Source organism: Tenrec ecaudatus, chromosome 9, assembly GCF_050624435.1.
Source record: "Tenrec ecaudatus isolate mTenEca1 chromosome 9, mTenEca1.hap1, whole genome shotgun sequence".
Taxonomy (NCBI): Eukaryota; Metazoa; Chordata; class Mammalia; order Afrosoricida; family Tenrecidae; genus Tenrec; species Tenrec ecaudatus.
The window spans coordinates 95,942,799-96,086,977 of NC_134538.1; the positions used below are offsets into that span (position 1 = coordinate 95,942,799).

The following is a 144,179-nucleotide window of genomic DNA, read 5'->3' on the forward strand; positions in this document are numbered from 1 at the left end:
ATTTTCAGTTCCAATCTTTATAACCAATTTCAGTGAAATGATTGATTATATTTGGGAGTCGCCAGAATCTTGGGAAGGAAAGCAGTTAACATTGTTCTGGTCCTTGAACCGATCCATTGATTTTCTTACTCTGAAAATAGTCAAACCAAACAATCTTGATTGGGTCTACTTGACCAAATGGCCAGTTCATTATCCCACTAAAGCGCCACATATGGGTGTACTTTCTTGACTGCATAAACGGTCCCTTCGATAGCGCCACCAGGTCCAGGCTCATCGTGACTCTAGATGGCAGGGTAAAATCACCCGTCTGTTTCTGAGACTGTAATGTTTTACAGGAATAGAAAGCCTAGTCTTTATCCCACTGAGCTGCTTGCTGGTAGCTTTGAACTGCTGACATTGGGGTTACGCAGCCCAACAATGCCACCAGGCCTTCCAGGATTAGTAAGGATTGGCGAGTGCTCCCAAATACTTGTGAAGACAGCACTGCCACTCGAGGAGGTGGCAAGTTTTACCTCCAGCGCTTGCTCCCCACCCCCCCACCCCGTTCTGCAACTGCAGAAGTGACATGCAAAGTCCTGGGACCAGGGCTGGCCTCTTACCGACGGGCGCAGGAGTTCCTGGAGGTGGGCGGTGGCAGCTGGCGTTTGGGTGACAGGAGCTGGAAGGAGGAGGAGTCGCGGAGCTGCCGCGGGATGGGTTCCTCACCTCGCCGACAAAAGCCTGCCTGTCGCCAAGACTAAAGACCGAGCGGCACTGGGAGAAAGAGGAGGGCAGCGGAGGCGCCGCGGTGACAGCCCCACCCAGGAGCCCAGCCATGATTGGCGTCGCCTGGCCGTTGGCGCTGGTGGCCCTGGCCCTGGGGGAAGGCCGGCAAGGTGAGCCGGGGCGACCGGGGCTGGGCGGAGGTGAGGGGCGTGAGCGCTCTGCGGGACCACAGACCTCGCGTCCCCTCTTCTCCATCAGACACTTGCTGCTCACCGAACCGCCGCCCGCCCCCGCTCGTGCGTGTGCAGTGGTCACTTGGTCCCTGGGTGTGTGGACGGTCCAGTGTGGCCAAAGGATTGCTGCCCCCTTTCTCCGGCTCTGATGCCTTCCGCCTACTTGTTCGGGTGGGCTGGTTATTTCCCCTCGAGGTGAACTTGGTGGCGGGACCCTGACGCCTTGGTGACTGAGCCAGCGAGCCGCTGGACAGCACTGGCCGCTCCGGGGAGAGGAGGCTCCCGCTCCGGTCCAGCGGCCGCCCTGGGAAGGGGGCTCCGGGTCCAGCGGCCGCCCTGGGAAGGGGGCTCCGGGTCCAGCGGCCGCCCTGGGAAGGGGGCTCTGGGTCCAGCGGCCGGCCTGGGAAGGGGGCTCCGTGTCCAGCGGCTGCCCTGGGATGGGGCTCCAGGTTCAGCGGCCACCCTGGGAAGGGGGCTCTGGGTCCAGCGACCGCCCTGGGAAGGGGGCTCTGGGTCCAGCGGCCGCCCTGGGAAGGGGGCTCCGGTCCAGTGGCCGCCCTGGGAAGGGGGCTCCGTGTCCAGCGGCCGCCCTGGGAAGGGGGCTCCGTGTCCAGCGGCCGGCCTGCGAAGGGGGCTCCGGGTCCAGCGGCCGCCCTGGGAAGGGGGCTCCGGGTCCAGCGGCCGCCCTGGGAAGGGGCTCCGTGTCCAGCGGCCGGCCTGCGAAGGGGCTCCGGGTCCAGCGGCCGGCCTGGGAAGGAGCTCCGGGTCCAGCGGCCGGCCTGGGAAGGGGGCTCCGGGTCCAGCGGCCGCCCTGGGAAGGGGCTCCGGGTCCAGCGGCCGCCCTGGGAAGGGGGCTCCGGGTCCAGCGGCCGCCCTGGGAAGGGGCTCCGGTCCAGCGGCCACTCTGGGAAGGGGCTCCGGTCCAGCGGCCGCCCTGGGAAGGGAGCTCTGGGGCTCAGGCTGCGGGCTCGGAAAAGAGGAAACTGGCGGAATTGTAAGGCATCCGGCGGCAGGCGGTTTCGTACTTTCATTGAAAAGTTTAGTGTGCACCCTCCCCGCGGCACCATTTCCATTCTCTGCCGCGTACACAAGATCCGCCAGCCAATGTTTTCTCTCTGCAACACACGAGTGACATCCATGGTGCTTGTGAGATAGTTCGTCCGTTAGAATCAGTTTTTCTACCGATAGATACAAAGGGATGCTTGTTGCGAGAACAGCTCACTGTGAATTATGAGAATGACGAGTGCAACGAATGTATACGGGTGCTTTGCTCAATTGATGTATGTACAGAGTGTGATAAGAGCCTTATGAGCCCCAATAAAAAGATTTTTAAAAAAAGAGACTTGACAAAGAAAGTAGTTTTAAATATAGAGAAAGTTAAAAGTATATATGAAAGCATTTCCATGACTGTCCGACTGGTGTTCCAGGTCGTTGCTGCGGGTAGGTGTCCTCAGGGGGACACTCCGCACGCAGCAGAGGGTAACGCTGGCCGTCCTCACACTTGTTATGTTAGTTTGTGTTCAAGTAGGAATGTTCATTGAAAGGCAACTTACTCTTCAAGTTTCCTGCCGTGTGCTCAGCTGTCTGCATCGTGGGGTGGGGGCACCCAGGTGCAACACATTGGTAACTGTTTAGGATAGGATTTTTTTCTATTATTATCTTGTTGACCATAATCTGCTGTACTGAGGAAATTTGTTTTCCAAAAAGGGGAAGCAAGCATCCCCTGCCTTGAAATTGTCTAAATTTTAATAACCAATGAAATAATTCCTGGAGCAATACACCTTAACGTGGTATCATTGATCTCTGTGTTCTTTGTTTTGCGTACATATTTAACAAGTCTTCAGAAAAACTCTTGCAAATAATGTATATAGCATAGCAAATATGTGTTTATTACAGTTATACACACGATTTTCTCAGAAAAAAAAAGGACCAATGTTGGTAAAGGGAAAATCTTTAAGACAAAATTGTTGTGAGGCAATCAGTGTTCTATACCAGATTGTCACATCTGATCTTGGTTAAGTTGGTATTTTCTTAATGGTTTATAAAAAAAAAATACAAGGGGGAGGTGAATGGAAAATACATTTTAAAAGCAGTTTTACTGAGCTAGTTCATACCTCATACACTTCTTCCATTCAATCTGTACAGTTCATTTAATATGTACAACGACTATCTGTGCTACATTGGTCAATTTTAGAACATTTTTGTTAGTTAGAAAATAAACCTGTGAATAAAACTAAGCTCACCACTTCCTCTCTCTCCTCACTGTACTCCTAAACAATTATTAATCTATTTTCTCTCCATGTATTTGCCTGTTTGGGATATTTATTTATTATTAAAAACCCAACCCACTGTCCTTGAGTCAATTCTGACTCACAGTAACTCAATGCAGGGTTTCTGAAACTGTACATATTTACGGGAGAGCAGAAAGCTCCACCTTTCTCCCTAGGAGCGGATGGTGAGTTTGAACCTCCAAGCTTGTGGTTAGCAGCCTACTTCCTAAGGCACAGTGCCCTGAAGGATCATCAACCCAGTGGTCTTTTGTGAATAGATTATTTCCCTTACCATCATGGCGTCAAGACTCACTCACATAAGAGTGCCATATAGCTCCTCCCTGCTACACACTATTTCTTGTGTTATTAACATTTGAATTCCTGTGGTATATTTGATACAATTGAGAAACCACTATTAACACATCATTATCAACTAAAGTTTATGGTCTTATTCATTCAGAATTTATGGTATACATACATATCTATAGGGTTGACAAAAGCACAATGTCCTATATTCACTATTAGCAAACAAAGACAAAGCCCACTTGCATAGAGTCAATTCTGACTCACAGCAGCCTATATAGACTTTCCAAGCCCATAAATCTATATGGGAGCAGAGGATTTCATCTTTCTCCCATAGGATGACTGATGAGTTTGAACTACCGACCTATGGCTAGCAGTCTACCACTGAAGAATATTTCTGTTTTCCTAAAAAGTTTCTGTGCTCCATTTCATCAGTCTTCTACCTCCTCAATTCCTGGGAACCACTGTTTTTGTGTGTGTGCTGTTTTTGTATAGCTTTCTGTCGAATCTTTAAAAACCTATTATTACTGGAATCTTTTCCTACTTCTCTATAATTTTGTCATTTCGACATATCGTATGATTGGAATCGTGCAGTATGGAGTTTTACTAGGCTGGCTGTTTTCACTAATAGTATGGTGTTAAGATTCTTTCACGTCTTTTAGTGGCTTGATAGCTCATTTCTTTTTTATCACTGAATAATAAGTTTTTGTAAGGCTGTATCACAGTTTGTTTATCCACTCACCTGTTGAAGGACAGTTTGGTTATTTTCAATTTTGGGAAACTAAGAATAAAAGTATGAACATTTGAATGAATGTCACTGTGTGCCGTGTAATTTCATCTCCTTTGGATAAATTCGTAGAAGCATAATTATTTGCTTTAATGCTAAATCTACATTAATTTTGTGAAAAACTGTCAGATCATCTCTCAAAGGTAGTGTGTTAGTCTGGGCAGATTAGAGAAACAAATCCATGGATACACATATGTATATAAGGAAGAGGTTTATATATAAGAGTAATTGTACAGTAAGAAAACATCCTAGCCCAGTCCAGATCAAGTCCATATGTCTGATAGTAGCTCATATGTCTGATACTAATCTATAAAGTCCTCTTCAGACTCATGAAACACATGCAATGACACCGAATGCAGGAAGATCACAGGCCAGTGGGTGGAAAGTCTTGTGGATCCAGTGGCGTTGTAAGCATCTCAGTTCTGGTGTAGGTCTCCATGTGGCTCCTCCAGCTCAGGGCACTAGTGTAGTTCCATATGTCTTATCAGCTGCAATGTCTCCCATGGAGTCAGCATGTGTCCCATCTGAAGTGAGATTTTTATCTCCTTACCACTTCCAAATGAGGTCATCAAGCTGCCACTTGATTGACAGTCTAAACTCCACCCCTTCACACTTAGTCCTCTCAAATTGACATCTGATTATGTAACTACCACTGTAGCTATGAGTCAGAATTGACTGTAGGAAAACTGGTTGTACATATTTTCCCCTTTGCCTTCAGAGTCCTGTGTTAGAATTCTCACCTTCGATGTGGGTGACTTGGCTTTGATTCACAGCCAGTCCACCTCCTGCACAACCACTACCTGCCAGTGATGCTTACGCGATGTTATGATGCTGAAAATGTTTCTCTGGGGTGGACAGACCATAAGAAGGGTTTGGTGATTTATTTATGAAAATTAGACAATGCAAACCTTATGGCTCACAATGGTCTTTTCTGCCAGTGATCATGGGGATGGTACAGGACTAGAAAGTGGTTGGTTTTGTTGTACGTGGGGCTTCCATGAGCTCAGGGCACTCAGCACTAGCAACAACAAAAGCAAACACTGTTAGAGGGCTCTTGAGCGTCCAGAACTGACAACGGAGCTACTGAAACTTGAGTACCTCAGAAGTATGTCACCGACAGTCCTTTTGCAAAGTGCAAGTGAAGTCACCTTTGAAGCCCAGACTTTTCGGCTGATCTTTCTGCTCGATTGTTTGCTTATCTGCCTTACTTTTGCTCTGGATTCACTGTTAGATGAGAACTGAAATGTGTTGATTATGGAAACACATGTGTACACATGTCTCTCTGTTTATCCCAGCTCTGGAATGTACTCCAGGGGGACACCAGATTCTTCAGAGCCCTTATAGAAGTGTCCACTTTGACGCCAAGCACCTCCAGCAGTCAGCTGTTCAAAAGCTGATATGCGACCTTTCCCTCTCTCCTGGATGGTACCGTTTTCTCCTCTTTGACAAACCTGCCGAGATGCCAACCAAATGTGTTGAGGTATTTGAACTCACCAAAAACTTCATGCGTTATTTCTTAAATTATTTACAAAATATAAGGTTGAATCTTCTTACAGGTCATTTATTTTTACAACCAAATATTTTCATTTTGTATAAAGAAAAAATTAATGTAAAGAACTATCACTTTGCCATTTAAACACTAATAGTAAGATTTAATGTTCATGTGGTGTAGTCCTTCAAGGTATTTTTTTTCAGCTAGAGTATTTTATATAAGAGGTATCATTCTTATGTTCATGTCCTCATGTTGAAAGCATGCTTTATCAGAGGTAATTGCCCTAAGGTCATCCATCTAGAAATTATTTGGTAATTGGTGTCTAGTGAAGTTTTTTTAAATTATTAATACTTTTATTGGGGACTCTTACATCTCTTATCACAATCCATACAATCATCCAGTGTGTCAAGCCATTTGTACATATGCTGCCATCATTATTTGCAAAGCATTTTTTTTCTACTTGAGCCCTTGATATCAGCTCCTCATTTTCCCCCTCCCTTCCCCACCCGCCCTCCCTCATGAACCCTTGATAAGTTACAGATTATTATTTTCATATCTTATATTGTCCTCTGCTGCCCTTCACCCATTTTTTCGTTGTTCATCTGTGTGATCCATTCCTCCCCTGCCCCCTCCCCCCCCACACACACCTTCTCCTAATCCTGGTATCTCTATTCTCATGATTGGCCCTGGGGGGGGGCGGTATCTATTCTGGACTTTCTGTGTTGTAGACTCTTATCTGTAGCAGTGTGCATGTTTTGGTTTAATCTGATTTGTAAGGTAGAATTGAGGTCATGATAGTGGGGGGCAGGAAATGCCAAAGAACTAGAGGAAAGTTGTGTGTTTCATTGGTGCTATACTGCACCCTGACTGGCTCATCTCTTCCTTGTGATCCTTCTGTGAAGGGATGTCCAATTGTCTACAGATGGGCTTTGGGTCTCCACTCCATGCCCCTTCCCCCCTCCCCCCACCCCATCATTCACATTGGGTATGATTTTCTTCTGGGTCTTAGATGCTTGATAAAGTATCCCATCCACACCTCATGATCACACAGGCTGGTGTGCTATTTCCATGTGGATTTTGTTGCTTCTCAGCCAAATGGCTGCTTGTTTATCTTCAAGCCTTTGAGACCCAGATGCTATATATATAGCTATATCTTATGATAGCCAGGCACCATCAGCTTTCTTCACCACATTTGCTTATGCACCCATCAAGTGAAGTTTTAACTTGATTATTTTCCAAGATCTGCAATCAATTGCTCCATTGTTGGATTTTAAATGGCCTTTCTCTCTCATGGTTTTGTTATGCCTCCTGAGCTATATATTAACTTCTTGCATATACCAGTTTCCTCAAATTTTCGAGGTTTCCAAGATCAATATGTCTGTACAGACAACTTCAGATTGACCTATGGGACCCCTAAATGAGCCAGAAATTTTAGTAAATTATCAGATAATTTCCTTGTTAATTATTATGCACCATATGCATTTATAATGCAGTCAAATTGATTACCAAGAATCCACCTTTAAATTTAAAATCCCTTGAAGTTATTATTTTATTTACATAGTGCAAGTCCCATTGGCTGCTAACCGTAAAGTCATCAGTTCAAACCCCCCAGAAGCTCCATGGGTGAAAGATGAGGCTATAAAGATTTGCAGCCTCAGAAACCCTATATAGAGTTGTTGTGCATTGGAATCTACTGTGTGGCAGAGGTTTTGGTTTAGTACAAGTCCAAATTAATAGCTTGACAACTTAATATTTTTAAAAGTTGCTTAGAAGAAAATGCAAAGGCGATAATATATTGGCCATGTGTGAAGTTAAATTGGCGTTTCAATTTTCCCCCCTCTGATGCAAAAGATGAACCACTGTGGAACACAGGCACCCATCTGGTTGTCTCTGAAAGATTCCGAAACCTTGCCGCAGCCCGGGGAGATGAAGCAACTGAGAGCTTGTGCCACATGGCAGTTTTTGTTTAGCACTATGAAAGATTGCTGTCTTTTTCAAATCCCCGTGTCTGTGCAGAACTGTGGACGTTTTTTGGTATATTTTCTGCAGCCCACTCCGGCTGTATGGGATATTGTGCAGAAGGTAAGAGATCATTTATAGTGCACTTACAGTGCTGATCCCGGAATGATGTGTCCTGCTGTGTGCCACTTTGTGACTAAGAGGTAGTGTGTTAATGCGAATCTCCTCCAGAGACACATGAGTCTTCTCGCAGTCTTCTCCAATTACAGATCTTAGCAAACTTAGAAATAATACAATATAATATCCGGAAACGGATCCTGGAGCAGGAAAAGACAGTTGTGGAATTTGAATTTGGTTTGCAATTTATCTAATAGTATAGTTCCACTATTTTTTCCTCTTGATAAATATATTAGGATTTTATGATATGTTTATAAAATATTTTGGGAAATCAGACTAAAGGGTCAATGGGAATATTCTTTTTACAGCTTCTTCATGAATCGAAAATTATTTCAACATATAATGTTTATTACAAAACATAAAAAACAAAATGTAATTTGGAAAGGAGTAAGTGTTATAAATGAAATATGATCCTTCAGTCCAAAAGGGATTGATGTAGGATGGGATGCTACCTTAAGTAGGGTCACTGGGAAAGGCCTAAATTTGAGCTGTGATATGAAAGATTTGAAGCAAGCAGCCATGTAAAGATGTGGGGAAAGAGGCTTTTTAACATTTTGAATTCTAGGGAAGACTAAATAAGAATTCTTCAGAAACCATGAGTAGCTCCAGAGAACTTGAAGACAGGAGACTGAAGACCCTCCTCCAGAACCACATCGTTAACTCAAGTTTCAACTCTGTGTCTCAGAATTCTATCAGGGAGAAATCTGATGCATCTATGCTGGGTCATATAAACATTCTTGTGACAATTGATTGTGACCAGGGGTTTAGGATATAAGAGTAACCAAGGGGCCGTGGATTCATTTCTGGACTCCTGTGCATGGGGATGCAGGAGGCCATTCCCAGCTGGTGGCTTCCAATTGGCAGTTGTTTAAACTACTGAACAATGAATACTCAAAGTTTAGAAATGAAACAAATTATGTACACTATAATTGTTTCACAATATGATCCAATCTCATCTCCCTTTTCTCATTTTGGAAAGGGAAAATGATTTATGATGAAAAATAAAATGGAAAACATATAAGCACCTCTCAGTCTGGTTTAAAGCATACTTCCCCGCCCCTCCAAATTGTTCTCTGACATAGTTATAGAATTATGTGTATATGTTTTATGCCCACTTGAATATTTATACAAATCTTAACCTTTTGAAGCTATTCATGATGCAAAATTACAACAATGTGGTCCTGATGAAATCGAAATGGGAGGTGACTGTGTTCGTAAGTATTACATTTTTTGTTTATAAGCAACGTTTTAATTTCTACAGCTTCATATCTGGAAGATAGGTAGTAGCGTCTGGTGGTTTATTTCAACTTCCTTAGAAATTTATGTATCTTTTAATGTATCCATTCTGTTTTCAAAAAAGCTAGTTTAGAGAAAATTTTAGGGAATATATAAGCACAATATTTAAAGTGCCATTTCTACATAATAAGAAACACCAGTTCTATACAATAAATGACTATTGGTTTGTTATTTCAGTTGTATCCATAATAGTACTCTGTAAATACTATTAAATACATGAATACATTCTTTTTATCAAACAGTATTCATGGTATATTTAGTTTAGAAATTAGATTATATGGTATAATCTAATTCTTGGTTGCTAGAAATGTTTTTATTTGTACCAAATAAGCCTTGAAGGACAAACATTTAAAATGTTCAAATTGGTCATAATTTTTCTACTCTTTTTAATCTGTATTCTTACTTTTCTACTGTTAGTTTGTGAATGCTGTTTCAAATGCTAAGAAACTCTTAATATCATGATTCTTCAACTAAACCACTCCAAGATTCCTTTCCCTCCCCTTTTTCAGTTAGAAATGAATTTCCCAATTTCCTTTTCCAGAAGCGTCTTGTCTGATGGCTTAGGGAGAAAGTCCGTGACGCTGCAGGTTCTGTTCCAGACTCCTTGGTGATCTCTTGTGGTGTGGCATCTTTCCTCCACATCTCTGCCTCTAGATCCCTAATCTACTCTTTTTATCTCAAAAGTATTTGAATTTAGGCACATCATACATTAATACTTCCTCATTGACATAACAACACCCATCCCCAAATGAGATTATACCTACAGGTGTAGGAGTTAGGATTTACAACACATGATTTGGGGGTACATTTAATCACCAAGAGAAGTTGTCGATTTTCTCTGTGCTATTTATGTTTACTATTTCTTCCTTTACTAGATCATAAACCTCAGCTATGTGTTTTGCAATTAGGTATTTTTATGTTACAAATTGAAGGGAAAAAAACAAAAAATTGCTTTACAAATCTTACACATTTGAGGTTATAACACTTGAATGAAAATTTTGAGTCAAATATCAGGGAAGTTTCTTGAGAATATAGAAAATATGTTACTATTAGAGGAGATAAAGTGGTAACAAGTGTGATTTTTAAGCAGAGTTAATTTATTTGACATTGTTCTTAAAATGTCCTGTGCATATTAAAGCAATTTTTAAAAATGCATATTGCTACAAGCAATGGTAAATCCCAACAGTTATACTATTGCTTTAAACCAGACTGAGAGGTGCTTATCTGTTTTCCATTTTATTTTTCATCATAAATCATTTTCCCTTTCCAAAATGAGAAAAGGGAGATGCGATTGGATCATATTGTGAAAATATTTAATAGTTGTGAATGATTTTCCTTTCATTCAGCTATTATGGTCCTCACATTTTCTTTCCTACATAGATATTTCATATTTGGAAGTAAATTTATTTTACTAAGCTTGAATATAAGGCTTTTATTCAGATATATGAGTTTTTAAAAAAGTGTATGTATATTCAAAGGTGGTTTATTATAACCCTGAACATTATGATTTAGCTTAAAATTTAAAATTTGAAGCAAATGATTTAATAATCTAGTTCACTTAAAAGCAATTCATTTATTATTTGGACCTGAAACTAGTCTAATAAAATAGCACTTAAAAATATTGAAAGTATATAAGACTTTTCCACCTTTCAGTTAAAGTCCCACAGACTTTCCCATTATCCACATAATAAGGCTGAAAACCTAATTTTATTATTATGTGATTACTCCATACATAATAAAAATTACATGTACATTTAAAATAGTTTAAAATTTTATTTAAAAACTTTATCTCTTGTTTTTTTGTCTGAAGCAGAACAAAAACTCATTTAGAAATATTTCAGTTTCCCAGATTTAATCTTGAAAGTTTCTAGAAATTAAAAACAATGAAATTTATGAGTTTCTAAAGGAAATGTCTAGCATTTTTTTAAATTCAGAAAAATAAAAATAAATTTAGTGTTCAGCCTTTACTATAGTTTACCAAGACAGTATAATCATCCCTGCAACAGGCCCCTTTTCCAGTCCATAATAGTAATGACAATTATTAATAAAATAAGCCATTTGGTTTTATTTTCCAATGATTATTTCTCTTTACAACATGAAATTATAATGCACAAAACTTTAGTTTTATTTTTATTCCATCCTTTAGAGAAGATAGTTATTTAAAGGACTATGAATGACTTTCCTGTTCAAGAGCCCGATCTTTCAAGGGTTCACCTGTTCAAAATGTACTTACATACACTGGACAAAATGATAAGTTACTATACTATCAATATTTGAGTGCCTGCGGGTCAAAATAAGAGAATGTTTTATTTAGTTGCTGGCTAGAGAATAGTCATCTCCAATTTTCTCAACATAAATTTATTACATTATTCTTAGAAGTCTCCGAATTAGTTTCCTATAAGCTTTTTTCAGTAAGTTAGGCTCCACTTTTGTTTAAGATGCTCAGCTAACAGATTCCTCTTCGCCCACTAGGTCAGCCCTCCGCTGCATTGCCAAGACCGCCGCCTCCAGGGAGGCCCAGGGTTGTGGTGGAGCTGATGGAGTCCAGGCCTTTCTGCAGGTGCTCCTTTGATGTGTCCCCCACCGACAGCGCGATGGGCTTTCTCATAGCCTGGGCCAGGCGTTCTCCTCAGGCAGTCAAAGAGCAGCTCAAACAAGAGACCACAGCTCAGGCGTTCTCCCTTTTAGAGCTTGATGGCATAAATCTCCGGCTCGGCGACACGGTATGTTGAAAAAATATTTGATTGTCTTTTCATCTAACAAAAGGATTTTTCATAGCCTAGGTTTTGTCTGCAGAATGTAAATCAGTAACATTTTCCACTTTTTCTTTTTCCTTGGCTCTTGTGCTAATTCCAGTGAGTCAGAGATCTCAGCAACTTTGAGAGCCTCATTTTGGGAGTCCATTGATTATTATTGATGGATTCTTACAACTCTTGTCTCTAAAATGATAATGTGGTTTTTCAAACAGCTGTTAAAATCGCTTATTTTTTTTTTGAGATAGAGATTTTTTTGAAGCATTGAATAATCATTCCATCCTGAATGATGCTGACAAGTTAGAAAGCGTTTTCATGGATTATTTGGTTTGCCTTGTTAGCTAAGCGCACAATTTAACCATAAAAAAGCACCTGGCTTCGAGGGGATCCGAGTCTTCTTTGAGCTCGTCTTTCATCAGCAGGACTCCGAGGGGCATCCTGATTGGCTTGTGCAGTGAGGCCTCCCCACCCCGCACTCGGCAGACTTTCACAGAGGCTTTTTGTTTTTAATCATTTTATTGAGGGCACTTAATTCTTATTACAATCCATGCGTCAGTTGTATCAGGCATATTTGTACATATGCTGCCCTCATTCTTTTCCAGACAATTACTTTCTATTGAGCCTTGGTATCAGTTCTTCTTCCCACCCACCACCCATCCTCATGACCCCTTGATAGATTATAAATTATTATTATTTTCATATCTCACATCAGCCACTGTCTCCCTTCCTTCATGGTCTCCATTGTTCTTCCTCCTGGAGGGCTGTGTGTGGTTGTGTGTCAATCATTATGATCAGATAATGTGGTTTTAAAATAACTTTGTTCTAGAAAATGTTTAATTTTTTCGATGATTGTTACTTTTGATCTCTTTTTAGATATGTTTTAAATACAAAAGCTACTTGTTTTAAATACAAAAACTACTTTTAATTTGAGGTTTGAATAAGTAATCCCACTTCAGCATGGTAGAACTTTTCTCTATTTTCAGGCAAGGTGGAGGAGTTGTTATGTGTTGAGCTGCTAACTGCAAGGTCGGCAGTTCAGAAGCACCAGCCACTGTGCTGGAGAAAAGCGAGACTTTGTACTCTCCCAGAGTTACAGCTTTGGGAGCCCTGAGAGGCAGTTGTCCCCCATTTTATAGGGTCATTTTGAGTCAGACTGACTCACTGCAGTGAGTTTGAATTATGAGTTACATTATGCACCAAGCATTGAAAGTCGTTACTTGTAGATCATTTACACACATTTTCCCCATTAATTTCTACGTGACTGTTGACTGTGTTCATAGATCTTCTGTAGTGCTTCTGTCTTCTTCTTGGAGAAACCACATGTACGGAGTTTAGCCATCGAAAGCCAGGAATTTTTTGCAGGCATTAAGGTATGTAGCAATGGGCATGGATTTTTTTCTCTGTGACTTTGTTTTCTGAACTGTGACCTATGATGCTGTTGCTGTACCTTATTATAGACTGAATCAAAATGCTGAGATCCAGGAGTCTCTTTTTGAAGAATAGCCCAGATACCCTCATACACACAAAGCCTGACTGCTTGTTTTAAAATTGATGTTGAAATACACATAGATTATTTCAGAAATATCTTACATTATGGCTATACAAAAGCTCTATTCTTTTAATTCTATCATGTAACTAAAAATTAGAGTATTAATAATTAGTGACTGCACACTTGGTATTGCAAGCACCGACCGATATTCTAGGGTAGAATTGACAGAGTGGTGGGCTGTAAGCAAGGCCAAGATTAAACTAACAGAACCAGCTCCAGGGTGGGAACTGATGATCTGTCCAGCAGTGGAGCCTATCCTAGAATCTCGGTGTAGTGGAAGGAACAGGGCACCATCAAGTGGGCCCTGGGAATTCTCAGCCATGTGGCCAGATGTTTTTTATTTCTGAAGTATCCTTAGTCCAAGGACAAAATGGGATTTTTGATAGATTGCAAGACTATGACACCAAAGTAAAGTAAAGCCAAGTTCATGTTTAGACAGTAGAGACCAGGGAAAGGAACCAGAAAGTGGACTAAGTAACATAGTGAAATGTCCAAGAAGTGGGAACTACATTGGCATAGTAGGGTCGTTATATTGGGAGTGTAGAGGAGCAAAACTCTGACCTTGGCCCAGAACCCTTGGATCTCCTTTGGTAAGCATTTGATAAACAAACAATGCCAGGGCCAGGTACTTATTTCTGTGAGACTGAGAGAGACTTCCGTTCTAGAACACAGCTCTCGCGAGGGCTGGCCAAGGACCAGACTGCCTAGAAATGTCCTGCCTCAAATTAAGATTGGCCTATGAACTGGGTGGGATCTTTCCTAAAGCCTGGTTCTAGGTAAACCCAACAGAGACCAAGAAATAGACTTAAGGTTAATATATTTCAGGGAACAACAAAAAAATGGATTTAATTTTTTTAAATCTCACATTTCTAATTCAGTTGATGAGTACTAGTCCGCATGAATACGCACTCTTGTGATGCGAGTCCGTGCTTTACTGTCCGTGTCACTGTCAATCTTGTGATGCGAGTCCGTGCTTTACTGTCTGTGTCACTGTCAATCTTGTGATGCGACTCCGTGTTTACTGTCCGTGTCACTGCCATTTGCAAAACAAACGGAAGAAGAAACATATCTTTCTCCCCCTTTTCCACTCCCACCACGAAACCAGCCTCAGATTAACATCCACAACATGAGCGGGGAACCAAGTGGGTTTAAACTCAGAGCAGTGTGGCAGCTCCCTACGCCATCTTCTTTATCTGCCGTGCAACTGTTTCTATGGGGTTAACTTTAATTTGTTTCGTTTAATGTAAAACCCCAGTCTTTATGTTGTCTCTGCCAATCTGTTTACAAAAAAATGAATTGTTTTCAAAATTCTCTCTCAAAATTATTCTGTAAAATGTGAGTTTTATTTGAACATAACTGCTTTCTGTGTTTTCTTGCCCCAGTTACAGCCTGAACTGAGCACCATCTCCGAAGACGGGAAAGAATACCAACTGAAAATAGAGAGTACAATTCCCATCATTTGCTCCGGGTTACACGAGCTTGATCATGAATGCAAAATTTCATTAAAACTGAAAACTCTTGACCAAGGTAATACACAGTGCATTTAATTGTATTATTAGATCTAAAATAACAATTGGAGCTTATTTTTCTTTCTAAGAAAATATTACTGAAATATATGCATATCATTAATTTTACTGCATGTTTTGTTTTTTCCTCGTCCCATGTCAGGGTTGAGAGAGAGAATGTATTTTCCAGTGGGTATATATAATAGGGCTCACACATCTCTCAACAGGTCATGCAGCCAACATCTAACATCATCGACAGGTAATGTCATAATTTGGTAGCATAATATACCAGCAATGAGGTGAGTCAGCATCTTGGCCTAGTGCTAGTTGACCTCAACACCCCTGAGCCCTCCACAGGGGGAGCAGTCTCAGATCAGTATCAGCAAGAGATGTCAAAACTGAATTTGCTACAGTTTACAGTTTGCGGTGGGTTGGCTGTAGAATCTGATTGCTTTAAAAAAATCATTTTATTGGGGGCCTTTGCAACTCTTATTACAATCCATACATCCATCCATTTTGTGAAGCACATTTGTACATATGTTGTCATTTTAAAAACATTTTCTTTCTACTTGAGCCCTTGGTATCTCTCACCCTTCCTCCCTCATGAACCCTTGATAATTTATAAATTATTATTAATTTTTCATGTCTTACATTGACTGATGTCTCCCTTCACCCAATTTTTTTGTTGTCCATCCCCCAGGCAGGGGGTTATATGTAGATCATTGTGATCAGTTCCTCCTTCTTCCCCCCACCTTCTCCTTCCCCTCCTAGTATGGCTACTCTCATTATTGATCCTGAGGGGTTTATCTGTCCTGGATTCCCTGTGTTGTGAGCATCTGTAGCAGTGTACATCCTCTGGTCTAGCCGGATTTGTAAGGTAGAATTGGGGTCATGATAGTGGGAGGAAGGAAGCATTAAAGACTAGAGGAAAGTTGTGTGTTTCGTCAGTGCTATACTGCACCTTGACTGGCTTGTCTCTTCCTATGACCCTTATGTAAGGAGATGTCCAATTGTCTACAGATGGGCTTTGGGTCTCCACTCCACCCTACCCCTCATTCACGTCAATATGATTTTTTTGTTCTGGGTCTTTGATGCCTGAAATCTGATCCCATGGACACCTCATGATTACACAGGCTGGTGTGCTTCTTCCATATGAGCTTTGTTGCTTCTCAGCTAGATGTTCACGTGTCTATCTTCAAGCCTTTAAGACCCAGCTGCTATATCTTTTGATAGCCAGCACCATCAGCTTTCTTTACCACATTTGCTTATGCACCCATTTGATCTTCAGCAATTGTCTTGGGGAAAATGAGCATCACAGAATGCCGGATAGTTACAACAAAGTGTTCTTGTGTTGAGGGAGTACTTGAGTAGAGGTCCAATGTCTGTCTGCTACCGTAATATTAACATATAAATATATGTACATAGATCTATTTCACTATCATTACATATAAAACTATTTACATAGGTACATGCCTATGTTTAGACCTCTATAAACGTCCTTTGCCTCCTAGTTCTTTCCTCTATTTTCTTTTACTTTCCTCTTATCCCACTATCATGTATGGCCTTCATTTGGGTTTCAGTAATTCCTCTTAGATGCATTGCCCTTGATCATGCCCGACCAGGCTTCTTATACCTTCCTATCCTTCAATTTTAGATTACTTGTTGTTCCCTTGTCCCTGGGTTTGTTGACACCCTCCTTCCTTTCCCCTGCCCCCACCTCCTGTGTCCCCAGGAACATTCGCTATCTTATCTAGATCGACAAACAGATTAAGAACAATTTATAGGCTTTTATTTTTTGTTTTTGATTTGTCGTTGTTATTTTGTTTTCTTTTGTTCTGCTTTGTCTTATTTTGTGTGTGCTTATTTTGCATATTTAATAAAATTATAGCCAAAACATATTAATAATACAATGCTAAACTTATGATTGCCAACACAATTCACATTTATCTCTCCTGAGTTCAATGTATAAAGGAAAGATCGCTGTAATCCAAAGGAGCCCTGGTAGCATGATGGCGAAGCACTTGGCTGCTACCCCAAAGGTCAGTGATCCAACTCTTTGAGTTGTTCTTCGAGAGCAAAGACCCGATGATTGGCACCCATCACATTGAGAGCCTCGGGAGCCCCACTGCGCAGTTCTGCCCTGTCTCTAGGGTCTGTGAGTCTGAAGGCATTCGGTCACACACCGCCGCAGCAATCATTCTCCAGTGAACAGCCTTTTCCCCCCTCTTCTGCTTCTCCCCCGTAGATCCGCTTTGCTTTGTCTTCATGGATTGAAAAACAAACTGCTTTTCCAGACTTTCCAAGTTATTACCACTAAGGTGGTAAAATCACTCAAATCCATTCCATCAAGCTGATTCTGACTCATAGTGACCCTGTTTAGGATTTCTGGGCAGACAGCCTCATCTCTCTCCCAAGGAGCAGTGATGGGTTTGAACCTGCAAACTTCTGGTTAGCAGTTCAGTGTTTAGCGAACAGTATCATCAGAGTATTATAATAAGTTACATTATAATAAATTAAGTTAAAATTCCCAATTTATGCAACAAGTATTATTTTATAATTAATTTTTCACACTTGTCTCACTAATGCAAATTTGTTTGAGATCTTTCTTTTCAGATTCTTTTATTTAAATGACTAATTATATAGATGTTATGATGCATGCTTATGCATTCCTTATTGATCTAGACATCCGAGAGCACTGAAATTCTCATACAGAACACAATAGAATATGAGATGACAGTGTTACGGTCTTGGCAGCCTGAATTTTTCGATCTTATTTTTATTTACCTATGCTAATTTCAGGAGCCCTGGTGACGTGAATCAAAAAACCAATCCTACTGCCACTGAGCTGATTCCCTCTCACTGTGATCACATGACAGGGTAGAATTACCCCTTTGGGTTTCTGAGACTGATCCTTACAGGAATAGACAGTCTCTCCCCCCCCCTGTGGAGTGATGGTGGGTTTGAACTACTGACCACTGATATAAACTATAAAATCATCACTGATATCTACCTTTGGTTACGTTATGCCAAGCAGACAGAACTATAGACGTCCTCACTGACCTAGACATACAAGAGAACTGATATCCTTCCACAAACTAAATCTTGCCAATGTAGAATTGAAGAATTCAAAGAAGAACTCCTACCACAAACTAAAATCTTGACCTTTGGGTCAATGGGTCCAAAAGAACCATTCCTCCTTTTGGGTTACAAGCAATGAAACTTTTACAAGAATTAGAAGTCGCAGAAGCAGAGGTTTCAGGCCAAACTGCAGTTTGATTAAAAAATGAAGTTTAGATATGGGACAGTCCTTTCAGTCAGGCCAAGTATCTTGGTTTGGAAGTTTTCTTACTTCCAAAATTAGATTTTAATGTTCACACTGTCACATTCTGTTTAACCTACCTCTATAAAGCATACTATTCATAGTGTAATCAGTTTACGGGGTATATCATGAAGAGGAAGATGCTATTGATGTTTGTAAAACTGAGCTCTCTGATAATCACAGCAATTTCAATTACAAATGCACTTTAAAATAAAATTACATGCTCCCAGTTCTTTCAAAAATGCAAACATTACTATAATAACTTTCTAATTATATTTATGCTTTTAAGAATTTTCATGGTTTATTTTTTTGCCTAATTGGCAAAAAAGAAAAGCACTCCTATTTTTTTTTGAGAAACCTCTGGCTTTCATTTTGGCTATTCATTATATCATATTCTTTAAATATATTGCTTTTTAGTTTCTAGGAGGAAACAAGTTGGTATGCCTTAGTGCATATCTAAAAGACTTTGCTACATTTTCACAGGTTTTAAAGAAAAGAATTCTTGGTTCCTATACCATCTCCTGAGAAAATGATGTCAGGGACTATATCCAGATCAGATATAGCCCATATTCAGCTTAGAGGGCTGGTTAATACTGATGTTTCTGTAATTTTTCATATGTATGAGGAAAGTATGCAATTTTAGAAAATTCCTAAAAAATGTATTTTCTTTCAGGAGTTTTTGAAGTTTGTATAGTGTACCTAGGAGTGATGAATGGCTTGTATCGTTTTATGTCTAAAGAGAAGCATGGGAGGAAAGGAAATGAAGAGTTTTCATGATGTTTCTCTTCTTGTTCTTCAGAAGAACACACACACAAACACACACACTTTGAGGACAGTTCTGCAATAATGGGGTAGCAATGAGAAATCTCTTTTTTCCTTTTTAAACTTTAATTACTTTCTCCAGATTTTCGAAGTTACATAAATTTGTGAAGACCTTCTTCTTTTCCTATCATGGATGAAACAAATTCATACCCTAAAGAAAGAGAGTAGAAATCAGAAATACCTGGGTTGAAGGCCAAATTTTAGGGGGGGAAAAAGAGATGTTTTTGGTGCTAGGATCAGGTTTTTTGCTGCTGTTGTTTTCTACAGAAACAAGATATATATCTATATCTATCTGTCTATTGCTTTAGATTTTTTTTGTGTCTATGTACATGGGGTTTTAAATGGAAGGAAAATGTCCATGTTGGATATTTAGATAAAGTTGATTAATTATTTGTAAAGGTTACAGAGTTCAATAGATTTGATTTTATTTAGATAAAAATTGGGACCATTTCTTTTAAAATAAGAGAAAATTATTTAAGAATAATCTTTCTATTTAATGTTCCACGTTCATTGGGCTATTAAATGGATGAGTTAGTATATGACCTTTGGAAAAATTCTAATGCATGGTTTTTCATTGAATAGGTAAAGAACAGGTAGGCTTAAATTTGGCACTCTCTTCCTGTCAAGTGGACCTTCATCAGACATCATCCTGTGAAAATGGAACCTGTAGCCGTGCTTTTGTGTACTACACTGCTGTGATGGACTTTTCTCGAGATGGAGATAGGATGACGAGCATTTTGGTAGATTCTATAGTCAGTGAGGATTTCCTGTGGAACAGCTACATTCCGGACAGCATCCAGGTTGACAAACTATAAAACACATCTTAATAAACGAAACTTCAAAAAGATACATGGATCCGATCAATATGTCTGTAAAGTTTACATTTCAAAATAATTTGGTAAAAATCATGTTTGTTTTAAATGATGCCATTTTCAATAATGGGTAAATAATAACTAATATAAGTGTGTTTATATTGCTAGATAATTTATTGTAAAATCACTCACTAATAATTGATGGTAATAATTCATGGACATTTCTTTGCTTCTAAGATCAAAGTGAAGGATATCCCAACTGCCTACTGCTACTCATTTACTGACCCCCATGTCATTACATTTGACGGCAGGTAACTTTCTGAACATTTTTTCCTTTTAGTGGTTTTGTTCTGACCTTTTCTTGTTATTTTGTTTTAAATACCATATTGCTTTATTTGTTATTCGTCTCCACAGAAAAACCCGAAAGCAAAGACATGTATGGATATCCCTGGCTTGTTTCCAAATACTAGTTTGCTTGTATAGAGTTTTGCCTTGAAACTTATTCCTTAGTAAAAAGATAAAATAGTTGTGTGGCTAGATTAATAAAAATAAAGATTATTGCAAATGCAGATAATCACTTTTGCTTGATCACTTATTTATTTCTAATATTGATTAGATTACGTGCTTTAAATATATATGCTTCTATATGACATTCAAAGAAGCTTTAAGACAAGAAGATTAAACTAACGCATTATAATTAAAGAAAGCCTAAAGTCATTTAGTTGCCACGTCAAATTTGCAAGACCTCCAGTAGCCAGTTTTTCAGCAATCTATCACTGGACCTTTCTTCTGAAGGGCATCTGGTGGACTCAAACCTGTAATGTTTTGGTTAGTAACTGAGAGCAATAACCATCTGCACCACCAAAGGATGTAAAGTTCACTTAATTCCACTCAGTGTGGCAAGATTAATTGTGCAACAGCTAAGTGGCACACCGTGTTCTAAGTGCTGGAGTATGGTCATGGATACAACAGGCGAACACTCCTCACCTGGCCCTTCCTTTCACCAATTAACTGAACCCTCTCTCCTTTAACTAACTCATGGTTCACAAAAGAATTAAAAGTCATTTCAATTTTACTTTTAAAATTTCAATAAATTATTTTATTGGGGGCTCTTACAGCTCTTATAGCAATTCATACATTAATTGTATCAAGCACATTTGTACACCTGTTGCCATCATCATTTCCAAAATATTTTCTTTCTACTTTAGCCCTTAGTGTCACCTCCTCTTTTCCCCACTTTCTCCCTCTCCCTCGTGAACCCTTGATAATTTATAAATTATTTTTATTTTAATGTTTTACACCACTGCTACCTTCCTTCACTCATGTTTCTATTGTTCGTCCCCCTGGGCGGATGGGGTGGGGTGGTGGGGAGGAGTTGTACGTCCATCATTGCAATCAGTTCCCCTTTCTCTCCTACCTTCCCTCACAATTTTACCTCCCCCCCTTTTATAACCACTCAGACTAGTGTTTAGGTCTAATGGGTAAGGAGTCTGAAGAGTTGACCTTACCATTTAACAGGCAAGGAGAGGTGGAATCATGATGAATGCATACAACCTAAAGTGTAACTGATGGAGATGCGTGCTATGAGGAAAACTAATGCAGAGGCTAGAGGTTTAGTATTAAGGTAGCAGATGGACATTGGGCCTCCACTCAAGCACTTACTCAATGCAAGAACACTTTGTTCTAATAAATTGGCATTCCATGATGCACACTTTCCCGTCACGGTTGCTGAAGAAAAATGTGTGCATAAGCAAATGTGGTGAAGAAAGCTGACAGTGCCCGGCTATCAAAAAATATAGCATCTGGGTCTTAAAGGCTTGAAGATAAACAAGTGGCCATGTAGCTGAGAAGCATCAAAGCCCACATGGAAGAAGCACACCAGCTTGGCTGAACACGAGGTGTAGAAGAGACCAGTTGTCAGACATCAAAGAGCTAAAAGTCATATCAGTAGGTGCTCACCTTCCTGGCACAACCACTGAAGACAAACGTGTGCATAAGCAAATGTGGTGAAGAAAGCAGATGGTGCCCAGCTATCAAAAGATATAGCATCAGGGGTCTTAAAGGCTCGAAGATAAACAAGTGGACATATAGCTCAGAAGCAACAAAGCCCACATGGAAGAAACACACCAGCCCTGTGTGACCACGAGCTGTCGAAGGGATCAGGTATCAAGCATCAAGGAACATAAAATCATATCATTGAAAATGTGGGTGAGTGCAGAGTGGAGACTCAAAGCCCAAGGGTTGCCAACCAGACACCCCTTGCTGAGGGGTTGTGGGGAGATGAACCAGGCAGGGTGCAGGGTAGCAACGATGAAACATAACTTTCCTCTAGTTCTTAAATGCTTCCCCCCCCCCCACTATCATGATCCCAATACTACCTTGCAAATCTGGCTAGACCAGAGGATGTACTTTGGTACAGGTAGCAACTGGAAACAGGAATCCAGGACAGATGACTCGTCCAGAGCCAGTGGTGAGAGTGGCGATGCCTGGAGGGTGGAGAGAATGTGAGGTAGAAAGTGGGAAGTGATTACAGGAATCTACGTATAGCCTCCTCCCTGGGGGAGGGACAGCAGAGAAGAGGGCTGGGGGAGATGTCAGACAGTAATGTATGACAAAATAATAATAATAATAATATATGAATGATGAAGGGTTCATGAGGTAGGGGCCAGTGGGGAAGGAGGGGGAAAATGAGCAGCAGATATTAAGGGCTCAAGTAGAAGGCAAATGTTTTGAGAATGATGCTGGCAACAAATGTACATATGTGTTTGACACAATGGATGGATGTATGGATTGTGATAAGAATTGTACGAGCCCCCAGTAAAATGATTTTTTAAAAAAAGTCTGCGAGGAGGGTTTGCATGTTCTATTCCAGTGGGGAGGGCATAGGAAGACAGAACGTGATGATGACATTTGACAAAGCCTTTAATCAGGGGAGGGCGAGGGCCGTAAGCACACGGGGAGGAGGGTTTGCAGCAGGCCGTCCTCCTGGAGACCAGGAAAGTAGAAGGGAAGTGTAATGGGCAGATTTGGTTTGGTTGTTTTATTCTGTTCCACACAAATAAGTGTTCATAGTACAGGGCAGTATTGGAATTTCTATATTTCATTCTTCCATCAAAATATAAGAAGTGTCTGTAAGCATATTAGTAATAAATGTGTCTTGTTGATAGCCTATTCTGTGGTATTTATATCCGTGCTGAATCTAATTAATTTTTGTTGATGATAGAGCTTATGATAATTTCAAGACTGGAACATTTGTCCTCTATAAGAGTGTGTCCCGTGATTTTGAAGTCCACATCCGTCAGTGGGACTGTGGAAGCCTTCACCATCCTGTGTCCTGTAACTGTGGATTTGTTGCCAAAGAAGGAGGCGATGTGGTCACTTTGGATATGTGCAGTGGGCAGCGACCTGAGTTGCAGCCATATTTGTTGGTGAAGAGCCAAGAGGAAACCAGTACTATCAGGATAAGTGAGGCTTACTTAGGAAGAAAAGTCACGGTAAGTCTGATTCTTTACTATTCAAATGATTTCTCCTCCTTCTCTGCAGTTAAAATAAAAATCCAAATGACTAGTCATCCCTATTAAATTAGTAGTTACTACATTTTAATATTAGTATCTTAATAAAATGGTGTTTAAACTTAACTCCTATCTTAGAATATCTGTATATAATGTTTTCACCTGCCTTTCCCCAAATCAACACAACCTAGTTCAACTTGGTCAAAATTGAATGGCCTTATTTAAGCTTTCCATATGACAACTTGGTACACGACTCATAAAAATTGTTTGACTCCTCCAATAAATGGTATAGTTGTTGAAATTAACCATACTTAATAATATCCAAGAACGGTGTGGTTAGATGCCACTGAGTTGGTTCCAACTCACGTTAGCCCTTTGACGCCCTGCCCACAATGGCTGCTCTGCTGAGCCCAACTCTAGCAGCCATTATGCCATCTACTGGAGGGTCTTTCCCCCTTTTAGGTGACTGTTTTACCTAGTGGGACTGGTCCCTTCTGGCAACATGCACAAAGTACTTGAAACAAAGTCTGCGTCCTTTTTTCTAAGGAGCATTCCAATTGTACTTCTTCCAAGATGGGATTTCTCATTCTTGTGGCAGTTTTGGTATAGTCAACATTCTTTGCCAACAGCATAATTCAAATGCATCTGAGGTGATTGCATGTGAAAATCTCTTGGCTTGGGTCAAGTGCAGGAACTTGGTTGGTGTAGTGGTTATGCATTGGGCTGCTTACCACAAGGTCAACATTTCAAATCCATATGTCATTCTGTGGGAGAAAGACAAGGTTCTTTTTGTCTCAGACACCCACACGGGTAGTTCTACCATGTCCCATAGGGTTGCTGCGAATCAGTCAACTCGATGCGGTAAGATTGGTTATTTTGGTTGGATCAAGTGCACCTTAGTACTCAACATGACATTTTTGCTTTTTGACAATTTAAGCCGATCTTTTGCAGCAGATTTCCCCAATGCAATGTGTCATTTGAGGGCTTGATTGCATCTGTCACGGGAGCTGATTGCGGCCCCAACTAAAATGAAATTTTTGCCAACGTCTCTCTTCTCTCCAATTACCATGATATTACTAATTGACCTTTTTTATTTTCCTTAATGCTACTGTATAAACCATCACAAAGGCTGTAGTTGTGTGTTTTTTTTTAATCTGCACCAGGGTTTCAAGTCTTGTCATTTGTGTGTCACAGGTTGTTAATGGGTCATTCTCCAATCTTGCTGCCGTCTACCAAGTTTCTGGGCCCAGATGAGCATTAATACCTGCAATGCTGAATCAATTCGTGAATTCCTTGCATTGCTATTCTGTCAGTTCCTGGAGTCTTGTTTTTCACTAATGCGTTCAGTACAGCTTGGACTGCTTCCTTTAATACTATTGGTTTCTGATCATCTGTGACCCAACGTGGCCGTGAGCTTTTTTGAGAAGATGCACATCAACTGATTCTTGTGGGTGCCCTGCCTGTGTACTCCTCCTATCTTCTTGGGGTGCTTCCTGAATTTTCCAGCATTTTGTCCATAGAATTTCCTCAGTGCTGCAACTTTAGGGTACTCTCCAGTCTAGAGCAAGCTTCAGAGTCTCTTTTGACATTAATTCTGGCTTTTTTTCTTTCTTACCTGTCTTTTAAATAACCCTTTTCTTTCTTTATGATGTGCATCCCACAATTCATCTAGTGTTCAATGATTCAATCTTTTCTTGAGAAGGCTCTGAAATCAGGTGATTTTTACTAAAGGTCATGATTTGGCACCCATAGACTTTAAAAATTTTCTTGCTTTCTTTTTTTAATCAGTTTTATTGTTACTTAATCCACATATTATACAAATCAATAGTTCAGTCATATCAAGAAGACAAATTTTCTGTAGCTTCAACTTGAACTTATATACAAGCTATTGATGGTCTGTTTCACAGTCTGTAGTCATTTGTAATGAATAAGTTGTTGGTCTTGCAAATTCTATCACATGACTTCTGTCATTTCTATCATGAAGGATTTTTATATCCAAAATCAAGAATAGCTAATTTTAGAAATAAATACATATGCTACTGCTTCAGAAAAAATGCCAGATAAGTAGAAGATAATTAGAAGGGAAGAAAGAGACCTAAGTCCATATATATATATATATATATATATATATATATATATATATAAAGTCTATATATTTTTATAGGTTGATTTCACATCTGTGAGCTAACTATTGCATCCTTATCATCTTTTGGAAATGTAAATTTAAGGTGCATAAAATTTAAGTGAAAGTACTAGAAACGTCAAAGCAAGTATTTTTATATCATTGAGGTGAACAAGAATTTTTAAAGACAACATTATAAATGTGATTGTATATTTTGTAAAAGTACATGATAAAAAAACAAATTTCAAATCAATAATTGGAAAAATATCTGCAACATGTAAGACATATGACCAAAATACCTATATACATAACTAATATGTTGAAACCCAGGTAAACAGCAAGTGATATAAATGATGGTTTCACAAAAGAAATAAATCTGACAAGTACATCCCAAAATACAAATAACAGCAACAAAAAGTCTATACAAAAGTAAAGAAAGCACATAGATCAAAACAATGATGCAATTTCTATCTAAAATCTAGTCAAAACTTATTAAAAAATCCTCATTCTCTTTTTTGGTAAAAGTGCAGTGTTATAAACCTCTCATACAACACTGTCAATGGTATGAATTGTTAGTCTTTCCAGAGTGCAGTATGGGACATGGTGTCTGTACACGTATCTATATCTAACTACCGAGAGAGTGAGACAAAGAGACTTATGAAGAGCCTGAGGGAGTGTTTATGAAGGTTATTTTACTTCTGGGTATGTATTATAAGATAGAAGTTGAGGATGTAGATAAAACAATGTAATCATTGCATCTCTCTTTGCAAGAAGACACTGTTACAGCTAATGAATGATCAGTAAAAATGATGAACAAATAATGATACATAATAATAGGTCACATGATAAAACATTTGTTAGTCATTAAAATGATGGAATAGTTGAGCATTTATTGACAAGCAAGGATATTTATGAAACATAGGAGAGGTTTTTGAAGGATTTATACCAAGATCTTAACAATATCTACTTCAGCTTCAGTAGAAATATAAAGTTTAATTCCTAAAATTTTTATTAAAAATAAGGTATTATTTTTGAGTTTAAAAGTTAGGAAAGGAATGTCTGTGGAGACAGCACAGTAATCTACCTTCAATTGGTTTTGGAAAACAGTATCCCTATAGTTCAAATCAAGTACCTAGTCAAGGTGAGGTGATGTTTCTATAGTGCAGTGGTTCTCAATCTGTTGGCCATGACCCCTTTGGGGGTAGAACAGCTCTTTCACAGGGGTTGCCCAATTCATAACAATAGCAAAGTTACAGTTTTGAAGTCGCAACGAAAATAATGTTATGGTTGGGGGTCACTGCAACATGAGGAACTGTATGAAAGGGTCACAGCATGAGGAAGGTTGAGAACCACTGCTACAGTGGATCGTGCAATGAGCTACCCTTGCTCTCATTCCACATTCACTGAGGCCTCTTCTACCTCTCATTCTACATGTTTTGCCAGTTGGCTTCAAGAGAATATCGATTATCTATAGAGGTATTGACTTTTCTGGAATTATATTTCCATATCCAAGGGGATACTCTCCCCCTCTCCCCCCCAAAAAAACATCCAACAGCAACAGGTAAAAGCTCTGCTGGGTGGACCTTTTGTAGTATGTATTTTTCCCATTAGGCGACCATTGAGCAAAACTATCTGAGTTAGTGCACCCAGTGGCATTGCCTGGGATGGTTCTCTCTGGTCACAATGAATTTTTTTTTCTAAAAGTAGTTTTGCTCAAACTTCTTTTTTGTGTGTGTGAAGGCCAATTTAAGAGAACAGAATACAGCTGTGAAATTTTCTTTCTGCATGGGAAAAATGCTGCAGAAACTGTTGTGATATTTAACACACCTTACAAGAACAGCACTATGGGAAAAATTCAAGTGACAAGTGGTTTTCTCATTTCAAAAAAGGTAAAATGTCAGTTGATGACAAACATTGTTCTGGATGACCATCAACTTCCCAAACAGATAAATATATCGACAAAATTTGTGCACTTGTGCTTGAAGACTGACAGTGGGCTATTGAAGAGATGGGAAAGTTATCTGGACCATCTTGGACCTCAGTTCAGTGAATTTTAACAGAAGATTTGAGACTGAGAAGGGTCACTCTGAAATTTATGCCTTGAGTTCGGACTGACCAGGAAAAAAAGTGTCAACTGGAAAAATCTTGTGCCTTGAAAGAGCAGCTCCAAAGTGACCCAGACTTTTCCTCCAAGGTCATTACAGGTGATGAGACATGGACTATTCTTATAACACCGAAAGCAAACATCAGTCAAGCCAGTGGGAAACACCATCATCACCTCACTCACAAAAAATCTCATCAAATGAAATTAAAGATCAAGATGATGCTCATTTGGGTTTTGATTTAATGTGAGGGGGGTGGTGCATTTGGAGTTAGTTCCACCAGGTCAGACCGTTGATTGTGCTTTCTATTTAGAGGTTTGGGAAAGTTTGTGTAACAGCCTGTGACAATAAAGGCCTGACGAAAAGTCATATGGGGTTTTGCCACCACAACAGTGCACCTGCTTACGGAGCCATCTCATTGGGCCAGTCTTGGGCAAAAGCAAGCATGCCTGTTTTGTTGCATGCACCTTGCTCACCTGACCGTGCTCCTTGCAACTTCCTTTTGTTTCCACCAATGACGGGGAACATGAAAGGACAGCAGTTCAATGTGAAGGAAAAATGAGGGCGGTGCTGTCAGCCATCCAAACAGATGCGTTTAAAAAATGCTTCCAAGAATGGAATCGCAGATTTGACAAATGTATTAAATGTAATGGAGAGTACTTTTAAGGACATAGTTTTGAAACTTCTTCTGATTTTTAGAGGGAACCCTCTTGTATGCAGTCAGTACTTTGGACATTTTATCCAGAGGGATCTGCCCTTTAAGAAGGACATCATGCTTGGTAAAGTAGAGGGTAATCAGAAAAATGGAAGCTCCACAATGAGAAAGATTTTACAAAATGTCAGCAACGAAGTACTCAGACAAAGCAACCATTGTTAGTGTGACTCCAGGCTGGGTGGTATGCTTTTTCATTGTATATAAATCTGCGAATAGTTGGAAGAAACTCTCTGACAAATAATGTAGATAATCTAGCCCCGTATTAAATATTTATTAAAAATATTATCTGGTGAACATCACTGTCATGATCTATAGCTGTTTTAATTGTTGAATAAAATATCTCACATTTGTTAAAATTAAAGAACAGAGTTGTGAACTATTTGCCAATAAAAAGATGAATATGGAAATCAAATTTCAAACTAGCAAAAGGTATTCATCTGTTATTTTTGACAGGGATTCGTAAAAGAAAATTTGTAGGTTCGGCAAAATTAGTATTGTATTCCCTCTTCATATCAAATAAATAAATAGCAGCTTCCTATTTCTAAAATAAGAGTGTTTATTAATTGATACTGAGTACTGTTGAAACGTCTCCTCCTCCCATGCGGTTTCCTTCTGTGTTTCAGGTTTGGTTTACTTCTGGAGCATTTATCCGCGCTGACCTTAGTGAGTGGGGCATGAGTTTAACCATCAGGGCCCCTAGTTCAGATTACAAAAACACATTGGGACTTTGTGGCACCTTTGACGGAAACCCAGAAAACGATTTCCATGATAAAAAGGGGATCAAAATTGATCATAGATTTAATGACCCTGTTGCTTTTATTAATGTATGGAGGTAAGAAAGTATATTGTTTTTCTTTCAAGTTATATTAACATTAAAGGTTTAAGATGAGTGGTAAATGAATTATCTGCCTTTTTTTTTTTTTTTGCAATGCATTGCTTGAGAAAAAGTTCTTGTCCAAATGACCTTTTTTTTTTTTTCTCCCCACCTGGAAGAATGTTACCAGGACAAAGCATGTTTGATATAACCCCCATTCTTCTGACATCATCTGAGAAAATATCTTACTGCAGCTGTTCAGCAGACGCTGCTTGGCTGCATCTGCCTTCTCGTTTTCTGGACACTGCATATCCATCAGAAACTGCTCCAAGCTGCAAAGCTATCAACCATGGGAGATTCTCTTCTTTGATCCCAGAATCAGATATCACCTCTGAGTATATCAATTCGGAAGCTCTTTTCAGGAATATAAACCAGGCTGTAGCTGAAGAAAACGATTGGAATTCTTTTCCACCAGAGAAAAAGCACGTAAACCTAAGCGAAGTGGACTTATATTTACAAACGCATCCTGGCAATGACATACGAGACGTGAAAAAAAATGTGGACAAGCAGGAATACCCACAGGACCAGGGAAGCCACGTCCGAGAAATGGGGTGGAAACCACAAAACAGATGGAAGCGCCATAACTTTGATGGGTTTCCTCCTTTGTTTGCTTTACAAAGTCTCAGCCAGATTGGCCTAGGAGAGTTTAGCTATTTTTTCCCGGAGGACCATATTGACGATGACCAACAAGAGTTTTTCCCTTCCTGGCCCACACCCTCTGGTCTCTCTGAGCAGGACACTTGGGCTCTCTGTCAGCAAACTGTAGCCAACTCCAGCATAGGAAGACACTGCCTCGCTTTTCTTGGCAAGCGATTGGACAGTGTTGTAGAGATGTGTGTTAAGGACGTCCAGTTAAAAGATGATCTTCGCTGGCTAGAAGCAGGCGTGGCCCTTTTAGAAAATGAATGTGAAAAGAGGATTTTGGAAGAGGGAAAATATAACACAGAAGAATCTGGCAAGTTGATTGAAGACATTCTTCGGGTATTAAAATGCCCGAATTTATGCAGCGGCCATGGACAGTGCATGGACTGGGGATGCGCGTGTTTCCCAGGCTTTACTTCCGATGACTGCAGCAAAGCGCACGGTGAGTCAACACTCCCAGAGTTCGATACTGTGTGCGCTATTTGATCATGGCCAGTTTTCCCCTTCCTACCTCAGACTTAGGTTATACACAAATAACCCTCCACCACCAATTATTAATTAGTAAATAAAATGCTTTCCAAAAATGTAAGGAGTTCAAAATGCAAGTCTTTATATTAGCCTAGAAGGCACAGTGTCGTCCAGTACGCAGTTGGTCGCGAACCACATCTGCTGGTTCCATTGCTCCTACACAGCGTGCCCTGCGCGCTCCGCGGAGCCCCTTCAGTGTCCGATTCCTCCTTTCCCTCCTCCCTTTTGCACACGCTGCCCCTCTGCCTGGAACTCAACCCTCAGATGGTTCCTTACACTCTTTCTCTGACCTTTTCTGCGTCCGCCCTTGCCGCTCATTTCAGTGGGGCTTTCCAGTCACCATCATTGTCAGTGTCTAAGAAGTCAGTGTTTTCCTCACTTGTTTCTTTTATTGTGTCTTTCTCTGCTGGAAAGCAAATTTCCCGAAAGCAGGTCACGTTGTCTTACTTGAGTTTTGTTTCTCCAGCAGCAGAGCCCAGATGTAAGTAATCTAAATCCTGGTTGAATAGATGAAAATGAATTCAACATTGCATTTTAAATTTACTATTTAAAATGTAAGGAGTTCAAAATGCAAGTCTTTATATTAGCCTAGAAGGCTCCTGTGCGTGTTTCTTTAAGAAATGTTAAGGGATTAAACACTTTTTGTTATTTTTCTTGAAAAAACATGCTTGGATTCTCTTATTCTATAATAGTCATGCTGTGTTTCTGCTCCACTCTGCACCAAAACTTCTAAAAAGTATTATAATGGTAGCCAACATGTATTTTGAAAACTTTTTCTAAAACTTGGATTTAAATTTTTGTAAATTAAATGTATTGTGTTGATAACTGCATCTGTATCACAAAATTATTTCTCCTGTAACTCATCCACCAGGCACTAATCAAACTGATAAAACCAAGAAGTAGTCCATTCTAGTAATAATTTCTCAATGCTTGTCCTTTATTGATATAAAAATATCATTAAAACATTAATAAAACCTGTCTATGCACTAGTAATGTCTGTGTACCATTTGTATTGATTTAATAATGGATGATTCTTCTACTGGTACCAGATTACTCAATATTTAATGGTTTAATATAGTACGTAATACTTCGGGCATAGTTTGAAATGTTATTTTGCATATGCTTTTAATCTGAGTCTTAGAATTAATTGCTTTTTTCTGTAATTAAAAAGAGTCCTATTTTTCTCATTTTCTCTCTATAGACAAAGCTCCTGAAATTATAGAGCTTGAGAATGCTGGATTTTGTGATGTTCAAAAATATAATTGTGCGATGGTGAGAGTTTTTGGAATAGGTTTCAAAGAATTATCATCAATTAAGTGTGAAGTCACTAAACTTGAGGTATGTGAATTAAAGAATTGATAAATAATTAGATTTTATAAACCATTCAGATTTTTACATTTGATTAGCTTAGTGTTGCCAATTTAAACGGCATAACTTTTATGAGTTTATTCCTTTGTTTGCTTTACAAAGTCTCAGCCAAATTGACCTAGAAGAGTTTAGCTGTTATTTCCAATTGTTGCAGCCACTCTGTTGGATATCCCGCTGAGGGCCCTCTGCTTTTCCCCTGACCCTCTACTTTGCCAACCATGGTGTCCTCCTCTAGGGACTGGCCCATCCTGACACCATGTGCCAAGTACGTGAGACAAAATTTCACCATCTTGCTTCTAAGGATCTCTCTGGGTATGCTTCTTCCTACTCAGACTTGTTCGTTCTCGGGAAGTACATAGTATATTCTGTATTCATTGTCAACACTATATTATAAAGGCATTCATTCTTTGCTTTTCCTTATTCATTGTTGAGCTTTTGCGTGCATATGGGGGCTATTGAAAATCCCAAGACTTGGGTCTGTCACACCATAGTCTTCAAAGTGACATCTTTGTTAACACTTTAAAGAAATCTTTTGCAGCAGATTTTCCCAATATGATACACCCTTTGATTTATTAACTGATGTTTCCATAAATATTGATTATGAGACAAGTGATATGAAATCCTTGACAACTTCAATTATTTTCTCCATTAATCATGATGTTGTTTATTGGTCCATTTGTGATTATCATCTATCTTAGTCTCCTCCAGGCCATGGCAGTTCTTCAGTCTTTATTTATCATTCATGGACTTGGAGCTTTTTAAGAGGACTGACCGATTAGTTTGTAGAATGTTCCCTAATTAGGGTTTGCCTGATGTATTCTCCCAAGTAGATAAGGTTATACTTTTTGGCAAAAAAAAGATAACAAATTGATGGTGTACCGTGTCTCAAATACTATGCGGTGTTAATAAATGTCATTACTAATGGTGTAGATTTTCATCACTTGCCTAAGGTGGTATCTTACCTTCATCAATGACTTCATTAAAATGAATGATCTGAGCTTTCTCCTTAAGCTATTTATTCAGTTTTTTACTTATCAATTTGGATCAATGAGTAATTGTTTCAATTTGTGGGTAATCCTTCAATACTGTCAACACTTCTTTTGTTGGTGAAGTTGTCCCAGCTTTCAACATTGCAAGCTTGAACCTCTGGCTTCTGCCCTATGACAACCCTCCCTGCTTTGTCCATTCTTGACCTTTGTAGACATAATGAATCTCATCCCTCTATTTCTGGTCTAAGGGTACAAATAAGAAGCTCTCTTTATTTTCAGAAATAGAAGTACCACTCTATTTTGAGGTTGTCAGAGGAAACCAGCCTCCAACAACTGAAAGGCCAGTAGGCACAATTGTATGGTGATAATAGATTCAGAGTATGGTAAAGTCATAGAGGATATGAAAGATAGGAGAAAGAATATAGCACAGGAGACAGACATATTTTATGGTAGCATGCTCACCTCAGCCCCTCTTGACTGTTCATTTGGAATTGGGAAAAGAGAGTGAATCTTTACTGTCTTGAGACATTTATAGGTAGCCTTAAGACATGCATATTCAGTAGTTACAGGCATCACAAGGTGGGTGGTATCTACTTAAGGTCCCTGAGCTCATAGGTGAAGAAACCTAATACCTGCATTGGGGAAGGTATGAGGGGCCTGGGTGACAAGGTGGGACCAGATAGCAAGAGGATGTCTGCTTCTACAGGGCGATAAAATCAACCATATGCTCACTTTAAGGCAGCTTAGCTGTTAGAGGAGAATCTGTGGGAACGATATTTAAAGCAGGATAATGTCCTTGGATTTTACCTCTAACTTACCCAAGTGGAGGCTTTCCTACTGTGGAATACCAGCTTTCCAGACTCCCTCTGTTATCAGTTAGGGAATAGAGTCCTCTTCGTGTTTCTCTCAGGGTGAGTGTCCCACATGAGGCTTTCATTCTCTCTGCTAGTTAGACTTGGTAGCTTTTTCTCAATCATTGCATCTTTTAATCTGCCACACACATAAAAAGGTTATGTTGTACATGTTCTTTTGGAATGATTTTTCACTAAAGTACACTTTGCACATACTTAAAAATATTGATTAATGGAAAATAGAGCCCCTTCATCATTCTGTGTAGGTAAAAAGCCATTTTGTACTCATCAGTTTTATACTGCCAATATCAGCAAACGTCGTTGATTTGAGCCAGCAATAGATGATTGATTTCAGAAAGCAATTTTTATCAAACTATGTGTCTTTCATTATCTGAATAAAACAGTATCAAGGTGATCCTTGTTTTCTTATTATATGCACTATTATACCAGGAATGTATTTTAAATTTTATACTCTACTTACACAAATTTACAAACAACATTTCCATAACTTAACAGATGAATTGTTTCCTCATTATGCCGTCAGTATAACAGCAGTGAATGGGTCTTCGGAGATCCCACCTACGTCCACACTGTTTTTCAAAACAGCAGAACTATCGATTGTCAGCTGCCCAGTGATGCCCATCAGTCTGATACCTTGCATCTGTTGGGTGAGAAAACAATTGTTAAGTGGCAAATAAAGGTAATACCCCCAACCCAAGTATAATATGAACTTGGTTTCCTATATGCTTATGAACTTTAGGAAGCTAAGTTATATATATATATATATACTATAGATAAATTAAAATCTTATGTTAAATGTATGAGTCTACATTTTGACCGAATTATCTTACAAACTACATCTTATAGGTATCTAATGATGGTTATAGATTCAGCAATCCCAAAATAATGATCATATATGACAGCACTTGTCAAGTTTGTGGTCTCTATGAAAATGACTCATGCACTATGAAGGTATGTATCTTTTCACTTTTTTTGCATAGTTACATGATTTGTATATCAGAAATACAAAAGAAAAACTTTTCTCAGGTGTATCTAATTTATATAAGCTTCAGAAAAGCTTTCCTCTGTTAGAAACCCACCACTTGTCTATCAGTTTGTCTTACCGTGGTGGCTTGTATGTACCTGTGATGCTGGAAGTGTTGGCCCAGGCATTTTAAATACCAGCAGGGTCACCCATAGAGGACAGGCTTCAGCAGACCTACAGTAACAGACTGCTTCTGAAAAAATGGACCAGTACAAACCTTGTAAACAGTAGAGGAACATTGTCTGGTAAAGTACCTGACGGTGAGCCCATCAGATTGGAAGGCATACAAAATACTACTGAAGAAGAGCTGCTTTCTCAAAGGCAATCACTGCTGTTTCTCCGCTGTTCATTCAAAGCCCCGCTGACACTGCAGGGCTTTGAATGTTTGTTTACTCACATCTAACCAATCAGAGCCATCCTATGATGTGGACGGCTCCAATTCGCAGAAGCACCCGCAGTGATTCTCACTTACGCAGCAGCTGAACAGGTAAGGATATGTCTATGGCTGCGCTCTGTCTTCCCCCTCTGGTCTCTGTGTTAATTCACATCCTGCATCCCCCCACCCGCACAGACTTCACCCCCTCCCTTCCTGGCTAACATGTCACGAGGGAGGGGAGGATATTACCATGAAAGTTATTTTTCAAAGTCTTGTGTTTTTATCCTATTAGAAATGGATACTCAGCTTCTCAGCTGCCCCCTCTCACCCGTGTTCTCAAAAAAAAGAAGAAAAAAAAGAAATGGATACTCTTGAACCAAAATAAAAATGCCGGTCATGTGAGGCTGGTTTCAAAATGAAGGTTGTGTCAAGAGCAGAAGAAAGCAATAACAATATTGCAAGTAGGGAATTCTGTGTTGACGAAAAGCAAGTGAGGGAGTGGTGGAAAATGAAGGCTGACTTGGAACAGATTCCAAAAGTTAAAAAAGCTCGTCATGGTTTAATGTCTTTTTATGGGGCTCTAGAGAGTGAATTGCATAAATGGGTTATGGAGTGTCGTCAAAATGGTTACTGTGTAACACGCATGGGAATCGCATACGTGCTCTACAGATGGCTAAGGAGGACAAATATAAAGCACCAGACATTGAAAAATTTGCTGCATCAGCAGGATGGTGCACCCGCTTCATGAATAGGTTTGGCCTACTATATTTGAGACAAAGAACAAAGATTTCCCAGAAATTGCCATAAGACCTTAAAGAAAAAATTATGCCATTCTAGTCATTTATTATAAAACAAAGAAGGATTTATAATTATGACCTGGCAGATATTGGGCATATGGATGAAACTGCCGTGACTTTTGATCTCTCAAGCAACAGAACTGTAGTAAGTTTAGGAGAAAAAACCGTTTTTCTCAAAACCACAGGAAATGAACAAAAGCACTTTACAATTGTTCTATCATGTTTGGCTAACAGAACTAAGCTGCATCCTATCTAAAAAGATCAATTTCCCACCAAGAATTACTGTGTGTACACATGTTGAAGGCTGGATGGATGAAGACGGAACCAAAACATGGCTGGAAGAAATTTGGAACCAAAGCACAGGAGCAGCCTTAAAGGAAAAAGCCATCGTTACGTGTTTGGGATATGTTCAGAGCCCACCTATTGGGTGACATAAAAAAATGGGCAAAATCTAGTAAAGTTACTTTAGCTGTTATTCCAGGTGGGCTTACATCTGTACTGCAGCCTTTGGATGTATCTTTGAATAAGCCTTTTAAAGACCATGTGCGAGGGATGTGGCATGAATGGATGTCATCTGATCAAGCCCGACTAACAAAAGGAGGAAATGTCATGAAGCCTGACATAGAGTTAATAGCAAAGTGGGTTCGAGATGCATGGGAAGACATTCCAGAAGACATGGTGCGACATGCCTTCCAGAAACGTAGTGTTAGTAATGCTATGGATGACAGTGAAGACTGCGCTTTGTATGAAAATGACAGCAGTGATGGTGATGACGGCGAACTCAGTGAGGACAGTGTCTACAATGACCTCACACCAGCTGAAGCTCTGCATTGGGATATGGATGATGATGAGGAATCCAGTTTTGAAGGATTTTAACTCTTTACATTTTAGCTTGGTTGCTGATTGAGCTCAGGGAATAGTACTCTTAAGGTATCATTGCTGATGCCTTATTGTTTTTGTTGAACCTATTTTCCACTTACTGTGCTGGTTCATGAATGTTAAATGACTTGTCCTTTTATTTATGTTTTTTATTTAAAATAAATATTTAAATACATTACCCCACTGATGTCTCAATTTTTAGTAATTTTATTTTCATTTATTTTGATTATTGAAATTTACCAATAGCTTCTGCATTTTCCACCCTAGGCTTTTACTCGAGTCAATCAGTTTTTCTGGTTTCCCAGGTAATAATTAGGTATCTCGGCTTATATTCGGGTCAGCTTATATTCGAGTATATGTGGTACTTTATATTACTTCATAACATATAGCAACTATGCAAAGCTATTACTCTGCACATAAACTATTGAAATAGCAATGGAAAATTCTTACCTCTCACATTTTTTTGTGATAGGTTGTTTATTCAAAAAAAATGTAGGAGATTCAGATTGAATTATTTGCTCTTACATATGTTCAGTCTTACATATGCTCTTTTTCCAAAAGTAATAATTTCCCAGTTAAATATCTTATCTTGGATATCAAGTCCTCTTTTTGGTGACTTGCATTTGGATAGTTTGTCAAATGCATTAATGCTATTAAGAATAATCCCCTCTCCCCACATATCTGGGCAATAGTTTTGGTTAACTGCACAGGTATATGCCATTTGATGGACCACAGACAAGTGAGACAGTCTGAGTTGAGTTTGTCAAGAGGCATCTTACATATTGTTTGCTGCCCCGTAATCACTTTACTAAGAAGCAGGTAAACAATATTGATGTATATGGACCACATATCATTTTTCTCGGTTTTAAATCTGGTTGTCGTGAGAATAGCAATCAGATCATATCAATAAGATGTTTCTGCTGCTCAGAAGTTCCCTGATTTTTTTCTTAGAGTATTACACTTCTATATGTCATACATTCAGTACTTTTAAAATGCTGTCAGAGGTTGGTATTTCTTTTTTTTCTCTTGGTGCTATTTCGTTCTGGTTTTGTATAATGTTCTGAAAATGTTCCAGTATTTTACAGGAAATACTGTTAAATGAGCTATGCTTATATATCAGGAACAAAAGTTGGCCTTTTCCTGTGTTAAAAGTGACTACTCCCTTAAACAAGTGTTATTTCTCCGTGTGTCAGTTCTTTTCAACCACTGTATGTAGGGATACCCATTACCACGTGTGGATATTTCGGCAGGACCTGGCCCTGATTGGCTGTGCTCACAGGACACAGCGGACTGGTCGTCGAAGAGAGCACAACACTAAGATGTACAAGAAAAAAAAGTTGTATTATTTTAGAAATAAAATGTTCCCAGCATGAGTTTAGCAACAAAATCCAAAAAACAAATTGAAAGCTTTCTTCCATGTTATTGTTAAGCCCAGTAATTCTACACAGGATACACATTTTCTTATTTCCTCTCAATTGATCACTTTCATAGCCATATATATATATATATATATATGCAATAACTTTTAAAACATGTATTTATGATTTTGAGGAAAAGAAAAAAATTCCTAATCAAAACAGGCTTATGTTTCAATGTCATGGGAAACATTAATACAGACACAACTAACCCCCTAAGTAGTTTTTCCCACCACAAAGTACAAAATCTGGTTTATGTTCATTGGTGTTTTGTTTCTTCTTTAAATTCTCCCAGGAAAAGGTCTGCTTTATTGATGGTCTGTGCTATGTGGAAGGGGAGAGAAATCCCACCAGCCCTTGTTTGATATGCAGATCTAACATTTCTAAGTTTACCTGGTCATTTTTAGAAAGTAAGTTATTTTTTACTAATCTATGTATTCCTTTAGAAAAAGGAGTTGTAAGCCATCACCTACATGATTTCGTTTAAGATGATGAGTACTGGATTCCTTATAACAGTTCTCTGAAATGTTTAATCTTCTTTCCTGGAAGAAAACATAAAATTATTTCTCTATAATATGCATGATTTATACTTTATATGGTATGGATTTTTAATTTTAATATTTAATGAAGAAACCAATGTGAATTATTAATTGGAGAATGGAAATGAATAATTCAGGTATATGTATTTATGTAACTCCAATTATCTGCTAGCAAATTGGTCTCTCAGACATTTTATAGCCCCTCCCCCCTCCAAAATCTATGAACAAATATCAGTGTGTTTAGTAGAAAAAGAATATCACATTGAGAACAAGGATCTAAATTTTACTCTTAGATTTACTGCTTTTGTGACAAGGCTTTGGATCATTTAACTACCCAAGCGTTACCCTTCTGTTCAATAAGATACCTGCAATCAATAACCTATGAAGTATTTTCCAGCACCATCATTCTGTGACTTTGCGAGTCAAGTACCAGATGACTAAATCACTTGCCCAAATTAAAAAAAACCAAAATTCACTTCCATCAAGCTGATGCCAACTCATAGTAACCTGATGGGACAGGGCAGAACTGCCCCTGTGGGTGTCAGAGACTGTGATTCTTTATGGGAGTAGAAAGCCCTGTCTTTTTCCCGTGGAATTTCCCATGGTGATTCCAAATTGGCAACCTTGTGGATTGGAGTCCAACGCATAACCACTCTGCCACTTGCCCAAATAGAGCTGTGTATAATTCCATGTGTGTATGTCCCCAGAGTCTCTAGATAAAGGCTTCATTCGATCATATGGTGCAGTCACCCCACAGCCTCCTGTGGTTGTATCTAATGAAGTCATGAAAACGTAGGCAGTGCTTATGATACATGTCGGGGCATTATTGCCCTAGATCATCTGCCACCAGATTCACTGCGGCGGAGTAAGACTCACGGGGTACTTTGAGAAGACAGTGGAAATATGGGGAAGAATTTAGTGTAGGAGACAAAGGAAATAGAATGGAATTTCTGCATTGGTGTGGATGTGTTTGAAGACTATGTAGTCTTAATTCAAAGGCACCCTGGTGGCACAGTGTGGTGAGCATTGGACTGATGACAGAAGGTCACAATTCAAACACCCAGCTTCTCCGAGAGAAAAAGAGGAGGCAGTTTGTTGCCATCAGGATATGCAACTTCTGAAACCCTGTGGGATGGTTTTATTCTGCCCTTAAGGGTAGCTGTGAGTGGGAATTGGCTCAAAAGCACTGGATCTGGTGTGTGTGTGTGTGTGTGAGAGAGAGAGAGAGAGAGAGAGAGAGAGAGAGAGAGAGAGAGAGAGAGAGAGAGAGAGAGAGAGAGATTTATTATAGAGTCAGAGTATCAAAATATATAAGATCTTAAAAGATTATCTGTTCCCTTTGTGTTGAGGAGGAGGAAAGTAATTATTTGTAAATTAAACTGCTTGGTAAGGGTTTACAAGGCAGAAATAGCACTCGAACCACAGTCTCTTGCCATCAATGTTTCCCTGATACAAACATAGTTTTGTGCTTGATGCAACATGAGACTGCCTTTCCCATCTACTGCTCTCTGCATCACACTTCCTTCCATTTCTACTGATTACAGATGCAAGTGTTGTGTAAGCCTTTTATAGAAGCAATATAAAAAGATGTGTTAAATCATTCATGAACATAAAGAAACCTATCTCTATCCCTGAAATAGCCACACACCAATATACAATCCACATCACTCAAACGATCTCCAAGGAAGGCAAAAGGAAACAGAGGCAAGCTCTAGGAAGCAAAGGCACTGATAGGGAGATTAACAGAGGAGTGCACTTATGTAAATCCATTAATCTATAACAATAGTGGTATGGGCCTATATATATATATATATTTATAAGGCAATAAACTGAAGCTGTAGACAGGCCTTGGGCCTCGGCTCATACCTCCCCTCAATACAAGAACACATTGTACTAACAAATTGGCATTCTGTAATGCTCACCCCCCCAAAAAAAAACACGATTGCTGAAGACAAAACGGGTGCATAAGCAGATGTGGTGAAGACAGAGAATGGTGCCCGGCTATTAAAAGATATCGTGTCTGGGATCTTAAAGACTTGAAGTTAAGCAAGTGGCCATCCAACAGTGAAGCAAGAAGCCCACATGGAAGAAGCACACCAGCCAGTGCGATCGTGAGGTGTTGAGACTGGGTAGTGGGTATCAGAAGATTCACAACAAACAGTAAACAAACAAAAATGCATTGGTGAGAATTGAAGGGGGTTGGAGTGGAGACTCAAAGCCCATCTATGAACAATGGAGCATCCCCCCACAAAGGGGTCGCAGGGAGGGGGTGAGTCAATCAGGATGCAGGAGAACACTAATGGGTCATGCAATATACCTGTTTCCTGGAGGCCTCCTCACCTACTCTGCTATCACGAACCCAGTGTTGCCTCCCAATTTAGACTAGACAGGAGCATGTATATAGGTACAGGCAAGAAATAAAACTCACAACACATGGAACCCAGGAACAGGAAGGGAATTGTGATACCAAAAGGGTAGGGGAAATGGGCAATAGGTGGGGAGGGAGGGCGACACTGATCACAATGAATGGCACATAACCACACACCCAAGTCAGGGGTAGGAACAACAGAAACCAGAGGGGAAGGGAGACAGCGGTTGGAGTGAGATTTGAAAATAATTAACAATCTACAATCTATCAGGGGGCCATGATGGTTGGGGGTGTGAGGAGGGAGGGAGAAAAGAGGAGCTGATCCCAAAGGCTCAATGGAAAGTAAATATCTAGAAAAGGATGGAATACATGTATGAATATGTCGGATACAATTGATGTATGGTTTGTAACAAGAGTTGTAAGAGCCCCCAATAAAATGTAAAGAGAGAGAGAGAGAGAGAGAAAGGTCTCCAGGGAACAGATGATGGGCACAGCTGTGTTGGCATTGGTTGCCCACAAGTAGATTCCAACTCATAGTGACCCATCTGGCAAAGTGTTTTCAAAACGGTGACTTTCCCAAAGGAAACACCAGGTCTGTCTTCTGAGGTGCTCCTCGGGGGAGGGGGGTTGTAACTGTCAGCTTGTTGGCTAGTGGTCAATTGCTTACCCATTTGTACCACCCAGGCACTCCTTGATTAGCGTGGCTATCGGCTCCCCAATATTAGGGCACCCGAGAATGAACTACAGCCAGGAAAGATTAGAGGAGTGACAGGAACAAGTCCATCATGGATGGAATGGGAGGAGGAAGGAGAGAAAGGGAAGACTAGTGGGTAGAAATGAGGACAAAAGCAGGGGACATGTTGAGAGAACCAGTAGTGAGATGGTGAACGTTGGGAAATAATTTCAGATAGCAAAGGAGTTGTCAACCGGGGCAACGAAAGTGCTTGTAGTTCTGTTATGTTCAAAGTGTTTTCATGATTTCAGAGCAAGACTTGAATGCTTGCACCTGAGTACAGTTCAAAGAATTGTAATAGCTTTGTGAAAAAGAGAAAGACATTAAGGTGGCCGTGGTAGTGGTGAAGGCAGCTATAGGAAACTTAGCAGCATCCTAATGGGCTCCCTCTGCATCACACGTCCTTCTTTTTCTACACAGACACCAATGTAAGTGTTTTCTCTGTTACAGACAACCAGCCTCCCATCATTCAAGGACTCCCAGACAAATTTCAGGTGTTTTATGGGGAAAACTTTGTGTACCAACTCATGGCCGTTGATCCAGAAGGCTCTGACATCCATTTTACCTTAGTCTCTGGTCCTGAAGGAGCAAGTGTTTCCGCTACAGGACTGCTTGTGTGGCAGAGCCAGTCGCATATCCCTCAGCAGTTCACATTACGCCTTAATGACGACTGTAATGCTGAAACTAGAGTCTCGATCGAGGTAATATTGGTAATCATATAAATGCCGCTCAAACTTCCCACCCCCCTTCACATCCATCCAGCCCGCATGTCTACCCATGCATCTCCCCCACCCCCTTAGGATGGGCTAGATAACAGCATTTATTGTTCTGGACACAGTATTTACTGTTATAACACCAGGTGGTGTCATGGTTACTGTTGGACTGTGATCCTCATCATTGGCAGTTTGAAACCACCTGCCGCTCCGAGGGAAAATGACTGGGCTTTCTACTCTAAAACAGTTACAGTCTCAGAAATTCACAGGGGAGTCTTGGTGAGGCAGAATTGACTCAGTGGCAGTGAGTTTGAGTTTGGAATTAAAGTTTCCAGTAACTCTTGAACTCTCCCTACTGTACATCCCTGACTCCATCCCCTTTTCCTGACCACCCTCAGTGAGGATTGCCTCATGGGTCAGAACCGTTTAGATGGCATCTATGAAATAATAGGTTAGAACTGCCCCTGTGGGTTTCTGAAATGGTAACTCTTTATGGAAGTAGAAAGCCTCATCATTCTTCCATATGTCTACCGTCTAGTTGGTGATTTATCTTCCCTTCCCCTCTCATTGCTTGTAGGCATCAAAAATGTTTCTTTAATTGATGTGAAAACCTTTTCTAGACTTCTTATAAAAATGATCTCATACAATATTTGTTCTTCTGTGATTGACTTACCTCACTCAAAGCATTGTCTTCTATATGATGCTCTTTGCAGTCACCACTATTCTTTAATGCTGCATCATATCCTACAGTTTGCTTATCCATTCTTCCATTGATGGGAACTTAAGTTGTTTCTAGCAATCTTTAACAATAGTCATAACTTCATAATTTTAAACTATTCTTTGTAAGAATTTAAAACCTTAGGAGAGAGTTTCGATCATAGCAAGCGGGGATGAAATCACCAATTCCTAGACAATTTTCTTCTTCACCCAACTATGACAAGGACAGAAAATTCATTTGTGACTCCTTCCTTTAAAGATCTGCTTTAACTTTATGTTCTTTTCCATCAAGTGGTGACTATTTCAGAATCTCAGGTGTTGAATTAGAAACCAAGACTTGAAATAACAAGTGAGCAACTATAGTTTTCATTTCTAAGATGTAGTTACTTTTTCATCGGTCATAAATTCTTAATACATGTAAACTGCTTTGTGCCCTGTGTTCCCATGAATCTGGGGACAGACTACACCAAATCACTGTAGTAAAAAATTAGTTCCTGTGTCACATTAACCCTGTCACTCCAGTGATTGTGTAGGGCCTGTCCCAGGGGCCTCCCTGCTTTCTCGATATTCCTTTCTTTCGGTGTCTTCTTTCCTTATGAAATTTATTTTGTAATATTTTAAAATAATCCCAGCACCTTTATTCTGTCTGCACACTGATAGCATTATTGTTGTCAGATTAAAGCATTTTAAAATTAAAATACCATGCTATTCAATATGTTTTTAAAAATTGGTTACAAAAACATGTGATTTGGTTATACTTGCACATAAACAAGCATTTCTATCACAGTTCCAGGGCCGTAAACTGAGGATGACTTTATTGTGAAATAAAGCATCTACTTTTTGTTTCTCTTGTAGGTGACTGTGAAGTCTTGTGATTGCTTGAACGGTGGGTCATGTGTGCTTGATACTCACTCTCCCCCAAGAAGTGGGGCACACCTGTGTGTTTGCTTGCCTGGATTTCAGGGTGATCATTGTGAAGTAGACATCGCTGACTGCCAGTCTAACCCCTGTGGCCGTGGCAGATGTATTCGTGGTGTTCACAATTACTCCTGTGATTGTCCATCTGAGCTCAAAGGTAAGTTCTGGTTCCTTGTAGACCAAATTAGAATGTGAACACAGTAGATAGGAAAAGTTCTTGGAATGCTCATCAAGCATCTGGGTGATCCTAGAAATTTTGATATATTAAAATTCTCATGAAAAGTCATTAAAAATATATTAGCTATCCATAGTCTTTGGTTGTGTATTGCTTACTTGTACTCTTATAGTTTTGGTTTTTTTTTTGTTCTAATAGCATTTTTATATGGTTGTGTTTTGTTTTGTAGACTTTTAAATATTTCTATTTATATTTGAGACATAAAAATATATTTAAATGTATTGTTGTTAGAATATGATATGGAAAAATTAAAATATGATTAAGCAACATAAAACAGCCACTCAAGATACTCTGTTTATTATTCATTAATTCAGAAATATTATGATATGAAGTAAGATTAAAGTGAAATGGGCATTTAGCATATTTGATGACTGATTAATTGCCCTAAAATACTTGATTCCAGTAACACCAAATAAGTATATACCTGATAACCTTTAATCGAGGCCTTAAAAATATACACCAATAGTTTATTTCATTTAAATAGATATAACTATTAAGAAAGTAAGAATGCAATAATTTAACTGATAATTGTATTGAATACAATGATTTAAAACTATAACAGGACTAACCATAACAAAAAGGGTTTTTCTAATTTTTTCCAGGGATTTTAGAATTTTAAAAATTAATCATTGGGATATATTTATCACATAAATTTTTGGAACTCTTTAGAACAGAGCATCTTGAGCTTTAGACACTTGAAATTATTTAAGTTTTACTCAATGGATGCTTCCTATTTTTTCTGTATTATGTTACCATTAATATCTAGGACTTTATTCATCCAATGGAAGTGTTAACAAAAAAGCATTATTTTATTTTTAAAAATTCACTAAGGGAAATCTCAACACTGAATTTTCTACCATACTGCAAAAATTTCTTGGAATTTCACAATCAGAACACTAACTAAGCTGAACCCTTAAGCTAAGAGGGAAACTGCTCCAAAATACCTTTTTTTAAAAAATCACGTTTTTTAACAACATAGAATTAGTATAATATGATAATTTTGTTTTAAAAATATTAGTAGACTTATTAAACTATCTTGATTCTAGATAAAGTCTTTTGTGTGTGTGTGTGTGTGTGTGTGTGTATGTATAAGAAAGAGCTTTATGCTGATGGTGCCCGGCTATCTCTAGATAAAGTCTTATGTCCTAAGAAGTCTGACTGCTAAATGAAATTCACTAGTAACTGATGTTTGACATACATGTGTAATGTGTTCTAAAAGCAGACTCACTCACCCCTCATAATATATTTGACTTCTTTTGAGGGGTAAAATACATAAAGGGTAGAAGAAATAAAATAATGAGTCCATGATTGGACATCAAATATTTTATAAATAAACAACTCTCAAACTTTTGATCTATATTTTGTTTAGGCAAAAATTGCCAGGAAGATGTCGATGAATGTGAATCCAGCCCCTGCTTTCCAAAAGTCGAGTGCTTCAATACCTTTGGCGCCTATCATTGCGGTTCATGTCCGAAAGGACTTTATGGTGATGGAAAAGTGTGTCATGGTAAAAGTCTGTGCTTTGGGATTAGAGTGTTTTCTTTGCTCCATTTAATTAATTAAAATCACTCAGAGTCACTCTCTCTCCCATACCTCAGTCAGTACGTATGCACTGGGTCCTGCAACAAGTCAATGAAGAAGTAATAAAACATGCCCTGGGACTTAATGTATATCATAACAGAGGGTATGACATATGATTTTAAAAAGCACAGTAAAGTTTGTCCAGTGGTTTAATAAGCCTACCTATGGGGAATTGTAGACATACTACTCACGGAATCACATCTACGGAAAGGGAGGAGGCAAGGGAAGTTTCACTAGACCTGGGTCTGCGGTGTCAGATTAGCAGAAGGAAGCACATGAATACAGCTATAGAAGCCGGTAACAGCACAGCACCTCTAAGGCACGGTGGACAATTCAGAGTCTAAAGCAAACGAAGTAAGAGCTAGAAACGCAGCCTGTGGCCAGCTCACTGGCCAGACTCGGGAACCACATAAGTAGGATTTTTAAGTAGGTTTTAGAAATGGAAGAGGATCATGATAAAGTTTACTTCTGAATATATTCATTTCAAGAGCAATCTGAAGAATGACCCATTTGTGTGCAAGAAGCCGAGTAATTCTGAGAGTGGGAAGGAGAGCTAGCTTAGTCATGAGTAAACTATATAACAACACTGGAGCCTGGTGGCACAGTGGATTCTGAGTTGGGCTGCTAAACGCAAGGTCAGCAGTTGGAAACAACCAGCCGCTCTCCAGGAGAAAGATGAGGCTGTCTGTTCCTGTAAAGATCTACAGCCTCAGAAACACGCAGGGGCACTTGACTCTGCCATATGGAGTCGCTATGAGTCAGACTTAACTTGGTGGGAGAGAGCATGTTTCTTAGGAGATCAAGGACACTCTGACCGAAGGCGAGGCATGAGAATGAATGAAAAAGATGCTAAGGAGGTAGATTGACATGGTTTGGTCAGTGAGTGGATGTGGAACGGGAAGGGGAAAAGAGCAATTAAGTTTCAAGTGCTTGGTTTAGGAGAATGGGAGCAGAATTGTCAGTCACACAATATGCAAAAAAAAGTGATTTTAAAGGGGAGGATAGCAATTTCAGTTTGGATAGAGATTGAGGTCACTATGGGATCTCCATGTGGAACTTGGAAATGAGGGTTGAGTTAACAATGACAATCCGAGAGTCATTAGCGGTGGGATGAAATCGCTTGGGGGCAATGGCTACTAATATAAAAAAAAGGACCAAAATATTGGTGAACATCAACATTTCAGAAGATTTCAATGCAAATGCCAACTACAGAAGACAATTTTAAAGAGCCATATCTTGGGTGTAATGAAGCTAATGAGACTTTCATTTTGATTAAAATCGTAAACATAGCTTATTAACGAGGTAAGGAGCCTGGTGCTTCTGTGAGTTAGACATTGAGCTGCTAACTTAGAAGGCTGGAGATTTAACCACACTCGCCTCTCGGTGGAGAAAGGTAAGGCTGGATGTGCCCATAAATATTGACAGCCTTGGAATGGACTCCGCGGCAGTGGGTATATTAGGAGACAGCCTTGTGCTTCAAATTCCTGGACTTACCTAGTGCGCTCTCACTGTCATCAGTCTGATTCCTATTCTCACGACCATATAGAACAGGATAGAACATTGTGGGTTTCCAAGCCTGTAAATCTGTGTAGGAGCGGAAGGTCTCCTCTTTCTCCTGTGGCACAGCTGGTGGGTTTGAACCGCCAAGCTTGTGGTGAGCAACTCACCACAGCACCCACTCCACTGCCAGGGCTCTTGTCTAGAGGCAACAAAAATGATGAGCACACAGTGCAGTATGGCAAGGAGCATTCCCTACTATTTCAGCAATTGACATTTCCCCTCAATATCTAGTGCCTAATGCCAAACACCGTGATACCTTCCACTCTCGGAAGTGATCGAATACCCCTCTTTTCTAAACAAAGAGCCTGCTAACCAAGCTGGTGGGTTCAAATGGCTGATTTTTTAGTTATCAGCCATGTGCTTAACCACTGTGCCACTAGGGCTGCTTAAAAACAAAACAAAACACAAACTTACTGTCATCACGTCAATTCTCGCTCATAACGATCCTATAGAATAGAATAGAACTGCTTCGTGGGTTTCCAAGTCTGTAACTCTTTAGGGGAGTAGGAAGACAATCCTTTCTCCAGGAGGAGTGGCTGGGGAGTTCAAATTGTTGACCTTGTGGTTAGCAGTCCATCGAGTAACTATGATGCCACTGGGACTCCTGGTTTGTTAAATGTACACAGACCCCCAAATCCAAAACCAGAGCCATCGAGTCAATTCAGACTTATAGCGACCCTGTATAGGGTTTCCAAGACTGTAAATCTTACAGGACCAAATAGTTTCATCTTTCTCCCTCAGAGAGGGTGACAAATCTGAACCTCTGATCTTGCAGTTGGGAGCCAGTGCCTAACCCACAGGCCATCAGAGCTCCTTATAGTACATGTTCTAGACATTAAGTAAAGGAATGAATCACTGACTCCCAACCACTGAGTAGAGCAGAACATGACCAAATGTGATTGACTAACACTTCTGTATTTATCCATTGTTCGGAGGTAGAGTTTCAGCCACCAGCAACTGAGAATTCTCTAGGAGTTACCCAGAGTCCTTCTACTACCAAAAAGGTTTTGGACACAACCAACCACTTCTCACACTTATTGAAATCAATTACAACTCAAATGAATAATTCCAAGAAGTTTATTTCCCATAATGTATCTGATTTTCAACATGTGGATCAAGCTCTCAATACAAACCTCAGTCTGGATGCATTGGAAGTGTCTATGAACAATCTCATCTCTTTAAGCTCCCTTGATAAAGCCAAGGATGTTGTGCAGAGCTCCATACAAACAGAGACAGAAGGGTATGATTCTCAGGTTGACAGATCTTCCCACGGCGAGGCACAGGATAAGGAGGGGTTTGTATCACCAGTAACTAGAGCAATCACTGTTTTGCCAGAAAAGCCTGGACCCACCAAAATATCACCTTGTGCTGATTCACCTTGTTTCATTGGTGTTTCTTGTGTGGCAACCTCAGATGGTCACTTCAAATGTGGACGCTGTCCATTTGGGTTTTACGGAGATGGTATCAATTGCCAAGGTAATGTCAAACTCTTTGGAAAAGTCAAATAAACTATCTAGTTAAAATTTTACTCAACTACAAAGAAATCCTTTTCTATTTACTCATTTCTGTTGATTCCACTTGTTAATGATTTTTATTACCCTATTGTTACATTTTACGCTTTAACATTTTGAATGACAGATAAAATTCTTTTCTTTTAAACAGTGAATATTAATATTAAAGTTAATATATAAAGTTAAAAAAGTAATGCTAATATTATGCAGTATTACAACTATATATGTTCTACATAGTGCAACTATATAATGCATGTTCTACAAATACTATGTATTGCGTCCTTAACCTACTCTGTTTCAGAGTCCATGAAGCATCCTGCATCAGTAAGGTCATATAACCTACAAAAAACCCTCACCTGTAGAGTGGGTTTGTCTTTCGTGCTACACAGTTGAGGAAATAGAACCTTGGCAGTCTATTGCTTTTGCTGACTTTAAACACCTTAGGAAATGCAGTAAGGATGTGGATATGGGCCTGATTAGCACTGTGGTTTGGATTACTTTCAACTATATTTGAGATGACGGATTCTAACATATTTGCTTATTTACATAAAGGAGGATATGTTGTTCTCCTGGGAATAGAAGAAATACCTGGCTATATATCTATCAATATTTCACGATCATTTTATTGGGGGCTCTAACTGTTCTTATCATAATCCATACATACGTCGATTGTGTCAAGCACATTTGTACATATGTTGCCATCATCATTTTCAAAGGATTTTCTTTCTACTTGAGCCTTTGGTATTAGCTCATTTTTCTCACTCCCCTACTGTCCTCTCATGGACCCTTGATAATTTATCAATTTTTCCCCCATGTCTTACACTAACTGCTGTTTCCCTTTGCCCACTTTTCTGTTGTCTGTCCCCCTGGGAGGGTGTTATATATAGATCATTGTGATTGTTTTCCCCTTTCTTCACCCACCTTCCTGGTATCACTACTCTTGATATTGGTCCCAAGGGAATTATCTGTTCTGAAAACCCTGTGCTGTGAGCTCTTATCTGTACTAGTGTACATGCCCTGGTTTACCCTATTTGTAGGGTAGAATTGGAACAATGATAGTGGGGGGGAGGAAGCATTAAAGAACTAGAGGAAAGTTGTATGTTCATCCATGCTATACTGCACCCTGACTGGTTCATCTCTTTTTTGTGACACTTCTGTAATAGGATGTCCAGTTGTCAACAGTTGGGCTTTCGGTCTCCACCCTAACCATCATTCATATTGATATGACTTTTCTGTTCTGGGTCTTTGATGCCTGATACCTGATCCCATTGACACTTCATGATCACACAAGCTGGTGTGCTTCTCCATGTGGGCTTTCTTGCTTCTCAGCTAGATGGCTGCTTGTTTATCTTCAAGCCGTTAAGACCCCAGATGCTATATCTTTTGATAGCCAGGCACCATCAGCTTTTTTCACCACGTTTGCTTATGTACCCATTTTGCTTTCAGTGATCGATCATGTCAGGGACGGTGAGCATCACAGAATGCCAGGTTATTAGAAAAAAATATTATTGCGTTGAGAGAGTACTTGAGTAGATGCTCAATGTTTGTCTGTTGCCTTAATACTTAAGATCCAAATATATGTACATAGATCTATTTCCCCAACATCATATATAAATATATTTACATATGTACATGCCTATATTTAGATTAGACCTCTATTAATGTCCTTTGCCTCCTAGTTCTGTCTTCTATTTCCTTTTACTTGCCTCTTGTCCCACTATCATGTTTAGCCTTCATTTGGGTTTTGGTAATTCTTCTCGGTTACATTGCCCTTGATCAAGCCCCACCAGGCATTCTACACCATCCTTGCTGTCGGTTTTAGATCACTTGTTGTTCCCTTGTCCCTGGGTTTGTTACACCCCCCCACCTTCATCCCCTTCCCTGCTTCAGCCTCTCCAACGTCCCCCTGGGAACATCTGTCCTGTTGTTTTCTCCTCTGGATTGTTTATCCCAGCTATCTTATCTAGATAGACAAGTAGAGACAAAAATAAGCACTAAAACAAGGAAAGGCAAAACAAATCAACAAAAACAATAAAAAAATGAAAGCCTATAAATAGTTCCAGGTTTGCTTGTTGACCTTTATGAGTGCTGTCTGGTCAAGTTTGATGGAGTGCCACACCCACGCCCCAAAGTCTATTTTTGGTATTCCTCGGGGACTTCATTGCTCTGCTTCCCTTGCTACTCTGTTGCATGCCCTTAGTGTTTCAACCCTGGTGTGGTGGGGTCAGATTGGGCACAATTCCTGCACTGTGTCTCCAGGGTTGTCCTCCATAGTGCTATGAGTCAGTGAGGGAAGTCATATCTCTTGGTGGGGCCAGTCCTATGGTCTTCTCTGTGCATTGGCTGCTCTGAGCAGGAATATTGTCCTCTGAACTTGCTGGACCAGGATGTGTTCCACACTCTTGCTCCTTCTCTTCGTTTATTTAATTTATTTGATATTAACACACTCCTCTCCCTGAGCTGTAGTTTCAGTGTTGTCCTCTGAAGTGTATTCTTCTGGAGGGGGAGGGGATAGGTTGTCCATGTATTTGGGATTGGGGATGGCTCCAGAGACCTCTTTATAGGTTCACTGTTTCATGCCAGTATGTCGCATTTATGTCCTGGTGTACAAGGTTGAAATCTAGTCCCTCTCTCCTCTTCTGTGGAGAGAGCCCTGGGGTGGGTTATTCCCTTGTTCCCCCGCTACCCACGTCTTTTTTCCCCCCCTATCTTTCTTTTCCCCTCCTTTTTCGTTGGTTCCCATATGTATCCCTGGCTTCGGTCTGGCCCCTGCCACAGTACCTGAACCTCACCCCAGGAATGTAGGTATATAATAGTTTTCCCCCTATGCCCCTTTTGCATTTTTAAGCTTACCTCAGTGGACTCCTGTTGCACTTGTCCTTTTGCACTTGGCTTACTTTGCTTAGCATAAGTTCCCTCCAGTTCTTCCCAAGTGGTGATGTGCTTCATGCATTCATCACTGCTTTTTTAGGGGTGCATAGGGGTCACCGTATGTATGTACCACAGTTTTTTAATCCATTTGTCTGTTGATGGAAATTTGGGTTGTTTCCAACTCCTTGTGATTATGAACTGGGCCACCATGAACATTGGAGCTCAGATGTCTCTTCTGGGTATATGCCCAGTAGGGGGATTGCTGAATTATATGGTAGCTCAATTTCCATCTGTTTTAGATATCATCAAATCAATTTCCATAATGGTTGTACATATATACCTACAGGTCCACCAGCAGTGAATGAGAGTTCCTATCTCACCAAAGCCTCTCCAACACTTCTTACTTTCTGATATTTTGAATTGGGCTATCTTTGAGAGTATTAGATGGTATCTCATAGTTGTTTTAATTTGCATTTCTTTTATGGCTAATGCTTGGGAACATTTTCTCTATATGTTTATTGGCCATTTGGTTTTCTGCCCTTATGAAGCTTCTGTTCAGGTCCTTTGGGCACCTCCTCCATGGGCCATTAAGTTTTTTCTTTTTGGAAGCTAGCAGAGTATTGTAGATTTTAGTAATAAGGCCTTGGTCTGTTGTGTCATTGCTAAAGATGTTTTCCCAGTCTGTGAACTCTCTTATTACTCTCTTGGTGAACTCTTTTGACGTACACAGGTGTTTTATTTTCAGTATATCTCAGTTGTAAATTTTTGCCTCCTCTGTGTTTATGTCCTTCCCTATTTTCAATAGTCTATGTATTCCCTGGGCCAAAGTTCTTAGGTGTGTCCCAACTCCTTCATTGATGCCCCTAATAGTTTGGGGTTTTACCTCAAGGTCTGTGATCCACCTTGAGTTTATTCTTGTGCATGGAAGGATCTTGCTTCATTTTTCTTCAGGTAGATATCCATTTTTTCTAGCACCACTTGTTGAATGGGGCATCTACTTCCCATTTGATATATTTTTTGGCCCTTATCAAAGATCAGTTGTCTGTATGCTGATGATTTTATTTCTGGGTTTTCTGTCTTTTCCATTGGTTTGAGTGTCTGTCATTATATAAATACCACACTTTTTGACCACCGTGGCTGTATGATAGGTGCTAAAGTCAGGTAAAACAAGCTCTCCCACTCTGTCCTTTAGGTGGTATCTGCTAATTCTGGGCTTCTTCCCTCTCCATATGAAGTTGGTAAACAATTTTTCCAATTCTTCAAAGAAGGATGCTGGTAATTGTATCAGGATAGCATTAAACTGATATAGTGTTTTGGGCTGAACTTACATCTTTACTAAATTGAGTCTTCAGATCCACGAGCATGGGATATCCATCCATTTGCTGCGGTCACTCTTGGTTTCTTATAATACTGTTCTATTGTTTTCCTTGTACAAAACTTTTTTTTCCAGTCAGGTATATCCCTAGATATTTCAATTTGTGCTTAGCTATTGTGAAGGGTACCACCTTTTCGACCATCTCTTCTGTGGCCTTGTCCCATGTGTATAGCAGTCCAATAGACTACTGTTTGTTGATCCTGTATCCTGCCCTTCTGCCACATTCTTCTATTGGTTCCAGTACTCCCCGTGTGAAGCTTTTCGGATTTTCCATACATCTAATGTTATCATCTGGAAATAACAATAGGTTCACCTCTTCCCAAGACGAATACCTTTGATGTCTTTTCTTTGCCCTATGTTGTTAGCTAGGACCTCCAATACGATGTTAAATAAGAGAGGGGACAAGAGGCATCATTGTCTGGTCCTCTTCTTCAGTGGGATTGTCTTCATCTTTTCTCCAGTGACTACTATGTTGGCTGCTTGTTTTTTCTATATAGTTTGTATAATACTGAGGAATTTTCCTTCTATTCCTATCTTCTTTAGTGTCTTACACTGTCCGACATCTCCCTTCACCCACTTTTCTATTGTCCATTCCCCAGGGAGGTGGTTATATGTAGATCCTTGTACTTGATTCCTTCTTTCTACCCCACCCTCCCGGTATCACCACTCTTACCACTGGTCCTGAAGGGATCATCTGTCCTGGATTCCCGGTGTTTCCTGGATTCCCGGTGTTTCCAGTTCCTATCTGAATCAGTATATATCCTCTGGTCTAGCTGGATTTGTAAGGTAGAATTTTGATTTTAAAATTATGATTATCCCTAATACGCCCTAACATTTGATAAGTATTTAAACTTCTTCATTGCCCCCCTGAAAAAGACTAACCCCATTTACAGTTAGTAACTAATCCTAATTGGTTTCTGCTAAACATCATCTATGATGTTTGTTTGTTTATTTAAATCCCTCCTTCCCTTGATTGTTGTTGTTAAGGACCCACAAGCAGGGTCTCAGCCCATTGTGACCCTGTGCACAGCAGAGAGAAACACTGCCTGTTCCTGCACTCTCTTCATACTTGTGTGTGAGCCCGTTGTCCTTGAGATGGACTGCTGCTACTCTACTCTACCAAGCAGCCAAGTACTCTGCTCTTTTTTGCTGCTTCTCTGCTTTACCAAACATGACACCTTTTTCCAGGGGCTCATCACTCCTGAGAACAGATACAAAGTACTTAAGAAGAATTCCTACCATCCTTGCTTCAAGGAGCTTCTGGCTATATTCCTTGCCTGGTAGATTTATCTGTTCTTTTGGCAGCCCATGCTACACTCAACGCTCTTTGCCAGCACTGTAATTTAAATGCACTGATTCTTCTTTGGTCTTCCATATTCCACGGGTAGCTTTCACATGCCTAAGAGAAGACTGAAAATACTATGACTTGGGTCAGTTGGTCCTTAGTCCCCAAGAGATAAAATATCCTTGTAGTCATTGCAGTAGCAGAATAAGTACTGGGACAAATAATGATCTAGATAAATGTAGTATTGTTTAATAACAATATTACCATTTTCAAATTTCAGATAATTCTCCTTTTATTGTAGCTAAATCTATGGGCACTGTGTGCTACATTGACAATTAAGTCTTTTTTCATCAACTTTTACAGCCATTTGTAAACACCCATGTGGAAAAAGCAGAGAATGTGTTGCCCCAAATATATGCAAATGTAAACCTGGTTACACTGGTTCTAACTGCCAAACAGGTAGGTAAAACCCTTATTAGCTTTTCACAATGAATTTTAATTAATAATTATTTTTTAAACCATGGATTTTATTTTATACAGCTGTATGTCACCCAGAATGTAACAACCATGGAAAATGTGTTAAGCCTGACATTTGTGAATGTCCTCCAGGACATGGTGGAACAACCTGTGATGAAGGTGATAATTCACATTCAAAGCCATGTAGTACAGCCAAAATAATGTTTAACCTTACAAATGCTTTCTAAAGATAACGTAGTTTTACTATGTGTATACTAATATTTATTTATTTATGTTGGTGAGTGATCATGAGGTTTTGTAAACTTTTATTAAAAGTATTTTTATTTTCTATTTATTTATTTTTAACAGGATAGTGAGAACATAGTCCCCCACTACCACAAATTATGCAGTTGAGTTTCCCACATTTGGGGAAATCGCAGGGGTCAGCACACAAAAGTACTTTTATTTGTAGATTTTTTAAAGAGCCCTGGTGGCTTAGTGGGGTACATGTTAGGCTACTAATCATGTGGTCATTCGTTTTAACCCACCAACTACTCCGTGGATGAAAGATGAGGTTTTTGGCTCCTGTAAAAATTTAGTCTCAGAAATCCATGGGGGCAGTTCTACCCTGTCCAGAAAGTCAGTATGAGTCAGGACTGACTTGATGGCAGTGTCTGATAGTTTCCAAAATTAGAACTCATGCAGCAGAAACTATGTTTGTCCTTAGAAAAATTATTTCCCAAAATAATTGCTTGAGATTTAGTTATAAGGTGTCAATTTTAGCTTGAAGCAAGACACTGCAGTCACTGAGTGAATAGTTAAATATGTCATGCCAAGGAAATATTAATTGCCAAATATAAGCTATCAGATAGTTAGGAGATATCTAAAAATGTTCTTTTATGAATATCTATAACTTTATAATTTCATTGTATTGGTTTACTTACATATAAAAATACTCACTGCCATTGAGTCAGTGCTGACTCAGTGAACTCGGGTAGGTTTCAAAGACTGTAACTCTTGGTGGGAGTAGAAAGCTCCATCTTTCTCCCGTGCAACTGCCATCCATGATGATCGCAGTCCAGTGCATACCCTCTAAACCATCAGCCCTCCAGATGAGTCCATGAAAGGACATTTCTAAAATGGATAATATTTTCTGAAGCAAATTTGCTGCTTATTTTAATAGTAATATTTGAAAGTAGTACACTGTGGTAAAAGATTTATGTGGTTATTAACTAATTGTGACTGATCTCAAGTGCTTTTATGTCAAATGGAAGTACCAATTAACAAATTGTAGTAAATTTCGAGTGAATGAATGAAAACATTTAAATAAATGTCAAATGAAAATAACGGAGGAAATTTAGAAATGTTTATTCATGTGTTGGGCGAAAATGAACAACCCCTCTACTCCCAAGGCAATTCTGTCTCATGTTGGCCCTGGAAGAACGTCCCCGTTGGCTTTCTAAGACCGCCAGTCTTTATGACAGACTGCACATCTTCCTGCCACTGCGAGGCTGAATGTGGTCATTCAGTTAGCAGTTAGATTTAACCACTTTTCCTTCAGGGCTCCTTTCATTTATAGGGCAGAGACGCATACGTTCACGTCTCACTTTAAAAACAAAATCATTTTATTGGGGCCTCTTCCAGCTCTTATCACAACCCATGTATCCATCCATTGTACATATGTTGCTATCATTTTCAAAATATTTTCTTTCTACTTAAGCCCTTGGTTATCAGCCCCTCATTTCCCCCATCCCTTCCCCACCCATCCTCCCTCCCTCATGAATCCTTGATAAATGATAAATTATTATTACTCTCATATCTTACATTGTCCACTGAGAAAGACAGAGCTTCCTACTCCCACCAAGAGTTACAGTCTTTGAAACCCACCCAAGTTCACTGAGTCAGCACTGACTCAATGCTTAACTTGAACTCAGTTAAGCAAAAGTGTTAGAAACCAAAGCATGCTGATGATGTGTGGACACTCATCCATATAGTGCTTCTACTGAGTTCAGCATCACAGCAAAAACCCCAAACAACGAGCTCATTGTAAATTGCTCTTTAATGACGGCTCTGCACAATAATTGCAAAACATGGTCTTTGTTAAGAGCTGACTTGATGTGTCTGCAGAATATTGTAACCCACCTTGTCGGCACGGTGGCACGTGCGTGCCTGGCAATCGCTGCGCTTGTCCTTATGGTTTCGTGGGACCAAGGTGTGAAACAAGTAAGTAAAGCTCTCTTCGGTGTGTTACAATGATATTGCTCCTTTAACTCATTGATGGCTTAACTCCAAATGATAGGAATCTAGATCCGATGTATAGAATGTAAATCATGATTTATTGCCATTGTTATTACCATCCTGATTTCCATTGCATAAAACCACAGGTGATAGTACTAAGATAAAGAAGTTTGCTCTTTGAGACAGCAAGAATTCCTGTTTGTTATTTGCATATAAATATATCTAATTTACATTTATGTCTGCTTTCAACCAATATTTGTTTACCATTCAATTTTTTTCCCTTTTTCATTTGTATTAGCAAAAAATGAGTTTGAGATGCTTATAGTCACTTCAAAGCCAAAGTCTAAAGTACGCTTTTCCTTTCTGGTAGTATTCGTTAGTAGATGGGATTGGCTGTTATAAGCCGGGTAGATAAAAGCCAACAGTACGACCCTTCCATGTCTCACTCTGCTTTCTTTTATTCTCATTTTATGATCTCAGTGGTTTGTGGCAGACACTGTGAAAATGGAGGTGAATGTCTTGCACCAGATGTTTGCCAGTGCAGGCCTGGCTGGTATGGCCCCACCTGCAGTACAGGTAAAATCGGAACTGTGGCTTACTGACTGTTTCTATTGACAGAAGCTTAAAATGGGGCAATGTCCCAAATACTTGCACCTAAGAAACATAAAACTGATCTGACTAGACGGGGATGAGATTATGATTTGGGGATGGATTTTTATAAAGGGCAGGCTGCTGGTGCATTGATTCCAACAGGCTGTGACCCGTGGGTAGCAGAGCAGAACTAAGCTCCATAGGATTTTCGATGGCTGAGTTTTGGGGAAGTAGAACACCTTTCAAGGTGCCTCTGTGAGGATTCCTAACTTCCAAATTATTGTTACCACCTGAGTGTGTTAACACTTAGTAATGTCCAAGGACCCCAGGTTGTTAAAGCCTTATCTGCCATCCCCATTGTTTTTCTTATATTAGGTGCACAGTGTTGTGCAGCTTTACTGTAATTCCACCCAGGTCCTCTACCTTTCTCAGTGTCTTTGTATTTTCTTGTGTCACCTGTTTGAATGCAAACAGAAACAGATCTTTGTTGCACCTTTTATGTCTGCTAAGTATTTGGGCCTGTACGCTTATTATACATCATTGAACATCCAAGTAATTCTGAATTAAGTAGACACCCATTATTTTAGTACTAATGCAATTCCCTTGATTTTTCACAGATTCAGGCTTGCTTTTTGGGCAGCAGTGTTTGTGCCTATCAATGCTTAACTTAACCTTGTGATTTTCTTAATGTCAACTCAATGAAACATCTATGAATTATCAACTCTGTGTGAGCCATGGTGTAAGGAGAGGTGAAGATCAATATAATTTTCCCTTATTGCAAGTAGCATATTATTAGTGCAGAATATGTAGATTATAGTTATAAAAATTGACTGTGATAAAAGTTGACTTACGATAAGCAATGTAATTGGTGTAGCTAGTTCCTTGGAAGCAGAGAAGGAAGAAATTCATTCCGACAAATGGCATGTAGAGTGTAATAATATTGAAAGTAATTGTAGGAGAATGGGAAACCCTTCTTTGAAAAATGGGATTTTGAAGGCAAAGGTGAAGCCAGAGCCAAGAAGGGAAAACAGAGAGTGGCCTTGAGTGTATTGGGATTGGCATGTGGTGTTCCTGCTTGAGCAGGGGTGACTTAAAGAGTTAGACTTGGACAAATTCACTTGAGCAGATTAGAAGTCATCCAGCTAGTTCTGCTAAATTGTCTTTCTTTTTGGAATCCTTATCATTTCTGTAGCTTCCCAAGGGCATTCTGGATTCTAATTATAGCCTCCACATTCTTTGGTATTTCTTGTAAATGGAGTGAACACAGAGTCAAACACTATTAACCAGTTATATCATTCCTCCGCTTTTATGTTTGGCAAAGTCTAATTAAATATAGGTTATGGCTTTTATGTGTAATAAAAGTGAAGGATTTCATTATGCACTGCTTTGTTCTTCTGTGTAGCTTTCTTTAAAAAAGTAAAACTTTATGGTCTCTTTTCTTCTCCTGTTTATTAGCTTTGTGTGACCCAGTTTGTCTCAACGGTGGTTCCTGCAATAAGCCAAATACTTGCCTCTGCCCAAATGGATTCTTTGGTGCACAGTGTCAGAATGGTAATTAGCCTTTCTTTACAAAATCAATGGGAAAGTTATTTATACACTGAGCTTTGAGGGAACTCGAAGAGACATGTTTCTTAGAGATGTTATTTACTGTATTTCTTAAGACAGTGCAGGTTTGCCACTGAATAATCAGTGCGTAGAAACGTATCAGTTATTGTATAAAAGGTTTATACTCATCTAATACATGTTTGACTTGCAACCTTGTCACTTGTCTGCAGTTTCAGAGGTCTGAAAAGAAAGTTCTCTTGCAGACTGTTATCCTGCAATGGCATCATTTTTGCTGCCTTCACAGGAAAAAAAAAGTTGATCTTTGATCAGTCTAATGCCCATCACCATCCCATGATCTCTGTTGAATTTCGTTCCATCCAACATTTAGATCCATTACTATGCGCCACATTAGATAAGATGAGGTGGGGCATACAGGTCCATCATTTCCACCCTTCATGGTCTGCTATTTTTGACTCCTTCCATAACTGATCATGAATATTGTCATTCCCATCAGAACAATGGAATTCTTTGAGGCTGACAGAGCAGTGATGAAATAATGTCAATAAATGATAAATGTACTCTCTACATCATCATACACAAACAACCTACGAAATGCAGGACATACTATACATAGAACATGTCACCAGTTAATGAGTGAAGTCCATTCTTCCCTTGCCATGTTACACTTTACATACCATTTTGGGTTGTTCGGAGTTCTGCTAGCATTCTCAGGATGTTAAGGCAGAGCAGAAACCATTGCTCTACTGTGAACTCGGTAGACATAGGAAATTGGTTTCTCTCATTCTGATTTACTTAAAAAATTAGTTTGAGAAATGAAAATAAGTAAGGGCTAAGGTAGGTTATATCTTGAAAACCAGGAGACAATGACTAAAGACTGGAGATTCTGCCCCAGAGTTTCAGGTGTGCCTCTGAGGGGACGATGGAAGCAGCAGAAGGGAGGCTGTGCGTCTCATGCTACTTACAGTAGATGGGCAGTAGAGCAAGAAGACTTCTTTTTCTCCAAAACTTATATGCCAGCCTATCCAAGTGGGTAAATGAGGATATATAAATGAAGAAAGTATCAAGTGGAATTAAATTGTCTGTTGAACATATGAAGGAGCTTTAAAAAGTTATAGAAAAGTAGAATTAAAACATGGATTTTCCCCTGCAAACTTTTTGAAGTTCTCTCCCACCCCATATGCCGTGTTCTTCAAAAAATTTCACTGCCGACTATCTAACAGAGAAGCAACAAAGCCCACATGGAAGAAGCACTCCAGCCTGTGTGATAATGAGATGTCGATGGGATCAGGTATCAAAGACCCAGAACAAAAAATCATATCAATGTGAATTAGGGAAAGTGCAGAGTGGAGACCCAAAGCCCTTCTGTAGGCAACTGGGCACAAGGAGGAGAGGAGTCCATCTGCAGACGATTGGACATCCTCTTACAGAAGGATCCCAAGGAAGAGATGAGCCAGTCAGGGTGCAGTATAGCACTGAGGAAACATTAAACTTCCCTCTAGTTCTTTAATGCTTCCTCCCCCGCCCCCACACTATCATGATCCCAATTCTACCTTACAAATCTGGCTAGACCAGAGCATGTACACAGGTACGGATAAGAGCTGGACACACAGGGACTCCAGGACAGTAAAACCCTCAGAACCAACAATGAGAGTAGTGATAACAGGAGGGGTAGGGGTAAGGTGGGGGGAGAAAGGGAGAACTGATCACAATGATCTGCTTATAACCCCCTCCTAGGGGGACGGACAACAAAAAAAGTGGGTTAAGGGAGACATTGGTCAGTGTGAGACATGAAAAAATAGTAACAATTTATAAATTATCAAGGGTTCGGGAGGGAGGGAGGAAAAGTGGGTGGGAGAGGGAGGGGGGAAATGAGGAGCTGATACCAAGTAGAAAGAAAAATGTTTTGAGAGTGGTGATGACAACAAATGTGCAAAAGTCCTTGCCACAATGGATGGATGGATGGATGGATTGTGATAAGAGCTGTTATAGACCCCAATAAAATTATTGGAAAAAATATCTCACTGCCATCGAGTCCATTGTGACTCATAGTGACCCTGTAGGACAGAGTAGAACTGTCCTGTGAGTTTCCAAGACTGTAAATCGTCTGGGAGAAGAAAGCCTCATCTTCCTCCCAAGGAGCAACCAGTGCGTAACCACTATGCATAGCAGTCCACTAAGTCACCCACGACACCAGCGAAACCCCCAGGAAACAGACTGCTCTAGTGGGAAGGAAACAGGTTGGCAATATTCTAGTATCAACAACTAATAGTCCTGGACTTTTAAAACTTCCTTAAACTCTCTCGGCCTTGACTTAGCAAGTTGCTGTGATGTATGAACTACACACATAGTAGCTTGCCTGTACCTACAGTGATCATCACTACACAGTCCCCACAACTAGACTTCTTACTGTCATTTAGACATACCATGGAAGATTCGAGGAAAAGAACAGAAAGAGAAACATGACATGTATTCTTGGGAGGTCAGTTGGTGGCAAGGGAAGATGGCACATACACACCAACCACAAAGGAATAAAATTAGGTAGACTTGCTGAAAATAAATACAAGGAACATATATACTACACGTGCTATGGATTTTCCAAAGAAACAGAGGGGACTTGAGACAGAAACGTCAGAAAAGGGCTAAACTACTTGATTAACCCAGAAGATTCGATGTGTATGACTAGAGAGACATTTAAATTCATCCTCCAATTTTCTTAGCCTCTTGGATGCCATGAGCCAATTCCCTATGGAGGGTGACCCCATCCAATGACTTGGCTGATGTTGGGGCTTGGTGGGTGATTAATTCATCTTTGACCTAAAATACCCAAAATAACTGTATGTGGGTAGATAGATTATCCCCAAATCCTACTGTTCCTAAAATAGGGTTGTGCTGGGTATGACTAAATTTGTAAGATTTATGCCCTTTCGTAAATGTTATTTTCTATTTTATGTGTATTGCTCTATTAACATGTATTTACTATTATATTGAAGTCTTTGTAAATGTTTCCCAATTGTAGCAAGTCTTATACTATTTTCCTTCTTTTTCTCATTTAACATTTCTACTCTTTGGGATTTCCTCCGGGACTTTTGTAATCTAAATAATTAAGTTCCCCTAAGAAACTAGAAAGAACCTTAAATCATATAAATGGAAGACAATTTCTACATTAACAAAATGTCCACGTTTAGCACTCCATGAGAAGAAGTGGACTCAGGCGTTAACCAGAAAAGATTCACCCTGAAAGAGTGGGAGCCATCTACTTACTGAAAGCACGAAATTATATTATTTTACAGCTAAAACCCCACATCACTTTCATTTGTAAATATCTTTTACATGGGAGGCGGCTCCTTCTAGTGCTTAGAAGTTATGAAAGCAGCTATTCTCGGAGGTTCTCATGAAAATGAGCCACCAACTCACACCAGCACCCTCATTAAAACCAGTTCATTTAACAGACATTTGTAAAGCAGTAAACCAATTCCTAACCCCGAACTCTGAAAAACCCCCCGTTGGTTCCGACTCGGAGTGAGCCTGCAGGACCGCGGAGAACCGCCGCTGCGGGGAACGGGTTTCCCTGCCTGTAACCTGTGCAGAGTGGACAGCCCCGGATCTCTGCCCGGAAGTGGCTGGTCCTTTGAAACTGCTGATTTTGCACCTGGCAGCCCAGCTCCTCGCCACTGGCTCAGAATGTTACCTAAGATTTCAGAACATTCTTCATCCACCTTATTAGTATTTAGGAAGAGATTAAAGAAACAAACAAACACCCAAAACCTCAAGGCCGGTTGGCATACTGCTGTTTTAAAAATATTTTTAACTTTTGAAAGAAACATGATGCAATAATCACCATTTCATAAAATATGATATCAGCCTCTGAATTCTATGGAACAGAATTATATGCACAGAAGATTCTAGCAAAAAGTATGCAAGATTAGCCAATAGATTATTCCTGACAAAACTAAGGATTTGCTGTTGAAATTTACACCAAGCTTTCATAGGAATAAGTTATTTATAATGCTCCACCTTCATTATCAGCAGACATTCAAGCATGTATATTTTTAAAAATAATTAAATCATTTTTGAGGGGCTTGCACAATCACAGTCCACACATACATCCATTGTGTCAAGCACTTTTGTACATTTGTTTCCCTCATCATTCTCAAAACATTTGCTCTCCACCTGAGCCCTTGGTATCAGCTCCTCATTTTCTCCCCTCCCTCCCCACTGTCCCCACCATGAACCCTTGATAATTTATAATTATTATTATTTTGTCATATCTTACACCATCTGACATCTCCCTTCACCCACTTCTGCATGTTTTTAAATGTCACATTATAGGTTGAAATTCTTCTGATTTCCAGGAAAATATTTATGCTCTGTTTTTAGCACCATTCCAATTTGCTTTCTGGGTTTTGTCCAGATTACTTCATTCTTCAGCCCAAAGTGTGCTGGGACAGAAGTTAAGTCTCATAACACACGCAGTCTCATAGCAGAGATCCCATTTGTTTTTAATGTTTCTGCAATACATTTCAACTTGTGCTAACCCATGAGCAGCTTAGAGCTATAAGCATTGGCTTTTATGATTTAGAAAGGAGTTTAATGATCTCCTTTTGCGATTTTTTATTTTAATAGCACATCTCTCTGCCTGTGACCTTAGAGCGAACAAGTACATAATGCCATCTGTAATAGATAATAACTGTAATATATGTAATATTCACAGACTGCTGCTCTTGTGCTCTTTTAGCTATCTGCCACCCTCCTTGTAAGAATGGCGGTTACTGCGTGAGAAATAATGTCTGCTCCTGTCCTGAAGGATATGCTGGCAAGAGATGCCAAATAAGTAAGACACACCTAAGTCTATTTGCCAAATCCAGGTAAAGCCTTCACAACACAGTTTCTACGTAACTCACTGTCGAGGCTCTTCTTACTCAGAGTAACCCTGTAGGACAGCATAGAACTGCTCCGGTGGGTTTCTAAGGCTGTGGACTTTTACAAGGGCAGGAAATCTCATGTTTCTCCCATGAAGGGTCCACGGTACTTGAACCATTGAAACCGGGGTCAGCACCCCAACACATCACCCACTGTACTACCTGGGTTTCTTGGTTTCTATATAAGGACTAATATTTCATACTTTCCCCCTAAGGCATCTGTGATCCTGTGTGTATGAATGGAGGGAAATGTGTGGGACCGAACATTTGCTCTTGTCCTTCTGGTTGGAAAGGAAGGCAATGCAACATACGTAAGAGGAATCAGCTTAAAATATGGTCTTCCTTCTTCGGGGACATAAGGAGTTGAAACAAAAAGAATTTTATTTGTTTTTGCTTTACTTTTTTGTATGCTGATCTTTTAGAGCTGTCATTTTAAATCAGAAGAATGAAAATGTAAAGCCATATGAACTCCTTCTTTCAGAATAGCAGAGGGGAAAATGTCCTCTCTACAAAATTATTATTGGACATCAGCAACTACTAGGGTGTATTTGTGGAAGTGAAACAATGGGAGGCAGCATAAATGCCCAACAATTGGGGAGAAGTTAAATCGCGGGGTGTCCAAACACTGTACAAACATTAAAATCACATTTTCTAAGAATGTGTAATGATGCTAGAAAATGTTTTGGATAAAATATTAAGGGAAGAGATGTTTTCATCATTTGACTTTGAACTCTCACTTCTGTTTGCTTTCTTTCAATTTTTGGTTGTTTGTAATAAGATCAGGCTAATAGTCGCATTTTCCACTTGCTTATATTTGCAGCTGTCTGCTTTCAAAAGTGTAAGAACGGCGGTGAATGTATTGCTCCAAGCACGTGCCATTGTCCTGCTACCTGGGGAGGAAACCAGTGCCAAATACGTAAGCCTACCAGCTTTGTCTTCAACTAGGCCTCGTGACCCTAAATCTGTTATAATAACCAGGAGGATTCTGATGCTAATACTTTTATTTAAGTTTGGTTTTTGGAATTTTTTATGTATTTAATACCTATTGAAAAGAGAGGATAGTATAATACAGCGGTGCTTTGTGTAGCACAAATCCAAACCCAACCCACTGCCATTGGTTCGATTTTAACCCAGAAGGATCTTATTGGACAGAGGACAGTTGCTTCTCAGGACTCCTAGGACTGTAAATCCGTATGACAGCCTCGTCCTGCTCCAGCCGAGTATCTGGTGGGTTTGAACCCCGAGCACCACGGCGGCTCCTCATCGCAATGCATTTCCATCCCCTAATCACACCTCAGCACAGCGCCGGGCGAAACTGCTCCCCGTTGGTGTTCATGGCTATCTGTCATCACAGAGCACAGGGCCTCATCATTCACCCGAGGAGCAGCTGCTGGGTTTGAACGACTGACCTTGCATTAGCAGCCCAGCGAGTAACCCACAATGACCTCAGGGCTCCGTTGGTGTGGCACAGAAAGTCTTAAATATGATCCTTGAGTCTCTGATGAAGTTCCCTCTGGTGTGCCCCAGAAGATTTAAATATACAGAAGTTTAATTTTTCTTCATAGTATAAGATAAATCCATTTCCTTGAGCAATTTTAGAAACTATAAAAAAAGAAGGTAATCGAGAATGATTGGGGCGGGGAATGTATGGATGTGCTTTATACAATTGATGTATGTATATGTATGGACTGTGATAAGAGTTGTATGAGCCCCTAATAAAACATTTAAAAAACAAAACAAAACAAAAAGAAATAAAAAAAAAAAAGGTAATCACTCCAAATACTAATACCCAGAGCTAATTTATGGAACTATTTTGGTATTTTAATAAATTTCTGAACAATTTTAATAATAATTTACTATAGAGATGAGATCTCAGGAATTGAGAAAACTAACATTTTATGTGATTTTGCATTATGAAAATTTGAAGTTGTTTGTTAAAATATGAACAAAGATTAACTTTAAGGACAAAATTATAAATTAGTATTTTTCCTCCTCAAATGATGAGTGATTATATAATTTCAAAACTGATAAAAAAAAGCGTATCCTAAAATAACTTACAGCTAACTTACTCAATTGCATTGTGGTGATGTCCTGTCACTAGAAATACTTGCTGTCTTTGGACATTTTTGAGACACTGCTTCGTCTATGTAATCAGGCATTTTGAGGGCACTTTGGTGCCTCTTCTACTTTATATTACTAGTCACTGCTATTCTAATCTACGTATTTTCTCATAGGAAAATATTATCAACTCATTAGCACTTGCAGCAGAAACATGTGATAAAACATCAAGAATTATGATCAGAAGTTTGATGTAATGAAGTGCTAGGAAGAAGTTAGCAACTATGATTTGGACCGTTTATTCTGGAAAGAGGTCTATAGGAGTCAGTTTCAGCTAATGCTGAAAAGCTGTTATGCGTTTGACTGCTAACTGCCAGGTCAGCAGTTTGAAACCCCCTGCCTCTCACAAGGAGAAAGATAAGGCTTAAATCTAGATTTTAGGGCCTTAGAACCCAGTAGGGTACTTGTACCCTGTCCTATAGGATCGCTATGAGTTGCCATCGATTCGATGCCAGTGAGACTGCGGTTGTTGGGTTTTTGTTTTTGTTGATATCTAGTGGTTGTAAATGGCTAGAGCCCTAGCAGTGTAGTTGTTATGCGTTGGGCTGCAATCCTCATGGCCAGCAGTTCAAAACAAACAGCAGCTCTGCTGCAGAAAGACTGGGCTTTCTACTCCTGTAACCGGTTATGTGTCAGCAACCCACAGGGAGTCACTATTTATCAGCAGTGAGTGAGTGTATGGTTGCAGACTGAGGTATCTCGAAGAAGCACAGTCTGGTTTATGCACCCTGAAGCATCTTTGTGGGCTCAGAAACTTTCCCTTTAAAATGTTGCAGAACTGTCCTGATAGTGATATTACTTGAACAAGGTCCGTTCCTGCAAAGAAACCCTGTGGGCGCTGAGTGCTAAGTGCTGACCAGCTTACTGCTCCAAGCTCACCAACTGGTGTCTTGAGGAAAGACGAGCCTCTGCTTCAGCCAAGATTTATGATCTGGGAAACCCATTACTCTCTGTCTTACAGGGTCGCGATGACTCCAAATGCACGCCTTGGTGATGGCTTTGACTTTTGTTACTGGTTTTGTTTTCCATGTTACTGCCATCTATCTGCTGGGAAGTTGTAACAAAGATTAAAATCGGTGATGTCTGCTAGTCTCATAGTTTTCCATTTCCCAGGAGCCACTGCTTGTATGAGGGGATGATTCTCCAATTTGCAAATTATTTATTAAATCATAGAACAATCAAATATTTATTCTTGAAAATTAATATATTATTATATTTTAACATGATTCTAAGTGTTATGAGCATTTTATCTACATGGAGATAATGATATATATATATATAGGATGCCAAAATATAAATCTGTTAAATTGGGAGAGATTTCAAGAGAGAAATTTCTCGTATAGACAGTGTGAAAACCTGTAAGAAGTTTTCAGCGGAATTGATTTACTTTAAACTCCTAATCATTCTATGTGATTTTGCTTTTCTTCATATATTACATTGGTTAGTATTTGATTTTTCCCTTTTTAGTTCTTGCTAAATTGTTAAAACAATTACAAACTTCATTTTCTATTATTATTTGACTCTCCTCTCTTTCACACAAAATGAGAGGTGGGAATAATACTTTAAAATGTAGCCCATGTGAATTTGATTGCTCAAATAGCATCTCTACAGAACTATTGAAATGTTGGCTAGAGATTCGGATGTATGCTTTTCTCTACGTGCATGTATGTGCATTTTCTGTTTGCAGGCAGATGGGAGTGCGGACATCCTTTCCTAGTGTCTTATAACCTACTTTAGTGCAACAGCTACTAAATAGCTTCAGATAACTGGGAAACAACATATCATACGCGCTTCATCTGCAAAGAGGATAATGGTCACAATTGTGTATTGCAGCAACTTGCAGTCCCATGTGTCTTCATGGAGGCAGATGTCTATTACCCAATGTGTGTTCTTGCCACACTGGGTATTCTGGAGTCCGGTGTGAAAAGAAACTCCAGGTACTTTAAATGAATATTAGCTATTGTCATAGCTGCCCAAATAGTCACTTTTGTAACTTTCATCTATCTGCTTTATTTCTGAAGGGGCGGGGGGAGGGAGGAGTGCTGCACAAGAGTTGAATGCTTGTCTCTAACATTAAAAAGGGATATCATATTAGTGTCATTATAGAATTTTCCATAGAAAATTCCAATGTACACTTGGGGAGTTTCAACCACAGTGCCATATTTCATGGAAGTGATGCTGAAGGAGAGCAAATATTCCACCATCAGTGGTTAAGACACCGCTTTTTCTATTTGGTCCAACGTTAGCGGGCCCTCAGCACTTCAAAAATGAATCTCACTCTTAACTCCGGAACTCATGATGTCGTTGACTTGAAGTAGCCCTGGACAGTTTTCAGCGGGTTGTATTTCTGTGTTTGTAAAGATTAAATTGCTTTTTGTGTGGTCTCTAATCTTAAAGTTTCAAATATCAACTGCCAACATATTTTTGAGGCTCAGGATCCCCTTGGTGGTGTAGGGATTCCATGTTGGGCTGCTAACCTCAAGTTCAGCAATTCAAAACCTCTGGCTTCTCTGTGGATAAAGGTGAAACTTTCTTCTCCCATAAAGAGCGACAGTCTCTAAAACCTGCAGGGACAGTTCTCCCTGTTCTATCAGGTCGCTATGATTTGCAGTCACCTCTGTGGCAATGATTTTGTCCTTGTTTGAGAGTCACCATGAGGCAGAATCAGTTCCCCAGCTCCTCCCCCTGCCCATACAGAGCAGAGTGGTTCTAACCATGACAAAGTAATGCAGCAGAACTCTCAAAATGTTCTTAAAACTTATCGGTATTGGTTCTAAAATCAGTGTATGTTAGAGAACTCTGATTTGAAGGAAAATATTTTAAAATCATTGCTCTGACTGTATGAATTGGACTACTCTATTTCTATTTTTGTGCTTTTATTCACATCTAATGATTTCCTTACCTAATCGGAGGCTTATTATATTCATTCCTACTAATGTTGCTTCAAGGACTCTCTCTGGACCATGTTAAGGAAAGAACAGACGTCATAGGAAGGAAAAGGGGAAAAGGAAAAACAAGATATATGAGCGGCTGTGATAATAATTTCTTTTATAAAAATGAAACCAGATTAGTTCTAAGGAGTTGGAGATTCAAGATGTCTCAAATGTCCAACTCTTCCAAGATGCTATTCTGTTCCATTTCCCATTCTACCCCACCCCCCACCCCCGGTACTCCCCCTTGAGTTTATTCCTACGGGTCCTTAGGTTCTGTGATTCGATGCAAAGTCACACAGAAACTCAAGAAGCTTTGAAGAATTATCTCATGTGGCGTTGGCCCCGTTCAGTCTTAAATTTGAGGGCAAGCCAAATGCAGGGTTCAGAGCCAGAAACCAAAAATGTCTAAAACTTATACCAGGTCTTCTTGCTTCTACGAAAGTTCAGTCAGGAACCAGTGGCATGGCTTTCCGGTGAGGTGAGGAGATGTGAACTGGATGGTGGTATCTATCTATCTATCTATCTATCTATCTATCTATCTATCTATCTATCTATCTATCTATCTATCATATCCAAGGAAAACAAAAGATGCTATCTAATGTCATACACTCTACTAAGCTAGAGTCCAAGATACCCCCAAGGACATGAAGGATGTGGCTTCATTCATAGCCTCTAAAGTCAGGTATTAATTCCATCCTAATCCTGGCCATTAGTATAGGAGAAAACACCCTCCCAAACCGGACGATAGCCATAGTCATGTAAAGACCAGAATTATGTCACATGTCTTATAGGAATTGTGGCTAAAAGGGCCATATTAATTGACTATACCTCAGGGGATTCGAAAAGTTCATCAGAAAATGGAATTAAAAGATACCATAGTTTGTCCACAAACTGTTTGATGTTGTGTCCTTAGGTGCCATCTAGTCCACCCTGACCCATAGCCACCCGATGCTCCACAGAACAAACGCTGCACGGGCCTGTGCCCATCTCAGAATTGTTCTTATGTTTGAGCACATTGTTGCGGCCACCAGGTCAGCCCACCTACCTGAGGGCTTGTATTCCCCTCCACTCTACCAAGCATGAGGTCCTTCTCAGGGACTGGTCTCTCCTGACATGTCCAAAGTATGTAAGACGAAGTCTGCCAACCTTGCCTCTGAGGAGCACTCTAGACATGCTTCTTCCAGGATGATGTGTTTGTCCTTTTGGCACTCCATGGTATTCTTTGCCAGTATCACAATTCAATCTATCAGTTCTTTGGTCTTTACTTAATGTCCAACTTTAATTCACATGCATATTTGGCAATTGAAAATTACGCTGGCTTGGATCAGGAGCACCTCAGTCCTTAAAGTGACATCCGTGCTTTTCAATTCTCTAAAGAAGCCTTCCTTGCACGGCAGCTTTGTCTAATGCAGCTCGACTTTTGATGGCTTGCTTGCCGCTTCTCTGAGCATTGATTCGTGGATCCAAGCAAGACAAAATCCTTGGCAACTTCAACCTTTTCTCCATTGAGCTGGATGTTACCTATTGGTCCAGTTGTGTGGATTTTGGTCTTCTTCACCTTGAGTTGTCCTCCATCCTGAAGCCTACGGTTCTTAAGCTTCATCATCAAGTGTTTCAGGTCCTCTTCACTGTCAGGAGCACGGGTGTGTCATCTGGGTAACGAAGGCTGTTAATAAGCCCTCCTCTAATCCTGATGCTGCATTCTTCTGCATATAATCCAGCTTTGCTGATAAAGAAGCCCTCTTGCATCCCCTTTCTGATGGCGCCTCACATAAAGATCACCTCACGGATCAAATGTGTTTCCTGCTTTACTCTAACCTGCCCTCTGAATTTCAATACCAGTCGTGTTTTTTTCTGTTAACCTATTTGATTTTGATACTTCTTTGGCTCAGTACCATATGGTACAAAGGGAGTCTTCTTTAGTAATTAAACAATAACAACTGGGGCCATCACTAACTAGCTCCCCTCTGCTCCTCCTCTTATTATCTTGTGCAAAGCAGAGTGCAGGCCTGCTGAATTACCAGCTGGCTCTTTCGCAGCCTGCAGTGAGAGAAGTCATGGAGGCCACTTGATTGGATTACAGGGATTGCCCTGAAAGGACCCAGTGTGACTGAGTAGAGCTAGGAGACACAGAGAAGGGAGAACTGGGAAAGGGAGAAAGAGGCATTATAGAGGGTATAGTAATTCAGTTGCTTTCAACCCTGGGCATCACCACCTAGGACCTCATGTATGCCAAGTAGGACATTGAGAAGCAGATCATCAGACTGTCTTCTGGGTACTTCTGAGTAGGTCTGAATCACTAGCCTTTTAGCTAGTAGCCTTGTGTCTAAACATTTGGCCACCAAGGGATGCCTACTATGAGGGAAAGATGGATCAAAGTTTTGAAAGGCATCAGACCCTTCTGCTAAGCTGCCTGGCTCACTTACCATGGGCTCTTCCACTTCCTCCCTTGGTAACCCTCTCTCTGTCATTGAGTTGGTCCAACTCATACACAAGGTAGAGTTGCCCCTGTGCGTTTCCAAAATGTGCGTACCTCTTTAAAGGAGTAAAAAGCCTTGTCTAGCCCACAGAGCAGCTGGTGGTTTTCCACAGGTAAGTTCAATGTGTAACAGGCCTCCTTAGTGACCTCAGATAAACTACTTCACTCTTCTGGGCCTCAGTTTTCTTCATCTACAGTGCAGGGCAATCAAGAGTTATTGTAAGGAATACCCTAGTTAACACATGGCGCAGCACCTCAAACACTGCCTGGCACATAGTAAACATTGCGCAGGAGGAGAAAACGAGAAAAGATGCTTCGGAGAAATGTTGCTATGTGCTATGAATATGAACGAACACTTCCCGAAGGATATTTAAAAAAAAATTTATCTGGTCTGGCTGGGTTGGGCATTTCTTGACTGTAACGCTTTGCCAAGATGGTTTGCAACTACTTTGTTCATCACATATCATCTCAATTAGATCCCAATTTTATAAAACTTATGTTGAGTCACTTGTAGCAAACATACAGCTGAACTAGTTTTACATATCATAGTGTGTTAGTACGGGTTGACTAGAGAAACAAATTCATAGACACTCATATGTGTATAAGAAAGAGCTTTCTATAAAAGAGCCATTGAATATTGAGAAAATATCCCAGACCAGTCCAGATCAAGCTCGTAAGTCTGATATTAGCCCATATGTCCCTTATCAATCTATAAATTCCTCTTCAGACTCATGCAACACATCCAATGACGTGGAATGCAGGTAGATCATGGACCAGTGGGTGCAGAGTCTTGTTGGATCCGGTGATGGAAGCATCTTGGCGCTGGCAGGGGTCTCCACATTGGCTCCTCCAGGTCCAGGGCACTAGCGTAACTTCGTGTGTCTTGTCTGCAGGAGGGTCTCCTAGGGAATAAGGGTGTGTCCCACCTCCAGTGAGCTATTTGTCTCCTTAGTGGCTCCAATGAGGTCATCAAGCTGCAACCTGATTGACAGACTAAACTCCACCCCTTCACTCTTAAAAGTCTCAGATTCACAACGTATTGGATTATGTTACATATGGATATGTATCACACATGGTAAAGAAAAAGAGGAAACACGTAATGATTAAGGATGAAAGTGATTTTCTACTGCTCACTTAAACGTGATTCTCCTCTCTTTACTACAGGTAAAACACCGTTGAGTCACATCAAATATATAAATTACAAGCCTGTGGCATAAGGAATGAGTTTTTCTATTCAGAGGAGTGAAGATTACTACTTGCAGCTTATTGAACATCAGTTTAAGAATATTTTAAAGATTATAGAAACTACTAAATATGAAGTGATCTTAGTTGTCATTGTTAGAGGGAAAAAAAGAACGAAAAGAAATCCAAGTTATCTAAATAGGATGTTGACTTTCACATTTGCATATTAAATGGATTTACTGATGTATCTGATATTCCAGTCAGTGACTATATTAATAAACCAAAAACCTTCCCATTTCTTACTGCGATCCTGTCTATGTCGTCAGGGCTCAGTTAGCACACCAGAAGTCCTTGGTGTGTTACAGGTATAAACGGTTCAGTGAAGATCACCTGGCCTGTCTCGCAGGGTTAGGGGTTGACCGGACTGCTTGAAGAGTTGGGGCGGGACTAGGGAGAGAGGGGTCATAAAAGAGTCTTTGGAAGGGCTGAGAGGTGGATATGGAAGAAGCACCACACAGGTGTTTTTCAGAAACCTTCGGGGAGCTGCTGTGATCGTTGAGACAGATTACCCAATAAGCAAGGTGAACCAAACTCATTGCCCACCATTGAGTCAATTCTGACTCATAGTAACGCTATGGGCAGAATAGAACTCCCCCGTGTGTTTCCTGGGCTGCAAATCTTTATGGGAGTAGAAGCCTTCTCCTTCTCCCAAGGAACACCTAGTGGATTTGAACTACTGACCTTGTGGTCGGCAGTGCAATGTGTAACTCACTATTCCACTAGAGTTCCTAATAAGCGAGGTGTGTGAGGGCTTATGTGTGTTTATTTACTTGTCTATAATGAACCATTTCAAACAGGTTTCACCACATCAAGCATGTGAAGTTGTTCACTACAGATTAGTAGGGGGCATAGTCAGTCTGTCATTATCTGGCTTATTGGTACTTCGTCATGTCAGGAACTGTACATTTGACAACAAGATTTTGATTCTGTAGGAAGGTGCTGGGGGGTTAGGGGAGTGACAGATGCCAGTCATACTTAGAAGCAGATTTTTTTTTTTGATGCAGTGAGGGGAAAAAACCAAGTGAAATTGCTCACTACGGATTAGTAAGCACAAGTAAACGTGTGCATACCTTGCTTACTGGATAATCCAACACTGCTTGAGGATGAAACATTAACTATCATAGGCAAAGTGCATGAGTTCTCAACTGGAAAGCAACTGAGAATGTTCCACCTGTCCAAGCATCACAAAAATAATGACTTTCTCTACATATTATTCTTCCTATTCTTAGGCACGCTCTTCTCCGTAGCAAATTTTAACCCAGAACCAAAAAAGAGGCCCACTGCACAGGGGATCAGCTGCTCAGCTGAAACCGAGAGGCTGGCAAATGCCCCAGTCAGCGCTTTGTGGGAGAAAGATACAGCAACCTAGTCTACATCTATCAGGATTTACCACCTTAGAACCCCTATGGGCAATTCTAGTCCTATAGGGTATCTCTGACTAGGAATTGGTTCTATAGTAATAAGTTTGGTTTTGGGCTTTGAAACCAATACACACAGGGAATAGGATTCCGGAAAATGTAATTCCTTAGAAGGGAAGGACAATTATGCTCCAAGAATAACGGCTTCCACCGAAAAGCTAGACGGTTTGCATCTTAGAACTGTGGCCTGCATTGTCATCACTCTTCAGTGTCAAAAACACCAAACACCCATTTCTCACTTCTCAACACAGTTGGGTCCCCAAGACCAGGTCATTAGGCGAAAATCAATGCTGTGTGAAAATGACGTAGCCCCCATGGGCTGCCTCCCTGCAGAACGTCCCGGCTCTCTGATGCCGGACGGAAATGGCAGAAGCGGCTCCTGCAGGCCACTGTGTGCTGCAAGCCTCCCTTCCCAGCTTTCCAGGTCACAGCGCTCTACTGCTCCCCATGCCCTGCCCTGGCCTCTGCCCTGGAGTTACCACCTCCCCTTCAGCCTGTCCCTCTGGGTCCTGCACCACTGGTGGGGCTCTCTTCTTTCTGGGACCCTTTCCTCTCCAGATACGTTTCCTGCACAGCAAACCACCTGCCCCTCCGGCACCCCAGGCTGGGAATTCAGGCTTCTTCCCAGAGTGAAGCTGCCGCTCCCCTCCCTTCACTCTGGCACCCTGTCCCAGGTGTCTTCCTAAGCTCCTGCAGCCCTCTCCTCCTGGTGTTTCTGGGGTTCCAGTTCTTCCCCCTTTTCTACAGGCTAAGTCCCAGAGCCGCCAGGAGCCCCTCACACCTCTTCCAGCTGGGCTCATGGCACACCACCGTCTTCTTGCCCGCCCCCCATCCCCCATCTACCACAGCCTCCTCCCCCAGGGTCAGGCTCAGCCAGCTCTGCTCTCCAGGGCCAGCTTCAGGCCCTGGAAAAGCTGCAAGTCCCAGATGAGGACCCCAAGTGGTGGCCGTGGCTCCCACAGCCGGGGTTGAGCCACCTCCTCCAGGGAGATGTTCTCTGAGCGGGCTCACACCCTGCCCTCTCTCGGTAAGGGCAGACTTCATGGAGCAGAGCTGCCCTCCCCTACCTACCTTCCCGCATCGGTATCCATCCTCCGATAGAAGTCTCACTATTGTGAATGCAAAATGCTGATAACATAGACACGGAGAGGAGTCGGTGAATTTCGTGCCGTCTGTGTATATGCCTCTCCAACCTTTCTACTGCTCTGGCTAAGTATTCCAGGGAAGTGGCAAGAAGTCACTAGATTTGATCTTAAAGACTATAGTCGTTGTAAAAAGAAACTAAAACGCTTATTATCTTTCCACTCGTTAAGTCCCACAGCCAAAGAGTGATTATCACAAAGCCAACCTCCCCGCCGCCCCCGCCCCCCAACTACAGATGGCAAAAGTGAAGTGGAAACTTAAAAGAAGCCAAAGTAGATTGAGTATTGGGAAAATGAGTAATGTCAACAAGTAATAAAATAATTGAAAGACTTCTCAGAGATGCAACTAATTGCGGGTTCAAGAGTAAATCTGTAAATCCACTGCTGTCTGGTGGGGTCTGACGCGGTGTTCTTTATAGATCAGAGTGGAAGGGCTTTCAAGGCCGCGATCTTTACAGACCCAGCCTCATCTTGCTCCCGCGGAGTGGCGGGTGCGTTCGAACTGTATGTGGCCTATCGTTTTCAATTTGAACATATACTCATATTAAATACTATGAGCTTAAGTGCAAACGTATTTTACCAAAGTTCCTAAGCCACGTCTAAACAACAAGGAAGACCCCCCACCCCCGGCCCCCGCAGTGGCGCAGTTCCGCGCTCCAGGCCCTTGCAGTTCAGCTCCAGCAGAGATTGACAAGCAGTCCTGGTTCTGGGGGGCGGAACGCACTGGGCTGCTAACTGCCAAGGTCTGCAGTTCGAAACCACTAGCCGCTCCGCAGGAAAAGGATAAGGCTTTCTACTCCCATAAAGAGTTAAAATTCAAAAAGTCCAAACTGCCATCGAGTCAAAGCTGACTCACAGCGACCCTACAGGACAGGATAGAATGGCCCTTGTGAGTTTCTGAGAGTGTAACTCTTTTTTTTTTAATTTTTATTTTTTAGAGTGTAACTCTTTATGAGAGTAGATTGCCCCTTCTTTCTCCCACCGAACAGCTAGTCAGTTGGAAAGATTTGCAACAGAATTGACCCGACAGCCGTTGATTTGGTTTGGGGAGTTGGTCTCAATGTTAAGAATTAGTGCTAGTTTGCTAAGGATCCTAATGTCAGAGTTTTGCTTTAACGTTTTGATTTAACGTGTTGTATTCGCTGAGAAGTCCCTTCAAAGCACAATGTGAGAAGATCTGAAGTGTCTTCTTGCTCCCTGGGAAGTGCGTGTGTTTGAGGCAGGGCCGGGACCCATCGAGGGATCCGGGTTGCCTTTCCGGAAGCGCTACCTTCCACAGACTCCTCGCACTTGCCCTTGACCCCCTCCTCTCCTAAACCAGTGGATCCCACACAGCCTTTCACCTCCGCCACCCCACCTAGGCCTTGGTATGTGCCCTCTTGTCTCCGGCTGGCTGCCACCAGGTCCCCGCTGCTCCAGAGGCCCCTGGTGCAGCTGAGCACGTCCAGAAATGGAGATGCACGAGTGAGCCAAATTCAGGGATGACACGTGCAAGGGGCACTTCCTGGACCACTGCTCTCATGATGCTCTCTCCTCCGTGTGCGTAAAAACCCGCACTCACTGCTCTCAGCGATGCGGACTTACAGTCGTCACAGAAATGCCCCGGGAGCTTCCTCGGAAACTCCACCAGAGCAGAAAGCCGCAACTTCTACCACTCAGCGAGCGGTGTGGGACCGCTTACCTTCCAAGGAGGGCCCACCACGTACCCGCCAGTCAGCCAGAGAAAGTTGAGGCTTTCTATTTCTCAACAGAGTTACAGTCGTTAAGAAAAAAGAGCTACAGCTTCGCAAACCTGCGGGGACAGTTCTACCCTGTCTTATAGGGTCGCTGCGACTCAATGGCAGTGATTTTTCATGCTTGATTACTAGTATGCTATCAAAATGGACTACTTGATACAATTAGGCCCTTATGCCTCCGACTCCATGTTGTATTATGTTTCGTATTATCCCAATTTCCAAAATAAAAATATGAAACACACTTGCATGCACTTGTGTACTTACATGTTGAAGTTCTTGTGCAGCGATGAGAACTAGGAGGGAAACAGTAGAAGCTCAAGGCAGAGTGGTTCCATGCGTGCTTGCGCACCGAAAGGAGAGCGGTCGGGACCTGCTAGCTGCTCCCCAGATCCAGAGCAACAGATCCCGCAGTCCGCACGCGTGCAGATCACTCACTGCCTGCCAGAGGTGGCGGTTCAGCTCTGGGTTATAGGGTTGCTGCGGGTTGGCCTCCGGTCCACGGTCCACGATAACAGCCACCGTAAGAAGAGTCAGCTAGATCAAAGTTATGATGCTTTCTAATGATTTAAAGTGTACATTCGAATTTTAAATACTGTAAAAAGACCATTAAAAATACTTTCATTGGGGGCTCTTACATCTCATCACAATCCATACATTCCTCCAGTGTTTCAAGCACGTTTGCTCATATGCTGCCATAATCATTTTCAAAGCATTCTCTTCCCACTTGAGCCCCTGATATCCGCTCCCCATTTCTTTCCCCTCCCTCCCCCCCCCACCCTCCCTCCCGAACCCTTGATAAGTTATAGATTGTTTTATCCATATCTTACATCGTCCTCAATCGTCCCTCACCTACTTTTCCATTATTCGTCCCCCTGGGACGGCGTTCTAGATTGATCCTTGTGATCCGTTCCCCTTTTCTCCCCCCACTCTCCCCTTATCCTCCTGGTATCTCTACTCTCCTTGTTGACTCTGAAGGGCTTATCTATCCTGGATTCCCTGTGTTGTGGGCTCCTATCTGTAGCAGTGTGTATGCTCTAATCTAATCTGATTTGTAAGGTAGAATTGAGGTCATGATAGTGGGGGGAAGGAAGCAACAAAGAAATGGAAGAAAGTTGTGTGTTTCATCGATGCTATACTGCACCCTGGCTGGTTCATCTTTTCCCTGTGACCCCTCTGTAGGGGAATGTCCAATTATCTACAGATGGCCATTGGATCTCCACACCTTACCTCCCCCCCTCCCCATTCACCTTGGGTATGGTTTTGTTCTGGTCTTAGATGCCTGATACCTGATCCAATCACATTTCATGATCACACAGACTGGTGTGCTTCTTCCACGTGGGCTTTGTTGCTTCTGAGCTAGATGGCCGCTTGTTTACTTTCAAACCTTTAAGACCCCAGCCACTATATTTTTTGATAGCTGGGTACCATCAGCTTTCTTCACCACATTTGCTTAAGAAAAAAGGCATAATTTTTATATAGGTCTCTTTTCTAGCTTTGCTCAGTAAACAAAGAGTAACTTTTTTTTTTATTTTAACAATTTATTGGGGCTGATACAATTCTTTTCACAGTTCATACATATACATACATCAATTGTATAAAGCACATCTGTACAGTCTTTGCCCTAATCATTTTTTTCTCTTTTCTTCTTTTACATTTTATTAGGGACTCAAACAACTCTTACCACAATCCATACATATACATACATCAATTGTATAAAGCACATCTATACATTCCCTGCCCCAATCATTCTCAAAGCATTTGCTCTCCACTTAAGCCCCTTGCATCAGGTCCTCTTTTTCCCCCCCCTCCCTCCCCATTCCCCCCTCCCTCATATGCCCTTGGTAATTTATACATCGTTATTTTGTCATATCTTGCCCTATCCGGAGTCTCCCTTCCCCCCTTCTCTGCTGTCCCTCTCCCAGGGAAGAGGTCACATGTGGATCCTTGTAATCAGTTCCCCCTTTCCAACCCACTCACCCTCCACTCTCCCAGCATCGTCCCTCACACCCTTGGTCCTGAAGGTATCATCCACCCTGGATTCCCTGTACCTCCAACCCTCATATGTACCAGTGTACAGCCTCTGTCCTATCCAGCCCTGCAAGGTAGAATTCGGATCATGGTAGTTGGGGGGAGGAAGCATCCAGGATCTGGGGGAAAGCTATGTTCTTCATCGATACTACCTCACCCCCTAATTAACCCATCTCCTCTCAAAGAGTAACTTTTATTATTGATTTTTTCTTTCATTTTTTGATCCCAACTTATAGCAAGGGTAGAGCTGCCCCTGTGGGTTTCCATGACTAACTCTTTTTATTTTATTTTCCAGTTAGGGTTTAATACACCGAACATATCTTTCCAAATTCCAATCACATCAAGTAGAAGTGTACAATTGCTACCACAATGAGCTTCCAAAGTTTCTTTTTCTGTATGGACTCCTTGACACTCTCTCCCTTTTACCCCATCCCCCCCCACCCCCCACTGCACCCGCTTCCCCCCAACCCATTATTCTATTTGCTGTCACTCTAGATTCACCAGTCCTGGGTTTCATATACTGACGAATGGAAAGCATGCAACATACCTTCAAGAAGGTGATTTCCATTGACATAAGACCACTGATATGCACTCTACTGTGGACCAACAAAAACCAAAACAATACAAAACCAATACAATACAAACCCTAAATACAGAAAAATTTGGAAACCAGATCAGGTCCAACCTGCACCATACGTTGGGGGTTGGGGAGGGGGAATCTACTGACAAAATTTGAACTCTTCAAGTCAGATTTATGCTTTTTATTATTGATTTTGAATGTTACTTTTTATAGCTTAAAAAGTCTTAGTTGCCCAAGGATTCATCTATCCTGAAATAACTAAACTTTTATAAACAGTTCCTAGTTCCACACTAAGAGTGCTGAGAACAAATTAAAATATTAATCAGTAGACTATCCATTTATAATAGATTTAATGGGCCTTTATATGCTAATAATGCAGAAGTACTGTGGTGTATAGATTTTATATAAAACTACTTCTTATAAAAGTTAATGACTCGTGCAAATGGAAGCAATTTCCTTAAAAACCTAATGTGAATTTTGAAAAGTTAGCATCTTGATAAATTTATAGGGAACATTTCTTTCTTGGTTTATTCCTTGGTGATATTTTATATCAATTAATCTAACACAATTTTAATCAAAGTTTGTTTGGAAAATACCTTGAAGATAATGAGTATTTGGGAATTTAAGACAGTTAAACATGTGTAATTTTTGATGTTCACTGAGGTGCAGTGAACTGCTTGATATGACCCATCTCACTATGGTTTTGGTAGGGACCACTGAAGGACTAGGTTGTACAAGGTAAATTTGAGACACTTGTGGCCCACCAATGAGACGGGACAGTTTGCTAAACATGGAAATTAAATACAAGATACCCTTGTGTAGGTGGAGCTATGAAAATAGGTGTTGTCATCAACATTTCCAAAACATTTTCTTTCTACTTGAGCACATGGTATCAGCTCCTCTTTTTCCCCTCCCTGCCCCATCCTCCCACCCTCATGATTCCTCGACTAATTATATATTGTTATTATTTAATTTCTTACACTATCTTTTGTCTCCCTACACCCACATTTCTGTTATTTGTCCCCTCGGGGGGTGATATATATATATATACACACACACACACACAACCTTGTGATCAAGTTCTCCTTTCTCCCACTCTCCCCACCCTGACCCTCATGATATCATGACTCCCACTACTTACTCTGGTCTAGCTGGATTTTTGAGGTAGAACTGGGCCATGATAGTGGGGGGAGGAAGCATTCAGGAACTAGAGGAATGATGTGTGTTTTGTTGGTGCTATGCTGCACTCTGGTTGAATCATCCCTTCCTTGTAATCCTTCTGTGGGGGGATGTCCAATTGTCCACAGTTGGGCTTTGAGGTGTTCAGAATCTTAATATAGGAATTTGTCATCTTTGCCATCTCACTATGCTTAAAAATGAGCCATCCCAGAGGTAGATAGTGGTGAATTTCACTACCATTAAGAAAGGTGAGCCAGGCACTAACCCACCAAGGGGAGGGTATTGTTTATATCTCCACAGGGAAGGAGGGACCAGACTTCAGCCCAGTGCTCCAAGATGTGAATGCAATATGCCAGCATGGAATAGGGAACCAGTGGAGAGGTCTGAGGGGTCAGCCCCAATCCCAACTATGTGGACACCGTCCCCTCCCTCCAGAAGAATTTATTTCAGAGGACAGCACTGAATCTGAAGCTCAGGGAGAGGGACATGTCTGATCAGAGAACACAGGAGCAAATGAAGGGGGAAGAAGAGAGAGTAGAGTACATCCTGGCCCACCAAGCCTTGACAAAGAGAATCCACTCAGAGCAGCCAATCCACACTGAAGACCATATGCCTGGCCCCACTATGAGACGTGACATCCTTCACTGACCCATAGCCCTACAGGGGACAGCACTGGAGACAGTGTGGGAATTCCACCTGACCCGATCCCACCACACTGAGGCAAAACACTAAAGGTATACAACAGAACAGCGAGGGGAACAGAAAACCAAGTCCCCAGGGAATACCAAAACTAGAATTTGGGGCAGGACTTGGCGCCCCATCAGACTCAACTGGAAAACACTCCTAAAGGCCAAAAAATAGTCCTTGAGTTAACTACAAGCTTTTCTTTCTTGTAGTTGCGTTGTTTTCTTGTTTTGTCATTGGTTTATTGTTGTTTTGTTTTCTTCTGTTGCTTGGCTTTGCTCTGTCTTGTTTTTTGTGCATGTTATTATCTCTGCAGGCCTATCTAGATAAGATAGGAAGGATGAACAATCTGGAGAAGAAAACAATGGGACTGACAGTTCATGGGAGGGGGGGGGGGGGAGGAAGTGTTGTTAACAAACCCAGGGACAAGGGAACAAGTGATCCAAGTCTGTGGTAAGGAGGGTATAAGAAGCCTGGTAGGACATGACCAAGTGTAATGTAACTGAGAGGAATTACTGAAACCCAAATGAAGGCTGAACATGATAGTGGGACAAGAGGAAGGTAAAAGGAAATAAAGGAAAGAGCTAGGAGGCAAAGGGCATATACAGAGGTCTAAATAAAGGCATGTACATATGCAAATATATTTACATATGAGTATGGGGAAATAGATCTATGTGCATATATGTATAGGTCCAGTACTAAGGTAGCAGATGGACATTGGGCCTTCACTCAAGTACTTCCTCAATGCAAGAACACTTGCTTCTATCAAACTGGCATTTCCTGATGCTCACCTTCCCAACATGATCACTGAAGACAAAGGGGGTTCATAAGCAAATGTGGTGAAGAAAGCTGATGGTGCCCAGCTATCAAAAGATATAGCACCTGGGGTCTTAAAGGCTTGAAGGTAAACAAGCGGCCTTATAGCTCAGAAGCAAAAAAGCCCAAATGGAAGAATCACTCCAGCCCGTGTGATCATGAGGCGTCAAAGGGATCAGGTATCAGGCATCATCAGAATAACAAATCATATCATCGTGAATGAGGGGGAGTGCAGAGTGAAGACCCAAAATCCATCTGTAGGCAATTGGATATCCCCTTATGGAAGGGTTGCAGGGAGGAGGCAAGCCAGTCAGAGTGCAGAGTAGCTATGATGAAACATACAACTTCCCTTTAGTTCCTGAATGCTTCTTCCTCCTCCACTATCATGATCCTAATTCTACTTTACAAATCTGGCTAGACCAGAGGGTGTACACTGGTACACACAGGAACTGGAAACACAGGGAATCCAGGGCAGATGATCCTTTCAGAACCAGTGGTGAGGGTGGAGATGCCGGGAGGGTGAAGGGAGGGTGAGGTCAAGAGGGGGAACCGATTACAAAGATCTACACGTGACCTCCTCCCTGGGGGACTGACAGCAGAAAAGTGGGTCAAGGGGGACATGGGACAGTGTAAGACATGACAAAATAATAATTTATAAATAATTATCAAGGGTTCATGAGGGAGGGGGAGCAGGGAGGGATGGGAAAATGAGGAACTGATGCCAGGGGCTTAGGTGGAAAGCAAATGTTTTGAGAATGATGAGGGAAATGAATGTATAAATGTGCTTTACATAATTGATGTATGTACAGATTGTGATAAGGGTTGTATATACCCCTAATAAAATGATTTTTTTTTTAAAAGAAGAAGAAAGGTGAGCCAGGAGTAGAGTGCATCTATTGGCCCAAATATCCTTGTGTTGAACCTCTGGGATCCAGAGTCAGAGGGCTCTGTCATTTGAGATGCATAGAAATAGGCCCAAAGACACAGCAGCAGAAGCAGCAAAGTCAAGAGCATGAGATGAGATAGAGGCCAGCTTCCTGGGCTATGGAGTGAGACAATGGAGTGTCTATGGGCAGAAGGTTTGCTGGTTGAGTGGGTGTCTCTCGGTAGTTACTGGCCAAGTTCAACGAGCTTGTAACACCTGAACAGAATGATGGCCAGGCTCTGCTGGTGTCTGAGGGCTGCAGAGATGTGTGCTTGAGAGAACAGCTGAGAAGAGGCTGTCTTGCTCAAATAACTGTCTTCTGAGTATTCTTAAACCTGAGTTGTAATGTGTCTATTACTTCCCAAATAAACCCTACTGTGAGTATAGCCTGAGACTCCCATGGGGACCTTGAAACACATTATTGAACCCAGCAGAGACATAGAGTATTCCTTGGGAGGGATGGGGCATGTGTGTGTGTGTGTGTGTGTCAAAATTGGTAAAAGGACTGGAAGGTGACACCCACATCACAGAAACCAGTCTTGGGTGGCTGATGCATTTGATTTTCCTTTGTGAAGGTCAGATGCTGCCTCTATGCTATTTTAACATTCAGTCTATATATCATTTCTCCCAAAGAATTTAGACCACAGATCTAGTTTAATGTGCTTGACTGTTTTGCATTTGCTTGTTTATATAAAACATTTGTGTTGTCAAATATTCATATATTTTTCTGATCCTCTACTTAAAGTACAGCACTTCTTCAAGTTAAAAAATATGCCTGTTAGACCTTATTATAAAATACCACAATATTTTAGTAAAATGTATTCTGAATTTATCTATTTTTCTTATTAAGAAGTTAAAATAAATTTACTGTAACGACAGTATACACAACACAATTTAAAATTTCAAGCTCAATGGGTTGGGAATATTTGGAGTTTGTAATGGAAACATAATGTATATATTATTTTGACATTAGAAAATACTTATAATTAGGCAATTTTTAACAAGCATCTATGTGCTATATTTCAAATCATGTACATCTATATTAAAGAAAATTAATATAATGCCATTCTGCCTTTCTTTTTACTACGTAATCTTTTATTTATTGCTTATGATAAATGCCAGTTATTTATAACATGAGATGGAAGTGGTATGTTAAGCAGCTCTTTGGAGGAAGCAACACCTGCAGAAACTTAAAAGGAGAAATACTGTCTTGTGCATCTACAACTCTCTTTACAATTGCTCAGAAATAAGTGTGTGCCCATTCCAAAGAGAGCTGGCCTCATTAGGATGCATAAATTATTGAACAATGTCATTAATATTGTATACTAGTAAACTTTAGCTGAAGATAATTTTTAAATGTTTGCAGAAGTTCATAGACAGGGAACTGTCAGGCATCCAAGATGGATTCAGAAGAAGACGTGGAACAAGGGATATCGTTGTTGATGTCAGATGAATCCTGACTGAAAGCAGAGAACACCAGGAAGATGCTTGCTTGTGCTCTATTGACTCTGCAAAGGCCTTTGACTATGTGCACCATAACAAACTATGGCTGATACTGTGAAGAACAGGAAATCCGGGACACTTCATTATCCTCTGCAGTTGTTCAAATAGAAAAGAGCTTAACATTAGGAACGGTGTCTGACAGGGTTGTATCTGACAGGTGTTGATTCATCCTGTATGCAGAGAAAAAAACCTGAGAAACTGAACTCTATGAAGAAGGAGGTGACAACAGAATTGGAGTAATACTCACTCACAGTCTGGGATTTGCACGTGATACAACGTGGCTTGCTGACAGGGAAGAGGGCTTGCAGCACTTACTAATGACAATACAACACCTACAGCTGTCAATATGAATTATGCCTAAAAATGATCACCTGATCATTAAATGATTGAAATGGAAGAATAAGTAACAGTATGCAAGCAGTGAAGTCAAGGATTTTGTTTTACCCGGATCCAAAATTAATGCACATGAAAACAAAAGTCAATAAATCAACTGGCATATTGCATTAGGCAAATCTGCTGTAGGTATGTGCAGCCACTATGGAAAACAATCTGGCAATACCTAAAACAAATGGAAATAGAGCTACCATATGACCCAGCAATCCCCCCTACTGGGCATATACCCAGAAGAGGTAATAAACAGACCACGGCCAGAGTATGCACTCCAAGTTCATTGCAGCGCAGTTCACAATCACAAAGAGTTGGAAACAACCTAAATTTCCACGAACAGACAATGGACATACATGCATACATATACAATGGAGTACTGTGCATCCTTAAAAAGCAGTGGTGAATGCATGAAGCACATTGTCTCATGCGAAGAGTTAGAGGTAATTGTGCTAAGTGAAGTAAGCCAAGCACAAAAGGACAAGTACAACATGAGTCCACTGAGGTAAGCTTAAAACGCACAATTGGCATGGGGGCGGAGGGGAGGGGAAGCTACTAAATGCATAAATTCCCAGGGTGAGGCCCAGGCACCCTGGCAGTAATCAGACCCAATCCAGTGATACATATGGCAGCCAATTAAAAAGGAGGTTAAAAGAAAAAAGAAAGAAAACAGGAAGTGTGAAGTGGAAACAATGCACTAACCCATCCACACGGAGGGTATTGTTTATGTCTCCAAATGAAAAGGAGAGAGGGACCAGACTGACTGCAACCTGGTGTGCCAAGCCTGAGGGCAATATACCGACATGAAGCAGTGAACTAACAGAAAGGTCTGCTGGGCTGGCCCCAATCCCAGCTGCACTGAACCCCTTCCCAGAAGAATGCACTACAAAGGACAGAGGGGTGGTTATGCTCAGACCATAGTGAGCAAACTAAGAAAGAAAGACAGAGAGAGAGAGAGAACACCACATCCTGGGCCACCAAGTCCTGAAAACACAATTCCTGCTCTGAACAGCCAAAGCACAGAGAGGACAATAGGGCCAGCCCCACCATGAGATATGATGTCCCTTCACTGACCCATAACACTACAGGGACAGCACTGGAGTCACACTGTGGGAATTGTGCCCGACCTGACACCCCTCACACTGGGGCGAACACAAAGGGAGCACAACAGAGTAGCAAGGGGAGCAAAGCAATGAAGTCCCTAAGGAATCTCAAAAGTAGATTTCCCAATCAGTGGGCAGGGGATTCATAGGGGTCAGCAGACAGACCTGGTACTATTTATATGCTTGCTTTTTCTTCTTTAACTTTAATATCTATCTATATAAGATAGGCAGGATACTCAACCCCGAGGAGAAAACAATGGATTGATGGTTCTGGGGGGGACATGGGAGAGGGGAGGTGTGGGAACAGAAGGGGGGAGCCACCAAACCTAGAGACAGGGAACAAGAGATCTAAAATTGATGGCGAGGAGGGCATAAAATGCTGGGTGACTTTGATCAAGTGAAATGTAGTCAAGAGGAATTACTGAGAGCCAAATGAAGGTTAAAAGGGATAGTGGGGCCTTCTGAGCTGGGAGTCTCCTGGGAATGTGCCAAGAAAGGTCCCAGGCATGGTGAAGAGACCTGGCCTGTTCCAGGCAAGTGGAGAGCAAAGGAGACATGCTTGCTTAGCCCTGGAATCTCAAGTGAGTGTTTTAAATCCTTCTAACTGACTGGGCTACACATCATTGACCTTTGTCCAAACCGCCAAGTGGCTCTGCTTCCACTCCCAACCTACTCTGTGAAGTGTGTTCTTGACCTCAAGGAGCACATTCAAGAAGACGTCCAGAAGCTGGAGCTGGGATGGACGCCGTGGCCATTGAAGATGTGGCTGTGGACTTTTCCCAGAAGAGTGGACCTTGCTGGATCATTCTCAGAGGAAACTCTGTAGGCATGTAATGATGGAAACTTTCAGAAACCTGGCCTCAGTAGTTTCCCAAAACCTTGTTGATGGAGAAAAGCTGTCCACTGAAAATGCAATAGTACAATTCCTGAAAAGTGACTCCTGGTCCTCCAAGGTAGAAGAAATATGTGGATTTCACGTTATTGAAATCAGGATAAAAAGTGGAAGAGTCTTGCAAGAAGACATATTGAGCAGAATGCCTGTGAAATTAAGAAGAAAAGTCAGCGTGGACAGAATTACAAGTGGATTCCACCTGTTCAAAAGAACTTACAATGAACCATATCCTTCAGTGTCCCTTCGTTGTGGGAAATCCTCCATGGACCCGATTATCATCACTTAAGCGTCATCCTAGTTTTCACTCTGAATGTGACGCCTATCAGGATGGAGAACACAGAGCAGGCTGCTGATGTCCTTGCTCCCGGAGTCCTGAGAGAGCACTAACTGAAGGGAGACCTAAGGAATGTAAGGACTATGGAAACACCTTTGGTGAATCCTCAAAGTCCTTGTACATTTAAGAAGGGATGGTGAGGAGAAACCTTTTGATAGTAAGCAACGTGGCAAAGTTGTTCATCTTTTTCATCCTTAGCTACGCGTATGAGAGCTCAGAGTGGAGAGGGGCCTTATGAATGTAAGGAATCTGGAAAGGGCTTTAAGGATTCCTCATCCCTCATTAAATGTAGGAGCATTTTTAGCAGCGAGAAGAAGCCTTATGAGTGTAAGGATTGTGGCAAAGGTTTCACTTACCTTTGTTACCTTACTCGACACAGGAGAACTCACAGTGGAGAGAGGCCCTATCACTGTAAGGAATGTGGCAAGCGTTTTAAGGATTCCGCATCCCTCACTAAACATAGGAGAATTCACAGTGGAGAGGGTATTTGCAGGGTTGTGGGAAAGCCTTAGTCAGCACAGGTTATTTTACATACAGGAAGAAGTCCGAGTAGAGGCCCTATGAATGAATGTAGGGAAGGTGGCAAAACCCTTTTGTTCTTTGGATCTCACTACACATATAAAAATTTATAGTACCCCCAGGTTTTGTGAATACAAATAATGTAGCAAAGCCTTTCCTTGATCCTCAACTTAATTAAACATTAAACTAAATTAACTCCAAACTTCACTAAACATTCAGGAATTCACAGTGGAGACAGGACTTGAGAGTATAAAGAATGTGAGCCTTTCAATAGCAAGAAAACCACAGAAATAGAAACAAGACGTGATTAGAGTTACTTTGTGCCTCTGAGAGAAGTAAGAGCACATGGTCTCAGTGCAGCTGTTTTATTAGCCTTGATTGCTCCAGTTTCCATAAATAGCTGTATAGATGGTTACTTTCTTATTTTACCTTTATGTAGTCTGAGTATTTTCAATAAGGCTGCTGTGAAGACTGCTAAGCAAGGGTGGGTTCATATTGAAATTGGTGTTAATTTACATGCAGTAAATGCATGAAATTTGTATTTGGATGTGGGTTTTTGTTTTGTTTTGTTTTCATGTGTTAGAAACTTTATTTCTATGTTTTTCATCTTATTTTTGTTTGCATTCTGTACATCCATTGATAAATATTAAATAAAATTATTATTAATATGGTTAAAATGATAGTGTGACATAAAAAATATAAAGAAATAGAGGAAAGAACTAGGAGGCAAAAGAAATTTATAGAGGTATATATACAGGCATGTACATATGTAAATATATTTATATATACTGATATGGATATAGGTCTATGTACATATACGTATATGTTAAGTATCAAGGTAGCAGGAGGACATTGGGCCTCTACTTAAGTCACTCTCAACGCAAGAATATTTTGTTCTAATAACCCGGCATTCTGTGATGCTCACCTTCCCGACATGATTGCTGAAGACAAAAAATGCATGCATAAGCAAATGTGGTAAAGAAAGCTGGTGGTCCCTGGCTATCAAAAGATATAGCACCTGGGGTTTTAAAGGCTTGAAGATAAACAAGCAGCCATCCAGCTGAGAAGAAACAAAACCCACATGGAAGAAGCACACCAGCCTGTGTGATCATGAGGTGTTGATGGGATCAGGTATCAGTCAGGCATCAGAAGACCCAAAACAAACAACCATTTTGATGTGAATTAGGGGAGACTGGAGACTCAATGCCCATCTGTAGACAATTGGAAATAGAGACTCAATGCCCATCTGTAGACAATTGGACATCCCCTCACAGAAGGGTCACAAGGAAGGAACAAGTCAGCCAGGGTGCAGTATAGCACCCACAAAACATACCACATTCTTCTAGTTCATTAATGCTTTGTCCTCTCCACTATCATGATCCCAGTTCTACCTTACACCAAAGCATGTGCACTGGTAAAGATAAGAGCTCTTGACACACGGAATCCAGGACAGATAAACCCCTCAGGAACAGTAATGGGAGTAGCGATACCATGAAGGTAGGGTGAATGTGGGGGGAGAAAGAGGGAACCAATCACAATGATTGATGTTTAACACACACCCCTAAGGGGATGAACAACAGAAACGTGGGTGAAGGGAGACAGCAAGCAGTGCAAGATATGAAAATAATAATAATTTATAATTTATCAAGGGGTCACGAAGGTGGGAGGGTGGTGGAGGGAGGGAAAAAAAGAGGAATTGATATCAAGGGCTCAAGTAGAAAGAAAATGTTTTGAAAAAGATGATGGCAACAAATGTAGAAAAGTGTGTGATACAATGGATGTGAGGATTGTTACAAGAGCTGTAAGAGCCCCCAATAAAATGATTTATTTTTATCAAAAAGTGAAGATGGCGATATTTTGTCTCAAGTTATGCTCATGTTATCAGAAGGGACCGGTTCCTGGAGAAGGACCGGATGCTTGATAAAGTCTAAGGTCAGTGACCGATAGGAGACCTTTGATACGATGGACATACACGGTGGCTGCAACCATGGGCTCAAACACCGCAGTGACGGTAAGGATCGCCTAGGACCGACTGGCATTTTATTTTGATGTACTGAGCACTGCTTTGAGTTGTAACCAGCTCAGTGACCATCAAACCACCACAAGAAGATAGGAGTAGAGGTAAAAAATTCTTTTATTTTTATGTAGAAATAATCATCTGCCCATAGAAAATCAAATAAGAAATATATGCGTGATGTATTATCTATTATTTTATAGACTCAGAGACTCACTGCCATTGAGTCAATTCAGGTTCATAACGATCCTATAAGGCAGAATAGAAATGCCTCTGTCGTTTTCCGAGACTGTAAACATTTTTTTCCTACTTGTAATTTTTTTTCTTTTTTTAATTAGGAGTTAATACATACATCATTCCACAGTTCAATTACATCAAGAAGTATTGTGCAATTCCTACCACAATCAATTTGAATACATTCTTTTTCCTTCCTGGACTCCTTGACATTGGCTCCTTTTTTATCACCATCCCCCACTCCACCCACACCAGAAATCTTTATTCTACTTGCTGTTCCTATAGGTTTATCAGTCTTGGGTTTCATATGCCAACAACAAGAACAACATATAACACAAATTCAAGAGGGTGACCCCAATGGCATAGCACATCTGAGGTAAAACCCAATATGAAAAACAAAATACAGAAAGTGTTGAAAACCACATCAGGTCCAACGTGAATTAGAGGGGGGATGAACTGTCAGGGTTGTAACTGTTCAAGTCTGGTTTATCCCTTTGATCTTCTATACTCATCTCTCCAATGCACTCTGTTTAGTTACTACTTTCCTCCCACCCCTCAAGTGTGGATGAGGCAGATCACTGGAGGCTTACTTCCTGTGTAGTTCCCAGAAATGATTCTTGGCTCCCGCTGTCATCCATAGCCTTCCGCAACTTGGATTCTCACAATTTGGGCTTTGATACTATTCCCTCCTTCAGTTTGTGATTATATGATTTAAAATCCTTCAGTGACTGATGCTGATGTGCTTCTTCCATGTGGACTTAGTTGACATTTCACTTAGTTGGCTACTTGTTTGGAGACAAGCCTTTAAGACCCCAGACACTCTTTTATCTGATAGCCAGGCACCATCTAATTTCTTCGCCAGATTTTGTGATAGCGTCCATATCTTCCGTGCTCTCTTCCTGAAGATTAGTATAAAACAGGGCCACAATGTAAGAAATAATTACTCATAAGTTGAAGCTAGGATTTAGTGTGAGCCCCAAACCCATTCCTGGATGTATGTTTTTGTTTTTAAAAATCTGCCTTTGGTTCTCTTTCAAAACCTCCTTGATAATTTATGGTAGAAAATCTTATTGATTATCTCCATGGGACATAACAATCTTCCATTACTGTTGTTTTTGATTAGGCCCTGGTGCTAATTTTTTTTTAAATTGGGAATATTTTATTCTGTCATCTTTGTTTACAATTGAAACTCTGGGAATTCAAAATTAACATCCTTGCCCATAAGCTTCTTATAAACTCCAGAAAAGGTTTCAACCTTGTGTTCTACATTGTTCTGCTGCGCTTTGTCCAAATGAACCTTTATAAGCCTCCTGCCATCCAGCTTTACCCGGATTCTCTTGCCCACAATTTCACTTGGGAAGACCAAGTCTTCAAGGATGGCATCGTGCACAGCTGTCAGAGTGCGGCTCCTGGGACGCTTTTGCTTATTCTTTGTACGGCTTTTCCGAGTTGGTTTAGGCAGAATTCTCCTCTGAGCAATAAAGACAACGTGCTTTCCACTGAATTTTTTCTCCAGTTCCCGTACTAGCCGGACTTGGATTTTCTGGAAAGATTTCAGTTGAGGAACAGAAACAAAGATTATAATAGCTTTCCGACCACCACCAACTTCGATTTCCTTGGCTGCCGTTATATTCAGCTCCCATAACTGAGCCTTGAGGTCCGAGTTCATCTCCAGCTCAAGAAGAGCCTGAGAAATGCCGGACTCGAATTCATCCGGCTTTTCGCCATTGGGATTCACAATCTTCGCGCTTGAGCTGAACATGGCTGTTCTTGCCGAGCGCCGGCCTAGGAAGAGGCCAAAGTCTCGCGAGAGCGCGTCCAATCTCCGGTGCTAATTTTTTTAAAGCCCTGTTAAGAGAGGGTTATTGGGTCAATGTAGACCAGCTCTACATCACAGTAAATGAATTATTCACTTGTACAGAATGAAACTTTTCGTGGCTGGACCCTATTCACACAAACAATATGAGTTAACTGTCAGGGAAAATCTACAATAACACTCAATGAGAATGTCAGTGAATGGTTTGCCAGAATAATATGAGGGGTACCCCCCAAAATCTGTAATTCTTTTTCTCCAAAGCTATGTATTTAAATTTTTTTTACCAAACAACCTTATCACCGTCAAAGTACACTCCATCACAATACATTTGTTAAATCAGTGATTCCATTCTTGGGAACATTTTTCAAGCTCATCTGTTTGGATGGCTGACAGCACCTCCCTCGCTTTTTTCTTCACCTCTTTTATGTCATCATATTGTCCTTTCGTGTCTCTCTGCATTTTCAGAAACAAAAAGAAGTCACATGGAGCAATATCAGGTGATTCAGGTGCGTGGGGCAAGAGAGGCATGCTGTTTTTTTGTTTTGCTTTTTATTACCCAAAACCGGTGTTCTGACGTGTTAGTGTAGGTTGACTAGAGAAACAAATTCATAGACACTCATATGTGTATAAGAAAAAGTGGGTAAAGGGAGATGTCGGACAGTGTAAGATATGACAAAATAATAATAATTTATAAATTATCAAGGGTTCATGAGGGTTAGAGGGTGGGGGAGGGAGGGGGGGAATGAGGAGCTGATACCAAGGGCTCAAGTAGAAAGCAAATGTTTTGAGAATGATGATGACAACAAATGTATAAATGTGCTTGACACAGGGGATGTATGTATGGATTGTGGTAAGAGTTGTATGAGCCCCCAATAAAAGTATTTTTTAAAGAGCTTTATTAAAGAGCAATTGTATATCGAGAAAACATCCTAGGCCAGTCCAAATCAAGTGCATAGTCTGATATTAACCCATATATCTGATTGTGTAAATTCCTCTTCAGACTGATGCAACACATGTAATGATGCTGAATGCAGGAAGATCACAGGCAATGGGTGGGCAGTCTTGTGGATCCAGTGGCAGTGGAAGCATCTCAGTGCTGGTGTTGGTCTCCATGTGCTCCAGGGCGCTGGCTCCATCAGCATAGCTCCACATGGCTTGTTGACAGGAATGACTTGCCAGGATAGTGTGTATCTCACCTCCAGGGAGAAAAACAGGAGTTTCCAGAATCCTCAAGGGAAGGCCATGCCCACTCAGAGGCCTCATTGGCTATGACCTGATTTACAGGCTAGACTCCACCCCTTTGCTCAAGTTGACAGTAAGTTATGTAGTGACCACAACTGAGATGGCTTTGTGAGCAAGTGCATGGTCATGGTGGCAAAACCAGTGCCCTGTCTGCTATAAGCCAGGCCTTTTAAAAATCGTTCTATTAGCAGCTCATACAACTCTTTTTTTTTTCTTTTTTAAAATCATTTTATTAGGGGTTCATACAACTCTTTTTTGGGGGGTTCATACAACTCTTATCACATCCATACATACATCAATTGTGTAAAGCACATTTGTACATTCATTGCCCTCATCATTCTCAAAACATTTGCTCTCCACTTAAGCCCCTGGCATCAGGTCGTCATTTTTTCCCCTCCCTTCCCGCTCCCTCCTCCCTCATGAACCCTTGATAATTTATAAATTAGTATTTTGTCATATCTTGCTCTGTCCGATGTCTTCCTTCACCCACTTTTCTGTTGTTCATCCCCCAGGGAGGAGGTCACATGTAGATCCTTGTTATCAGTTCCCCCTTTCCAAACCATCCTCCCTCCACCCTCTCAGTATTGCCGCTCACGCCACTGATCCTGAAAGGATCATCCGCCCTGGATTCCCTGTGTTTCCAGTTCTTATCTGTACCAGTGTACATCTTCTGGTCTAGCCATATTTGTAAGGTAGAATTGGGATCATGATAGTGAGGGAGGAGGAAGCATTTAGGAACTAGAGGAAAGTTGTATGTTTCATTGTTGCTACATTGCACCCTGGCTGGCTCTTCTCCTCCTTGATACCCTTCTGTAAGGAGATGTCCAGTGGCCTACAAATGGGCTTTGGGTCTCTATGCTGTACTCCCCCCACCCCCTCATTTACTATTATATGATTCTTTGTTCTGATGATACCTGATCCCTTGACACCTTGTGATCACACAGGCTGGTGTGTTCTTCCATGTGGGCTTTGTTGCTTCTGAGCTAGATAGCCGCTTGTTTACCTTCAATCCTTTAAGACTCTAGATGCTATATCTTTGATAGCTAGGCACCATCAGCTTTCTTCACCACATTTGCTTATTCACCCACTTTGTCTTCAGCGATTGTGTTGGGAAGGTGAGCATCATAGAATGCCAGTTTAATAGAACAAAGTATTCTTGCATTGGGGGAGTACTTGAGTGGAGGCCCAATGTCCTTCTGCTACCTTATTACTAAACCTATATATAAATGTACATAGATATATTTCCAAATCTTCATATATAAATATATTTGCATATGTACATGCCTTTATTAGACCTCTATAAATGCCCTTTGCCTCCTAGCTCTTTCCTCTATTTCCTTTTACTTTCCTCTTGTCTCACTATCATGCTCAGTCTTCATTTGGGTTTCAGTAATTCCTCTTGGTTACATTAACCTTGATCATGCCCTACCAGGCCTCCTACACCTTCCTCACCACCAATTTGGATCACTTGTTGTTCCCTTGTCCCTGGGTTTGTTAATATCACTACCTTTACCCCCATCTTCCCCTCTCCCACGTCACCCGGAACTGTCGATCCCGTTGTTTCCTCCTCCAGATTGTTCATCCAGCCTAATTTAGACAGACCTGTGGTGATAATAACATGCACAAAAACAAGACAGAGCAAAACCAAGCAACAATATACAACAAAACCACCACCACAACAAACTGACAAAAACAAAACAAAACACAAGAAAGAAAGGCTTATAGTTAGTTCAAGGACTGTTTGTTGGCCTTTAGGAGTGTTTTCCAGTCCAGTCTATTGAGGCACTACACCCTGACCCCAAAGTCCACCTTCAGCTTTCCCTGGGGACCTCGGCACTCCGTTCCCTTGCTGTTCTGTTGCACTCCCTTAGTGTTTTGCCTCGGTGTGGTGGGATCAGATTGGGTGCAATTCCCACACTGTTTCTCCGGTGCTGTCCCCTGTAGGGCTATGGGTCAGTGAGAGACGTCATGTCTCATAGTGGGGCTGGCCATGTGGTCCTCTCTGTCGTCTGGCTGCTCTAATTGGGAACAATGTCCTCAAGGCAGGCCTGGTGGGCCAGGATGTGCTCCACTCTCTCCTCCTTCCCCTTCATCTGCTCCTATGTGCGCCGATCAGATATGTCCCTCTCCGGGAGCTGCAGATTCAGTGCAATCCTTTGAAATGAATACTTCTTGCGGGAGGGGTCAGTGTCCACATAGTAGTTGGGATTTGGGCTGGTCCCCCAGACCTCTCCACTGGTCCCCTACTCCATGCCGGCATGTTGCATTCACAACTTGGAGCACTGGGTTGAAGTCTGATTACTCTTTTCTTGTGGAGATATAAACAATGTGCCCCTGCTACCCGTTCCTTTTTATTATATTTTTTCCTTTCCCCACCTCCTTTTTAGTTGGCTATCATATGTATCCCTGGATTTGGTCTGGTCCCTGCCCAGGAATGTTTGTGTACAGTAGCTTTTTCCCTCTGCCACTCTTTCATTTTTTTTAAAACGCTTACCTCAGCAGACTCATGTTGTACTTGTCCTTTTGTGCTTGGCTTACTTCGCTTAGCATGATTTCTTCCAGTTCTTCCCATGCAGTGATGTGCTTCATCACTGCTCTTTAGTGATGCATAGTACTCCATTGTATGTACGTACCACAGCTTTTTAATCCACTTGTCATTTCATGGAAATTTGGGTTATTTCCAACCCCTTGCAATTGTGAACTGTGCCGCAATGAACATTGGAGCACAGAGGTCTGGCTTTGGTTTGTTTCTTGCCTCTTCTGGGTATATGCCCAGTAGGGGGATTGCTGGGTCGTATGATAACTTTATTTCCATCCATTTTAGATATTGCCAGATTGATTTCCATTGTGGTCGTACATACTTACAAGTCCACCAGCAGTGGATGAGAGTTTCTGTCTCCCCACAGCCCCTCCAACACTTGTTGCTTTCTGATTTTTTGAATTGGGCTACCTTTGAGGGTGTTAGGTGTTAGCTCGTTGTTGTTTTAATTTGCATTTCTCTATGGGTAAAGATCGGGAACATTTTCTCATATGTTTGTTGGCTATTCGGATTTCTGCCCCTGTGAAACTTCTGTTCAGGTCCTTTGCCCACCTCCTCAGTGGGAAATTGGTTTTTCTCTTTTTGGAAGCTAGCAGAGTATTGTAGATTTTAGTAATAAGGCCTTTGTCTGATGTGTCATTGCTAAATATGTTTTCCCAGTCCATGGGCTCTCTTATTACTCTCTCGGTGAGTTATTTCGAGGTACACAGATGTTTTATCTTCAGGACATCCCCTTTGTCAATTTGTGCCTCCTCTGTTTTTGTGTCCTTCCCTATTTCTGATAGCCTGTGTATTCCCTGTGCCAAAGTCCTCAAGTTGGTCCCAATTCCCTCATTGATGGCCCTAATAGTTTGGGGTTTAACTTCAAGGTCTGTGATCCACCTTGAGTTTATTCTTGTGCATGGAGTGAGATAAGAGTTTTTTGCTTCATTTTTCTGTAGGTAAATATCCATTTTTCCAGCACAACTTGTTAAACAGGGCATCTGCTTCCCATGGGACATTTTTTGGACCTTTATCAAAGATCAGCTGTCTGTATGCTGATGATTTTTATTTCTGGGTTTTCAGTTCTTTCCTATTGGTCTGAGTATCTGTCATTGTACCAATACCATGCGATTTTGACAACTGAAACCAGGCATTTTTTTTGTCACACACTGTTATGCTATCTTTTCAGAACCTCTAAATAGACCGTTTGATTAACAGTCTGACCTGGTGGAAAGATCTTGAAATGCACTATCCCTCTCACATCCAGAAAACAAATGAGCATGAGTTTTTTGGAGGTACCCTCCCATACCTATCTTAATACAGCATATAGGACATTGATGTAGCAAGATGTTTGTCTGCCACCAACAGTTGAACAGTCTTGGTACAGCTGTCTTCTTCTTCCTCAGACACCATGGATTTTCCAACTTCAGTCCTCAGGTTACATGTGTGTCTGAGACTGAGTCCAGTTCACCCAGTAGTGCAGCCTCTGGAGCATGCTGTGTGTCTTGAAGATCCAAGATACAATGCCCCAGCGTTCTATGGCACCAAGCGTGGGTCCCCAGGATACACCCAGAAGCCCGGGTCAATGTGGCCCATATGGTGCATACTGCCAGGGACACTACCCGCCTATGGTCCCCCAAAACATTTCCAGTCATTCTTTCTCCTGCTTTTCCTACCAACAGTCATGCATTTGTGTTCCCCCAGATGTGTTTGCTCAGTTTCCCCTCTCCTGACTTGTTTTTCCCATCTGTATCCCTCCTCCCTCTGGACATCATCATAATTTTGCATGGCATCCAATCAGCAGACAACATCCCTTCCCCTCCTTTGACCATCTGATCCCAGCTGACCTGAGGCACCCTCTGGCAGCAGATGTTTATTGTTGCGACTGTAGCCTTCTACAGGAATAGAGAACCTCATCTTTCTCCTGAAGAGCAGCTGGCAGTTTTGAACTGCCGATCTTATGATTAGTAGCTCAAAATCAATCCACTATGCCACTAGGCTTCCTATTATTATATAAGGGAATTGAATAGCAAAGCAGTTGATAGTCTCTCAATTATTATTTGCAAATGATTGAAAATATCAACTCAAGTTTTCTTTATTTTGAGGGGAAAAATTGACCCTTAAGATTGTGTAAGTCTTAATGTTATTTTTGTTGTTGCTTGACTCATGCTCTTAGTCAAGCCCTGACTGGACCAATCTTGTAAGCTGTTCTGGCTAACATAATATATGTGTCCCAGTCATGGTTCCAATACCTGTGATGTATTGATCAGTCACCAATCATAAATTTGTGATAGTTTTCTTTTATAAAATGGATTTTATTGGGATATTATTCAGATATATTGGAAAGGAACTGTTCAATTATATGAAGATTTGTGCAATGCATCACTAACCATAATCAATTTCAGAATATTTTCTTCATGTACTCGTTGTTGTTAGTTCCCCATCCCCCCATGCCCCCCCACCCTGACCCCCGTCCCCGTCCTCCCCTGCCATGCACCTAGGCAATTTCCAGTTCAATTACTACAGTCTATAGATCTACCTATCTCGGACATCATACACAGAAAATCATACGAAACACAAACAAGAAGGAAGCAAACAAACAAACCAAAAACCCAACTCAGCAACAATGACCAGCTAACATCTAAAACAATCTCATTCAAAAATAAATCATAAGCCATTTAAAAATGGAAACAACTTTAAAATGGATCCAAAGGGAGATAATGATCAAACATTGCATTTTAAACGATCTGCCTCTGCCACAATGACTGTATAATGCTCTCTGTATGACAGCAAGCTATTCACATTCCGCAGCAATGGTCAGAGGGGATTCATCTGAGGTTTAATTCACATGGGGCCCAGTAAATGTACTGGGGGTTTCCACTGTCACCCCTAACCTTCTGCAAACTGGATGTTCACAATTTAAGCTCTAAAACCATCCCTCTTTCCGACTTGGATTTTGTTATTGACCATCCTTGGTTACACAGGCTATTGTGCTTCTTCCGTGTGGCCTTGGTTGGTGCCTCATTTAGATGGCTGCTTGTTTGAAGACAAGCCTTTAAAGAGCCCAAACACTATTCTTTCTGATAGCTGGGCGGCATCTGGTCTCTTCACCATATTTTGCTATTGCACCTGTGTGTTCCATGATCTCTTCATGAAGGTAATCATCGAGCAGGACGTAAGAACCGATTGTTCTTAGAAGGGGACTAGAACTAACTGTGAGTCTCAAATCAATCCATGACAGTTTCCATTGTGTCCCATGCTTTATCTAAGTAGTAGACTAAATCCCTGATCCCATTATGACCTAAGGCTCCCTCGTCTGGATTATGCGCCTCTGTCTCATTAAATACTAAATTCTATTTGAGATTGGGGTCTCTTTTGTACCCTAAAATACATGCACTGGTTAGAATACGTCATTTAGTTCAAAAGCCTTGAGTGAGTTTGAATAGCCAGTGAATACATTGTGTGGGTTGGGTATGCTATGATAAGAAATTTTAATTTCCTGAAATGTAGTGAAGGAACGTGTTCCAAGAAGAATTCCTGAACAAAGAGCCTGCAGCCAAGGCTTGAGAGACGCTAGATGTTAAAGCACACTGAAAGAAATGAGTTGGTCTCGTGGAGGGGAGGAGAATTAACAGACCAATGCTTAGGCCACTGCGCCTGGTGATTGTGGCTGCTCAGGAGCGTGAGGAAGGGAAGTTAAGCTGGATGCCATTCCAATTTATCTTTTAATTGTCCAGAATAACCTGCATCATTGTTGAAACCGTTTTCACCACAGTTTAAAGGACTCGTAAAACAGTCCCTTATGCAATGAACGTACAAATGTGCTTTACACAATTGATGCATGCTTTTGATTAGAGTTGTATGAGCCCCTAATAAAACGATGGGGAAAAAAGTCCCTTACTACCAGAAGAAGAAATGAGCAAATGTTGCCCCCAGATGGCGCCAGATCCTTAGTTCCCAGTTTATGCACCACAAATGCAAAAGGACCACTTGGGTATATGAGTATTTTAAATATTTAATGCAGATGTGAATTTTCAAAAGTAAAATTCCTCATTAACATGACATCACAGTCTTTCCTGTGGGTCTTCGTTACACCTAAGTATTGCTCAGTAATTTAGCCACCGAGTTAACAATTTTCTTCATGCCAGTAAGGGATACTACTTTTGTTCACAGGTTTGGTGACGTGATTCATGTGAGATGGAGACTGCTCTGGATAATATTCGATAACTTTTTTCCGTACACATTAAATCTGAAAGGTCAAGCAATGAAAGTAAATAGTGGGTTCAGGTATGTCAAAATGATTATATTAAGTCTCTGCGATTGAGAAATAAGCATAAAAAACAGTGTCTCAATCACATACTAAATGTATGCTACTTAAACTCACTTCCTGTTTGTAGTTTGCCAGCGCCTGTGGCCACGTGGGCCTTGTCCTCATTACAGCCTCCGTGGGAGTCAGATGGCGCCCTGAATTTCTCAAAGACAAGATTGTGGTGTGTGATTGGGGGGGGGGGTGGATTTGGCCTGGAGAGTCATGAAGACATTGAAAGAGATTGCTTGTGCATCATAAATGGTACTCTTACCGTTTTTGTGGATATTTCCCTTAAATGTGGATTCCAGTGTAAAACTATATACATCCTGAGTATATAAAGCTTTGCTGGCAGACTCCCTGGCAGTGTCATTAAGGGGGTGGGGGAGTGGGAAAAGGAGATGGAGACGGTGAGGGAAAGAGGGGGGAGGGACAGGGACAAGTGGATGTGGAGGGGATGAGGAGAGGGAGCCAGAGAGAAGGAGGAGTCTTGCCTACATCTTGGGGGGAAGCCTCTCCTTATACCAAACATCTACATTTGTGCTCCTTCATAACACACACATACACACACACACACACGTAGCCTCATATCTATCTTAAATCTCCCTCTCTAAGAAATTGCTAGTAATCTTTGCCTAGTAAAGCCAAAAGACCTTGCGTGATCTCATTTGCTCTTCTCAGATCTCTCAGCCAGCCTGTGCATTTCTGCTATGGCTATGGTTGAAAGGTGGCCGAGCAGTGCTCTGCGTTGGATCAGCGTTCTGATTATTACCCAAAGGAAAGTCTTAGTTTGCTTATTCCAATTCCCAGGTTTTATCTGTAGACACACAGAAAACAACAAACAAACCCATTACAGTCAAGTTGATTCCAATCCCTGGCAGCCCCATGTGTGGAGGAGTCTATCTGTGCTCTGCAGATCTGTTTTCAAAGTGATGGCCCCTTGAAAGCGCACTGGTTGAGTTTAATCCATCAACCTTTCAGTTACTAGCCAAATGCTTAACCTATTGGACCACCAAAGGATTTATATAGGAAACAAAGTCCACTGTCACTGAGTTCATTTCGAACAGGTGTTTGCTGAGACTATAAATCTTAATAGGAGCAGACAGATTTAACTTTCTCCCGCAGAGAGGCTGGTGGGTTTGAATCATTGACTTTGTAGTTAACCTTCAAATGCCTAACCTATAGCACAACCAAAACGCCCAAACCAAGCTTACATGACCCTACAGGCCAGAGTAGACCTGCCCTACAGGTTTCCACAACTGTTGCTCTACGGGAGTAGAAGGCTTCATCTTTCTCCTAAAGAGAGGCTGGTGGTTTCTAACTGCTGACCTAGGACTAACAACCCAACTCATAACCACGACGCTGTCAGAGTGCCCAGGTAGCCCAGCCAGCACTTTTTTTAGGCACTGAGACCTATTGATCGATTTCTTTTTTCTAACCATTTTATTGTGGGCTCTTACAACTCATCACAATCCATACATCCATCCAGTGTGTCAAGCATATTTTCACATGTGTTGCCATCATCATTCTCAAAACATTTTCTTTCTACTTGAGCCCATGGTATCAGCTCCTCATTTTTCCCCTCCCTCCCCACTTCCCCTTTCCTCATGAACCCTTGATAATTTATAAATTGTTATATTATCATATCTTACACTGTCCGACGTCTCCCTTCACCCACGTTTCTGTTGTCTGTCTCCCAGGGAGGAGGTTATATGTAGATCCTTATAATGGGTTTTCCCTTTCCAACCCACCCTCCCTCCACCCTCCAGGTATCGCCCACTCTCACCACTCATCCTGAAGGGATCATCTGTCCTGGATTCCCTGTGCTTCCAGTTCCTGTCTGTGCCAGTGCCCATCCTCTGGTCTAGCCGGATCTGTCAGGTAGAATTGCTATCATGATGGTTGGGGGAGGGGAACCTTTAGGAACCAGAGGAAAGCTGTATGTTTCCTATGGATCACTTCCTCTTGAAGACTTTGGTGCTGTCTTCTCGCTTAAGTAATGAAGAGGGTGCCTGCCTGCCCTTTGCCTGGCACTGCGTTCTGCTCTGTGTCTTACTGGTGACTAGTGCAGTCTTTGGGCTGTGGGATAGACAGGCTTTTTCAAACCCCCTTTGTGTCAATAGCTAACGTTTCCATTGGATTTGACCTGAAAACCCATCTCCTCATAGAGTCCGACCATTCCAGCATCATGTCAGTCACCCACGGTTGCAGTTTACCTCAGACGCTGTCGGCTGGCTGCTTCCTCTGCTGGAGTGTGCAGCCCGTGTAAAACCGTGCAATGCAGAGGGCAAACTTGCTGCGAAAGGCGTGGGCACCTTCACAGGGAAAACTCTTCACACAAATCACAGACAAATATTTTAGGTTTTTTCTCCTCATAAGAGAAGAAATGACTGCAGCCGATGGAAATTCGCACTTCCAGAGCATAAAGCCTGAATTGCTCACTTTGAGGGCTGCCATACGGCGGTGCGCCTGGCTCTGTAGAGCAAGAGTGGCGTTTTTCTAGAGCCATATGGCTGAATCAGGAAGGGCACTGGGCTGGAGAGGACAGAAGGCAGTTTACAGTTAGTTTTAAAGTCCTGATGCCCAATAAATTCCACAAAAGTCTCCGATGGTAGACTCACATTAGAAAGACAGATGCTGCCAAGAAATACTTAGGGTTTTTTTTCCTCCTGAAAGAAGAGAACAAAAAAAAATCCCAGATAGAGTATGACTTGTCAGCTCTGCTTGGATAATCTAATTACTGCTAAACCAAACAATTAAGAGAAACTCCTATTTCTAATTGCTTGGAATATCATTATAGTTTCCCAAGTAAATAAATATTGAGACCCCACTAAAAACAAACAAACAAACAAAAAAACCCAGGATCCTTTACAGGCAGCAGGCAGCCTCCAGACTCTGCTATCTCTGTTACTGTACAACAGTCAGGCCATGGCTAGAGAGGAGAAACTGGGGTCCCCGCACCCTCACTCAGGTGCCAGTAAGTCAGCACAGATCCCTAGGTCAGTGTGGAACTTCTGGGTTTTCAATGACGGATTTTTTATTGTAGGTGGAATGTCAAGGCTTTTTCTTTGATATCAAACCCACCGCTATTGAGATGATTCCAGAGCTTGGTGGCCCTCCTTAGCAGTGGTTCTCAACCTTCCTCATGTCATGACCCTTGAATACAGTCCCTTATGTGGTGGTGATGACCCCTAATTATAAAATTATTTTCGTTGCTACTTCATAACGGTGATTTTGCTATTGTTATGAATCATCATGTAAATATCTGATATACAGGATGCATTTTCATAGTTACAAATTGAAGATCATTAAAGCATTGTGATGAATCACAAAAACAATATGTCATTATATATTGCGAAATATTTATTTCGAATGACAAATGAAATTTTGTCTTGAAGCATGGTGTAGTATGGGTAACAGTCTTCACACTGGGTAATCTGCATGTGGGCTGACCCGCTGGGAGACAGATAGAGGAGCGGTGTCTTGGTTCCTAGACCATGAGAAATATGTGTTTTCTGATGGTCTTAGGCGAGCCCTGTGAAAGAGTTGTTCACCCCCTAATGGGGTCGCGACAAACAGGTTGAGAACCGCTGCTGTATCGGGTTGCTGAGGCTGTAAATCTTTACAGGAGCAGGAAGCTTTATGTCTCTCTCCCACAGAGCAGCTGGTGGGTTAGAACCACCTAGCTTGTGGATAGTAACCCCAGGCTTACCCCACGAGAGCATCACCAGGCTCTTGTGTGCTGAAATCCCAAATCCTTTGTTAAGGAATGAAGTGAGTTAACTGTACCACCCAAGGGCTCTCCCCAGACATCTGGGAACACTAAAATGATAAGCATGGCTGAAACCTAAATGAATAACCAGTTTGTAACTCCCAATAAAACACTCAAGCTGAAAATATGCATGTGAGATTTTAACTAATTAGGCCCCAAGCTCTTTGTAAAAGCGACACTGCAATTAATTATAGTGATCGCTACTTGTTATTTAGATAAAAAAGCTATTGCAGAAAGGTAAGCGCCTTTTCACTATGGAAGTACAGTTTTATGCTAAAAGACACAAAATATTTTATGAGAACAACTTCATAATTTCTTAGGGTACATTTGAGTGGAAATTTATAGACTTTTGTCAATATTTCAGTTAAGATTTAATAATAATTAAATTAACATGAAAATTCATCATTGAAATCTGTAAACCTTATTGTGATTATTTTCTTTTTTAAATGTGGATTTATGTATTTATTGAGGGCTTAAGATGACCAGTTTACATTTTTGTTATGGTTATAGTTTGTTTATTTAATTATTTGTTAATATTTATTTACAATTTACCAATGTTGCAAGCATAACTAGCACTCACACACAAATTACTTGTATACAGTCCTATAGATAATTAAATCTTTAATTACCAAATTTGCTGCTGTCATAAGCACCACTGTGGGTTAGGGTAACCACTACATTGAAAGCAACCCTTTCATTAATATTAAATAGATTACAATATAATCCATGATACTCTCACCAAGGTAAATTCATTAGCAAAATCAACAGTTTGGGAAAGTGCTAGAAAGGATGAAGAATGACATGCTAACAACTGTGCATATCCAGCAGGTGCATGAGTGGCGGGTAGAAAATTAAACGTGTACGCTGGTAAACATTTGACTGTCGTGGGTGAAACAAAGCACAGCACCCTACAACCCTTTCAAGGATCCTTTTCCCCTCCTTCCTTCCTTCCCTCTCTCCCTTCTCCCTTTCATCTGTATTTTCCCCCGCTTTCTATGTGATTTTTTTTATAGCCTATTAGGATCAGACCAAATAAAAATTTCAATTTTATCAAAATTTTTACTTTACCCCTTGAGTGTGTTTTTCCTCTAATAATTTACCTTACAGAGATACTTTATTGTCAAAAATAGTTATTGCAATGTGGTATCCAAAAATAAAAATAACTTAATGATCATCAAACTGAAAATAGGTAAATTACTATATATCTAGTGATAGAAAACAGCCAATTAAAATTAACTAACAGGGAATCATATCTAATAACACACAAATATGGTTATAGATATGTATTTTTAATGTCATAAGAATGCCTGGAAAGAGATACCAAATTAAAAAACTTTTCCTTGTATAGTTGTACAGTTTAAAAGGCTTTATAACTTTATAATGATCTTGAATTATTCTTTTTTAGAAGAAATTCCAATTAGGTTGAAACAATGCAGCTTTCTAGAAATATTATTTAGGCATATTGAAAATAAAATGAGTTAAATAAAAAAAGGAAATAATGAGTTGAAGATCAAAGAATTACTCCATTTCTCGTCTTAATTGAAAAGGAGGAACAATGAAATAAAGCTAATACAAATATTCATCTGTTAATCATCTAAAACTTTAGACATGGTACTTGTAGAATTACATTTTACAGCATAAAAGATTTTACTATCTCATTATTGCATAGTTATTAAATTTGGAGACTGTTGCATTTAAATTAAGGAGAATGGGTTACAGTCTCACGAGTGTTATCATAGGATTAAAATTAATTACACAGAATTTTCATGCGGGGCAAAACTGGCCAGGCAATCAGTCATAAACGAATGTTATTAGCTTGATTCATGTTATCCAGCATTTCTGATAATACTAGGCAAGACAATGGAGGTGAAAGAGAGACATAGACTTCGTATCAAAATTATAAGATAAGTTGTTCTGTGAGTATAGCTCTAAATTTTTTAGGTAAAATCTACAATGAAGATTTGAGTTTATTATCTAAATAATTTGATCAAAAACTCACATTTGTCTAACTTTATGAGAGTGAATATATCACAAATGACATTTTCTGCTTATAAGTCAGTAGAGTGCATTTTGTATGAAAAGTTTATTTTTTAATCATTTTATTGGGGGCTCATATAATTCTTATCACAATCCATACATCCATCCATTGTGTCAAGCACATTTGTACATTTGTTGCCATCATCATTCTCAAAACATTTGCTTTCTACTTGAGCCCTTAATATCAGCTCCTCATTTCCCCCTCCCTCCTAACTGCCCCCTCCCTCATGAACCCTTCATAAGTCATACATTATTACCATTTTGTCATATCTTACACTGCCCGACGTCTCCCTCCACCAACTTTTCTGTTGTCTATCCCCCAGGGAGGAGGTTATATGTAGATCCTTGTAATCGGTTCCCCCTTTGTACCCCCACCTTCCCTCTACCCTCCCAGTATTGCCACTCTCAGCACTGGTCCTGAAGGGATCATCCATCCTGGGTTCCCTGTGTTTCCAGTTCCTATCTGTACCAATGTACATCTTCTGGTCTAGCCAGATTTGCAAGGTAGAATTGGGATCATGATAGTTGGGGGAGGAAGCATTTAAGAACTAGAGGAAAGTTGTACATTTCATCATTGCTACACTGCACCCTGACTGGCTCATCTCCTCCCTGCAACCCTTCCATCAGGGGGTGTCCAGTTGCCTACAGATGGTCTTTGGGTCTCCACTGTGCACTCACCCTCATTGACAATAATATGAATTTTTGTTCTTTGATACCTAATACCTGATCCCTTTGAGAGCTTGTGGTCACACAGGCTGGTATGCTTCTTCCATGTGGGCTTTGTTGCTTCTGAACTAGATGGCCACTTGTTTATCTTCAAGCCTTTAAGACCCCAGACACTATATCTTTTGACAGCCAGGCACTATCAGCTTTCTTTACCACATTTGCTTATGCACACATTTGTCTTCAGTTATCATATCGGGAAGGTGGGCACCCAATGATATGATTTTTTGTTCTTTGATGTCTGATACCTGGTCCCTTCTACACCTTTTGGTCACACAAGCTGGTGTGCGTCTTCCATGTGGGCTTTGATGCTTCTGAGCTAGATGGCTGCTTGTTTAGCTGCAAGTCTTTAAGACTCCAGATGCTATGTCTTTTGATAGCCGGGCATCATCAGCTTTCTTCACCACATTTACTTATGCACACATTTGTCTTCAGCGATCATGTCAGGAAGGTGTGCATCATGGAATGCCAATTTAATAGAACAATGTGTTCTTGCATTGAGTAAGTACTTGAGTGGAGGCCCAATGCCCATCTGCTGTCTTAATACTAAACCGATAAATATATGTACGTAGATCTATTTCCCCACCCTCCTATATAAATATATGTACATATGTGCATGCCTGTATTTAGACCTCTATAAATACCATTTGTTTCCCAGTTCTTTCCTCTATTTCCTTTTACTTTCCTCTTGCCCCACTATCATGCACAGCCTTCATTTGGGTTTCAGTAATTTCTCTCAGTTACATTGTCCTTGCTGAATCACTACCAGGCCTCTCACACCCTCCTTGTCACTCATTTTGGATCACTTGTTGCTCCCCTGCACCTGGGTTGGTCAACACCATCTCCTTACCCCCACCTCACCCCTTCCCATATCCCCCTGGAATCATTGGTCCTGTTGTTTTCTCCTTCAGAGTGTTCATCCAGCCTATCTTATCTAGATAGAGCTGTAGAGGTAATAATATGCACCAAAAGTCAAGGCATAGCAAGACAAAGTGACAAAGAGAACACAAGAATGACAACAAAAAAGAAAAAACCAGTGACCCATAAAAGAATAGATTAATTTAAAAAAGAAAAAAGAAATAAAAAGAAAGAAAAACCTGTAAATAGATCAAGGTCTGACTTTAGACCTCTAGGTGTGTCCTCCAGTCAAATCCAATGGGGTGCCATGCTCTGGCCCCAGAGTCTGTCCTTTGCACACCCTCGGGAGCTCCCTGCTCTGCTGCATGGCTTTAGTGGTTTGCCTCGTTGTCTCAGGGTCAGAACCAGCCAATCCCGACACTGAGTCCCCAGTGTTGTCCCCAAAGGGCCATGGGTCAGCGAGGGATGTTGTGTCTCATAGTGGGATCAGCCCACTCTGTGTATTGGTTGCTCAGAGTGGGGATATCGTCCTCCAGGTCTGGTGGGCCAGGATGTGCTCCACTCTCTCTTCCTCTCCCTTCATTTGCTTCCATGTGCTCTCATCAGACATGCCCCTCTCCCCTAGCTGCAGCTTCAGTGCCTTCCTCTAAAGTGAATTCTTCTGGGAGGAGGGTCAGTTGTCCACATAGCTGGTATTGGGGCCCAGCCCTCAGGCCCCTCAATTGGCTCCCCCTCTCCATGCCGGCATGCTTCATTCCCATCCCAGAACACTAGATTTAAGTCTGGTCCTTCTTTCCCTGTGGAAACACAAACAATACCTTTCCCTTGGGTGAGTCAGTGCCCTATTCCCCAAGCAAACATCTCTTTTTAAAATTTTCCTTTCCTCTCCACCCCCCTCCTTTTTAGTTGGCTGCCATATGTACCCCTAGATTTTGTCTGACTCCTGCCATACTACCTGGACCTCACCCCTGGAGTATTTGTATACAGTGGCTTTTTCCCCCTGTGCCCCTTTTGCATTTTTCTTTTCTTTTTTTTATAAACTTACCTCAGCAGACTCATGTTGTACTTATCCTTTTGTGCTTGGCTTACTTCACCTAGTGTAATTTCCTCCAGTTCTTCCCATGTGCCAATATGCTTCATGTGTTCATCACTGCTTTTTAGTGATGCATAGTACTCCATTGTATGTATGTACCACAGATTTTAAAAAAATCATTTTATTAGGGGCTCATACAAGTCTTACCACAATCCATACATACATCCATTGTGTCAAGAACATATGTACATTTGTTGCCATCATTCTCAAAACATTTGCCTTCTACTTGAGCCCTTAATATCTGAGGCTCATTTTCCTTCACTCCCCACTCCCCCCTACCTCATGAACCCTTCATCATTCATAAATTATTATTATTTTGTCATACATTACACTGTCTAACGTCTCCCTCCACCTTCTTCTCTGCTGTCCATCCCCCAGGGAGGAGGCTATATGTAGATTCTTGTAATCAGTTCCCCCTTTCTACCTCACATTCTCTCCACCCTCCAGGCATCGCCACTCTCACCACTAGTCCTGAAGGAGTCATCTGTCCTGGATTCCCTGTGTTTCCAGTTGCTATCTGTACCTGTGTATATCTTCTGGTCTAGCCAGATTTTTAAGGTAGAATTGGGATGGTGATAGTGAGGGGGAGGAAGCATTTAAGAACTAGAGGAAAGTTATATGTTTCACCATTCCTACCCTGCACCCTGCCTGGTTCATCTCCTCCCCACAACCCTTCAGTAAGGGGTGTCTTGTTGGCTACCAATGGGCTTTGAGTCTCCACTCTGCACTCACCCACATTTACAATGATATGATTTTTTGTTCCTTGATGCTTGATACCTGATCCCTTTGACAGCTCATGGTCACACAGGCTGGTGTGTTTCTTCCATGTGGGCTTTGTTGCTTCTGAGCTAGATGGCCACTTGTTTATCTTTGAGCCTTTAAGACCCCAGATGCTATATCTTTTGATAGCCAGGCACCATCAGCTTTCTTCACCACATTTGCTTATGCACATGTCTGTCTTCATTGATTGTATCAGGGAGGTGGACACCCATTGGTATGATTTTAGTTCTTTGATTTCTGATAACTGGTCCCTTCTACACCTTGTGGCCTGCCAAGCTCACCACAGTTTTTTAATCCATTCATCTGTTGATGGAAATTTGGGTTGTATCCAACTCCTTGCGATTGTGAACTGTGCCACAATGAACATTGGAGCACAGATGTCTGGCTGTGGTTTGTTTCTTGCCTCTTTACCCAGTATATACCCAGTAGGGGGGTTGCTGAGTCATATGGTAGATAAATTTCCATCTGTTTTAGAAATCACCATATCAATTTCCATAGTGGCTGTATATACCTCCAGGTCCACCTGCAGTGGATGAGCGTTCCTATCTCACCACAGCCCCGCTAAGCACTTGTTGTTTTCTGATTTTTTGAATTGGGCTATCTTTGAGGGTGTTATGTGGTATCTCACAGTTGTTTTAATTTGAATTTCTCTTATGGCTAGTGGTCAGGAACATTTTCTCATATGTTTATTGGCCATTCGGATTTCAGACTCTGTGAAACTTCTGTTCAGGTCCTTTGCCTACCTCCTCAGTGGGCAGTTTTTCTCTCATTGTAAGCTTGAAAAGTATTGTAGATTTTAATAATAAGGCCTTTGATATGCAAAGTTTTAAGACATTTAAGGGACTGGATTAATGATACTTCAAAGTAAATGAATGGATCTTTCACTTTAAGATAGAATGAGTGTGCACTTTTCATTTTATATGCAGATAATGTGAGGTTTGTTGGGATGGGGGCTTCTCAAGGACTCGTAAATCAGATGAAATGCAATGGCTAATATTCACTAGAAACTGGAGTTGTCAAGGGTTGGTCCTGAATAGACACAGGTTAGTCTTATTACAGAATAATGCTTACTACCTTTCCCCCGTGAACATTATTTCTTTTGTTGTTGTTGAGAATACACAGCGATGCACATTGTGCTTATGGGACATTGACTGCAGTCTTCACGTTGTGCAGGCCTTTTTACTCTCCTTTTCTCAGTTGTCTCTCTGCTGGTCACATCACCTCACTGCCTCCTAAGATTTCAATCAGAACCTTTGAGTTGTCAATTGGAGCTCTTAAAGATAATTCTTAAAAGAGCATAGTGCTCAAGTCAGACAATTTAAAAATAACTAGTTAAGCAAAACTAACATTTGTAGTTAAGCACACTTCAGGGATATTTTTTAGATAAGGCTTAATGATGATCTCAGGGCAATAGTTTAGTACTTCCTCCAGAAAATCTAGAGTCCATGAGAATTTTAAGTTTTGTTCTACATTTTTCCTTTTTACTAGGATGCTGGTATTGAATTTTTGATCAAAAGGTTCAGGACCCGTAGCCAGGCTCCATCCAGTTTTCTGGTCTCACGGCAAAACGAGGCAGTTGTTCACGGGGCAATCAACCACACCGTCCGTCTCCTCCTCCGATTCTCCACTCACCTTCTGACGTTGTTCCCTGTGAACTCAACCAAATTTTTATGTCTTGAAAAGACTATACAGAACCAGGAGACAGAACAGAAGCACTAAACATGTTATTAAGCTAATTAAAGGGCATGTTCCTTGAAACCACACTACAAACCTCCCAACAGGGAAACAAATCCCATAAGATGCAGTTATTCACCCCTTCTCCCTCATTTTGGCACTGTTGTAAAATATCTATCACATCACTTTGGCCAACTCAACTTTTCACTGGTGTATGACATTACATTTTGACAAACTGGTGACTTTCTTTGGAAAATTGTGTGATCTTTTATACATATGAAAGACAATAGTACTGAGTTTGTCTGTGTAGACTAGAGAAACAAAACTCATAAACACTCATATTTTATAAGAAAGAGTTTTATATGAAGGGTAATTGTAAATTAAACATCCCAACACAGTTCAGTCCATGCCCATAAATACAACATTAGCCCACATGTCCAACATCAAGCTACAAAGTCCTCCTCAAGCTCACAAAAGACACACAGTGATGCTGACTGTAGGAGGAAAGCCAAAGTGTAAGCATCTCAGCGCTGGCAGGGATCTCCACGTGGTTTCTCCAGCATCTGGCTAGGTCCATGTGACTTCTCCTCAGGGATGTCTCCCAGGAAGTGAGCCTTGCCAGCTGAGGCAGGGAACTAGCTAAAGCAGCCACAACTGGTCCAACCATCAGACAGCGAGACACCAAAAAGGCAAGGCTCGTGGAGCCATTTATCACTCCATCCTTTCATTAATCCCACATGTGTTCATTGGCCAGGTTGGCACAATAAACCTTAACTATCACAAGTACCATATATTTAAATTTATCAAGGACAACAAAATGAGCATACATGATAAAATTATACAATCTGGGAAATTTTCCAGTGATAACACAGTTACACCTATTTCTCTATTCCTATCTTATGATTTTACCACTCTATCCAAAATCCTATTTGGTATCACCTGTGGTGTGTACCTCTAAGGTATTCTTGTTGTCCTAGGCCAGTGAGTTGATTCTTCTAAGACTGTCCCCATAAAGCTCAAACCCATTGGCCACCGAGTTGATTCTGGATCACAGTGACCCCACATAGAGTTTCTGAAGCTGTAAATCTTCACAAAAACCGACAACCTCATCTTTCTACTTCAGTGAAGTTGTTGGGTTTGAACCATCAACCTTTTGGGTAGCAGCTCAGTGTTTACTAGATAGTGCCACCAGGGTTTCTTGAACCATAATCTGTAAGGAAGCAGACCCATGTGTGGGTTCGAATTATTGACCTTTGGACAGCAGTCAAGCATTTAACCATTGCACCCCCTGGACTCTTCCTCTGAGATATAGTCCCCAGTGAATTCTGGTATCCACACTATGTAACATCTGATTCCATTTGAACTGGATTTTGTGTTTCAGTTCAAACAAATATAATATGCTAGAAGCGATGAGATATCATTTCTGAGATTAGGCCACAACATGCTGATGGTTTGTTTCTGTCTGGTACACATTATCTTCTTGGCTCTCACTCCCCTTTGAAATGACATGCCATTATTGAAAAGTACTTAATTCCATCTTCTTTTGTACCCTAAACTATGAATGATGGCTTCTCATTTACAGAGACAATCTTTTACTCAATGTAGTTAAAAATCAAAGAGAAAAGAACAGTGCTGCCAAGTTGTTTCCAACCCATAGCAACCTGAAAGGATGGCGTGGATCGTCTCCACAGGACATATCTAAGGCTGTCATCTGTGTGGAAGCAAACTGCCAAGACACCAGCAGGGCTCCCTACATTTAGCTAAACGTTTGCCAGTTCCTTTGCTTTCCATTCGTGCTTGCCTTGCAAGCTTCTTTTTGGAATAATTGTTCTTCCTCCTAAAGTGCATCCTTTTGGGAAGTCCTTTAGTCAAAGCCTGTTGATTATAATGATTCTGCTCTTGTTTATCTATAAATATTATTAGCTCTCATATTAGGAACATTTTTCTGGACATTTAATTCTAGATTTGTGGTTGAACATTTTTCTACATACTGAAGCTATTAGTCTTCTGTTTTTGAAGTTTCTGTTATCTCTCTAATTGTTACTGACTTTTCATCTGATTGTGTTTCTATTCTGTTCTATTCGTGTGTGTGTGTGTGTGTGTGTGTGTGTGCGTGCCCACTGTGCAACTACAAGGTATCGCAATCTTTACTGTTCAGTAAATATTATGCCTCCTTTAGCTATGGGTTCATGTCATACGTGCTTATGGGGTTGTTATGAGAACAAGTTACAATGAACACCAAGCGCTGTGAAGCGCATCTGGCACACAGTGAAAGCTGTATGCTGCACTTTATATTATTGTTGAGGAACTATTACATCTATTAAAACTTCTTTTATTCTTGCCTCCTGAGCTCCATGTATTCTTTCTCTAAAATGCCCATTACAAATATAAAATGTGTCTCCTCCAATTTTCATTAGCTGATCTTTCCTATTCTCTGACACCTTGCTTCTTTGTGCTATCAGGCACTTTTTTCAGATTGATTTTCTAAATTACTAATTCTCTTTCAGATTGTGTCTAGTCTGCTGTTTAAGCCATCCCTGTTAGTAATTAGCTAATTACCCACAGACATGTCCACTCTCCGTCCTTCTTTGGCTACATGCCCTGCTAATTAAACTTTACCAAGTGTCTCTTGTAGATTCCTTTATCCTCTGGTTTCTTCTGAGGCTGTGGCAATGAGACTCATCAGAAGATGTAACGGCAGAGATGGGGGCAGTATTTATCTATCTCCTGGCAAAAGAAAAAGAAAGGAAAGCAGAAAAAAAAATCCTTGAAATTGGTCTAGTAAAATAACATTATGATAGACTGAAGAAAATTGAAGTTGCCAAAGATTTCCTCCTATTGGGGCCAGCATTCAATGCCCATGGAAGCAACAGTCAGAAAGTGAAATGACATATTTCATGGGCCAAATATTGAGCACAATATCTCTTTAAGTCTTAATAAGGAAAGATATAACTTTCATGACTAAGTTCCCCTAACGCAAACCCTGTGTCTGTATGGCGTGAAATAGGCAAACAGGAGGAGTACAACTGGTATATTCCAAGGTGATGTTGCTGACGAATATTAAATAGAGTATGAAATGCTTGAAGAAAGAATCAATCTGTCCCAGAGGAAGCTCAGCCGCAGTGCTCCTTACGCAGGAGAGAGATTTCATCTCACATCATCAGGAAGGACCAGTTAAATCATGGGAGACAGCACGATTGATAGAAGGCCAACAAAAACGAGATCGATGGACACAGAGCTGCAACAATGGGTGCAAACGTAGCAATGATTGTGAAAAGAATAGAGCAGCAGGCTACACTGCCTTTTGTTGCACATCAGTTCACAAAGTACCGGGGCCCATTGGAAAGTGCCCAACAGCAAAAATCTCCCTGGGTCACCATAACCCTTTCATATGAACCACATTAACCATCTAGTTCTTTGCCACGTCCACCTTTATGCCTTGATACACGAGAGACACAAGAATTTAAGGGTATTTTTCCATGAAGAAAACAGAATCGTTACCAACGTGCAAATAAGCGAGGAAAAACAAGTCATTTTTGCTTCACCTGAACATTATCATAACCATCATCACGGAGTGATTTATGTGAAATTGCCTCAAGAACGTTAAGGAAAAATAAATGAATGCTTTCTCCACGCCACATAAGTGAGGCCAGCAATTCTCCTTAGAGGTAGCACATCTGGTAACAAAATGAGCATTGTTGGATGAAGATGGGACCCTGACCAGGAAAAGGAAGAAAGAGTGTTTAGAGACTGGCTTAAGAGGATTCAAAGCTTTCAGAAAAGCAAAAGGTAAATAAATAAGACAGCTGAAACATGAATTTATGAGCTAACGTTTCCCCTCCTGCTCATGGACATGATGGACGAGTCATAAGAATGCCCGGCTCCCCTCCATATAGTACTGTGATTTGTTTATGTGTTACAGCATGGTGGAGAGTCTGCACTGTTGATTTTTAAATTTCCAAAGGAAGAAAAGAACACAAAAGGAACAGAGAGGAAACACGAGGAAACCCTAATTCCATGCTGTGAAAAGCATGTCTGCAGCATCCGCTCTGCACTCTGTTTACAAGCCACCCCTGACCTGCAGGCATTAAGTGTGAACCAGGGCACCGCGGCGGCCCTGTATCGTTTCCTGCATCATTTCCAGTTTCCCTCCGAGTCTCCATGGAACTGGAGCATGCGCACCTCAGTTTCAGCGCTGCCGCTCTTAATCCCAATGTTCCTACTTTGCTCTGGCAGCAAGGACACTTGACCAACTGCGCGATGATCATGTGATTAATTCTACCCTCTCATCCACATCATGAGTATTAAATTGGGCGAATCTGCTGCTCCAGATCCCTTAAGTATCAAAAATAAAAGATGTGAAAAGAACATAAAATGAAAGATGTCACTCTGAGAACCAAGATGCACCTGGCCCTGGTCCAGGTATTCCCAATCACTTCACAGGCTGGAAAACACTGGACAATGAATGAGGAAAAGGGAGAAACGGATGCTTTTGAATTACAATATTGGCAAAGAATACTGACCATCGGATGGCGAGACACTGGGTGGTGTACTTTGGCCACGTTATCAAGAGGGACGTTTCCTGGAGAAGAACACCATGCTTGGTGGATTAGAGGGTGAGAGCAAAAGAAGACCTTGAAAAGATGTGTTGACCCAAGGGCTGCAGCAGGGAGCTCAAACGTTGCAGTGTCTAGGAGGATGGGACAGGTCTGTGTAGTATGTCCTTCTGTGGGACATAGGATCGCTGAGAGAGACCATTTCCAAGGCACCTAACAATAGTCACAATTCCCTTAGGGACTCTGAGGTACCAAATAGGGCACTATCCTTTCCCCAAATCCCCTCTAAAGAGTCCACAGTTCTTCAGCTTTCTATTAGACCTACTTTTTAACCACCCTAGACATGATCAGAAATAAGACAGTTCTGAATGCTTATCTTTTTTTAAAATTTAAATCACTGAACATTTATCTTTATATATACACTTCTGGTTGTAAGCTCAAAGGCACTAATGGAAATTATCCACAGTATTTCAGAATATGTAAAGCATAGTTCAATAACTAAAATTTAATGGACTATAATCAGGAGAGGAATAAAATTGGAAGGAAATTAGTTTATAACAGTTACAGAAGTTCAGAAAATGCTAATACCCACATTTCAGGTTGACAAATTAAGCTTATTTAAGGAGTTTTAGAACTTCTCTAAGCAGGAAACCTAGAGTACTGAGCATGGTAGTGCAGTGGCACTAACTGAAGGGGGAGGTTAGATTTACCCCCCCACCCCCCCACCCCCCGCCACAGACGCTCCATGGGATGTGGTAGTCTTCTTCTGTAACGATTTATAGCCTTAGAAAGCAAATGGAGGCATCTCTACTTTGTTCTGAGCAGTCTTCAGGAGTAGGAACTGATTGGATAGCAGTGGGTATTGGCTAAAGGAAGAGTATGTAGTTTTGAAAGGATGATGTTTTCATGAAGGTTTGCTTCAAGTCAACAAAGACCTATATGCAGGTATATGCTATTAAAGTATTGAAGAGTTGTCAAATATGAATATTTCTAAACCTAAACCAAATTTATTCTCATCTTGAATAAATTGGCTGGAGTAAAACATTAACAAGGAAATGTACGGTGCATTCTTTCGTTCCTTTGACAGAAAACCACACAAAACAAGTCTCTGTCGTGAAACATGTAGAACTGAACTCATCAAAGTAGGTACTTTAATCCATTATTAAAGATGCAAGTAAAGGGGGTTTTTAAGCTTCCTTTCCTAGACCTTCTGTTTAAAGGTTCTTTGTTCCTTGTGATTTATTGTCAGGTTTGTGCATTCCAGCCCCAGAGTCATAGTTAGGGGACAGCTAAAATTAAAGGACTGAAGAATAGTCTGCCAATTGTTGCCCCTTGGGTAGAAGGCTGCTATAGAGCAAATGATAAATGAAACATCATTAAGAATAAATTGTAGGTTTTGAGTTTGTTCCTTTATTCTCAAAATGGGTTTTCTTTTTTGAGAATCATCTCTTCCCATTTGAGTTGGCTTGCATTATAAGCTGATTGTAGCATTCTGTTTTCATCAGTCTGCCCAGATGTTCCTTCCATTTACAGGATAAATTTCTGTTTCACAGACCAAGTTCTGTATTTGTAAGGCCCCTCAGATAGTTTTCTAAATCCTAGGAAACTTTTTAGAAACTTAAGACATTTGTTTTATCTTTGAATTTCTGATTTCAACAGTTTCTGACTTAATTTTATTAAGCTCTCTAATGTTTAGTTTTGCTTGAATTTCACCCATCAGTTCAATTTTCCTTAAAAGTAGAATCTTTATGTTAGAAAAGTAGCATCTTTGTGACCTGAATATTGTTTTAAATAGTTTTAATTTCCATTGATTACCATGGACAGAGGTTTAATACTTATTTCTTTGTAATTACATTTAATTTATAACCATAGGAAATTCCATATAATATTAATTCAATTTTAAAGTGAATTTAACTTCTTAATTAACCAAGAAATGATTGATATACACTAATAATTATGGATAGAAGAAAGAGGAAATATGAAACTTTATCTTAAAAATCATTATTAAATGCAATTTTAATCAAAATTGTCATTAAATAATAACCCCAAATTAAACAGAATCCATGAATTTATGTATATACTTATAAAAGCACCCCAAAGAGAATAAAAGTAAATTACTTTTCTAACATACATGATATATTTCTGACTTATTCTCCTATTGTTCAAGAGAAAAAGTTAGTTTTTTCAATATAATTTCTTCAGTTGATAAAATAATATTGTTTGCACTGACATAAATTCCTAGGACACTCATTTTTTTTTGTAAACTAAATGGTATCATCATCTTGGAAAGTTCCTTGAACTTGAAGGAGCTTATCTTAAGAAGTGAAGTTTATGTTTATTTTTATCTTTTAATTCCATTAGCCATGGCCTTTCTGAAGTCCTCTCATGTATCCACGTAAATTCACAGTAACTGTCAAGTGTTGCTACCAGGGCCCCAGCTCACACGTACACAGGCTTATTCCAGACCAGCTGATGGTCGCAAACAAGCTCTCTTGGTCGTGTACTTAACCCCACTGGGAGGCTGTGAAAAATTAAAGTCCAATCAAACAATGGCTTTTGAGAGGACCCACTGGGCGAGTGACAGTCAAGGCAGATAAGTCAGCTCAGATTGTTATGAAATTGTTTGGTTTTTTTTGAGGGGGGGGGTTGGGAGAGGTGTGGGGAATGGTGGTTTCCAAAACATAGTTGAGTGAAATTTCTTTAATAGAGCTCCACTACCCAAGATTCCGGAGCCCTGGTGGCAAAGTAGTTACAAGCTGTGTGGTGATCCTCAAGGTCACCAGTTCTAAACAACCAACTGCACTGCGAAAGAAATATGGGCCTTTCGACACCAGGAAGGAACGACATTTCAAAAACTCGCAGGGGCAGTTTTACCCTGTCCTCTGGGGACGCTCTGAGTCGGCATCAACTTGATGGCACTGAGTGAGACCCAAGGCTCAGTGGGCGGGACTTTGTAAATAGGGTGTGTGCAATGCTAAGGGAAAGGGCTGATCAGTTTTCATTGCCACCCACCTGGCTGTACCCATCTCAGAGGCAGAGAAGAGTAAAAACCACTGAGGGCCTCAGAAGAGCGTGTTCGAGATCATTGTCAGAAGTGGGCAGAGGCAGCACAGACTGTGGGATGGAGGTCAGCAGAGCAGCGCTGAGGCTAGAGACTGTGGAACCGTGGGACAGAGCGACAGGCAGCCTGGTCCACAGAGGCAAAGACTAAGGGACCACGAGGCTGAGAGCATAAGAACTGTGGAGAGACATGGCCACCTCACGGCTGGGAACTGGAGAGAGAAGCGGCTGCCAGCTGAGGAGACCAGAGACTGTATCCGTACAGTTTGTGAATGGTAACCTGTTGACTTTCCTAATAAAGTCCCTTAATGCTGAGTATTGTCTGTGAGTTCTCTGTGGCCGTTGCAGCGAATTACTGAGCCGAGTGGGAGGAACAGGTGGTATGGGAGGAGATAATGAAAGATGGACCACGAGGCTTGTCTGAGCCCTGCCTTGTGGCACTAGAGAAGCCAGGTCACACCCATCCACCTCCAGGCCATCGAGGGCACAAAGGGGCAATCTTGCTAGAGTTTTTCAAGAGACTCAGGATGAGCATAGGAGTTGATGAAGACGTTTTAAGAAAATTCAAACTGCATGGGGGAAACAAAAGGCCAGAAGAGTTGTGCCCATTATTTTTCCCCATGAAGACAAGAACCTGCTCATTCGTTGAGAGTGGCAAAGTGGTCCTGTGAGAGTTTCATGGGGAGACCTTATCTATTCCTAAAGCCTCCTCACGCTTCTTTTTGTCCTCCAAACTCAAAGAACCTTAAGAGGGACAGAATTTGAGTCCCTTAAGTATGCCAAACGGTTGTTTTTGCCTGGGTTCCGCAGAAGAGCGCAGGATTCCTTTGGGAAGGGCTAGAGAGATGAAGAGCCACCTCCACAGGCTTAGAGATCTAGATGAAGAGTGTCCAGAAACAATAGCTTCACATTTGGGTAGTTGTGTTTATTCAAGAGTTCTATGATTTTGTAGCAACCCTTCTTGTTAGCTTCGTTTGGTGTGTGTGTGTGTGTGTATAATTGTTTTCAAAGAGGTAATGTTAGAACAGCTTCCAGCTGTTTAGAATGGAAAATATTAACATAACAAGGAGGTGGGATCAATGTTTCTCACATAACAACACTTCCTGGGATTGTGCATCTGGAGATATGGCACCACCAGGGCCAGGGGAACCTTCTCTTCCCCGCTCTTATCATTCTTTTGCTGCCTGAATCATAAGCCCAGGTAGACAGCTGCTCCACTCTGAGTTTGTATTTGTTTTAGGCAAAAAGATGAAAAAAGCAGGATTAACTGGTGGTTCTATGAGAAAAGCAGAAATGTTGGAAGAAACCTTCAGTTTTCATATTATGACAGGGAACTTTCTAAGCTGTCAAGTATCTTTTAATCGGACACATTGTCACTACTAACAAAATTGGGATTTTATTAGGAAGAATGAAATCAGAAGGAATATTCCATAGGCAACTTAATATTTGCTACAGGAATATATTTATATGCATAGAACATTATTTTATTTATCACAAAGTTACTGTTGTTCAATTGTCTGGTTGAGATTATTTATATTATGCAGTGAAGTTGACCTACACTGTTAAAACTGAATAATTTAGACCCCACCCTACCTCCCAGGGATACAGCCTACAATTAAAATTACATTCTCTACTCACTGCTTTAACAAAGAAAAAAAAACAACAAAAAAGTTACCACTTTAAACTGTGTAGATACAAACATAAACCGCCCTAATAATAAACCATATACAATACTTTATCATAATCATATGAAATCTCAGCATTATGATATTTGACTGACAAGCATTTAAGACATTGAAAAAATATATATCTGCAAATACAATTTTAACTTGTAATTAGTCTCATTGTTTTTTATCATCCATTATCATCATAGAATGTGATTGTTTAGACCATGAAAATGAATGATATATAATTAATAAGAGAAAAAGTTGCAGGTATAAAATCTACTTTAATAACATTACTTGTTTGGAAAGCTACATTGCAACACGACTTGAACTGAAAATTAAGAAGGGTAAGCTATTTGGCAGAGAACATTTATTTCTAATTTCAAAGGTTATTAAAATCAATTGAGAAGCTCTATTTCACCATATCCTTTCATTCCACTTCAGAGCACTCATATTGAACTCCACAGGGCTTGGACAGTCATGCCAAGCTGGTTACCGTGCAACATTTCAAACTCTCTTGGCTTATTATGCAGTTATTAGGAAGATTGATTTTATTCTAAAGTAATTTTCATATTTCTGATTACACTTTCCATTAACTTATTTTAAAAATTGTAGAACATATCAGAGATGTGTGATAAAATAAATTAGGTACAAATTAGAAATCTGATTTAGGCCACCACTGTTTTATTTTAACATTTGTAAGTAATTAGCTCTTGTGCATGGGTCATTTTTTGAAATATTCATTTGTGCTTTGTTTCCACCGTTACGCTGGAAGTATTCTGCGCATCTCTCCAGGTAGCCCATGCATCCGCGGGACCCTGGTCTGTGCTCCAGGAGACTGACCCCGGGAGGCATCCGCGGTGGTCCTGCCGATGGGCGTGGTTCTCACCAGTGAGGGAAAGGCAGATTGGGGCGTGGGAGGAAAGTAAGGTTCAGATGCTCATTCCTGTATCTCCTGCCCCTGGAACCGTGGTGGTGCTGTAGGCCAGGCCCTGAAAGGTCGACAGTTGGAATCCACCAACCCTTCGCACAGTCCACCTCTCTCAGAAGTGGGTGAGAGATGACATCGATTCCTATAAAAACCCTACACAGGTCAATAGGAGTAGGAGTTGACTGGATAGTACTGATCAAAATGTCCTTCCACTCGACATCCCTCCTGGGGTTACCTGTAAGATCACTCCTCTCAGGTAATCATCTCTATACCACCGCTCTGTAGTTTTCTTTCTTTTTCTTAGTTCATGTCCCTGTATTAACCAGTACACAGTCGCTTGCCTTCTGGTTTGTGGAAGCAGCAGGTCAGGCAGCGCTTGCTGCAGTCCAGTCTGTCAAGTGGCTGGCCACGAAGTCCCAGCACCACACTCGTCTGAAGGGCACTCGTGCTGAAGGCGGCTGATTTTCCCATTTTCATCCACCTTGTAGTATTTTAAGACGGCCAGCTTAACCGTCCTTCTCTTATGCTCGCTCTTCTTGGGATTGGTGTAGGACTTCTTCCTTTCTCAGCACCACCACGAAGTCGCAGCACAAGAGGAAGAGTGTTCTAGTCCAGACAAGACCCGTCCCTCTCCCAGCTGCTTGTCGGCACAGATGCGCATCCGGTGACCTGGAGGAATTCCTGGTGAGTGATGGTCTCCCGGGTTAGGGGCTTTAGGAAGAGCTGCATCTTGGCGGCGGCTTCACCACAGAGGGTGGATCAGAAAGGAAGGCCACTTGTATATATTTCTATGAACTTCTCCTGTGCCTAATAATGGACACCTCCCCTGACTTGGGACTCAGAAAGACTCCTTCCTGGGTGGAAGTTGAGGCATCATCCTGCAATGTTTCTTTCGAAATCATACCCTTACTATGTGCAGTCAGTTCATTCTCCACTCCTTCATGACCAAGCTTGAGTGTCCATCCGTTTATACTCGGACCTTGACGCATACAATTGCTGTCATCATATTTCTCTTCCCTTTCCTAAGACTGAAGGACTATAAAAGTCAGCAAGTTACTTTATCATCCAAAACTGAATAAAAGTACACTTATTTTCCTTGAACACCATGGCCTTATTTATAAATCAAAATGACTGAACTTCTTATACAGCCAAAACACTGTCTTCTAATTTCCTCAAATGTCTTCTTGACAAGTTTTATGTTTCCCTTGGTTGTTGTTGCATGGATTTAAAAATTAATTTGGGCCACCGGGCATCTTCCCAAAACAATGTTTTTGTACACAGATCTGTTCTCTGTGAAAGCTATCTTTAAGATAGAAGTAAAAGTATGGAGGCAGCCAGTTTGCCGCTATTTAAAAGTTTTTTCAATCTTGTTTGTCTCTCCTCCCATCTCTGCTTCAACCAAGTGAACCAGCATTTTGGGAAAAACAGTATTTCCCCACTATTTCTTCTGTCCTCCAATTAAAATCTATTATAACAATTTTTTAAATGGCACAAGAAACCGACTTCCTATTAATTTCTATCATCAAGACATCAGATAGATATCTCATATTTAATATGTATAAATATAAAGTGTCTCATTTTTATATGATTTGCTCTTCTTTTGCTATGGTAAATGGTAGTATCATCCTTATTAAATGAGAAACTGTGTTCATCTTCATTGTCTCATTTTTCACTGTGACATCAAGTTATAATGGTCATTATAATTAAACACCAAGCAGACCTGAACATAAATTTAATTTTGAAACAGTTAAAAAATGAATAACAGTTTTTTAAAAATCGTTTTATTGGGGGCTTATACAACTTTTGTTATATCTATTGTGTAAAGCACATTTGTACATTTGTTTCCATCATCATTTTCAAAACATTTTCTTGCTACTTGAACCCTTGTTAACAACTTCTCATTTCCTCCCCTCTCTCCTCCCCAGTCCCTCCTTCCCTCATGAACCCTTGACAATTTAAAAATTATTATTTTTTCATATCTTACACTGACTGATGTCTCCCTTCACCCACCTTTTTGTTGTCCATCCCCCAGGGAAGGGGTTATATGTAGATCATTATAATCGGTTCCCTCTTTCTCCCCCAATTTCCCTCTTCCCCTCCTGGTACCCTACTCTCAATATTGGTCCTAAGGGGTTTATCTCTCCTTGATTCCCTGTGTTTCCAGCTCTTATCCATACCTGTGTATATGCTCTGGTTTGCCAGATTTGTAAGGTAGAATTGGGGTCATGATAGTGGGGCAGGGGTGTTGGGGAGAAGTACTAAAGAACTAGAGGAAAGTTATATGTTTTATCAGTGCTATACTGCAACCTGACTGGCTCATCTCCTTCCCGTGACCCTTCCGTAAGGGACGTGCAATTGCCTACAGATGGGCTTTGGGTCTCCATTCTGCATTCACCCTCATTCACAATGATATGACTTTTTGTTCTGGGCCTTTGATGCCTGATATCTGATCCCATTGACACCTCATGATCATACAGGCTGGTGTGCTTCTTCCATGTGGGCCTTGTTGCTTCTCAACAGGATGGCTGCTTGCTTATCTTCAAGCCTTTAAGACCCCAGATGCTGTATCTTTTGATAGCTGGGCATCATCAGCTTTCTTCACCATATTTACTTATGTACCCATTTTGTCTTCAGCAATCGTGTCAAGAAAGTGAGCTTCGTAGAATGCCAGGTTAATAGAACAAAGTGTTCTTGCATCTAGGGAGCACTTGAGTAGAGGCCCAATGTCCGTCTGCTATCTTAATAGTAAATCTATAAATATATGTACATAGATCTATTCCCACATCAAAATATATAAATATATTTACATATGTACATGCCTGGATTTATACCTCTATAAATGCCCTTTGCTTCCTAGCTCTTTCCTCTTGTCCCACTATCATGTTCAGTCTTCATTTGGATTAAATGATTAATATTTTGTGGGAGTTATATAGATTGTTGATCATGCTATGAGTTTATCTCAACCTTCCTATCATCCCTTTGATGATAATTTTATCTCCATCTTTCCAGATGAGACTGCAATAAATAAATTATATGAATTCCATCTGGTAGAACTGAAATCTCAATGTCACATGTTAGAAAATTGACTCTCAAAGATGTTTAATAACTTTGCTCAAGATTATGTTGGTGTTATGCACAATTCACCTGCTGTCCCCCAATGCCCAGAAACATAACTTTTATTCAAGTTTGCAGAAGCAGTGCGAGTTTGGGCACAAGATATTTCCATAGAAAAACTTGCACAAGAATGCTCATAATAACAATATCCATAAAGCTCCCAAGTGAGAAGAATCCAAATGTCTGTCGATGATGCACAGATAAACAAAATACATATAATGGAATGTTATAGTGAATACATATAATGGAATATTATTCAGACATACCAGAGGGTACCCCCCTCCAAAAATTTTTTAAAAAAATACTCCATTGGGCAGAGTTTTCATAGTACACATTCCCCACCACCACCCCCCCCCCCCCAACTAGGAGAGCATCTAGCAACTTGCTCTCAGTTAGTGCACACAGTGGCATTGCCTGGGAAGGTTCTCTCTGGTCACAGTGAAGTTTTTGTAAAAGCAGTTTTGCTTGAACCTCGTTTTTTGTGATTGCCAATTTAAGAGAATAGCATCTGGTTGTGAAATTTTGTTTCCTACTAGGGAAAAGGGTCACAGAAATGGTTGTGATGTTGAACACAGCTCACAAGGACAGGACTATGGGAAAAACTCCAGTGTATGAGTGGTTTTCTCATTTCAAAAAAGGTGAAATGTCGATTGATGACAAACCTCGTTCTGTATGTATGTCAACTTCTTAAATGGAGGAAAATGCTGACAAAATCCATGCACGTGTGTTCAATTATTGATGACGGACCATTGAAAAGATGGTGAAGTTATCTGGACTATCTTGGAGCTCAGTTTAGCGGATTTTAATGGAAGATCTGGGAATAAGAAGGGTCGCTGTGAAATTTGTTCCTCGGGTTCTGACTGACCAGGAAAAAGCACATTGAGTGGAAACATTGAGTGCTTTGAAAGAATAGCTCTAGCGTGACCCAGAATTTCCCCAAGGTCTTTACTGTTGACAAGAGGTGACACAACTCTTACAACCCCGAAAGCAAACATCAATCAAGCCAGTGGCAAACAAGCATCAAAAGTTCGTCACGTAAAATCAAAGATCAAGACAATGCTCTTTTTTTTTCTTTTTAAATGTGAGGGGGATAGTGCATTTGGAGTTTGTTCCACCAGGTCAGACTGTTAGCCAAGCTTTCTATTTAGAGGGTCTGAAAAGATTGCATAACAAAAAAGGCCTGATTTGTAGCAGATGGGGGACTAACTGGTTTTGCCACCACGATGGCTAGTGCAGTGATCTCTGTGCACCAGTTTTTGGCAAAAAAACAGCATGCTTCTCTTGCCCCACTCACCTGACCTCACTCTGTGTGATTTCTTTTTGTTTCCTTAAATGAAGCGGGACATGAAAGGGCAGTGATTTTCAATGTAGAAGAGGTGAAGACAAAAACGAGGGAATGTGCTGTCAGCCATCCAAACAGATGAGTTTGAAATATGTTTCCAAGAGTGGAATCACAGATTTGACAAACGTATTAAGAGTAATGGAGAGTACTTTGAAGGTGATAAGGTTGTTTTATAAAAACAAATTAAATACATCATTTGGGGTGAGGGTGTTGGGAATTCCAATTTTGTGTGTGTGTTATCCCCCCATATAAAGAAAATATTGGAAATACTATTCTGACTGAAAGAAACTAATCACAAAAGACCATACACAGTATGATTCTGCTTTATGGAATGCCCAGCATAGGTAACTCCAAAGCGAAACAACACAGATTAGAGCTTGTCAAGGCTGGGAAGAGAGGAAAATGGGAGGGACAGCTACTGGGTAAGAGTGTTCTTTTTGGAGGACAGCATGATTCTGGTCTTAGGGAGTGGTGGTGCTTGCACAAGAAGCCCTGCGGGTGCAGTGATAAAGCAGTAAGCAGCTAATCAAAAGGTTGCTGGTTCAAACCCATCAGCCACTTTTCGTGGGAGAAAAGCCCTGCAGCCACTCTATTCTGTCTCTCGGGGTCACCGTATATCAGAACAGATTCAACAACATACAATAACAGTGGCAGTTGCATAATTTTGTCAATATACTAAAAAATCTCGGACTGGTTTATGCTAGAAGTGTGAATTTTTTGGTGCATGAATAATAACAATCAACAAATAACCATACACCCTTCTGCAGCGGGGGAGAACAACAGAAAACATGGGGGAAGGGAGACAGCGGTCAGTGTGAGAATGTAAACAATAACAATGTTTAATCTATCGGGGGGGCTATGAGGGGGGGAGGGGGAGAAATAAAAGAGCTGGTACCGAGGGCTCAATAGAAGGTAAATGTCTGTAGAAGAGAAGGAGGGCAACAGATGTACAAACATGCCTGATTCAATTGCTGTATGGATTGTAATAAGTTACATGAGCCCCCAAAAATGATTTTAAAAGAAAAAAAAACCATCAGGTTTGCCTAGTTTGGGACTCAGCAAAAAACAAACAAACCATGATTTTACAAATCCTATTGTTATTTTGTGCCATTGACTTATGAAGCCCTCCACCTTTAGGTCCTTGAATAATATCCACTCTTATCTTTTACCAACAGCTTTCGCCTATCCTAGATACCAATCACTTCTACTGAGATACAGATTGCTACTAGAGTTTATGGTCATACGTGCATGGGTGTATTCCAAACAAGATATGCTTGAACACATCTTTTGCAATCAGTGAATGGCTGCAGATAAGTTCTCTCCATACACAGTTGTCTGAGTCTCTTTCATCAGTGTCCCTTCAAAACAAAGTCCAGTTTAAACAATGACTTCTGAGAAGGTCTGTGGGGCATGGTAAATTCAAGGCAGAGAGGTCAACTCAGAAGGTTATAAAGACTATTTTTGGTGTGAGTGTGTGTGTGTGTGTGTGATTTCCAGGGGGCAACCTTGGTAGATTGATGAGGAAAGGGGCCCATAAAGTTGTCATGAGGATTCTGGCTCCTCATCAACAATGCACCTGCTCTTTCTTCAATTCTGTTGGAAATCCTTATTTATTTATTTATTTAATTGTGAATTAGGTGAGAGTTTACTAAGGACTGTTTTTTTCATTCAACCACCGACCACATATTCCCGTGTCTTCCCTGTTTCCCTCCTTTATTGTCCACCTACCTCTAGGTGGACATTATCTTTCCTTTTACCCAAGTTCACACCTGTTTCAGGAGAAAGATGAGGCTTTCCACTTCCGTGGAGATTTACAATCTCAGAACCCCACAGGGGCAGTTCTACTCTGTCCGGCAGGGTCACTCTGAGTCAAAATCGACTCCATGACAGGGAGGTTGGCTTCTTGGAGTTTGGACCTCTGGCCTATGACTTCCCTGTCCTTCACTTCCTCTCCACCACTGGTAACCATCCACATCTGTTTCTATGAGTGTGAAAATTGTTTATTCTTTTCAATACCTGTGGTCTTCCACAACATTTGCTCTATTGTGATTGACTTATTTCACTTAGCATCATGTCCTCTGATTCCATCCATGGCATGAGGTGTTTCAAAGACTCATCATTATTCTTTAATAATTCATAGTATCTCGTTGTGTGTGTAGTACTGAACTTTATTCATCCATATGTTTACCGATGGGCATTTACATTGTTTCCATCATCTTGCTATTGCAAATAGTGCTGCAATGCACATGGCTGTCCTTGAGGGGGCATCCCGAGGCTCCCAGGAAGAAGTCGATGCTCTCAGCTTCCTTGATGGTAGGAAGAAAAGATAAATCTCCTCAGAGACTTGATCTTCATGTGCTGTACCAGACATCCCAGCTTGGTAATGGGGAGCCCCTCCTTGTCTTTGGCTTTATCTGCATGGCCACAGGCCTGCCCCCCAGCATCAGCTGCAGGCCCTCAGCTCCCCCAGGGCTGGCCGCCCCTGCTGCACACGTGCCATTCATTCCATGGTGTTCTCTTAGAGGACGCCTTTCCTCAGTCATTCTTTGACCATGGTTATTATAATGTGTTAGAATATTCTCTATACATCATTTTTGTAATACCAGGCTTGGTAATGCTGCAGTTAACAGAGAACCACTGAATCTCAGTGTACTGACACAATCCAAATTGATTTCTCATGAATGTTGCAAGCACCATCTCCTCTTCACTGTCATTTCCTAGAAAGAGCTCAACTTGTCAAAGCACTGATGGCATGCTAGCTGGGACACAAAAGCACTAAAAGAAGAGTCAGATTTGCTTTGGAAACATTTGTCAAATTAATAAAATCTAGGTTACATTTCATTTTTTAAACTTTGACTTAGCAAATTTATATCAAGTCCTAGAAATTAATTGCTACTGAAATGACTTGTAAAATGTTTGGGTGCCTAATTAAAAATAAAATAAGCATCTCTCATGTGTTAAGTGTTTTGTGTGATTTTATGGCTATAATAAAATTCAAATTTGTAGTCAGTAGCCTGCTAAGTTTTGTAGCTTCATAATAAAAGTTTCAGTGTAATGAAAATATGTTCTGATTTAGCTTGAGGGAAAAATCAAGTCCATTAAAATAATTTTAGGTCATAACTTTAAAAAACATATTAAATAATTCACAGTTTGTTACTCTGGATAAACAGGTGGCCAGTTAAGACATTGCTTGCTAAACTTTGAAAGAGTATAAAAATGTGGCACAATAACTATGGAAAACAGTGGCATGTCCTCAAAAACATACCTGATCATCCAGTAAAGCCACTCAGAGGTATACAAGGAGGCTTCCAAAAATGTGTGAATACTTACAATTAAAAGATAATGAAAAATTTCCACGAACTTTTTCAAGCCCCCTTATATATCCAATGATATGTGTAAACATATGAATACCTATGTTCACTGTTCTACTATCCACCATAGCAGAAAAAGGAAATAAGTGCCCTTCAATAGACATGTATGTGGTACATACTATAAGTCAAGCACAATGAATAACTAGGTATCAATGAATTATCTGTTAATATGGATGAATTGGAGGATATTATGTTGAGTGACATAAGTCAATCACAAAGACAAATCTTGTATTGATTTTATAAAAAATCAAGAACATACACACAGAAAGAAAAGTTCTTTGGTGATTGTCTGGAATGGGAAGAGGGAGAAGAAGGAGGAATCACTTTCTAGATGATAGAAACATATTACTCTTGGCGATGGGAAAGATAATAGGTAAAGCCAGATCAAAGTAAATAAAGACGCTAAGGAGGACATGATAAAAAGAAACAACTGGGTAAATACTGCAACATATATATATTTGCAACAATGGCGAAAGCATCCCCAAAGGAACATGTGTGTGATGGCTACATTCATGAACATGGATGCAGATATGTGTATCAAAAGGCAGAGTCCAGCAGTGCACTTGCATGCACATGTGTTTCTACAGAATATGCATGCACCCACATGTATATGGCAAACCACCGAGGGGCCCTTCTATGGAGAATCCTGGACATATCCAACAACTCTTAGTATTCGTTTGCTGGTGAGAAGGCTTGGGACCATAGTTTCATGGGACAGAGTGATTACTAACCTGGAAAAACATACTTTATAGAGATAATCTTCTATATCCTAGATTGTTGAATAGTGCTTGGAGTCTTAAAAACTTGCAAGAAAGAATTTCCATTGACAGACAAGTAGATTAGTAAAATCTGGCACATATACAGAGCAGAGTACTATGTATCACTAAAAAGCACTGTTGATCACACGAAGCACGTCGCTTCATGGGAAGAGTTGGAGGAAATTATGCTAAGCAAAGTTAGCCAATCACAAAAAGACAAGTACAACATGAATTCCCCGAGGTAAGTATAATCAGCACAGTAGTTTAAAAGAAAAGCCATTTATCTCACACTCCATGTTGAGGTACAGGCAGTCCGGTGGAGGTCAGACAAAACCCAAGGAGGTACATGTTATTCCAACACAAAGAATGGGGAAAGAGGGCCAGGGGGAGGTAGAAAAGGGGTTGGGGGTAATGGGAGGAGGAGGGCACTTTGCCACCCAGGGCAGAGTATTGGTTATGTCTCCACAGGATTGAGAGTGTGCCTGCAGACCCACCATGGCGCATCAAACCTTGCAGAGAAATGCCTGAAAAGATTGAGCTACAGGCTGGACCCAATCAGAATCAAACTGACCCCTTCCTGGAAGTATGTGTGACAGAGAACACTAAACCTACAGGTTGGATGTTCCATGTGTGTCGTGCCTGCATGGAAGCAAACCAAGAAGGAAAAAGAGAGTGAAAGTCTAGACTCCTTATTGGCACAACAAGTCTGGAGGACGACGTCCCTGCACAGAGCTGCTCAGGCACAGAGAGGACTGTAGGGCTGACAACAGCTCAAGACATGTTGTCCCCTCAGTGGAGCATAACATGACAGCAGACAATACTAGGGACAGATGGTAGAGAGTTAGTCTGGTCCTAATCCTCCGCAGCGGGGCAAGCCAGGAAGGGAACATAACTGATCAGCAATGGGAGCAAAAGAAAGCCACAATGCCCCTGAAGAGCCCCCTAAATAGACTTCAGGCTAGGAGGGACACTTCCTAGACTTTTCCTAGGACCAGTGGGGAGACAGAAAAGTCCGCAGACAGACCTGGAATTATGTATGCTTTTTTCCCCCAACCTTTTGTTTTCTTTTTGTTTGGTCTATGCCATTGTTGGTTTCCCTAGGCATGGGAAGAAAGCTTGAGGAGAAAGCAAAGGGACTGGGTTCTGGAAGGACTTAAGGAAGAAGGAGGTGGGGGAGAGGGAGCAGTGAGCAAACAATGCCATAGACAGGGAACAACTAGGGAATTAAAATCAACAACAAGCAAGACGTGGAAATCCTGAGGGTGTTGAAGCAACAGCAATCTAGCTGAGAGGAATTACTAAGAGGCAGAAGTAGGGCGAGTGAGATGGTGGGGTGGGAGGAAGGTTAAAGGAAACAGAGGAAAGATCTAGGAAGCAAAATTATGGATAGAGGTATAAGCATAGGTATATACATATGTAAATACATTAATTCATAAAAATAGAGGTATTGGGGGAGAGGGGAGGGAGGGGAAAAAATAGAGGTATTGGTCTAGGTACATATATTTATGTACCAATACACTCAGGTAGTGAACTTTGGGCCTCTGCTCGTACCTTCCCTTTGTTCTAACAAATTGGCACAAACTGGTGCTCACCCTCCAGGCACAATCACTGAAGAAAAAAATGGGTGTGTATGCAAATATAGTGAAGAAAGCAGATGGTGCCTGGCTATCAAAAGATATAGCATCTGAGGTCTAAAAGGCTTGAAGTTAAGCAAGCAGCCATCTAGGAAAGAAGCAACAAGCCCATATGGAAGAAACATATCAGCCTGTATGATCATGAGGTGTCATAGGCACCAAAAGGCATCAGAAAAATAAAACAAACAACCATATTGTTGAGAATGAGGGGGTTTGGAATAGAGACACAAAACCCATCTGTAGACAATGGGACATCCCCTCACAGAAGGGTCACAAGGAAGAAATGAGTTAACCAGGGTCCAGTAAAGCAGCAATAAAACCCACAATATTCTTCTGATTCCTTGAGGTTTCCTCATATCCCACTATCATGACCCCAGTCCTGCCTTTCACCAACGGTTAGACCAGAGCACAGGTGCAGAAAAGAGATAAGAGCTCCGGACACATGGAATCCAGGAATAAAAATGGGAGTAGCAATACCAGAGGGTAGGAGGAAGTTGGAAAGAGGCGGGGAAGAAGGGGCAACCAATCGTTTGCAATGATGGACACACAACCATGAGCACCCCACCTCCAGGAGGATGAACAACAGAAACCTCCGTGGGTGAAAGGAGACAATATTCTGTGTAAGATATGAAAATAATTACAATTTATCAAGGGGTCACAAGTCGGGGGGAGGGCGGGAAAAAAGAGGAACTGATACCATGGGCTCAATAGAAAGTATATGTGTAGAAAAAATAAATATGCTTGATACAATTGATGTATGTATTGTTATAAGAGGTGTAAGCACCCCCAAGAAAACGATCTTTAATTTTAAAAAATGAAATTGACTTAAAAAAAAGCTTGCAAGAACACATCTAAGGTACAATGATTGCCTTTTATTCATATGAAGCAAATAGAATTAAGGTATTCAAAGGATTAAAGGAGAAATTAGTCTGTAGGACTAATAACTCACACAAACCACAGCCTTCCTCATCTGAGACCAGAAATAGATGGAGTCCGGCTATGGCGACTAACTGTTATCACCAGGAATATAAAAGAAGGCCCCAGATACAAGGGGAGAAAAAAACTGTAGAACATAAATAAAATTCCTATAAAAGGCTATATACAGGCTGATAGAGACTGGAAGAACCCTCTTCTCTATTGCTCTTATGATAACCTTTGAACTTGAATTTCAAGCTATTTCTGTGAGTCATCTTTCAGTCAAATGATTGATTGTCTTGTAAATTAAGCAATTTCACCCATGCATAATGTGTTCCTTAAACAATGAACTATATCGGGCAAAAATGGCCAACACTTACCCTAAAGCAGTGGTTCTCAACCTTCCTAATGCCATGACCCTTTAATTCAGTTATTCATGTTGTGGTGACCACCCCCCACAACCATGAAATTATTTTTGTTGCTACTTCACAACTGTAATTTTGCTACTGTTATGAATTGAGCGACCCCTGTGAATGGGGTCATGACCCACAGGTTGAGAACCGCTGCCCTAAAGCAAAGATGGGTTGGCAAGAAGAAAGGAACTAGATCAATCAAAATGAACAAATAAAAAGGAAACAATGAGAATGGTGGCACATTGCAAAACCTGTAATCAATGGCATGGAGCAATGCTTATAGAATTTATTTATTGTGTAATTTAGATTTTAACAAAATAGACTATTTATAGAAGTATGGGAGGGGAAGGATGAAATATTTCATCCATTAATCCTACCTTTGAGTAGCCCCTGGTACTACTTTATATTTAAAAAAAAATGTAGATCCTTGTAATTAGTTCCCCCTTTCTGCCCCTCCTTCCCTCCACCATCCTGGTATCACCACTCTCACCACTGGTCTTGAGGGGTTCATCTGTCCTGGATTCCCTGTGGTTCCAGTTCCTATCTGTACCAGTGTACATCCTCTGGTCTTACTGGATTTGTAAGGTAGAATTGGGATCATGATAGTGGGGTGGCGGGGAAAGCATTTAGGAACTAGAGGAAAGTTGTATGTTTCATTATTGCTACCCTGCACCCTGACTGGCTCGTCTCCTCCCCTCTTAGTTGAGAGAGGGATATTGGACCAATGTAGGCTAACTCCACATCACAGTACTTGTATCAATCCTTTCGTGGCTGGATGCAATTTACACATGCACTAGGGGTTGTCAGGGGAAATTCACAGTAATATTGATTGAAAATGCCAGTCACAGGTTTGCTGGGATAATATATATGTTAATACAGCATACGGGCATTGATGTAACAAGACCATGTTTGTCCACCTACAAACAGTTCACAGTCTTGGAACAGCTGTCTTTGCATCCTCAGACACCATGAATTTTCCATCTTAAGTCTGTAGTCACAAGCCTGTCTGAGGTAGAGTCCAGTTCACCCTGTGGACTTTCCTCATTGGACCTTACTGATGCAGCCTCTGGAGCATGCCATGTGCTTGAAGATCCAGGACTCAGTGTCCCAGCATTCCATGCACCAGCCTGGGTCCCTAGGATGCTCATAGAAGCCCATGTCACTGTGGTACATTCTGTGCATACCACTGGGGATACTGCCACCCTGGGGTCCCCAAAAGCATTTTCAGTTACTCTTTTCCTCAACTGGAGGTCGGTTCCTCCCCTTAACTGGAAGCCAAAGACAGATTAAAATCAATAACATAGATCCAGGAATGGGCTTTGGGTTCACACTAAATTCTAGCTCCAACTTAAGAAAAATCTGTTCGTACATCATTACTCAGCTCAATACTCACCCTCAGGAAAGGAACACAGAATATAATATAAAATATAAAATGTGGTGAAGAAATTAGATGGTGCCAAACTATCAGATATAATAGTGTCTGGGGTTAAAGGCTTGTCTCCAAATAAGCAGTCATCTAGGTGAGATGTCAACTAAATCCACATGGAAGAAGCACACCAACACCAGTCACTGAAGGATTGTAAAACATATAATTCAAAGCAGAAGGAAGAAATAGTGTCAGAGATCAAATTGTGAGAATCTGGTTTGCAGAAGGCTGTGGATGACAGCGGGAGCCCAAGATACATTTGTGGGAACTACACAGGAAATAAGCCTCCAGTGATGTTCCTCTCTCCATCATAGAGGGATGGGAGGAAAGTGGTTACTAAACAGAGTGCACTGGAGAGATGACTATAGAAGATGAAATGATCGACCTGACTTATCTCAGCTCTGATGCACATTAGGCCTGTTCTGATTTTCAACATTTCCTTGTTTTATTTGTTCACATTGGGGTTCATCTAAGATGTGTTAGGTCATTGTGGGTCACTCTCTTGAATTTTTCTTATGTGTTTTCCTGTTATTTAGTATATGGAACCCAGGATTGATGAACCTATAGGGGTAGCAAGTGGAATAAGGGTTTCTGGGGATGGGGTGTGGGGGTACAGTAATGGGGGGGGGGCAGATGTGCTATGCAGGGTTCTCTATAGAAACAAAACCAGGACACTTATGATGATAGATAGATAGATAGATAGATAGATAGGTTTATGCAGCGTGAAGGAATATAACAGCTGATTAGTCCACACAGCAGTACAGAGGGTTCAGTTCAACTCACTTCCGTGGAACAGTTTACATACTGGAAGTCCGTCAACTCACATGGGCTGCTGGGGATCCAAGGTCAAGGAAGCAGACAGCGGAATCCTCCTTGGGGCAAGGCAAGTAGAGTCTGCCCACGGGTAGCAAACAGCAGGGTGGGTCAGTAGCTCAGGAGCTCAGCAAAGCAGGCCCAGATGGGATCTCAAACACAAGCAATGCAAGGTGACAGGATCCACCAGTCTCAAACTGGAGCAAATGTATGCACCAGCACTATGGCAAAGTAGGTCTTGAAGGAGCCTCATGCTCTAGCGACAAGATCCAGAGGTTGGCTTGGCCTACAGGTGATGTAGCTCTCAGGATGAGGCAGAGAACTAGCTACAGCAGCTGCATGCTCCAATCACCAGAGAGTAAGAAGGAGGGAGGTGAGCCTTGCAGAGACATTTATCTCTTTGCCCTCCAATCAAACTGATCTGATGACTCCCACATGTTCCTACTGGCCATGTTGGCACAATAAACCTAAACTAACTATCACCGTAGGTTAAAAAGGAGCTGATGTCAAGAAGTTCTGGAAGGAAAAGAATGTTTGAAACTGATTGTAGTAGCAATTGTACAATACTCCTTGATGTGATTTAATGATGCAATGATATGATATTTATACTAACTCCTGATAAAATGGTTTTTGAAAAACAACAACAAACAAAAAACAACCCTCACTGCCATTGGGTCATTTCTGACTGATAGAAACCCTACAGGGTCTCCCACACTGTAGCTCTTTATGGAAATGAAAAGTCTCATCTTTCTCCCATGGAACACATGGTGGTTTCAAACTGCTGACCTCACAGTTAGCAGCCCAATTCGTAACTACTACACCACCAGAGCCTTAGCTCAAACTCAGACTGCTCCTATTTCAACGCCATACTGGGTGGTTTGAATGTTGCTACAATGCTGGAAATTATGCCACTGGTATTTCAAATGCCAAGAGACATACCTGGTGAGCAGGTGTTAATAGAACTTCAAAACTAAGACAGACTAGGAGGAAAGACCTGGCGGTCTGCATCTGAAACGTGGTCAGTGGAAACCTTATGGCCCTCAACAGACTAGTATCGAATATAACACCAGAAGACAAAACCCATTGGTTGGAAGGCAGTCAAAGTGCACAGTGGCCGCAGCAATGTACTCCAGCTTAGCAACTATCATGAAGAGGGTCCCCAATCGGGCAATACTTCATACTGTTTTACATGAGATTTCCATAAGTCAAAGTCAATTCAACAGCAATAACAGAAATAACATACATCAATACAATTTATAAAATAATGTGCCAGAATCTGAAAGATAATTAAGGCACTCAATAACAGCAGCATCATTTTCTTGGGTTGGCAAAATAAGAATGTACCTACATATTATGCTCCTTGTAGTTGTTTCTCCAAAGAAATGCATACTTAACCCTCGATTTACTCTATTTGAAGATTCGGCCACATAACAAATAGCCATCGATGATCTACTAAGTGCCCCATATTGTACGACTTGAGAAGTCAATGCTGCTGTTGTTAGGCGCCCCCAAGTCCCATCTGACACACAGCTGCCATGAGAACAACAGAGGAAAACACTCCCCGTCCTGCACCCTCCTCACGAGTCTCCTTATGTTTTAACCCGTTGTTGCAATCACTATGTCGATCCACCTCCTTGAAATTCTTCCTTGTTCTTACTGCCCCTCCTCTTTACCAAGCATGATGTTCTTCTCCAGAGACCTGTCTCTCCTGAGAACGTGTCCAAAGTATGTAATGAAGTCTGGCTATTCTTGCCTCTAAGGAGGATTCTGGCTGAATTCAACAGGGAAAGAAAACAGGAGAAAACAAAGATACTGATCATTTCCATAAATCTTAATCACTTAGTATTACCTTGAAGATAAATATCCTATTCAATGAACATAATATTGTTTTCAAAGTAATCCATATAAAAATGAAGGAAGAGAGTAATTGAGACAACACCTTGAACTTCAAAAGTAAGGAGAAAAAAGTCTTAACTTCCTTACCTGGCTGTTGAGTTTGTTAGAAAGTCTAGATAGGGTAAATAGCAATTTACATTTTCAAATTTAAAAAGTATTTAGTTCAGTGGATAATTAATATATTCCCAAATTAAAATTCACTTTAGGAAATTACTTTCCTGAAGTGTAATAAATGTGTATGTGCTCATGATTAATTTATATTATCTCCTTTGAGGGAAAACTAAGTCTAAGCTGAAATGATTATTAGGAAAAAAACAGACCCTGTCCTTGATATGATGGAAAGTTTCTGTTTGCTCAGCCCAAAATACTCTATCTGTCTTCATATTACTGTGCTCAGTAAGGGAGAATGTATGTATATTAAATGTACGAATGTATGCATATTAAACCAACAAGTTTCCCCATCCTCTGGCATTCTGCTCAATTGGTCCAAAGAGTAATCTGCCTCCAAAAGATTCAAAACCAAAATCAGCTACTGTCTAGTCAACCACTGACTCATGGCAATTTGATGTGTGTCAGAGTGGAACTGCATCTACAGAGTCTTGAGGCTTTGATCTTTTGGTATAAATTGCCAGGCCTTTCTTCCTAAGTGTCTCCGGGAGGATTTGAAGGGTCCACCTTTTGATTACTAGCTGAGTAGAATGTGGCATCAGGTTTGGAGGAAGGCTTATTGACAACCTGCGATATCTGACAAGGACTTGCTTGCTGAAAGTGAGGAAGGCAGGAAATCCATGATGAAGATCAAGGATTGCCACCTTCAGTAGAGATGACAGCTCAATGGAAAGTAGACCCAAATCCCCACAACTGGACCCATAAATGTGACATCGTGATAAATGGATGAAGCTTGAAGTTGTCCAGGATGTTGTCTTGGTTGGATGTACAATCAATGTTCATGGAAGCAGCAGTCAAGAGATCAAAAGACAGTTGTATTAGGTAAATCTGCTTCACAAGACCTCTTTACAGTCTTGAAAAACAAGGATGTTACTTTGATGACTAAGGTGCTTCTGTCCCGAGCCATGTTACTTTCAATTGCCTCATATGCACTTGAAAGTAGGACCTTGAATCAGGAAGACCCAAGAAGAAGCGATGCATTTGATTTGTGGTCCAAGTGAAGACTACTGAAAGCACCATGGACCACCAAAAGCACAAACCAATCTGTCTTGGAAGAAGAAGTATGATCAGAAAAGTCCTTACAGGAAAGGATGGCGAGACTTTGTCTTACATACTTTGGGCATGTTGTCAGAAGCCAGACCCTGTAGAAGGACATGACATCATGCTTGGTAGAGTGAAAAAGAGGAAGGCCCTCAACAAGACAGAGTGACAGTGTTTTACTCTGTTGTGCATAAGGTCGCTTTGGTTTGGAACTGACGGGATGCCATCTAACAACAACAATTTAGTCATTTCTGGAGATTAGGAGGAGGGAGGAAAGTAAGGTCTGCATATTGTCCCCTGACTGCCTCCCTGTGGACTGGGCTGGGCTGGCTGATTCCTTTGATTAAAGAAAGATTACAGCTATTTTCAGTGTTATTCCAAAGTACAGAATCCTTCATGTAGTTTCCTTATTTCTTGTCCAAACGCTTGTAGAGTTTTTTTTTGAACACTTCATCAATTATCCTATCTGAATACATCACTTTCCGCCCCGCCCCCCCCTTCTTCTTTCTTGCTAGGTCCTTGAGTAGGCGTGACTCATAGCCCTAGTGACAGGGCCCTTGGTGGCATAGCGGGTGATGCTTTTGAGGTTAGTAGTTTGAAACCACCATGGGGTAAAATGAGACTTTCTACAGGGCAGTTCTCTCCTGTCCTTTAGGGTTGCCATGAGTCAGAACTGACTTGATGGCAGTGAGTTTTTGGGTTTGTTTGTTTGTTTTGGTAGCCTTTGTTATTTAACCTCTTCAGGAACATCAGTGGTTTGGGATCAAGAGCTGAGCAGACAGAATTAAACTTTCATAAGAAGACCTAGTTTTAAAAGGGCATCTTGCTGTAATTGTTTCATATTTCATAAAAACTAGCCATTTTGCAGTATCATTAAAAATTTCTGTCCTTATTCTTTATCCCATTAAATCATAAATCCTTTATTTTGGGAACAGGGTTATGGAATAAAACCCCAAAATGTCCAAAGTACTCACAATATCCCATTATATGACTGCAATAATATAGTAAGATAGTTATTTTCTTTTAAGATATTACTTTTCACAATGTAATGACTTGCTCTGGTTATTGTGAAATTGTGAGGACAGATTTATATTCCCATTGTGAATAACTATAAAAGCTGAAAAAACTTTATAAATCTATAAAAACAGTAATTTTTGACACTGAAGAGGCCACAGCAGTAGGAGGAAGGAGGACAATAATTGAATCTCACATTCATTCTGCTTCGCTTTCTAAAAATTTTCAAGTTGTATGCAGGAAAAGAGAGGGGAAATTTAGCAGTTTCACTAGGTGGAGAATACAAAGAGTAGAGTCTGAATTAAAGCACTCGGTTGGGTTTTGTGGGCCAGAGGACTGAAAAGAAGGGAGCAATGTTTAACAAGAGCCAAGATTCTGCATACAAATACCTTTTGTCTTTGTCAGATTCCTTCTATATTCAGAAGTCCACAATTGCCACCCCACACCCCCAAACACAGAAACAAAACTCAAAATTAAAAAAAACTTCAGCTAGAGAGTCATAGCTGCTGGGGCACTGAAGAAGCAGTCCTAGTGGTAGGGTGGGCTACACACTGGGCTGCTGAGTGCAAAATCAGGGGTTCAAACCTACCAGGCACTCTGAGAGCGAAAGATGAGGCTGCCTTCTTGGTGAGGATTAAAGTCTCAGAGACCCAAAGGGAGGCACGATTTTACTTTGACCTGTAGGGTTGGTGGGTCAGAATCAGCTTGATGACAGTGGGTTTTAGCATTGAAGCATTGGGTTTAGCCTGGGGGACACTGAAGCAAAGGTTTTAGAGGCGGTTCAGTACTTTCAGGATCTAGATTGGGTTTAGGCCCCAGATTCCTTCATAAATAACTAGGGCCATTAGGTCAGAAATCATGAAAGCCAGAGTTACAAATAAACCCAAATCAGGATCAGAGTTAAGAAGATAATTAAAATAAACCAAGGCTACAAGTTATACATTGCTTTCCCTCATCCAATGAATTACTATATGATCGAAATCTTTCTTCCTCATATTTTTAGTTCTGCTTCACCAATAAATGGAAGTATTGTGTTTAATATGTTCTAAGTATAATATTTTCTTTTAAATTTAATAGCTAAGATTTAATAATAATTAGCTTCCTTAAAAAAATTGGGTCAGACTGTTGACAAGATTTTACAGGACCATTTATTTTTTAGGGAAAACTGAGAAGCTGAGTCTTGATACTAATCAGTGACCTAGAAATCTTATTGAGTTGAATGAAAGTCTCTTTGATTTCCCCAAATGAAAAGGTTTTATTTAGCAGTGCTTTGTTTCTAACCCCTGGTGGTGTAGTGGTTATGTGTTGGGCTGGGAGCCGCAAGGTCAGCAGTCTGAAACCACCGGCAGCTCCTGCAGAGAAAGACCTGGGCCTTCTACCCCTGTGAACAGTTACAGTCATAAAAACACACAGGGGTCATGTGAGTCAGCATTGACTTGATGGCAGTGCGTTTGGTTTGGGTTTGTTTTGGAGCTGAAGAGTACTGAACTTAAGAGCTAGGGACTATACTGACCCAGTTAGTCTTCTGTCCCCTATCTCCAAAGATCCTCGGTGATGCAGGAGGTCCAACACCTACCAGACACTCTGCAGGAGATAGGCTATCTGTTCCCCAAAAGACGTACAGTCTCAGCAACCCGAAAGAGCAGCCCCACTCTGTCCTGTCGGATGGCTATGAGTCAGGATTGTCTCCATGGCAGTGGGGTGGTTTTGGTTTGGTGCCACATCCCAGATTCCTGGTTTGTTACACCACTGCTCAAGAGCTAAACTGGAATTGACTGATCATTGCTAGTAAGCAAATATCCTGCAAACCCAAGAAAACGATTGGTTCTGGGTCGATTCGTGAGGTTTCCAGTGGCTAATCCCTTAAAAAGGGACAGCCTATTCTTTCCTCTCAGTCTGCTTTAGTCTCATAGCTCAGCGGAAACTGTTCATCGCATTGATCCTCCTGGTATTTGAAATATCCTACAACATCATAGCAACATGCAAGGTTACCACAACGTGAAAAACTGACAGATGAGTGACGACATAGTTATTTAGTGTTGTTATGCTGTATTTCATTCTGATGTCCATATGGTTGCTATGGATCTGAACTGACTTGTTGGTAGCTAACACACACACACACACACACACACACACACACAAATGCCACAAGTGGGTGGTCTTAACAAACATACTATCTCACAGTTCAGGAGGTTAGAAGCCTGAATCCACACTGCTGGCTATAGGGAAGAATTTTTTCTACCAGACTAACAACAAAAAATTCCATTCTCAAATGAGATTATAACCACAGGCCTAGGGGTTAGGCTTTACAACATGTGTTTGGTGGGGTATGGGAGGGGATTGAATCTACATTAATGGATGAAGCAGCAGTTTGTACAAAATATCATGGATGGCATATCAACATAACTTTCTGCCAAAGATCATGTTTGGCCAGCAACTGTAGATCAAAGCAAGACAAGGGAGATATTTCTTGAACATTTGGAGGTTGGGAAAGCGATTCACCAGGGACCTACCGAGTCTCCTGTAAGCTTCTTAGAGAGGCTAAAGGAACCCCTAAAGACTCATACTGCTGTAGATATTGATTCCTATGAAGGGCAAGTCCTGCTCAAGGACAAATTCCTCACACAGGCTGCACAGGACATTCCCAAGAAAGTCCAAAAACTAGTGCAAAGGCTTGAAGGAGCTACCTTGGAAGAGATGGTTGCTTGTGCCAACACGGCTTTTTACAATAGGGAGCAGGAAAGCGAGGCTCGAGCCCGGGAGAAGGAGAAAAGAAAGGACATTAGGCATGCCCAGGTATTAGCTGCACTCAATAGCAGATGCCCATCGAATGCCTTCCAGGTTTCCCAGACCTTTGAACCAGGTACCAAGTGCTATATTTGCCAGCGACCGGGTCATTGGGCTAGGAACTGCCCTGACCAGAACGAGCCTCCTCAGACACCATGCGTCCATTGCGAGCAGACTGGCCACTGGGCTGGCCTCTGTCCTAAGGCCCAAAACCTGGAGGGAAGGCACCCACAAGCCAGCTGGCAGCTGGCAACGGAGGAGGAGGATTGAAGGCACCTGGTCCGACGGCCCAGCAGCAAGAGGTAACTGGTCTGAAACCTAGGGTGGGCATCGACATGGCAGGGAGGTCAGTGAACTTCCTTTTAATACTGGAGCCATCTCTGTCCTTATTTCCTTCCCTGGACCCCTGGCACCCCGCACCTGCTCCATGCTGAAAGTGTCAGGAAAGCCTGTAGTTTAACATTTTACTGAGTCTCTCAGATGTCTTTGGAATAACTTCTATTTTTCTCATAGCTTCCTAGTGATACCTGAATGTCCAGCTCCTCTCATAGGCCGAGACCTGCTGTCCAAGCTGCATACCTGCAGTCATTGGCCTCATCCAGGTCCCTCTACAGCTTCCAGTTGTTCCTCACAGTGGAGGAGCCTCAGATTCCCACACAGGAACTGTGGGAGCAGACGAATACTCCTGTGAGCCACTGAACAGTCTGAGGATGATATTTCATCGCCACCCCAGGACAGATAAGTCTACCTCAGACCCCTCACATCCTTTAGGCCAGTGAATACCTTTCCTCCATTCCTGTGTTTATAATGACCAAAGTCTGTGACACTAACCTAACTTCAGGGGCACTGCCACCTTACAATCTTACCATGTCTCACTTAATCTGTTCACCTGTTGTTTGTTTTCCAGTTCTCAGGTTACAAAGGCCTCCTAAACCCAGTGTGCCAGGTCCAGGACCACTGCCTGACTCCTAAACCCACCTCAACCTTATTTATCTATCCTGGGCTCTTAATGGACAACCCCTTCTAACAGAGTAGGAAGGGTATGGACCCAAAACCCCACTATGCCCCTTTGTCAGCAGGAAGCAGCTAGAGATGTCATCGTCCAGTACCCCCAAAGATTTGGATCCATATCTCTTCCGGGGGGAACGTTAGGCAGCTTAGCCTAGGGAATTGGGAAGTTCATTTACGCATGCCCAGGAAAGCCAGCAAAGGACAAGGCTGGATTTTCCAGCTGGTGGGCTCGAATGGGTGTTACACCTGGAGCAGCCCATCTGGGCCAGGTGATTGCAATTCAGCCAATGGGATCAACCTGGGGTCGTTCACCACGCCTCCCCCAGGAATCCTTGAAAAGGCAGGGACGGGAAGGGAGAGGGGTCTTGTCTGGTTGTGTTCGTGGGAGGAGAGAGATCCTTGCGTGACCCTGAGCAGTCTCTGCCAGGCCACATGGTCAAAGGAATCCTATGGGTGCGCATAAAACCTGAAGCTTTTTTTAACTCTCATTAAATTCACTTGGATCACGAGCCCGGCTTCGGTGTGAAATCTTTCTCACCCCATTTGCCCACCCACTTGGTAACTCAGACCCACCTAATGACATTTGTCTTTAAAGATCCTCAAAGGAGCCTGAGACTGGGAAACAACAACCCCCACGGCCATGGAGTCCCTTCAGCTCCTCATGACCTCGTCTGGAGTTTAACATCTGTCCACCTCTGCAGGGCAGACACCTTTCATTTTCTTCCAAAGACAGCTGCTGTGCTTCACGGCCCGTCTCACTGCTAGCAGCCCAAGCTTTCTCACGGCTTCCCCAGGGCTCAATTTGAG

The 144,179-nt window shown here is 41.0% G+C and overlaps 2 protein-coding genes and 1 pseudogene across 2 annotated transcripts; 1 reads left to right on the plus strand and 2 right to left on the minus strand.

Annotated features, from left to right (window-relative positions):
• Window positions 1–274, minus strand: part of LOC142456053 (uncharacterized) — a 17,204-nt pseudogene extending 16,930 nt beyond the window's left edge.
• Window positions 275–2,341: 2,067 nt separating this feature from the next.
• VWDE (von Willebrand factor D and EGF domains) lies at window positions 2,342–73,082 on the plus strand. The gene is given in 29 exon segments (XM_075557341.1): window positions 2,342–2,378; window positions 5,594–5,778; window positions 7,642–7,843; window positions 7,846–7,872; window positions 9,075–9,140; window positions 11,695–11,945; window positions 13,256–13,345; window positions 14,907–15,051; window positions 19,753–19,970; window positions 20,220–20,293; window positions 23,206–23,476; window positions 29,057–29,265; window positions 29,427–30,391; window positions 31,679–31,815; window positions 34,230–34,385; window positions 34,553–34,657; window positions 38,493–38,607; window positions 42,288–42,538; window positions 44,123–44,342; window positions 54,967–55,062; window positions 55,144–55,239; window positions 57,187–57,282; window positions 57,778–57,873; window positions 59,344–59,439; window positions 64,190–64,285; window positions 64,589–64,684; window positions 65,194–65,289; window positions 68,325–68,428; window positions 73,068–73,082. Coding segments are annotated over 29 exon segments (4,611 nt in total).
• Window positions 73,083–91,805: 18,723 nt separating this feature from the next.
• Window positions 91,806–92,413, minus strand: LOC142456454 (small ribosomal subunit protein eS7-like). The gene has a single exon (XM_075557600.1). The coding sequence runs from the start codon at window positions 92,396–92,398 to the stop codon at window positions 91,814–91,816; it is 585 nt and encodes a 194-aa protein (XP_075413715.1). The 5' UTR covers window positions 92,399–92,413; the 3' UTR covers window positions 91,806–91,813.
• Window positions 92,414–144,179: the final 51,766 nt, after the last annotated feature.

What these genes read in the sequence shown, in the direction of transcription:
- LOC142456454 (XM_075557600.1), bottom strand. Translation starts at nt 92,398, where the DNA reads ATGTTCAGCTCAAGCGCGAAGATTGTGAATCCCAATGGCGAAAAGCCG.